This window comes from Balaenoptera ricei, chromosome 2, assembly GCF_028023285.1.
Source record: "Balaenoptera ricei isolate mBalRic1 chromosome 2, mBalRic1.hap2, whole genome shotgun sequence".
Classification (NCBI taxonomy): domain Eukaryota; kingdom Metazoa; phylum Chordata; class Mammalia; order Artiodactyla; family Balaenopteridae; genus Balaenoptera; species Balaenoptera ricei.
The window spans coordinates 155,138,516-155,268,551 of NC_082640.1; the positions used below are offsets into that span (position 1 = coordinate 155,138,516).

The 130,036-nt window shown below is 50.8% G+C and overlaps 1 protein-coding gene across 3 annotated transcripts; it reads right to left on the minus strand.

The window, feature by feature from the left end:
* Positions 1-664: 664 nt before the first annotated feature.
* Positions 665-95,747, minus strand: ACTN1 (actinin alpha 1). Of its 3 annotated transcripts, XM_059914498.1 has the most exons (22): positions 95,262-95,747; positions 43,325-43,439; positions 39,180-39,299; positions 31,760-31,846; positions 29,872-29,959; positions 29,254-29,332; positions 25,643-25,724; positions 24,327-24,412; positions 17,725-17,817; positions 16,152-16,382; positions 14,372-14,519; positions 11,285-11,435; positions 10,694-10,802; positions 10,043-10,183; positions 9,034-9,216; positions 8,608-8,742; positions 7,030-7,209; positions 6,141-6,287; positions 5,101-5,181; positions 4,564-4,629; positions 3,184-3,342; positions 665-1,388 (listed from the first exon to the last, which is right to left on the minus strand). In XM_059914498.1, the coding sequence occupies exons 1-22, from the start codon at positions 95,364-95,366 to the stop codon at positions 1,230-1,232; spliced, it is 2,745 nt and encodes a 914-aa protein (XP_059770481.1). In that variant the 5' UTR covers positions 95,367-95,747; the 3' UTR covers positions 665-1,229. The 3 variants fall into 3 exon arrangements, with proteins under 3 accessions (XP_059770481.1, XP_059770480.1, XP_059770479.1); XM_059914497.1 differs by lacking the exon at positions 5,101-5,181; XM_059914496.1 differs by lacking the exon at positions 4,564-4,629 and having other exon boundaries at positions 95,262-95,746.
* Between the last annotated feature and the right edge of the window lie 34,289 nt (positions 95,748-130,036).

Consider the following 130,036-nt stretch of genomic DNA (forward strand, 5'->3'; position numbering starts at 1 on the left):
GACATGGAGTGTTGTTGCTTTAATATGGTGTGTGCCAAGCTGTATCAAAGTGGTCCACACTTGCCAATTTTCTCCTGACCATTTTTTTTTTAAGTGTTGCTTTTTGTAAAAAAGTAATTAATTAATTAATTTTGTTTTTGGCTGCGAGGGTCTAGGGTCTTCGTTGCTGCGCGTGGGCTTTCTCTAGTTGCGGCGAGCGGGGGCTACTCTTCACTGCGGTGCACGGGCTTCTCATTGCAGTGGCTTCTCTTGTTGCAGAGCACGGGCTCTAGGCGCGCGGGCTTCAGTAGTTGTGGCACGTGGGCTCAGTAGTTGTGGCTCACGGGCTCTAGAGCGCAGGCTCAGTAGTTGGGGCGCACGGGCTTAGTTGCTCCGCAGCATGTGGGATCTTGCCCGACCAGGGATCGAACCGTGTCCCCTGCATTGGCAGGTGGATTCTTAACCACTGCCCCCCGTGTCCCCTGCATTGGCAGGTGGATTCTTAACCACTGCCCCATCAGGGAAGCCCCTGTCCTGACCTTTTTTTTTTTTTTTTTTTTTTCCTGACCATTTTTAATGAGCAATATTGTTTTAAAAAAAGTGTGTGCTGATAAACAGACTAATTACACCTCTGGACTTAAAAATGAGAAGACAAGCCACATAAATTCTCTTCCTTAAAAAAACAGCCATTTCAAAAGATTTTCTTTAATATCATAAAATATTTTCATGGACAGGTGAGCTAGCAAACACACATGCACCAATGTGCCTTTGACAAGATTATCCCCTACCCTCACCCCCCCCACTCCACATCAAGGTGGACATGAGATTGGAGAAATGAATACAGCAGATGGTACAGATAGAAAAAAAAAAAAATCGATAAAAAGGATGGATATAACATTGTGCTTGGTTATTTTCCTATGTCACAACAAAACAAAACATTTCGGTGCAAATAGTTAATTCTTCCTCTTTTCCATTTAAGTCTGGTGGAGAAAAAAATACTTTTTCTATAATAAAATATGTGGTTTTTTTGGTTTTTTACTTTTTCTAACGTAACTTTTTTTCTTTTTTGCAGAAAATAATTTTGTAAACTGTCACTTCGCGGGCTGGGAGGCTCGATGCCACTTGGGTCCAGCTCGCCCCTTTGGAGGCAGAGCGTGAACCAAACCCGGGCGGGAGAGGGGGGACAGCTGAGGCGCAGGGCTGGGCGCGCATGGCGGACGGGGGTGAAGGCGTGGGCCGGGGGGAGCGGGCTAGAGGTCACTCTCGCCGTACAGCGCCGTGGAGAAGGACATGTAGTCCAGAGCACCGGGCACGGCGTCGGGGCCGGTGTAGGGGGCCATTCGCGCGATGCAGTACTCGGCCTGGTCAGGCGGCAGCTCACGGCGCAGCTCGTCCACAGTGATGTAGTTCTGCGGAGAGAGCGCGGTCAGGACGGCGGGTCAGGGCGGCCGTAAAGCAAAGCGGCCGCAAAGGCCGGAGGCCGTAAACCTCACTCGTGACATTAGGTACCTTGTTCTGGCCCTGTCCCCGTTCTGGCCCTGTCCTCATACTTCTGGATATAGAAATACGTGTGTGTGTGTTGTGTACATACACACACGCACATGCATATTACACATATATATGTACGTATATATGTATGTGTATGTATATAAATATATACGATATATATATACACATATATAACCTTATACATGTGTGTATATAAATACGTATGCTATATATACATATACACATATATAACCATATACATGTGTATAAATATATGATATATATACACATGCACATGTATATTGCACATACATATGTACATATATATGTATGTGTATGTATATAAATATATATGATATATATACATATACACATATATAACCATATACATGTGTGTGTGTGTGTGTGTGTGTGTGTGTATGTAAATCCCCTTACAAGTTTTCCACTTCTATAACTACTTGAGGTGGTTTCCAAGCTAACTGGAAGTGCTACCTGCACCTGTAATCTTTCCACGTACTGCTCTAGCCCGCCCCGACCTCAAGCTGGAGCAGGAACAGCAACACCGTATCTGGTGGGACAGAGTAGGGCCCCTCACACCCACTCAGCTGGGCTCCGAGGACATCACCCAATTCCTGCAACTTACATGAGCATCAAGTTTTGGGCATCATCGCCACAGACAGCTATCTGAACCGTGTTTGCAAACTTGGGACCTGACCCCACCTGGCCTGGTTCCCAGTCTGGGCCTCTGCTTTCTCCCCGCCTTGGGCTTGCCCATGAAAGTCTACTTGGAAGCTACTTCTTTTGGGAGCTTGAGGCTCCACAGGAGCTCAGGGGCTCTGACCCACAAGGCGGGCCCCCGTCCTATGCCCTACTTCTGCCAGAGTCCCCCAGGAGCCAGTCTGAAGGAGGGAGGGGCTGGCCCTCAGGTCACTTCAAAAGTCAGAAGACCAGGTCCCTTTCTGGGCCCCGGAGACCTCCTCTACAAAATGAGTCACTTCAAGGAGGTGGTTTCTCAGGGTCCTTCCAGCTCCAAAGTGCTATGACTCTAACATGCTGCCCTCGAACTTAAATCAGACCTTTAGGAACCACTTTGTGGGTTGAGACTTTATTTCCACATAGATTGAGACATTGCAGAAACTATACTCCCTATTGGCTAAGGAAGATTGGCATAGGGATTATCCTGTGAATTTTTCAGAAAGGGAATCTGGCCTCTAGATGCCTCTGCCCCCAAATTCCTCTGGATGCTCACATGTTTCCACTGTCAGGCAGGGCACTGCAGGGAACTTGGGAGATTTGGAAAATTGAAGCTGACTGCTGCTCAGGGTAGAAAAATGAGACACACGCTTCCTTCCTGCTCCCCACCTATACGCCATACCTTGTGCCCAGAATGATATAGGGGCGAAGTCCAAGCTCTCAGATGGACCTTCCATCACCCACTCACACACTCCACCTGACTGGATTGCCCTCCACCACCCATCATTTCATCACCAGTATCTCATCACAAGTATGACATGCAGTGTCCCTGGCAGGGGACCCCCTTAAGCTAACGCTGTGTCCTAATGCCTTAGCTGATCCCAGGACATTACAGAAATGGGTAGAGGTGACAGCAAGGAGGCCCAGGGCGGGCGGTGGGGGGGGAGGAGCAGTGGAGGTGCTCACGACCACCCCTCCAGATCAGTCCGCCCCAGCATGGTGCCCACACCACAGCAGACCCACCTTATCCCCGGCCAGGATCTTGAAGGAAGCCATGACTTGGTCTGCTGTATCTGTGTCAGCCGTCTCACGGGACATAAAGTCGATGAAGGCCTGGAACGTCACTACCCCTAGGCGGTTGGGGTCCACAATGCTCATGATGCGGGCAAATTCTGCCTCTCCCTGGAGGGAAGAGCCAATCCCAGGCCTGTCATCCTCTCAGCCACGATCTCCTCTCTCTATGGACCTGAAGCCCCTGTGGGCTCGGAGTAGCCTGAGGCTCTTAGAGAGGGCAAAGCGGACCCCTGACCTAACCTGGGTTGTCTTGAGGGCATGATAGGAACATAATACCCAATAGTGAAGACCCAGTTCACGCTTCCCAACCTCTATGGATGCCTTGATTCCTCTTGGAGCAAAAATGATAATGCTGTTAATAATTAATGACAGCAATGGCTGACACTCACATAGCGTATACTATATACCAGGCAGTATTCTAAGTGCTGTGTATAATTCATTTAACCCTCCTCACAACCATATGAGGTAGGTATTTATTTTATTATTTCCATCAGGTTTCAGATGAGAAACCTAAGGCCCAGACAGGCTTAGTGACTTGCCCAAGGTCACACAGCCAGTAGGTAGAAGAGCTGAGACTTGAACTTGGGTGGTCTGCCTCCACCGCACTGTACTTTCTATGTGTCAGACATGGGCACAGCACTCACTTGAGTTCCTTCATTTAACCATTACAACAGTAGGGCAGGGTTCCCCTCACCTTATCCAGGCCCCCAAGCTGGTGATGGCAGAGCTGGGATTTATTCCCGGGTTCCCTGTTTCTAAAGCCCGTGCCCCTGCCCCTCTGCTGGGCAGCCCATGGGCTCTGCACTCTGCACCACAGCCCAGGCGTCGCCGGGCTGCCTGGCTGAGGCCCCTGTCCTGCTCAGAAGGCTGGCACGAGGGCTGGCAGCTGAGAAGGTTGGGGATGGGCTTGAGGAAACGGCAAAGGGGCAGCAGGCCTGGCTGGAGCCATCACACGGGCAGAGGTGGAAATCTCCACGCCTCATGCAAGACGAAGCAGGACCAAGCCCCACCCAGAGTGCCCACCACCAGTCCTTCCTGGCAGCCCTGGGGTCAGCCCCACCATCCACAGTGGGAGAGAAAAGGCCCACCTCCACTGTAAATATCAAGAGATAAACCAGCAGAGAGAGGCGAAAAGGCCAGGTCTCTGGGACACACACAGGCCCTGCGGCTGGGCTCAGCCTTCAGGGCGCCATCTTCCCCATGGACCAGAATCTTGAGGCCCCTCTGGGGAGGGCACCCTGAGCCCGAGGGCCTCCAGCCCGCCACGGCCAGGACTCGGCCTCTCGAGTCAGCTGGCTGCCCCTGGCCGGAGAGCGGGGTTTACATTACCATGTTGTAACCCATGGAGATAAGGCAGGCGCGGAAATCATCCGTGTCCATCATGCCTGTCTTCTTCTGTGGGGCCAGTGGCACCGAGACACAAGGAGGAAGGGCCGGCCGAGGGCCAGGAAGACATGGCACAGGTGGCCAGAGGGGAGGTCGAGGTGTACGGTTTGGGGGTCAGGAAGGGGAGAGGAAGGTAGGAGGAGCAGATGCAAATACACATCCGGGGAAAAAGTCCACAGGAAGGAGGAAGACAGAGCAGGGAGATGCAAAAATCCGTCCACAGGATGGAGAGCGGCGAGGAGAGAGGAAGGTGGGCACCGAGCAGGTTCCCACGAAAGACAACAGAGGGCAGAGGTCGGAGTAGTGGGAGGAGGAGCCCGACACGGGCCAGGGGGGGACAGCAGGAGAAGACGAGCCCCGCGGCCCACAGGAAAGGGGAGACAGGGAGATCCAGACAGAGAGAGAAAAGAAAAAGGAGAAACGCGTTATTTCTCGCCCCGGACGCCACCCCTGAGCGTGCTCCATGCAGGAGGCGAGTACCTGGGGGTCGTTGCCAATATCATAACCCAAGCTGATGAGGCAGGCTTTGAACTCCTCGGGACCCAGCGTGCCGGAGTGATCCTGGGGCCGCCGTGCGCCAGCCAGCGAGCCATGCGGTGCCAGGGAGGTGGAGGCCGTGAGGGGAGGGGTGGGCCATGCCCCGGTGGAGGGTAGCGAGTGTGGGGAGACACAGGGACAAAGGCATGCGGATGGGGAGGGCGGAGGGTGGAGGGTCGGGGGAGGAGGGGAAATAAAAGTGCACACGGTTAGACACACAGACGAGGCCCAGGGGCCCTCTCCCTGGCACACTCAGCCCTGCTCCGGAAGGCAGGCCACAGGGGAGCACGGTGAGCCACAGGGGTAAGCAGCTGCCTCACAAGTGCCCAGCCCACCTCCGGCCCTGCTGCCCAGACCGGGGTTTCCAGGAGGGTTCCACCCACCCAGGTGCCTGGAGGGCAGTGAAGCAGGCCGGGGGGGTGGGCAGCACCTAAGCCCATGCTCCCGCCCCCTGTGGCCACCGCAAAGCCCCAGGGCACTGGGAGGGGCAGCCCACGCAGAACTGTCCTGTCCCAGAGCTAGGAGGAGAACCCAGGACTGACAACTCTGACACCCCCGCGGAGTGTCCCAACGGCTACACCGGGGGGGAGGGAAGGAGGGAGCCCCTGCTCTGTCCTGAGGCAGAGGCAAGGGATGGTCCCCACAGCCAGGGGACAGCAGGCCTTCCCTTGAGGCTATGGCAGCCTGGCTCCCGGGGGTGGACTCCTGGTCGCAGGAGACCAAGGGTCAGGGGTCAAAGGCCCTCTCCTTAACTCACAATGCAAGCACTCTCTCCAGGAAAGCGGGGAAGCTCATGGGACACCAGAACAGCTTCTAAGGCTGGCTCGGTGCGGTGCAGAGTCAGGGCAGGCTGACAGCAGTTCCTCCCGGCCACCACCCCCTTCACTTGCCCAGGAAGCGGGCCCACGTGCTGGGCAGTGCCCTCCAGGGCCCTGGGGCAGGGGCTGGGGCTGCCCTAAGCGAGTGCAGGGGGCGGGGCTCACCCGGTCAAAGTGGTTGAAGGAAGCCCGGAACTCGTTCATCTGCTCCTGGCTGATGCCCTTGGCATCCCTGGTCAGGATCTGGTTCTCCACCTCGTTGATGGTCCTGGCGATGGTGGTGAGGAGTTGCTCCCAGCCCACGCGGATGTGCTGGGGGTGGGCAGGGCCTGTCAGCAAAGGGGTCCCAGGCCTGGGCCACCCCTGCTACTCCTTCCCCTGACCATCAAAATGGCCAAAGCAATCGAACCAGGCCTTCTGTCCAGATTTACAGTGTCACCAGAGGCAGGGGGACCAGGACAAGGACAACCCACCAGGACAGAGGACCCTGATGATGAAGGGGGAAGCACAGGAGGGTGGTGGCCTCTGCCCAGGATGGCAGAGACCAGAATGACCAGTGTGGTCAGGTCAGGAAGGAGGGCAAAGTTGGCAGCAGGAAAAACTAAAGGACAAAAAAGTGGGTAATTCCCTGAATATCCAACTCCATAACCTCACACACATGCCTTCACGGTCAAAACAAGTAGGTCATTTAGAAAGCAGATGCCAAGCCAGCGTTTGGAGACCACCAGCCTCAGAATCACCAGGCTGCTTGTTAAAAATTTAGATTCCTGAGCCCCATCCCAGACCTAGTGAATCAAATTCTGGAGACGGGGCCTGGAAATGTGCACTCTCAACAAGCTCCTCGGGAAATTCAGAAGGCACTGAGGACTGAAGACCCAGAGCTCCAGAGTGAGGAGAAGCGAGTATCCCCTCACTTAAAAGCCAGAGTTTATCCTACTATGACCAGTTTTCTTGGATGATGGGTAACCCCCCCACCACTACCCCAGCCCAGGATGGTGAAGCAGAAGGGGATCTGGGGCTCCCTCTCTGGAGAAGCAAGGTTGGTGCCACCCACCTCCATGGTGTAGTTGGTGTGCTTGTTGTCGAAGATGAGTGCCTCCTGGATGAGCTGGTGGTCGCCCTCCAGCTGGTCGATCTTGGGCTTGTAGTTGACAATGCTCTTCTCGTATTGCCGCAGGTGGCTGAGCTGGTCCTCCAGGGTCCCGTGCATCTCAATGGAGATCCTCCCAATCTCCTGCTCACCCGGGAAGGACGCCCTTGTCAGACCACCCCACTCTGGGCCCCTGGGGTGGAGACTGGGGCCCCCAGGTCATTGACCAACCCCTCAGATGATTCCTGGCATGGAAACAGCATCATAAAGGAGTATGACCAGCATCGTTATCACCGGCTGAATACCTCCTGTCTCTCGGGCACCTCTCAGCCTCAGGAAGGGGATGCAAGGTCAGTTGCTAACCTCAATGTTCACTCCTCTGCTCCTTAAACTCCCTTCCCAAGCCTATTCCCAGCTACCATCCATCTCAGGCACTCTCCCACTGAGCTGGGTTCCTCACAGGCTCAGCGCACCTCACCTACCTTCTCGGTGGCCATGCTCCTGCTGTTCTGTTCCTAGGATGCCTGCCTTGCCCACCTCAATCCCACCTGTCTCCGTGGTCCAGGACTAATCCCCGTTTCTGTCAGTCTTTCATCCATGTAAACACACCTTGCTCGTAAAAGCACCTTCTGTGCACTCAGTTCAACTCAGCAAATATATCCCGAGCACCTACTATGCACAACGTGCTAAGCAGGTGGGGGTGGGATGCAGGGAACACACAAACATGAACTCGATGTGGTCTCCGCCCTCAAGGAGCTCAGAGGGACAGCATGCTCTAACCCACCCAGTGTCCCTTCCTTGTCTACATCACCCCCATACCTGTCCCAGCAATTCAGCAAAAAATTCCACGCTTGCCCAAGGCTCGGTTCTCTCTCTGGGGAGGTCACCCTGTCTGACCAAGCTCACGACTCAGGGGCTTCCCTGGTGGCGCAGTGGTTGAGAGCCTGCCTGCCAATGCAGGGGACACGGGTTCGAGCCCTGGTCTGGGAGGATCCCACATGCCGCGGAGCAACTGGACCCGTGAGCCACAATTGCTGAGCCTGCGCGTCTGGAGCCTGTGCTCCACAGCGGGAGAGGCCGCGATAGTGAGAGGTCCGCGCACCGCGATGAAGAGTGGCCCCCGCTTGCCGCAGCTGGAGAAAGCCCTCGCACAGAAACGAAGACCCAACACAGCCAAAAATAAATAAATAAAAAAAAATTAAAAAAAAAAAAAAAAAAAAGATCACGACTCAGGAGGAAGGGAGACCTGGTCAGCCACATAAGCCAAAGGGCAAGCCGAGTCAGTCACCTAGGCACTGCTCCTTCTGTGGGACCTTGTGACTCTTTAGTGGTGTCCCTGTGTGGGTCTTTGCCCTCGAACCAGACACCGGAATCACCCCACAGGCCTTCCCCGCATAGACTCCGCCCCCACCCACAGGGCAGCAGACCAGACTCCACAGTCCCCGCAGGTCCCGTCCCAGAGGAGACAGGGCAAGCCTGACTGGCTGGGATGGTGCTGGGAAGGGTGGAAACCCTCTCCCTGCTTCCCACGATGGGCCCCACCTCCATCTTGGTCTGGATCCAGGGCCCGATGACGTTGGCCTGGGCCGCAAACTGCTTGCGTAGCCTCTCGTTGTGCTGCTGGCGGGCGTGCTCCTCCGTCAGGGCCTGGTCCCTCCGAGGCACCAGCTGCCGTACCTGGGGCAGGAACAATCATGGGACATTGGGATGGGCCAGCCATCTGCCCCCATTTCGGCAGAGGAAATGGAAGAGCCGTGAAGGGAAGGGGCCAGTCAGTAATAGAGTGAACACATTGACCTGTTCTAGAAATTCAGCCATTCATTCACTTGACAGATAATGAGTACTTACTATGTGACAATGAAATCAATGAAAAATCAGTGAAAATCAACAACACACACAGACAAAAATCCCCGCCCCTCTGAAACTTACAGTGGCTCCGCCAACGCCCCACCCAGCCCTTGGACTCACATGGTCCCATTTGCCGTTGATCTCCTGAGGCGTGATGGTTGTGTAGGGGTTGGTGCCCGCCATGTTGACGTGGTAGGTCTGGACAATCTTGGACACCTCATTGTGGATGCCTAGGATGGCCAGGCGCTCCTTGTCCGCATCGGGGAGGGTGGCCTTGAACTGCTCATGGGCTGTGGTCAGTCCCTGGACATAGACGGGCATGCAGGAGAAGCCCAGTGACTGGGAGGGAAGTCCCAAGGGAGACCCAAGTCCCAAGGAGCCAAGAGAGACCTGCAGGCCCCAGGGTAGAGGTGGGTGGAGGGGCCACCGGAGGCCGGTCCCACACCAGCTGGGAGGCCCAGAGGGTATCAACCCAGGGCTCTTGCGGCTGAGAACCAGGATGGCCGGGCTGGCCACGGGAAGGTGCCGACAGCTTCACGCTCAGGACTGGTGAAGTCAGCAGCAACCCCCCGGGGGGCGCTCACCACCCCACAGTCAGGTCGGGGACAAGGGGTGCTCCAGGTCTGCTCCTCAGGTGACCTCCCCCAACACACGTTCCTCAGCACTTTGCAAAACCTTTTTCATCTGACACTCTGCAGCTGTACAAAAGAACAGCTTATTGCTATGAAATGGGCTCCTAGATAATTGTTAGGTTAAAAATATAAGGCTCGGGATACAGTTTATAATGAACTTTTTGCATAAAAAAAGGGGCGTGGAGAAGAACATGTTAATAAATAAATGTGCTTGCCTACGCAGAGACCATGTGGTCATACTGCTCACCTCTGGGGAGGGGCACTCGGGGCTGGGGGACAAGAAAGGGAACTCATTGCTTAGCCTTTTTAGCTTTTAGATTTTATACCATGTGCATATATTACTGAGTCAAAATAAATAAAATGCAAAGCTTTCAAATCTATAACATCCTGGGGATGCTACCCTCAGTCCTCTCCTTACAGGGGCAGTCCTGCAGTAGTGTGAGCCGTGGGCAGCTGGGGAGCCGGCCTCCGGGGGCAAGGGGGGGGTGGCAGCACACCTGGATCTCCTCGATAGTGTGCACGATGAAGGTGTCCTGCAGGTCCTCCATGGCCCCCTCCATCCAGTTGTTGAAGGGTGCGGCCCTCTTGGCATATTCCAAGTACAGCTGGTCAATGGTCTCCAGCAGTTTCTCTGTCCGCTGGGAGTGCCAATGGCATGGGGGTGGGGAGGTGTTTAGCAAAGTCATGTCCAGAATCACCACGTCCCCCCACCCCTATTCCCAACAGCCTTCGAGATCCTCCCGGCCAGCCCAAAGGGGTTCAGGTCTGGAAGCACAAGACTAACTCAGACAGAAAGAACAGGCTCTCTCTGAGGTTCTGGTTCTTAATATGGGGTGGATGGACCACCCCCCAACTGAGTCACCCAGCCTGGCCCCCAGAGAGTATGGTTTGGAGAACAAGAAAGTTCTCAAACAGCTGGGATGGGGCTGAGTACACTAAACCGGGAGGATGGGATATGATTAGGACATCTTCATCAGGGCAAAGGCCAAGTCCAGGGTCAGTGTGAGCCTTCCATAGGCAGGCCAGGCCTGGGGAAGGTCCGGGGAACCCAGTGGAGCCTCTTAGCCCAAAGCAAAGAGAGTCACGAAGCTGGAAGGAGCACACAGAGTTCTGTGAGGCAGGCCTCCATCTCCCTTGGGGGCCCTCACCTCCAGAGCTTCCCTCCGCTTCTGGGTTAGGGCTCCCAGATTGTCCCACTGGTCACAGATCTTTTGGCACCGGGCGTTGACACTGGGTGAGTCGTAATAGTCCAGCTCACTGGGAGGGAGGAGACAGGAAGAGTCAGATGACCCAGGTGACTTCCGTGGCCTGCTCTCCTCTCCCTGGGGCTGGGGCGCTGGTGGCACCGGAAAGCCAGGTGTGCTCGCTTCATGAAGACCTTCCAGGACTCCCCTCCCACTCTCAACACCTCGGCTTTCAGGAGACCACTGGCAGGGGACCAGCGAAGGCCAGTTCTCCTCTGCAAGGGCCCCCGCCCCAACCCTGTCTGTAGGCCATGCCAGTCTTGACCCCAATGCCCAATGACAGGAAGCCACTAAGACCAGCTGAGAGCTCAGAGTCAAGACTTGGTCATCCTCTGGTCCCACACCAGTTACAGGTGAGGACCGAAGGCCTGGGACAGAACGATCACAAGCTATTCCCCACCTGGGGGGAATGTCCTTAGCCTTCCGCACTGATGAGTTTTCAGGCCACACTCCCACCTCCCACAGCGCCCCCCGCGCCCGCTGGGCCGGGCCTACTTGAGCTCCTGCGCAATGGCGGCGATCTGCTCCACGCGGTCCTGGTGGGCGGCCAGGTCGCTCTCGAAGGCCTCGTGCTTCTTGAGCAGGGCCTTGATCTCTGAGAGGGTGGCCGTCTCGTAATCCTTCTGTCGCAGCATGGCCTCTTTGCCTGGGGTCAGAGACAGGGCACAAGGCTGGGCGGGAGCCGGGAGGCCCCACCTTCTTGACCCCAACTACCCACCCCTCAGGGCCCGGGAGGTCCACTTCTGGTACATCCCGAGGAGACGTGCCCTATACGATGATCAATTATCTGCAGTTCAAGAAAGCAGATGTGCAACCGGAACACCCATCCACGATGGGGCAGGGGCAGCAAAGTCACTACTTTCCACGGAGCATGTCAGGGCCAACGGGCGTGGTGATGTACAAAGGCTATGCCGGACTAGGAGGGGAAGTTAGGGCATAACATGAACTTTATAAACAGCAGCAAACAATGATCTATGCCTGTGGCATAACCAGGGAAAAACAAGCCAAGTTCCTCAGGGATACCCCATCTTTAGAGTTTCTCCAGTTATAGTTGCTGGTCCCCAGCAGCCCGGCAGGGACCCCTCCCCTCAATTACGCTCAGTGTGGGTACCATGTCCAGTGCACTCTGCACATAAGCCATCAGTGGCCAGAATCTTCTCCAATCATCAGGTGCACTGCCCTCCCTTTTTAGGGGCAAGGCCGACTTGGATTTCTTGGATTTTAGTTTCCCAGGAGGAAAAGGGGATGAGAAATGACCTCCCAGACTGTTGTTAGACGATGGTTATCAGCTACCCTGGGAAGCAGCTGCTGCAGGACAGGGGCTGACCTGGCCTTGCCTGCACTCCCACCTCCTGTGTTTGCACCCATCAGGGATGCTCAGCCCCTCTCAGTAAATGAAGGCTGGGCTGTAAGGTGACGCCTTCTTTCCTTCTCTCTACTCTTTTTTCTTTGTCAGAATAATAATATGACAAGTTTAGGGAAAAAATATCACAGATGAGCCTACTTATCTACTCCTTTTCAGTCTTGCCTTATATGGATGTTGTGTTAAAACCATCGGGTGTATATAAATAATGTTTCCTGCTTTTAAAATACTCAGCAGCACATCATCAGTTTCTACTCTGGCTCCAGCGGCTTTTACATGAGCCACTCTGATGGCTGCATGACATTCTGTTGCATGGCTGAACCGTCACTGGCGTAACCACTCATTGCCCTACCATGGGGCATTCAGGCCCCTCAGCTTGCACTATTGTAGATGGTCTCATCGCAAACATCCCAGACACGTGACTTCAGCCATGCTTAGGGTTAATTTTTTAGACAGTCTCAAGAAATGGAATTCCCAGGTAAGCGGGCAATAACACTGTCAAGCGTGAGTACGTGTAGCCAGACTGCTGTGCCCAGCAGCTGTGCCAGCCATCGACTACAGGCATGCCAGCACCTCTCATGCCCTTGTTGGTGGCTGGCAAGCTGGCAGGGCCAATCCTTGCTCTGTACCTTTTGGCAAGCTGTTCCTTGGCTCCGGAGAGGACACGATAGAAGCATGTGGGTGAATAGGTGCAATTTCCACCATCCGCCTTCTACTCCGCACAACCACGCTTGGATAAATAGCTCCGTACATGAACAGTGGAACGTGGGGCAGCAACCTCATATCACTGTATACAAAGCTCAGCAAACCCCCTCTGCTGAGTCAAGCACACTCCTATCCCCCACCAAGCCTCGCTACCCCCAAGTGGCCGTCCCTACTCATCTCCAGCCTAATGTCTGAGGATCACAACAGAGCTGAGTGGGAGTGTCTTAGGGCACTGAGCTCCACTGGCCAGTTGGTCTGCCCCGGGGGCTCCAGCTGAAAAGGCTGCATGGCCCTAGGAGATCGGCAGCATGGCCCCCCTCTCCAGCCCCAACCCAGGTTCTGAGGAAAAGACCATTCCAGGTATGATCTTCTCTCTTTGGAGTTAACCTTAGCTGCCAACAAGCAGACACCAGACATGGCTCCAAGAACCTCCAGGTCAGAGTGATGGAGACACACAGGTGCTAAGGCCAGGGCTCCAGGTTACTACAATGGGAGGCCAGAAACAGGAAAAGGGCAGGCACTGGAGGGAAGATATCAAGGGCTACCATTTACTGAGTGTGTTACATGTGCCAGGCACCCAACTAAGCATAAAATGCACTTATGATATGTAAGCATATAACAACCCCATGAGGAGGTATGCTGAGTTGAATAGTGTCCCCCCAAAACTCATGTGCAACCCAGAACCTCAGAATCTGACCTTATTTGGAAATAGGGTCTTTGCAGATGTAATTAGTTAAGATGAGGTCATACTGGATTAGGGTGGGCCCTAAACCCAATGACTGGTGTCTTTAGTAGAAAACTGAGAGGCAGACTGAGTCACAGAGACCCAGAGAGAAGCAGCTACGTGATGATGGAGGCAGAGATTGGAGTGATGCTGCTACAAGCCAAGGAACACCGAGGACTGCCAGCAACCACCAGACGTGGGGAAGAAGCATCGGACAACCTCCCCCTCAGAGCCTCCAGAAGGAGCCAACCCTGATGACAATTCAATTTAGGACTTCTAGTCTCCTGAACTGTGAGAGAATGCATTTCTGTCCTGTTAAACCACCCAGTTTATGGTAATTTGCAGCCCTAGGAAACTAATCCGGGAGGGTACATCATCACCTGCATGTAATAGACAAGGAAACAAGACCACTGGTCCAAGTTACACTGCTTCAAGGTGGCAGCGTCGGGGTTTGAACCCCAACCTAATTCAGGGAAGAAGAAATCATTATAGTGACAAGAATAATTAACACATATATAGCATTGTACTATGCCAGGAACTCTTTTCCGTGCATCTAATGTATTAAGTCATTTAACCTTCATAAACCTATGAGGTTGGTACTATTATTGTCCCCACTTTACAGATGAGAAAACTGAGGCAACCAAAAGGCTGATGAACTTGCCTAATGTCAAGGAACTAGCAAGAGACAAAACAAAACAAATAAAAAACAAGAAAAAAAGGAGTTGTGGCTGGTGGTTCAGCATGAAAGCCAGACCCTTGGAATAGGGGGCAGGGGCTAGGCTGGCCTTACCGTCTGTCCAGGCCTCGTGGATGGAGGCCTTCTGCCGGAACTTCTCTGCCAGGTGGTCGAGCCGCTCCAGCCTCCGGATCTCATTCAGCAGCCACTCCTCATAGCCCTTCTCTGCCTGCTCCAGGCAACCCCAGGCGTTGTTGATGTCCTGTTAAGGATGGGCGGCACAGGGTCAGCCCGCCTGGCCCCCGAGACCCCAGAGCTACTCCATGCCTTCCAGGAGGAGCCTCCCCCCCGTCTCAGCCATCCCCGTCCAGCCCGCACGGTGTTTCCCAGGGCTCCCGGGCACCAGGCCTCCTGGACAGAGAGTGGGGCCACCCAGCTACGGGGCGTTGTGTGTGCAGCTCAGTGGGGAGAAAGCCCAAGGCCCTCTGTGCTCCAGGACTGGCTTCTGACAGGATTCTGAGCAATCACAGAGGTCACAGGGCCAGCCAGGGAGACACAGCAACAGACTGAACGAGGCAGGCAGGTGTGGGAGCCTCCCAGCCTTCCCACATTTCTGGGTCCACTCATGGGCCCCAGCCTCCGGGCCCTGGGCAATAGCCTGGAGCCTGTAGGGACCCTGGCCTGGGTAAGCTAGCCAAGAGTTGCCCAGAGATAGTGACAGGTGCTGAGCACAAACCCACAGGCCTTCAGACAGGGAGCCACTGACAGGGCCATCTCTTACAGTTAGCACAAGGGCACCCCTGGGCAGTGACGGCTGACCCAGCTCGAGTGCCACCCAGGTCCCTGCCATGTGCCAGGGGCCGCGCTGCGTCCCCCCAGAGGAGGGGCTTTAAAGCACAGAGCACTCTCCAGCTAGCAGCAGCTCCGGCCGTCTAAAAACTGCTGATTCATCCTGGAACCTGTAAAAGGACTGCAATTTTCCAAACTGCATGTACAACGTCACAGCCTTTTTCCTGTCCCCCAGAGTCCCCCCAGGATCCTGCTTCCTTTTCCAATGCTGTTTGCATGCTTCTCCCCTTCCCTTCCATTCCTGCCCCATGAGCTCATGTCTCCTCATCAACTCTCCATTGCAAAGGGCAAAAGCTCTATCCTGTTGAATTTTAAATTTTCTTTTACATGTTTCTCTGGCTCATAAAATTTCTCAAGTTCTGAGGAGAGGGTAAAGAGGGAGGAATAACAAAAAGTGACATAAATGAAGAAAACTTTATGACATGGAAACCTGGTCACAATATATTGTGTTTTTTTTAAGCAGCTTATTAATTAAAACATGCTTTAGGATTCCCTTAAAAATTATATTTACAGAGACTAAAAGAATCTCTTCCCCCCCAACATCTTTTAAGTTGATCCTGGATGAATAATTTCTATTTCCTGAATTTTGCTTATTTTTACCTTTGAAATATCCTACCAAAAAAATCTATTACTTAAGGTAATAAAAAAAATTTTTAAGTAAGATTCCATGAAAGTGAAAATTATCCTTATTGCTATTATACCCTGTTTGGTTCAACATGTCAAGAGGGATTTTGTCTGCAAAGATGATTTTTTTGAGGGGTAGGGAGGAAGGTGCTGGGGGCAGATCCAAGTGGATGTTCCGGGGTCTGGAAGGGCAAGTCTGACCCGGAATGGTGAGGAGAGAAGGGGCTCTGTTCCTGGGGAGGGAGGGAACCCCACATGGCTGAGTGTGGGCTGCAGCCTGGGCGGTCACCTGGAAGGGAGAACTGGTCTCTGGAGCAGGGTGGGCAGGTAGAGAGCACACGCCCCCGCCCTGCCCCACCCACGATGCCGCCTTGGATGGTGACCGGGCACAGCTGAGGGTGGGGGCGGTCCGGGTGCTCACCGAGACCATCCTGCCCTCGGAGGGCATGAAGGCGGGCCGGTTGCTGAGGCGCAGCTTGGTCTGCAGCGTGTTGAAGCTGACCTCCAGCTGGCACTTCTCCTGCACGCGGGGCGGCTTGTGCAGGCGCCGGTGGTCGCGGAAGTCCTCCAGCTTCTGCTGCATGACGTGCATGGTGCTCTCGGGCGCCCGGTTCTCCAGCCACGGGATGGTGCGGCGGATCCACTCCAGCAGCTGGAGGGGGCGGGGGAAGATGCTGGGAGGGGGGCAAGGACTGGCCTCCCTCTCCTCCCGATGCTGGGGGGGCACCTCTCCTGACGGCACACTCTTTCCCAACTACCACCCCAGGCCATTCGGCCAGGTTCCACGGTGTTCCCTCTGAGAATCAAAGGCCTCATGAAGCCTGGACGCTAGGGTACGTCAACTCACAGCCAGCATCACTCAACCTCCCTGCTCTGCCAAGGGAAGACCTGGGGGCAAGATGGCTCAGCTAAGAGCAGGAGACCCGAGTTCTATTTCTAGGTCTACTACCTGGCTGGGCCTCAGTTTCCTCATCTTACCATGGAGGTGTGAACACTCATTCCCTGAGGCCCCTGCCACCTGACCTTCTAGGATTCTAGAATGTGGGTCCCTGACTCAAAAAGGAAGAGGCTGGCCTCTCGGGCACAGGCAGGGATTGTTTTCCTCGATGAGGTGATGGAGGAGGAGGAGGAGGAGGAGGAGTGGAAGTGATGAGAGGAAAGACGTGATCCCCTGCCAGGTACCAGGCACGTGGCCTGAACTAACTCATCTGAATGATGACGAGAGCTACGTGGTCATGGGGTTAAGTACTGTGATCCTGCCTCAGGTGGCGGAGGAGGTAACCAAGGCACTGTGAGGCTCTGTGACTTGCCAAGGTGACCGAGGTGGAATGGTAGCACAGAGGTTAAACCCAGGCACCCGGGCACCAGAACTTGGGTTGTCACTATGCTGGATGGCAGATCTGATCTACCAAGAGGCTGGGCTGGGCTGTTCAGAGGGCTGAATTCTTCTAAGGAAGAAGCAAGTGGGGCTGTAACCCCAATGCAGCCAGTGGCAGAGCAGCAAATCCAGTCCTGTCCCCTCCTGTCCCCTGGGTGGGCCCGGCTGCTAAGCTAGCCTGAGCCAGCACTGGTTTACTCCCCGTTCACGTCCTCTCAGAACCGCATACTCCTTTTCTAGTCCAAGCGAAACCCCCAGAACAACAGTACACTCACTGATCTCGAAGGGCCTCCAAGGTCCCTTAGCACAGCTTTCACTTGTTAAGTGAAAAAAAAACAAGACCCAGAGAGGTGAAGGGATTTCCCAGGCTTACTCTCGGTGATAGAAAAAGCCTGGAACTCGGCTCTCCAAAGCCCAGATTGGCCCCTGACCCACCCTCTGCAGGAGCAGAGCCGAAGCTGTCCCAGGAGGACTGCTAGGGATGAGGGATGACACCCAGCCTGGGACTGTGCCTGGGCACGGATTTGGAGGTACGGGTTCTGGGGCTCCCTTGTCTCTCAGGGTAGGGCGGCAGGGCCTTGCCGGGGCCAGGCCAGGAGCACCCAGAGGTACCCACATCGCTGGCCAGCTTCTCGTAGTCTTCCATGAGCTGCTCATTCTCCTGGTTGACGGCCAGCACCTTGCAGATGCGATTGGCGGCTGTCTCGGCCTGGCAACAAGACAGAGAGGGTCACGGTCAGCCTCACAACGGCGGGAGCACCTGGCACACGCCTGCGGTGACAAGGTCTCCTCCCACCCCTGCAGGTCACGCGGTTGGAAGGCACCTCCCAAGACTCTGAATTCACAGGCTCTCCTCACCATCCTCTTTGCCAGCCTGGGCCGAGTCCCACAGATCAAGCGAGCCCAGACGGAGATCTTAGTGGCTGAACTGGGGGCCCCTGAAGAAGAGCCTAAGTTTGAGATCCAACATGTATGTTGGGAAGAAACTAATCCAATGACTGGTATAATCGAAATACTCAGCTCAGGTGGAGGGGTGAGAAAATCCATGCCCATCCTGGGGCATGGAGACCCTGGGATTCCCAAGGCTCAGGCTTTCAGACTGGCTTTGCCAGGATCTTGGAGATGCAGGAATTCAAATCTGGGAGTCCTAGAATAAGGTGCTGATAAGGAGCGGGGCCTCTCAGGACCCCTGCAGAATCTCTCTAGGCTCCTGGCCCAGAGCCCAAAGAACTTTAGAGAAGCTGCAGGAATTAAGGATCAACCCAGCACAGGCAGGATGTCCAGAAAGTCGCCACGGGCACCTCCGGGAAAGCTAAGCGCACATTCCACACCGAGTGCTGGGCCAGCAGACACCCGATGTGGGCCTTGGTGGCAAGAGGAACTAAATAGGACTGAACGGCAATCAGATGCAAAGGCCCAGAAACCCCAGGGGACACCGCTTCTCCCGCTTAGATGCCATTGTGCACCTGACACCAGCAGGGGCCAGGCGCTCCTAAACCCACTTTGCTCAGGTGATCTTTAAATGCAGTTCTTGTGCACATCCTAACCCAACTGCAAGGGGAGGGGAACTCGAAGCCGTTTTGGGGTCCTGTGATAGGAAGATGGCCTAAGGGTGGCAGCAGATAATGCCAATGAGCAAACAGATACGCATCCTGGGGCCCTGGAGAAGGGTGACCCTGCAGATGGCAAAGGTTTAAGGGGGAGAAGTATGGGACCTTGCACCCGGTTGATGAACAAGACAAAATGGATTTCAACTGCAGCAAGATAAACTGAGGCTAGGCATCAGGAAGAAGTTCCTGAGAATGACGGTGCTTTGACTTGGGAAGGAACAACTGAGAAGATGTAAATGCTTTTTCATTGCAGAACTCTGCAAATAGAACACACGCCCACCAAATCATGTGATGCGTGGGTGACTGCCAGGAGGTGTGTGTGCGAGGGGGCAGGATGAGATCACCATAAAGGTTCTTTCAAGCTCCAAGCGAAGACACTGCACCCTCCAGGGTGAGGTGTCAGGGCGGGTGGGCCTCTAGCAGGAGAGCTGTGGGCGTGGCCAGAGGGGGGAGCTGAGAGTCCCAGGTCTCAAGAAACTGAGACAAGCAGTCACATCCTTAGATCCTCACCCGCTGTGCCCCAACCTAACTCTGTCCTGGAGATGCCAAGGCCACTTCTCAAAGGACCATCAGGAACTCCTGACGGATTGTCCTTCCTCTTAGGAACCAACAAGCAAACATGGGGGATCCCAAGAGGCCACAAGGAGGGAAATTCCTCCCTGGAGCCCGTCCCAGAAGATGCGGGGCCCCAGAACGAGCAGGGTCATGGGAACTGGGCTGATGTCCCCATGAAGCTGCCCCAGGAATCTGCCTGGAGTCACCGGGGCCACTTCCCTTGAAGGCTGGGGAGGGGACCCAGGGGAGGCCAGTGCTCTCCCGTGTGCTGACATGTATGTAAGAATGTGGGGTGGCTGCAAAGCCCCCAGCCCAACGTGCTGATCAAGCAAGTAAGAATCACAGGTAGCCCCTAATCATCGGCAAGAAGCAGCTGCCACTGTGATGGCAAACGGATCAAGCCCACCTTCACCGTGTTATCTTCCTGATTCATCTTGAGATCCTGGGCTCAGAGGCCATAAGCTTTGATTTGTGTGTCAATTCATGAACTTGGTGGACTGAGTGAGGCCTGCGCTCATGGGATTCTAGAAGACACGTCCTGCGGGCCTTAAGGGCCTCGGCCATCCCTCAGAGGCTCCAGGGTCAAAGGGGGCTCCTTTTGGATGAAGTCTAGGGGAGTTCCCGAGTGGGCCTCCTGGGGACTTTTTATAAAGATCATCAAATGGGCTGAGAAAATATTTTATAGAAACAGGCCAAAGGATGACTTCCAAGTGCCAAAGGAAAAGATTACTGGAAATTTGTGTTGACCCTTCCATGGTTTGTTTTTTTGTTTTTTATGACCCACTTTAAGGTGTATTGTTATACAATGTGATACAAAACAATGTGCTTAGTTTTATATTAGTTATTTGTTTCTAAGTTATGGATTATTAGCCCCAGAGTGCTTAGCTATCCCCAAATGAAACCCTCAGCTATTCCAGGCCAAACTGCCACTCTACTAATCAGCATCAAATTAGCTGGTACAGGTACAGTCTGGAGAGGAAGCAGCCTCAATGCCGGTGACATCAAACAGCCAAATGAGGCCAAATGACGCGCCGTGGCGCTGTCACCCACCACCTACAGAGTCATGCGAGTGCCACGAAGATCTCATCTGTGACATTTTTAGTCAAAAATCTCCCAAATCTAGCTAGACTTGCCCATTTCCTTCCTCCCACAGCTTCCCACTGCCTAGTCTTTCTCCACGTCCCAAGTCAGCTCCCTGCCCTGGTGTCCCTGCCAGCGAGGCCCCCAGACAGAAGGGGGCCAACCCCACGGCGCTCAGCCCTGACCCCAGCTACCGACTCTGGCTTTGTCCCCAATCCTCACTCTGGGCAGCGGGACGAACGTGCTCTCCTCTGGAGGCTGCACTGTCACACCATGAAGCGTCGCACAAGCTGTGACCACCTTCCTCAACCTTCCCTGAGCCTTTCAGTTGCAGATCCCCACCACTCAACCCTTAAGACCCTCAAGCTCCAGTGTCTCCTGCTCAAGAAAGCCTCCATGTCCTGCAGCCCTGCAGCGCCCCTCCCCTGCTCAGGTCTGCAGCAGAGCAGAGATCAGACCACAGCATCATGAGCTTCTTTTATTAAGAGTTTTCCCGGATGGACCGTGAATCCCTTGAGGGCAGGAACGGGGTTTCTTTCCCTTAGAAGATTCACAACCAGCTGGCGACAAATAGAAGGCTGCAAACAGCATCATCTACTCCTAAAAGCATCCAGAACCCCCTACAGCAAGTCCAGTTCGTGCCCTAAAAGGCTGTTTCTCATAAACAGTTCCCAATAGGCCATGAATGTTAAAGCAACAAACTACACAAACAAACTCTGGTTGCTCACAAGCCATTCTAAATCCCTCCAGGGGACGAGAAGGGGAGAGGAAAGCTGAGAAAGAATGAGAACCAAAACCAACACGTCAAACAGAAGTTGGTCCTCATCTGACTAGGAACGTCAATCACACACACTTGCATCCATACAAGTACAGACAGTATCCACACAGGCACACAAACACGTGTACACCTGCATGCACGCGTGTATTAGACTCGGCTGTCTTTCTAGTTCCACCGCCCAAGGCTTGATAAGAGAAAGACAGTGAAGAGGATGCAGGGCCCTGGGCGTGGGTTTCAGGAGACTTTCCCCCATTGGCTCCAGACACGGAGACAGTCAAGACAAGAAGAGTCTATGAGTCTGAAAGATTCCTCCTTCTTCCACGGGAGAGGGGCGAGATTCCCCTCCCACTGGCCTGCTGAGCTGTAAGCAGTTGCCTGACTCCTTCGAAGTGGGATGGGAGGGGCAACTCCGGGTGAGGCCCCTGACCCAGGACGTGAGAGGAACACCACCCCCATCCACACACTCCCACCCCATCCCCCCAGCTGGTGACCTTGTCCTCATGTATGGACAAAAGGAGCATGAAATGATTGCAACAGGGATGAGTGAGAGGGAAGAGGGCATGGGGGGAGGTGGTATGAGATTCGGGAGGGAGAAAAGCAGGCTGCTTCACACACACACACACACACACACACACACACACACACACACGCTCCCTTCCGAGCATCAACAGCCAGGACACAGGGAAGGCTTCAGAGGCAGGGAAGGCCAGTGTCAACGGGCATGAAGCCCAGGAGAGAACCCTGCAGGAGCAGGGGAGGAGGAGGAAGGAGAGCTGGAAAGAGGGGAGAGACCACGGCAGAGAGCTCAGCCTAGCCCTGGGTGCAGGCAAGACTCTGTGTGGTTCTCAGGGCTGGAGGCCCAGTGAGGCAAGTAGACAGGTGGTGCGCACATCCTGCCTAAAAGGTGGGGCGTAAGAGGGGCCAGAAGAAGCTGGCAAGAAAGAGCAGCGGCAGAGGTGGGACAAAGAGAAAGAAGAAGCAAGAGGCAGGCCAGAGAAGAGGCTGCAAGGGGCTGGGCCTCCTGGGGATGCTGCGACACCCAGGACGGGGAGCCTCCAGGCGGGGCTGCTTCCTGTCAGGCAGTACCCATGAGGCCTGGAAGGAAAGTGAGGAAGGTCTTGGGTGCCCAGCCAGGCAGGGAATGGGGCCGCTGCTAGCCCACATAATGCTTTTATATATATATATTTTTTAAAGGCACCTCTTCCCCAAGGCACTTCTATTGCAAAACTGTCATACTTATTCTGTTAGAAGACATTTTTACTGCCATTTGCAAGACTATTTTTGTAAAAAATATTCAACTCTTCATGGTCTATGGTGCACACAGGGCACCCTTGGGTAGTACGCAACCTGCACCACTGTCCCTGGCAGGCCTGGTGGGGAAGGATCAGGCAGGACCCTGAGCCTCTGGACTGGACACCAGGGGGAAGGCAGAAGACTTCGCCCTGCCCTGGTTGCTGGGTAATTTGAGAGGGTAGTCTTGCTTAAGTAGATGGAGGGAGAGACAGAGAAGTGAGGAGGTCCTGGATATTTAAGAGAACAGGCAGGAAGCAGAGCCAGGAACTGTGCTGCTTGGGATAAGGGCTCTCAACTCAGTCCAGGGAAGGAGCTGAGACCGCAAGCTTGTTTCCCGTTTGTGGCACCTATTATGCCCAGCGTGTAGGGGCAGAGATGCAGGCCATCAGAGGCTGGCATTCTCAGGCATCTTTAAGTGTCCTGGCCAAAGCTCAGAGAGCACCTTGCCCTCCTACAAGAGGCTGGGGTTGCGGTAGGGGGAGGGGGGCTTTTCTAATCCCGCCTTTCATTCCAGGGGCTGCAGTTCCAAGGGGCTGGGGCTGAAGTATCCAGGGCGGATGGAAGAGATGGGCAAAAGGGCGCTGGGAGAGAGGGCGAGGCCGAGGGAGAGCTCACCTTCTGCGCACCGAGAAGGCGTGGCAGTGACATGAAACATTAGGTCACATGGCCTTCCCATCCGGCCTTAGCGTGCCTACACATCTGCACAGAGAAGGAGAAGAGGTTGAGAGAAGAAAGTAGGCAGCAGCGGCGCAGAACAAACCCAAACAGCCATGGTGGACAGAGCACACAAGACAGACAGACAGACAATGAGGGAATGGGCAGAAAGAGAAAATGAGATGATGGGAGGAGAAAGGGGCTGGGGTGGGAGAGAGACAGGGAAGAGGTGGGGAAAAAGGGGGGAGAGGGGGTGGGGCTGGGGAAGGCTGGGCAGAGGGTCGGGGAGGCGGGAGCGTCGCCCCATCATGCATTTCAAAACAGGCCACTCAGACTCCATGCAGAGGGTGGGAAATTTGCCTGAGTATGTGGCAGCTCCAAGGCCCAGAGCTGAGAGGGCCAAGCCTGTGGTCTGTCGTCATAGCGACCTGGATGTTGTGCTTCTGGGGTCCTGCCTGTGAGGGGACCTGGGGGAGGGGCGCCTGCCACCCGAGCTAAGCCTGCTAATGAAAATATTCAAATCTTCGGTGTCTGCAGTGTGAATGACGCCTTTGTGGAGTGCAGAACCTATACAACTGGACTTTAACCTCAGGCCTCCCTGGGCAAACCTGGGTCAGGACACTTGAAGTGTTCACTGCGGCCCACCCTTTCCCTTCGTCTCCCCAAGGGGTTGTGTAGAATGACCCCGCATGGGGGCCTCAGGCAAGATATAGAAGGCGCCAAGGCCCAACAGGGCTGTGGACAGATTTGCTAAACCACGCCTGTGAGCGGGAGAAAGGCGGGGGCTTCGTGACACCTCTGTAGAACAGGTCAGTGAAGACAGGAGGCACCTCCCCAGATCTGCCTCCGTAAGGCACGCCTGCTGCTCTGTTAAAGCCGTAGCTTCAACAGAGGTGGGCACAGAGGGGCTGCTGCCCACAGCGCTTCCAGGCCTCCAGAACCACCCCTGGCTGATTTCACCCATGCCGCCCTTCCTGCTGAAGCCTGCCATCTGGGTCCCAGAAGGTGACCGCTTTCCCAGGGTTCTCCAAGGCAGTAGAGGAAGATGAGAGAAAGCAGAGGGGCGGGTGGGAGAGGAGTTGAGCAAGAACGACATGCCACGTTGGCACGGGGGGCTGACGCTACCGAAGAGACAGACCATTGGACCCTGTCGCCAAGGAGAGGCGGGGAGAGGAGGGGCGGGAGGGCATGGCTTGGGGTCTGGCATGAGGTGTGCTGGGCAAGGAAGGAGCAGGGGGCCCCGGGTACCTTCTGGGCTCCAGAGAAGGCGTGGTAGAAGCTGGACACGTAAGTCATGATGGCTTTCTCATCCGGGCGGGCGGTTCCGACGATGTCTGTCAAGAAAAATCTGGAGTTAAAGCCAGCTGGTGAACACATGATACGCTTCCTGATGTGATGGGGAAAGCAGCTCTCAGAACCACCAAGTCTTCTTGCCAAGACGCTGAGCCTGCATCTAACCAGCCATCTGGCATCAACTTCCACTTATGGGAACGCGAGAGGTAGAGGAAGGAGTGAAATGGTACCCGAGGAAGGAAACAGACAAACCAGAGTAAGGGGCACTCGGGACAGCGGGCCTGGGTTCTACAACAAGTTCAATGCCAGGAACGAAAGGGGTCGGAGGGAAGAGAGAAGTGCGACAGCTTAGAAAAGACACAAGAAATAGAACAACGAAATGCCACGTGCAGACTCTGTTTGGATCGGGATCAAAAAAAAGCAACTAAAAAGAAATAATGGGGAAATTTGATTCTGAACTGGGCAGCAGATGTATCAAGGAATTACTGTCAATTTGCTTGGGTGAAAATTATTTTATGATTGCATAAGAAAATATTGCTATTTTTAAGGTATGTATTCTGAAGTATGTAGTAGTGAGATGCTGTGATGTCTGGGACTTGCTTTAAAATATTTCAACAAAGAAAACAAAAGCGAAAAAAAAAGAAAGTGTGACAAAATCTCAATAACTGTTCTATCTGGATGGTGGGTATATGGAAGTTCATTATATTATTCTCCCTGCTTTTGCGTGTTTGAAAATGGCCTTACAACTTGACAGACATTGTCACAAACTATCATATCTTCCATCTGTTCTCCTAAGGGCCCATTCATCTTTCCAAAAAGTCATTTGTATTTCCACAAGTGCCCTCTCTCCCCCTCCCTTTCCCCTGAGAAGTCAGGTATGTATATAGACCCCAAACTCAAATCACCCGTTTGAGTTACTCATCACTGCAAGCTCCCATGTGTGTCCATGACGCACATGATAATAAACTTTTTTTTTCCCCTCCCCTAAAACAACAAAGGACCACTGCGCTCCATCCCAGCACCCACTACCCCAACTCCAAGACCAAGACGAGGATCATGCTCAGGCAGCCCTTTTCGACACCAGCTACCACTTCTCCCTCCAAACCTCAGGGAATCTGTCTGTGGAATCCCTGAGAGACAAGTGACCCCCTGGCTCCCCAAATGAAGACCAAGCCTTCTCCCTTCTGGCCTCAGGTGCGGGGCCCGCCCTTCCTGGCCGCTGGACGCAGCCGGGAGAAGAGCCGAAGGCCCAGAAGGAAAGCGCCTTTCACCTTCTGCATCCAACATCTTGGGGATGTCCAGGTACTTCTCCGCCACATCGAAGGCCGTGTTCAGGTTTGTAAGTGGGTCGTCCTAGGGGGAGAAGAAGAAGAAGGCGGGTGAGAGGCACAAGAAGTCTCTGGCTACCCCCATCTCGATGATCACCAAGACTGGGGGCGGGGGGACTGCCACATGCCGCGGAGCAACAAAGCCCGTGCGCCACAACTACTGAGCCTGCGCTCTAGAGCCCGCAAGCCACAACTGCTGAGCCTGAGTGCTGCAACTACTGAAGCCCGCGCGCCTAGAGCCCGTGCTCCAGAGCAAGAGAAGCCACCACAGTGAGATGCCCAAGCACCGCAACAAAGAGTAGTCCCCACTCGCCGCAAATAGAGAAAGCCTGTGCTCAGCAATGAAGATCCAATGCAGCCAAAAATAAATACAATTAAAAAAGAAAGAAAGAAAGAAATGCAAGCTGAGACCAGGCACTGGCCTGGGAGCCATCGGTCTTGGCTTCTGGTTTCAGCTCCGCCACCAGCCAGCTGGACTGGTAAGTAACCTAACCTCAGTCTCCCCGCCTATTACTCAAGAGTTGGCCTAGGAGCTCTCAAGCCCCTTTGGTGCTCATATTCCATGAAATTTGGGGCTCCTTCAAACAGCTACAGTCTTCTGACTATATTCTGGCTCTGCTATCTTCTCAAGAAAACTTATTGGGGCTTGGTGAGGAGGTGGAGTAATCGGAACCCTTGTGCACTGTTGGTGGGATTGTAAAATGGTGCAGCTGCTGTGGAAAACAGTACAGAGGTTCCTCAAAAAGTTAAACAAAGAACTACTATATGACTCAGCAATTCCACTTCTGGGTCTATACCCCAAAGAATTGAAAGCAGGGACTCAAATAATTTGTACACCCACATTCATAGCAGCATTATACACAATAGCCAAAAGGTGGAAATAACTCAAATGCCCACTGACAGATAAATAGATATGGAATATTATTCTGCCGTAAAAAGAAAAGAGATCCTGAGACGGGCATACTACAGCACAGACAACCTTGAAAACATTATGCTAAGTGAAATAAGCCAGACTCAAAGGGACAAATATTATATGATGCCACTTATATAGGTACCTACAAGAGTGGTCAAATCCATAGATACAGAAAGTAGAGTGCCAGGGACTGGCGGAAGGGGGAGTGGAGAATGATGGTTTAATGGGTTCAGAATTTTAGTTTTGCAAGATGAAGAGTTCTGGAGTTGGGTGGTGGTGATGTGTGCACACCAGTGTGAATGTACTTAATGCCACTGAACTGTACACTTAAAAATCGTTAAAGTGGTACTTTAAAAGTTATGTATATTTTACCAAATTAAAAAAAAATTTTAATGTGGAAAAAAACCTATAACTTAGTTGGGGGAGTTCCTTGCTGGACCTCCCACTTGATTCTTGGTTCCCAGACTAACCTAAAGCAAACTGGCTTTGTCAGCCTACCACTCAGCTTCCGCATTTGCTAAGGTGAGAACCACAGGGTACAAAAGGATAAATCCATTCATCTGGGACGCTTTCAGGAAGAAACTGCTCAAAATAGAGAAGGTGGAGTCCTTCTGGGAAAGTCTCTGACAGCTTCCAGAATAATAAAAAAACACTGTCAAGCAGCAACGGTCATTTCCGTCCAGGCCCTTGGCCATCCTCAGGCCCCGGGTGCACACCCACCTGCCTCCCTCGATTCCCAGGGACCGCCAGGCCCCCCACGCCCACCTAGAGCGGGTGCCGGAAGGAAGTGCTTCCTGGTCAGAGCCCTTGGCTCTCCCCTGTTCCCAAGCACCAGAGGCTCTGGTAACCTCTGTGCTTTCTGGAAAGAATCCACGGTTCAGTGGGAACAGGTCTGTGCTAGGATTTGGGCTGGATTGTACTGTTGCTACTGACTTAAAGAGAAGGGGAGACAGACACAGAGAAACAGGGAGAAATGAAAAGACACAGAGAGGGACAGAGGGTGGGGAGAGGCTGGCCGGGAATGAGACAAAGGCCCCTGGACTCTCCCCTCCTGAACGGCTGAGGCTCCTGGAGTCGGGCGGCAGGGCGGGGGCCGAGACTGAAAAGCCACAGTCAGCACGGACCCCACTTTATACGGGGGGTGGGGAACAGCTGTGCACTGACTGGCTGCTGCCCACCCCGGCCCCCCAAGCAGGGACACAGGCACACGCACGCCTGTCACCACAGGGCATCGGCTGACCGCTAGGGCGGTACATGATGATGATACCTTTAAAAAAAGTCTCCGCCTCTAGGATTCCCCCACCTTGGCCCCTGTTTGGTTTGGCCACACAGCTTTCCGGCGGGTCAGGGGGGTTCTCAAATCGATTTGTTTTCTCTTTGCAAAGTGGCTGAGTTAGAGGGCTGGGAGCCCCCCGTCACCCCCCAAGAGGTTAGCTGGACCCTCGTCCACATACACCTGGACACCGCCACGCACAGGCCAGGCAGCGGGCTCTCTCCTTCGGCAGGTGGGCTCTTCCAGGTGGGCAGAGGCCCAGCCTCAAGTTTCAGGCCCAGCTTGGGGTTTCTGGAGGGGATAGGAAGCTACTCCTTTCCTCCCTCACAAATCCTTTTTGGCGGTTCACCCCACCACACACACCCCAAAACGGAGGTTCTGATGCCACAGAGCTGCTGCTGCACCAGCAACATCAAGTCTTGCTTGGCCACTGGGGGCAGAGGCAAGGTGGGGGACTTCACTGAACACTGAGCTCTCCAGGTATCAAGGTCAAGGAGACAAATACCAGAACGGTCATTCCTAGAAGCCCTTTGCCAAGAGATTCAAGCACCAACAGGTGACATTCCAACCCGAGCTCCAGACCATATACCGGGGGCATGGGGAGGGCTCCAAGGATGGAGCCTCTCCTAGGATGTCTGCACCACAGGGCCTCTCGGTGCTGGGATGGGCTGAGAGGGGGGATGCTGAGTACAGTCCGAGTGTCCCGGACAGACCTCTCCCAGGTCAGGCCAGCATCTTGAACCAGCCCGGACACTAAGAACCACCACGAGGCTAGACACACAGCTCCCACCTCCCGGTCTGCTCCTCAACATCTTGTTGCTCAAGAAAACCCCCTAGCAACTTCACACCAAAAGCATAAATGAATCAAGCAGCAATAAAATCCCCAGCCAAACTTCAGCAATGAGGGAAAGCAAATCCATGGCGGGAACCTGCCCAGGACTGTAGAGCAAGTCTCGGACAAGGCTGGGATAGATGTCTCTAAAAATATGCAATGTCTTAAATTATGAAAGTAATATATGCACCTTGCACAACCCAGAAAAACAGAAGGGGAAAAGGCCACTTAGTATCCCATCATCCTAACAAAATTGCTTTGGTGGTTTTGATATTTTTCCTGGCAGGTTGGACATGTCAGCAAGTATGTGCTATGCACATACATACTCAAGCAGTCCTGACAGAGGAGGTGTTTTTCTCTTACTTCTAGAAGGGTTGTCTCCTCAGCTAGTCTAAGGAGACTGACACGCCTTCACACTGGGCCATGGGCTCTCAGAACAGGGGGCCCAGTCCTGCCCATCCCCCACCCAACCAAGGGGGACCAGTCGGTAGGAGCTGCTGGGGGAGGGAGCAGGAGGGTCAGGTGAGCAAACGAACCTTCCGCAGCTTCCCGTAGTCAATCAGCTCAGGCCGGTGTCGGTGGATCAAGGCACAGAAGCCAAGGCCGTCCTTCCAGCTGCCCGGGGGAGAGAAGGGGGGCAAGATGGTGAGTTGGGCCAAGCAGTAGGGGCAAAGCACTAAGCACGGGTCTCCTTTTTCCAGAGATGAGTACATAACCCTTCGGAGCAGGAGTTGGGAGAAGATACTATGGGAAGGAACTTTCTTCCTGCCACGATCCCAGGCACTGGGGTACGACACTGTGGGGCTTGGTAAGTTGAGATACACCTGCCACATCCAACCCTACCCCCACCCAAGGTCCAGGGCCCTCGTCTGCTCTGTTCCAGAGGCCCAGGCTAGAACTTCCCAGACACTCTCCCTGGGGGGCTCCAAGGGCATCAACCAAAGGTGTATCAGGCAGTAGCTAGGAGGGAGAAGGCTCCTCTCCAGGAGGAAGGGGGCATCAAACGGTGACCCTCCCTTCCCAGAAAAGCGACTTCTTCCCCAAGTGTCTTTGTTCTGTTCTAGAGCTAAGACTGACCCAGCCAAGTGTGCCCTGGGGTCCTTGGGGGAAGCAGCCCAGGTTCCACAAGGGTCCCTCAGACCCCAGCCACTCACCTTATGTGGAAGTTCTGGATGTTGACGTTTTTGTAAGGGGCTGTCTTTCTCTGACACCACAAGAGCAGCCCTTCCTTCGCTGAAGTCTCTGTGGGGAAGGGGATGATGGGCAGAGAGGTCAGTGGCTGGCTTGGTGGAGGGAGGGGCATGGGCTCATGGAGGTCCCACCGTGACCACAGGGTCCATGCTCTTTCACACAGGGGGTCCACACAAAGACCCCTAGATTTCAACCCTGCTGCTACCAGGCCACCAAATCTATTTCCTTGACAAAGTTTGAGAACTTATTTGAGAAACATAGAAGTAAGCTAGGAAGCGTTTCATAACTGGCCACCTTACACATTTAAATACTGAGAAAATGGCTTTTCAAACTTTCAGAATATCTCCCCTTCACTCCCTTTTATGCAAAGAAATGACAACAATACAAAATAAGCTGGCAACTTATGTCAGGTGGCCACTTTGGGGAGGAAGGTTTGATTGGTCTGTGAAATCTGAGATCCAGGAATCTTCAGATAGGGGCCCCATGTGCCCTGTGGAGGACACACAGCCATGTGGGAAGAAAGCATTAGGACTTCCGGTTGCATTTAGTGTTCATCTTTAAAAAAAAATTGTTTCCTTATATTTAATGCCTGGATCGACACTGTTGCTGTGTGTAAAGCAGACATGTGTCAGTAAGATAGGGCAGGTATCTGAGAGGACCCCAGAAGCTCCCAGCCCAGGAGGGCTGCAAACCGCACCGCCCCCATGTGTTCATGGCTGTGAATTGCAGGTTATAGTACTCAGTAAAGTGGGTTTGTGGATGATCTCATTTACTTTCGATTCACAAAATGGACTTTAAAATGATGTTAAACAATTCCTGCAAAGATAATATAATAATTCAAGCACAAGAAAACGATTAAAAAATCAGCAAAGCTAACGCTTCTGCTTTTAGTTCAAGCTCTTTGTCAGTCACATTACAAGATGAAAAAACAACGATTTAATCAGAGCTGACAAGATGTCTACCCAAAAGAATAAACTCATCAAGAAAGCTATCTGAAAACCAGATTTATATCTATTATCACTAACAAGCACCATGCCCTAAGTGACTACTGTGGGTATCTTTTTAACCACTTCAGCCCTAAATACCAGGTATCTATAAACCAAACTTAGAACTTCACATTGCTGTATCACCAAGTGTCAAACCAAGATTTCCATAACAAAGCAATTTAATCCACATTGTTCTCATTAAAAATTATTTTGAACAAAAATCTTTTCAAGATTTGATTTCTAGGCCATTAAAATGAATAAAAAATATTTTAAAAATAACTCCACCTCATCTTTTAAAAATTTGGTTTGGTGTGTTTTATAATATGCATAGAAATACATGCATATAATTTAGTGCAAAATAAATACACACGTATCAGACATAAAGCTCAAAAACTGCTGGAGTGTGAAATCAAAAGTTTAGAGAGATCACTGCCCCAGACCATGGTGGCCCCTTGCAGATCTACAAGGTGGCCACCAGAGGGTGCTATGGGAGCAAAGTGGAGGAGCTGGTGTCGGCTCACCCTCCTGTCACTCCCTCCTGACTGCTATTCCCCTACCCTTTCAGATTTAACAACCCAAGAGCCAGGTGGGGTGTTTCCAATACACTTCCCCACAGCAACCTTGGGCTTTCTCAAAGTGAGGGGTCTCCCCGGGGACAACACATCTAAGGGGACCAGCACTCCAAACAGTTCTTACTTCCCTGTAGACTAGGAGAGAGCACAGATGCCAGCGATGGGTAAGCGGCCCAGGATGTGGCCCGTGATCAAGGCCCTGTTGCCCCGGGGATCAGGGAGGAAGACGTGATGGTGAAGGCACGGGAGAGGTGGAAGCCTGGGGATGGCATGGAACAGAGCAGAAGACCTACCTTCCACGGAGATGTCCTGGATGGCAAAGCGGAGGATGATGGTCCAGATCATGCCCAGGGTCATTTTCACATTCCCATCCACGATTTCTACAGAAACAGCAGTAGGACACATTAAGAAGGGTCTCAGCAGGGACAGAGTTCACACTCCCTGAGTGCCCATGTCACTCCGTGCGCCACTTAGGAAGTCAATGACCACACACTCCACTTCTAGAGGGAAGTCTAAAAATTAGTGCAATTACATGTCACAGGTGTCAGGAAGGAAGTCTACTTGGGGGTGTCTTGGGGGCACCAGGAGAGTGGTCAATTCGACTGGGTACAACAGGAAAGGCAACAGAGAAGAGGGTGTCTTAAACCCTGAGTGGTGTCCACCAGCCAAACAGAGAAGAGGGAGAGAATTTCTATACCATCACAAATGTCCTGGCACCTCTGTGAGCTGAGGACCTCTGGGCAAGCACAGCTCTCAAAACAGCCATCCACAGCTGGAAAGCCAGTGCAGGCAACAGAAATTAACCAACCCGACAAACGTTTATAAACTGCCGCTGGAAGGATCCACTAACACAAATCAGGTTCATGATGCCACTAGCTGGGTATTTTTTAATAAAAAACAAACAACAGCTTCAAGATCACAATTAAGAGGTACCCCACTATGGGATTCCCTGGTGGCACAGTGGTTAAGAATCCACCTGCCAATGCAAGGGACACAGGTTCGAGCCCTGGTCCGGGAAGATCCCACATGCCGCAGAGCAGCTAAGCCTCTGCACCACAACTACTGAGCCTGTGCTCTAGAGCCCGCGAGCCACAACTACTGAAACCCGCGGGCCTAGAGCCCGTGCTCCGCAACAAGAGAAGCCACCGCAATGAGAAGCCCACGCACCGCAACGAAGAGTAGCCCCCACTCGCTGCAACTAGAGAAAGCCCGCTCACAGCAACGAAGACCCAACGCAGCTAAAAATAAATAAAATTTTTTAAAAAAATGAATAAAATCTATCTTAAAAAAAAAAAGAGATACCCCACTAAATTCAGTCTAAGCAGCACTTTCTAGACTTTTTTAAAAATGTTATAAATTCTATGAAGTAATTTTTTTTTTTTCTGTACCAGACTCAAAGGCAGGGAATACAAAGATAAGTAAGCCCTGCCTTTAAGGAGCCTAAGACATGGAGTCATTTATAGTCTTGGGGGTGGAGAAGGGTAACAATCAAATGCAGACTCCTTACCCTCACCTGCTTCCAGGCCAGGAGATGGTAACCTGGCCCCATGGTGAGGTACTCTCAGTTAAGACTCAAGCATCCAAAGAATATCTCATTTTTTCCTACCTGCAACACTAGTTTTAGGGGAGACCCAACAAAACCATAAGAAGGGGCAACTTCCAGGGACTCCTAATCCCCTGAGCCCACATCCACTTGGGTTTGCTTCCCACAAAACAAACCCCTTAAACAAGAGTGGATTCCACTAAGGAAATTAGGATCTCATCCCCTTCCTCAAAAGGGAGGGCAAAATTGCATGCAAGGTAAAGGCACTAAGCAGTGATGCCTGGCCACAGCAGCTTCTGGTGGGGACGGGGGGTAACTCTGCTGAGCCTGCATCAGGGTGCTGAGTAAAGGAAGCACAGTGTCCACTCTGGACATGGGACAGGATGTGACTCTTCCTGTAAAGAAGGGGGTTTGAATGCCACTCCCAGAACCCTAGGCGTCCGCAGGACAATGATCCAAGTTGGAGAACCTGGGTTAGAGAGACAGAGAGATGTAGCAGCATACGACCATCCTCCTTAATAACTAAAACAGCCGGCTGCACTTTGCAGAGCAGGCTTGCGGGGAGCAGGAGTAGAGTCAGTTAATCAGTCAAGAATCAGTTCCTTGTAAAGCAACGATACTCCAATGAAAATTAATTAAAAAAAAAAAAAGAACCAGTTCCTAAAAGTTTGATATTTTTAAAATGCCCTTTCATTTGTGACCCCCAATGGTTCTGCATCTGTAACGTTCAAAGTGTTTATATAAATTGATAAGAGGAAAGTCTAAATTCATAATACATAAGTAGGCAAAAGACATGAATACACTTCACAAAACACGAAATACAAATAACCAATTTGTAAGAATGTCAATCTCACTTGGAATTAAAGATATAAGATACCATTTCCCAGCTATTAAATTAGCAAAGTTGAAAAACAAGCAAACGCACACCAGGATGGTAATAAGGTTACCATACTGTGGCTAGAAGTTTTTTAAAAAACAAAAAACACCTTTCTGGGAAATAATTTGGCAATAGGGAGCAAGCATCTTGAAGTTGCTCAATTTTTTTAGAGAAAAATTCTCTCTCTAGCCCCAGCCAGTGGAGTGAAATACAGAGTAAGGTTGCTGTGTGAAGGCGCTTGCTGCCTGCGTATTTATCATGACCACACACTGGAAACCCTGTGAAGGTGCAAAGTACAAGGCATGACTGAGCAAATCCCCAGACTTGTCACCCCTCTGCTCAAAACCTCCACTCGGAGCCAAAGGCAGTGGCTGGTGGGGCCTCTGGGACCCCTCCTCCCGCTACCCCTCCAGTCACCCAGCTTCCCTGCAGCTCTCCCCCCATCCTGGGATACCCCTCACCTCCCTCCTGTCTCCACTCACCCTTCATCTTCTCACTGAGCCCTTCCTGGACCTCCCATTTTACTTTTCTACAACTGACATATATATTTTCTTTCTCCCTCTTCTAGAACGTAAGCTCCCTGAGGGTAAAGATCTTTTGTTTTGCATCACTGCTTAAGAGCCCAGCATTGTCCCTGACACAGAAAAGGCCCTCCACAACATTTGTTGAATGAATGAACAAATGAATACATGAATGAATGAATGAATAGGACACTGGAGGACACTAAACAGGCAGGCAAGCGGTCAGAGAACATAAGAGCACTCAGGCTCCTCCAGGACCGGACCCAGGTTTGGAGCAGATCACAGCTGTGCTCACCAAATAGACAATTAGAACATAATTAAACATTATGTTCACAAGGTTTTAATGACTTGGGGCCAGTGTCCCCTCGCCAGCTGCCCCATTTGTGAAGATCGAAATATCCCAGCCTCCTGCTGGCCTTGAGCTCAGTGTCCTCCCAGCACCAAGGAAGACAAGGCAGCTTCTTCTCTGGGTCTTGCCTACTTACGTCTCTCCTCCTTCCACAGAAACACCCAAGCCCTGGGGGTGTTGCTTACTGAATTCTAACTCCTACCAAAGAAGCAGTTTCACTCCAGAAAACAGAGGGGCCAAGGACAGGCAAAGAGAGTGGTGTGTGTACAGTTAACAGCCCATGGACCACCCATCCCCAGTGCCCACCTGATTCCCCACACACCCTCAGAGTGTAACCCTCCCCAGAGGGCTCTCCTGCCCTGGTCCCGAGAACGGTAGATCCTTTCCCCAGGCATCTCTGTGTTTGGAGTAAGGCTGCCCATCTCATAGGCATCTAAATGGCCTGAAATGCTGGGTCCAAAAGAAGGGTTCCAAGGCCACAACCGGGCCCCTGGGGGAAAAACCATGACGCTAGATTAACAATGTCTGGGACTTCCCTGGCGGTCCAGTGGTTAAGAATTCGCCTTCCAATGCAGAGGGTGTGGGTTCGATCCCTGGTTGGGGAGCTAAGATCCCACATGGCTTGTGGCCAAAAAACCAAAACATAAAACAGAAGCAATAGTGTAACAAATTCAACAAGGACTTTAAAAATGGCCCACATCAAAAAAATCTTTAAAAAACCAAACCAAACCAAAAAAACAGTGTCACTGTGGGTGTGGGAAGAAGCCATTCCTAGACCACAGCTACCTGTGAAGCTGTTCACATCCTGCTTTTACTGAGAACCTGCCTCTCCCCTGGCCCCAGTCCAGGGCGGCAGTCACCTGAGCAGTATTCAGATGGTGGAATGAATGATGCCGAAGGAACTCCACGTGATAGAAACTAGAACCCTGGGGGTCAGCACCTCCCAAGACCATTGGGTTTAGCTACTGTACCCACCGCCCCCTCCATCCTAAGGACAGATGCTAAATTACCGAGCCCACCCCCAGGCTCTAGCACCCAAAGCCATCAAGCTTTCCCTGCCTCAAGATTTTAAAAGGAAAAATCCTTCTCAGGTGCTCTCATCTGGTTAAATCCCAACCACTCACCCACGTCAAGTCCCAACCCCGTGAAGTCTAGACATTCTAGAATCAAGTATCACACAAGAAATCCTAAGGATCTATTCGAACCCCTGCCGCGGTGTGGATGCTTCTTGCCTCTGGCCTCCATCTGAACATCTTTTGGGGCAGGGAACCCGTGCCTTTCCCAGAGCACCCTTTCCCTGCATCCCCTAAGGTTCTGTATGTTATCCACAGTCAGCCTGCCTACAGGGTCTTCCTTCCGGGCCTGGTTCCGCACGTCAGGGTCAGCCAGAGTCGAGACCTTGCCCTACGTGATAACCCTTCAAAGGTCTGGGGCCTTTCACCTGGGCTGGGCCTGGTCCCCAGGGCACCCCAGCCAGGACAATTGGCAACATCTCCCCCACCCCAACCCCAAGAGGGCTCCTTCCAGGTGATCCATTCCACTGCCTTTTATAGTCTACAGCAGTAAACTTCACTTCATTAAAATAAACAAAACCCATTCAGGGCCTCATCCAGTTTCCTGGCTCAGCAGAGCGGCCGTCCTGGCACGATCTCGGTGCTCAGCTTTTTTTGTTTTCTTTTTTTAAATTTATTGGAGTATAGTTGATTTATAATGTTGTGTTAGTTTCAGGTATACCCCAAAGTGATTCAGTTATACATATACATATATTCATTCTCTTTCAGATTCTTTTCCTATATAGGTTATTATTTCAGCTTGAAACGGGAGCAAGGATCTCAAAGAGGGAAGCCTTGGCCTAAAGGCAGCAAGAAGGTAGGGAATGTCTCATTTTAAGGAGGCTTTAGAAATCTTTTGAGAAGCGAGGCCTGTGCCAAAGGAGCTAGAAAACTCCGGCCAGCTAGGTTAGGTGACTCCCCAGAGATTAGAGGGGCGTCGTGAGCGTTTACACCCATGTCAGTCTTTGCTCCTTACCCCTCTGTTGAGACAACACAGCCAGCTTGACCTGTCACTTCAGAGCTGAGGAAAATCAGACATGCAATTTCTGTCCTGGGCCCCTGCAGAGGAGGCAGCAAAGCCTTGGGGTGATGGGAGAGCTTTAGCCCTCAGCTCCAGAGCCCAAACCCCCGGGGTTTACTGGGCTCTGCCATATGGAAGCAGTCTGACCCAGAGCCTGTACTACACACTTCCATTCCATCAACTTCTTCGAGCCTCAGTTTCCTTGACTGTAAAATGTGGCTGGTGACATGACAAGCCTGTTAAAGTATCCTGTCTAGTCAGCCACAGATCTGGAACTCAGCAAGTGCTATTCTCGCCCATCTTCTCCTTTCTTCCTCCCCTTTGGTATTCAGAGTCTTTACAAAAATATTTTTTTAGGTAGTTGCTAAATTTTCCTCACTAAAAATCTGGATTTCTGGCTTCTTTTGAAAAATTGGAAGATCTAGCAATGCTTGATGAGTATTCCCACACAGCAACAACTGGTTAGATCTACATGGCAGCTGCCCTGCTTAGAAGAACATGTTCTCCCCTCTTCTCCCCACTCATCCCTACCGTTCACCACAGCCCACGTCATACATCCTCTACTTCCGTGTCCCAGCGAGCATCTGAGCTTGCACCAGACGACCTGAGTGGCAAGTTCTTTGGCTTCCCATACCTGCTTGGTTGAAACTTTTTCTGCCAAGTCTTGATTCCTCCCTAAGAGAACAAACTATTCTTTTCTTCTTAACAGGCAGCGATTATTTTCCCACTCACAAAGTGAAGTATCCTGCTACGCACAAGCCCTTCGAACATTTACTGAGCACTGACTGTGCATCATGCTGCTAGGAGCTGGGGCCACAAGGATGTAGAAGACGTGATCTCTGCCTCACAGCTGAGGGGATGGGATGTATAAGGCACCACCCGTGATGGCCTCAAGTACTAGCCTGAGTCCCCGGTAAGGAAGGGGTCAGCAAGCTTTTCCTGTCAAGGGCTTGATAGGAAATACTTTCGGCTTTGCAGGCCATATGGTTTCTGTCACAACTATTCAATTCCGCCTGTAGCAGGAAAGCAACCAATAATATGTAAACAAATGGGTATGGCCGTGGTCCAATATTTACAAAAACCCGGGTCAGCCAGGTTGGACCCCATGGAATGTAGTCTGCCAACCGCTGTGCTCAAGTTTCTCAGTTTGATGTTGATACATCAAATCCCTCAATTTCTAGAAAAAAAGAGGAGGACTTTAAAGTCATCAACCAGAGAAGAGATCAGCTCCTATGGATTGACTGAAGCAAGACCCTCCAACCTCTGCAAGGAAAGGCCACCCTCTGCGATATTTCTCTGGAGTCACGCAGACCCGAATTTGAGTTCTGGCTTTACCACTTGCTGATGATGGGACTTGGGACAAGTTAATCTCGTCAGGCATGTATTTTCCCATTGTAAAATGGGGATAATAATTAGAGCCACCTCATAGGGCTGGTGAGGATGAAATGAGATCACTGGTGCAAAGGGCTTCAGCACAGTACCTGCTGCAGAGCGAGTGATCAGTAATCACAGCCAGGGTTATATCTACAATGAAGGAATGAATGAATGGAGACGGCGTCTTACTCACCTTTTGATCTCTGGCACCACACAGCAGATGCCCAACCCATTGCAGAATCCATGGGACACAGTCCTGACGGGGCCTAGTTATGGTATTTTATTCTAATCACCTCACGACCCTCCCTAAATCCTTCAGAACCATTACAGTGCACACAAGAAATTGTGCGACCCCCTTTTAACCATTAAGAACACGCTAATAAAAATAAAAAAAAAGAACACGCTAATAATGGTTTAGACTGAGCTTTAAACAATTTTTTTAAATTGAAGTAAAGTTGATTTACAATCTTGTGTTAGTTTTCAGGTGTATAAACAATTTTTTTGTAAGTAAAGGGAAAAGAGTCAAGAAGCTGCTCTGCAGGGAAATGATATTAAAGATGTTCCTAAAGGTGTGTAGACAGCCATCCTGCAGGGGGCTGCCTCCACCCAGCCAGGGTCTGCACACTCTCCCCAGACCACAGAACTCTCTGCTTGGGACAGCACAGTGCAGCAAGGCCTGTGGAAGAGGGAGGTGGCATTCCACACAGGTGTATCCCACAGCGCTAGGATTCAGCGGAGGGGTTGCCAAGGTGCAGAGACTGGATGGGAAGTGCTGTTTTTACATGAAGGATCCACGGGTCGACCAGGTGGAGGTGCTGGGAGCCCCACTTCCAAATGCCCCCAGGGATGTCTAGGAGTGGGTGGGACATAGGAGTGGGTCTAGGAGTCAGGCTGGAAAAGGCCAAGAGAACCAGGAAGTTGCGGGGGTGGGGAGAATCCAGCTCCGGGGGGGCAGCCAGGGGCAGGCCTTACTCACCTTCAGCTCCTATGGACACCAGCTTGACCCCCTTGCTGGCTATGAAGTCCAGGGCCTTGTTGACATTGGAGATCTTGTGCACCCTCATTTTGCCTCTCTCCGGCTTGGCCAAGCGTTCACCTGAACACAGACCGAGAGGGAGGAACAGGAAGTGAGATGCTGTTCTCCTACTTCTCAGGTCTAAACTGCTTGCAGCCACTCAGCAAGTCTGTATTAAGCCCCTAACATATGCCAAGGACTTGGCTGTGTGCTGGGAATATGGGGGTGAACAGAACAGTTTGCTGCCTTCATGTACTTATGGTCCAGGAGGAGAGACAGATCTTCATCAGAGAAACACACAAATGAACAAATAGCCAGAAGGGTAAATGCTTAAAATAAATGCTTTAAAAGAGACAGCAGAGGAGGGCAGGTAGGAGGGTGAAAGAGTTGTGAGGTGGTCAGGGGAGGCCTCTGAGTGGGAGGCAGCCAGGCCCAGACTGCAGGGAATGGTGACCAAGGCAGAAGGAACAGCATATGCAAAGGCCCCGAACTCCTAGCCTAGACTGTTTTGGCCTGGGAGAGTGTTTGGGTCGCTCTAGAGTATTCTGGAAGAGTTCCCTGTGCGCTGCCACGGAGTCCCTCTCTCATTTGAGAACCGCTGCTCTTGTCCAGTTACTGCCTCCCAGGGGTACCCTCGGCTCAGCTCTGAGTCAACCCCCCACCCTCACTCAGCAGCCACTCCCCCACCCCACCCCACACCTCCAGCTTCCACAGGGGAGCTTCTGCTGCTCAGGCTTTTCGGTCAGAAGCTGCCGGGAAATAGGCGTTGAGGAACGGGTTCTCCAAACACCCTGTTAAGAGCACAGACCACAGGTGTCCAGGGACCTCCTGAAACCATTTGAAAAATGTATATGTACAACATGTGTGCCCATATCTGGGGAACGGGCGCACAGCGCTCAGAGTCTCTAAGAGGTCAGGGACCCTAAAAGGCTGAGAACCACCATCCTAGGACCTGAAATTCAGGACCCTTGCACCTGCCACGGTCTCCAGACCAGCCCAGTGGTGCCCTCCCCGCCCCCTTCCGAGTACATCGACAGTCTGGCTGAGAGATCTCGAGGGGCAGGGTGGCCCTGATGCTGGGCCATGCCCACCCTGTCAGAGCGGCACTTCTCCAGGGGGCCTCCCAACTCCCCAGGGGGCTCCCCAGCTTCTAGAGAACAGAATTCCTACCACAGATGTCATTTGGCCTGGCAGCTCCCAGGGAAGCACAGCTGGGTTTTTATTATTAAATCAAGACTTTCCGCTCACGGCTTTCCCAAGGCTGTGGCCACTGCCCCCCTCTCTGGCAAGGCACCCTACCGCCCTCCTGAGCAGATGAGATGCCGCAGGGCTCCCTTCCGATAGGATGGATGGAGGCAGCACCTCGTGCCCCCGGAAGGCTGCTCCCGCTAGAGCCCCAGCCCTTAGGTCCTGCTAAGCCTGAGCTCGCCAGCCAGCCCGCCAGCCACGTACACTGGCTGGAACGGGGCTTCTCCAAGACAGTGGAGGCAGCAAGGATAGCGGTTCTGGGACTTCGATCAGCACAAAACCACCAGGAGGACCTGCTAACTGCAGACGTCCAGTCCCCTTCCCCTGCTTCCTGAGTTTCTGATTTAGGAGGTCTGGGGTGTGGGCTGGGAATCTGCATGTGGCCAAGCTGTCCTGCTGATTCTGCTGGGTGGTCCAGGGACCACACTCAGAGGACCTCTGCAGGGAGCACCCCCTTTCTTCTCCTGTTATCCTACCCACCTCCGGAAACGCTCAAGGAGGAAAAGGCAACATCTCGGTGACTCAATCTCTCCCTGCCCCACAGATGTGCACAGGCCGGCCCGTTCAGTGAGAGCACCTGGTGGGTATGCGGAAAAGCCCAGCGGGGCAGTCAGTCACTCTAATATTTGTTGAGCATCACCTACGTGCCAAGTACAGGTCTAAGCACTTGGGATACAGATGAGACTGTCCCCGCCCCAAGAGGCTCAGTGCGCAGTGGGGAGAAAACACATGAGGCAAAAATGATCCTGCTGCATGGCAAATGACACACTAGAGGAATCAACGGCCTGTTCTAGGAGCCCAGAGGAGGGCAGCCACTCAAAGCAGGAGCGGGGTGGGGCGGTGGGGGGGGCGGTGGTAGTCAGGGAAGCCTTCCTGGAGGAAATGCCTAAGCAGAGTTTTGAAGAATGAAAAAGAACAATGCCAGGTTTGTTTAAACTAAGAAATGTTGGAGGAGGAGGTCGGGAAAGACACTCTAAAAAGCAGAGGAAAACATATGGCAGTTCCTAAAAAAAAAATTAAATATAGAATTACTCTAGGACCCAACAATTCCACTTCTGGGTACATACGCAAGAGAACTGAAAGCACAGACTTGAACAGATATCTGTACACCCATGCTCTTAGCGGCATTATTCACAATAGCCAAAAGGTGGAAAGGACTGAAGTGTGAATTGAAGATGACTGAATAAACAAAATGTGGGATATACATACACGATGGAATATTATTTGGCCTTAAAAAGGAAGGAAATTCTCATACATGCTACTTCATGGAGGAACTATGAGGACATTACGCTAAATGAAATAAGCCAGTCACAAAAGGACAAATACTGTATGAGTCCACTAGTACGAGGAACCTAGAACAGAATCTGTGAATCAAGTTCACAGAGACAGAAAGCAGAATGGTGGTGGGCAGGGGCTGGGGGGGGAGAAGGGAATGGGGAGTTGGCATTGAATGGTATGAAGCCTCAGTGTGGAATGCTGAAAAAGTCTGGAGATGGATGGTGGTGATGGTTGCACAACAATGTGAATGTACTTAGTGCCTCTGTGTACATTTAAAAATGATCAAAATGGTAAATTTTATGTTAACATATATCTTACCACACACACACACACCCCACCCCCCCTCACAGATTTCACCTGCAGTGAAAATATTTTCAAGTACTGGGGAGTGGGGGAAGGCAGTCGGAGCTTGTGCAAAAGCACAGAAAACAGAGAGCGTGCCATCTGGGGAGGACTGCGTGTGCCCCCACGTGGCAGAGGGTCTGAAGTCTGACACCTTTTTGGGAATAGTTAGTTGAAAACAAAGCAGGTGCCAGCTCATGAAGGATCCTGCTAGCTATGCTAAGGAATGTGGGCTGCAGGCGCAAAGCCCCAGAGGGGCACTGAAAAGCTTCAAGCAGGGAGCAGCGCGACCATATTTGGGCTGTTGGATGGACCCTGGCTGCGTGTGGGTAACGGAGGGCAGTGGGAAGGGAGAAGCTGGGAGGAGGGGTCAAAGGCCTCTGGACATTATCTAGGTGACAGCTGACGCAGGCGCACTGACACCGTGAGGTAGCAGAGGTAAAAGAAGGATAATAGAAGGAAATAGAATGAATGAAACTTGAATGCCAAAGAGCAAAGGCACTGAACCCTGCGGCACATGTGGGGGAAGATGCCCAGTGCGATTCAGTATTTAAAAGGAGGTTCCAGGGAGAAGGCTGGACGGAAACTAGTCTAGGACTGGCGGCAAGGTGGAAGGTAAAGTGAAGAAAGCAGCTGAGATCCTCCAGTGCATAAGCCAAGGCTAGAATCTCGGGACCTCCGACCTTTAAGGGATGGTGGAGGAAAGGTATCCATAAGAAAGAGGAGGTATGCATTGGAGAGGAGCAGTCCCTCCAGGTATCTGGACACCCAAATTCCAAGCTGGGGGCTGGAAAAGGGGCTGGGATCACCTGGATATAGGTAGCTAGGTAGCAGTGGAGCCAGCGTTTGGAGATGGTCAGCCATGGTTGCTTTCTTGAACCACAGAATCCTAGCATTTGGAGGAGAAGAGACCTCAGAGACCATCCTTCAAACTCCTCTTTATGCAAATGAGGATGCTGAGGCAGAAAGGCAGCGATTTGTCCGAGGGCACACAGATGGTGGGCAGCAGAGCCAGGACCAAACCCAGTCTCCCTGTCTGAATTCACACGTCACCCGCAACTTTTTTCAAGACACCCAAAGCTAGCCATAACCAAGGACAGAGCAGACGCAGAGGTGTCAGGGCAGCATTCCCAAAGTGGCAGAACCCAGCGGGCAGTGCCTGATCCTGGGCCATGGGGGCCCCACCCATCTGGCATCACCTCTGCTCTGGCTCTCCCAAGGCCAGTGGTCCAGCTCACCTGAGATGACCTCCAGCAGCAGCATCAGCTTCAGGCCATCCCGGAAGTCCTCCTCGATGTTCTCGATCTGCGTCCCTGCCTTCCGGAGGTGGGAGTTGCACCATGCTGTAAACGTCTGCGCAAAGGAAAGAAGAGCAAGTGGTCAGTCTCTCCCACAAGCCACATGGTCTCTGAGGCCCTTAGGACCCGTCTGTCTCACGCCCTTTTTCCAGTTGTTCTGTATAAGGGGTTGGGCAGGCTGGTGTTGTCATCCTTGTTGGTCAAGACATCTAACCATAAAGGGCGAGAAACCCACACAGCAGAGCCCATAAAACTTCTCAGCGTGATTGTTCTGCAGTCTCCTTCAGCTCATCGCAGGACAACAGCTGAGGGGTCGCCCTGCAGGGCCAGTGGCATGGATGGGCACCAGTGGGATGGACAAAGCAGCACCTTCCTTTAACAGGTCCCCTCCCAATCTTCTTCCCATGATAGACAAGAGGGCTGTGCGTGTGCTGTCCCAAAGCTTTGGTAAGCCTGGCACACAGCTTGGGGGTGGGCAGGGGACATACTCTGATTCCTCATTTCCACCCACACTGAGAAGTGGCACGATTCCATTCTTAGCAGTTCACCTCTTAGATTATAAGGCTTAGCTTCGATCTTCACAGTTACAAGGTCGAGTACCCCAGGGGTAAAGTATTAAGCCTCATTAACACCTTAGGGTAAATAAGTTTATTAAATCCTCGTCCCCTTGGCAGCTAGCTAAAGGAAGATTAATCAGTTTTGTTGGGGACAGAGTTCAGAGGGGCAGTGTCAGAATGAAGAGAGAGAGGTAAGTACCCCCCTTGGTGTATGTGTGTGTATTTGGGGTGGGAGGTGGAGGCACCTTAAGGTGCAAAAGTACGAGCAAGAGTTTCGAAAAGGGACTGTCAGGAGACTAAATGAAAGACCATCAGCACTGTAATTTTCTGATCTGTGGGGAGAGAGCAGCAACCTTGAAGCTTCTGTATTAAGCCGACCATCAGGCAGGCCAAGCTATCCTGCGCCAACAGCACCCTCTGGTGGCTCACACGAGGAACAGGGTGACTCAACAAACATGAGAAAGAAAAAGCGTGCACTTCCATTTCGCTCGCCCATCCAAACAGAACTTGGGCAAGTGTCTCTCCCCAGCTGTCACAAACAGAGAGAAGAGCTCTCTTTCTTTAGATCCAATCTATTCCTTGGCAACTCAAGACTCCTCTGCACCAAATGGTACTCTCAACCACATGGGGGCTCAAGAGCCAACCTTCCGTCCCCCACAGCAGGGCCAGCCAGCTCTCTCCCCACCTGTCCTGCAAAGTGGCAATGGTGACAGTGTTAAATTTCTCGTAACAGCAGCAACCGCCCTGGAAATACTCCTCCTCTTCGGAAAGGTCACCCCACCACCACGTCCTCTTGCCCTGGGGAACTCCAAAGTGAAGTGGCAATAAATGGGCAGGAGAAGGGGGCAGTGCCACAGCAGTGAGTACTGGGGAGAAGAAATGGCTGCGTAGGCTTATAACCAACAGTTGACGAGCCTGTGAGCAAGAAGGGGAGACAGCAGCCCACACGAGGTGGGGACAGGGGGCCGCACTATGACACCCCTCCAACACTGGGCCTCATTCTTAAATCATATCTCACTAGAAACTCAGCAACACAGGGTACTTCCCTCTCCCTGCAAACACAGCTCCACTCTGTAGGCCAGCCCACACCCATGAGAGCCAAGAGGGCTGTGCGTGTGCTGTCCCAAAGCTTTGGTAAGCCTGGCACACAGCTTGGGGGTGGGCAGGGGACATACACTGATTCCTCAGCCTGGAGTGTCCTCTGTGTCATGCTTGGCTAACTCACACTCTTCTTCTAAGACTGGGCTAAGATATCACCTCCTCCAGAAAGCCTTCCTGATAGCCACCCGCCACATCGGGCTGATGTGTGAGTCCACGGCACCCTGCAACCCCTCTTATCATTGCCCGTATCCCACTGCATGGTGGCCACCGGTCAGCTTCACACCTGGACTCACCCTAAAGTCTCGGGGCACAGAGTCATAGACGCAGCAGTGAACAAAATAACAAAATTCCTTGCCCTGTGCAACAGACATTCTAGTGGATGTAAAAGCGAGACAACCAGGCGAAGGAGCAAGTGAGGAACCGATGCAAAGTGGGAGGGTCCTGGAAGATCCAACCACACCTGGATGGTATCAGTGCAGGGGGGTGATGGGCCAAACAGCGCTCTCAGAGACCCTCTGGAAGAGGAAGACAGCTCAGAGGAAAGGGGACGCAACAGGGCAAGAAAGAGTATCTACGAGGTCCCCTTCCTCTCATCTTGGCATTGCAAACCTAGCAGGGGATGAGAGGCTACTTAGTTTTTATTTTCACTGTGCTGTCAATTTTTTGATATAAAAAATATTACAGAATTTTTAAATCTTTAAAATAAATATGAATTTGTCTGTAGTTCCTTATTCTCTCCCAGCTGTCATGTGCCTGTATATGCACTTCTGCCCGGGTGTCATCACACTGAACGTTGACGGGGGCGGGCGGTCATTTACCACCATCTTGCATCTCCACAGCACCTTACTCTCATCTCCCTCCCAGGCCCACACTCAGCTTCTGCCTGGGGTTTCCTGCTGACTTGGCAGGAAGTGGGTCAGCCCAGCAGCTCAAAGGGATAGTTTTCAGGTCCAGTGGGGCCGGGGTCCTGGTGGGAATCCCCAGCCCCCCTTCAGCTGGAGGGGCTGTGAAATCTCACTGTTTACCACCCAGTCGTGGAGAGGGGATGGGGTGAAAGGAAGGAAGAAGAGGCCACGTGGGTAAAAAGGTACCACTTTTGCAAGAGGAAAAGTGCTGTTGAAAGCAGCCAGCCCCATTTCCTGGAGAAGCCAGTCCCAGAGCCCTGGAGGCTGACACGCACCTGTGTTTGCTCAGACTCCCCACACAAAGCCCTGCCTCTGAGGCCTCAGGGGCTGCACTCGGTTAAAACCCCAAGCCCCCTTCCCGGCCCCTACAGGAGGCTGCTATGAAGGGGCCTCTGAGCACCTCCCCAGCAAGCAGCTCGAAGCTCAGGCCATGGAGGAAAGGGTAACTCAGTGATTAGGAACACGCACCTGGGGGGCACCAGATCCGGTTCAGCGCTCAGACCCACTCTTTACCAGTCTGCAGGTGAGACCTGCCGACTCACCTCCCTAAACCTCGGGTCCCTTAGCAGCAAAATAGGGATAGTAACAGCACGCTATAAAAGTCAGGCGGATTAACTGGAAAATATTTATAAAGTGCCTACCACGTAACACAAGCTCAGTAAATGGTAGGAGGGAGGAGAAAAGCTAGCTCCCCTGGAAGCTCCGGGGGAAGGGGCTCAGAGGACTCGGCCCCCCGTGCTCCCAGCCCACACCCTTCTCCCGGCCTCCAGCCACTAAACTCCGTTCCTGGGTTCCACCCTGGCAAGTGCCGCGCTGTGTCCCCAAGATGACACCTTGTGTCTGGGGACTCTTTTTCTTTGAACAGGTGCTGATGTGTTATGGGGGGAGGGCTAAGGTTGCGGTATGGGGGCAGAAAGCCTGTGACTTTGACCGTGGCCTTGTGGATCCCCAGCAGAGGAGGCTGACGGGGCCTGGGAGGGGGAGACAGCAGGGTCAGGAGCGAGGTCCTGCACGTACACCGCACAGCCACGCTCTCTCCTCCGGCACAGGCAGGCCCTAGACTTGAAGCCTGAGCTCCCACATTATGACAGAGGGGGACACCTGCCGCTTAGCAGGAGGAAAAGCGAACAGCGAGGAGATAGGAGGAACTGACGGGCCTTCCGTGGACCCACTCTGTTGCAGAATGAGCTCGGGTATGCAGACAGGTCTCAGGAAAAAGGGCCTGGGCACCATGCTGGAAGTGCTCCCAGAGCTACGGTGAGGGCTACTTAGCTCTCTTCTCAGCAGCCTCTCTCCGCACTTCACCTACCTCCAGCCCCACTGCACAGCCTCGGAGGGCCCTGGACAGAGAGGGAGGGGCTGGCAGAGAACCCAGACTCCTGCTCAACTTCTCACTGACCTTGAAGCATCTACCCATGTTTAATCTGGCATAAAGGTGATTTTAAGGAGACACAGAGTTTAACTATCCAGTACTGTAGTCCAAGGTTGCAAATGGGCCTGGCCAGGCTCCAACCCAACAGGGAGTGAGAGAGAGTACAGGACACTTGAGCCGGGCCAAGGTCCATGGAGTTGATGGAGAGAGAAGCATCTTTGTCTACCTTCTCTGTGGGTCTCACAGTCCTGCTTTCACACAAAATCCTCTAAGGGCTTTGCATTATATCTTTAACAAGTATCCTATCCATATATTTCCTTTTCTTTTTTTTTTTTTTGGCTACCCCAAGTGGCTTACAAGATCTTAGTCCCCCAACCAGGGATCAAACCCAGGCCCCAGGCAGTGAAAGCGCCGAATCCTAACCACTGGACCGCCAGGGAATTCCCTATATTTCCTTTAAAATGTGTTGAGAAGGCAAGTGGCTTTTGAGAACATGCTCTCCCTACTCCCCAGCTCGTATGCACTAGAATGCGACTTTAGTCACACAGGCCTCTTTGAGCCTCAGCTTTCACGCTGTAAACTAGAGACAACAGCATCTGCCAGGCAGGACTGCAATGAAGGTTAAATAATAATACAGTGTATTTTGCCACAACCAAAAAACCTAGGAAAAATGATAATGTTAACATATTAATATTGTTAATTTATATTAATAACGATAATATAATATTAATGTGTGTTTGAAATACATTAAGTGTGTAAGAAGTAGTCACTACCGTCATCATTATTATCTAAATTTTAGATTCTAAAAGGTGTCTGAATAATCACACTCAGCTGGGATCTGGGGTACAGAGGATTACCCCATAAGCATGAGTCAGGGGCTGAGCTTTTGAAGTCAAGTGGCATTCAGAGTCTTGACCTTGGTGGGAGGAGGGAGTGGTAAAACACAAGATGCTGAGCACAGGAAGATCACAGGACTTGCTTAAGATCACTCCACAGAGGGAATTCCCTGGCAGTCCAGTGGTTAGGACTCCGTGCTTTCACTGCTAAGGGCGCGAGCTCAGTCCCTGGTTGGGGAACTAAGATCCCGCAAGCCGCGAGGTGTGGCCAAAATCTTTTAATTTTTTTAATTTAAAAATAAAAATCACTCCACAGAGCAAGAATCCAAGAGCCTGGAAGGATTCAATCACTCTGAAGACAAGGCAAACCCCCGTCCATCAGCTTCTAGCCAGGTGGCAACCTTGGGCAAGTGAGTCAACATGGCTCTGCCTCAAGGCACTAGTCTGTAAAACGGGGTAATAACCGCATGGGGTTGGTGGAGAATTCAATAAGATAATCCACTTAACACACGGAAAACAAGGTCTGGAACACAGTGACTGCTCCATAATTACCTATCATTACTGGTACCACAATAATTAGAGATAACTATTACAAGTTCATGCTGTCCAACACATGTCATCAAAGAATGTTAGAGCTGGAAGAGATGCTTGGCACACCTGAGTCAAAACCCTCACTTTACAACTGAGGACACATGGACCAGAGAGGGTGAGTGACTTTTCCCAGGCCACACAGCTGGATATGTTCACAACCTGGCCTCCTGACTCCCAGTCCCGTATACTTTTCTGCTCCACCAGGACGACGTGGTTTTCAGGTGCAGGTGTGGGTGGGGTGCTGGAAGGGAACAGCAGAACCAAGGGCAGACAGGTGGGCTGAATCTTGTGGCATGTCACTGAAAAACAGGTCACTGTGAAGTGAAAACACCACCCAGAGGGAACCTGGGTGACTCCGGTCAGCACTGGCACAGAGAGTCTTGAGTTGATGGACCATCAACTGGCATGGGAAGGGCATGGGATGGGCAGTCTCTCTGGAGGCAGCGTGATGGAGAGAGGCAAAGGGAGCATAGTCCCAAGGCAGGTAGCTGGTTGTCCACAGGTGGAAGATCGTTCTGGATGGTGAGCGGATCAGAAACATGTCTTTGAGGAGAATTCTGGGAACTGGGGCCCTTTGACCAGGAAGAGAGAAAAGTGGACTCAGGGCCTCATCCTAAATATTTGAAAGACCCTCCCATGGACGAGCGAATAAACTTGTTGGGTGCAGCCCCGGGCAGAACAAGGCAGGCAGTAATGGTGAGGAACGTGGATTCTAGAGCAAGACTCACCTGGATCTAATCCCATCTCTGGCCCTGAGTAAACTTGGGCAAGTGACATCACTTCTCCAACCCTCAATCTCCACATCTGTAAAATGGGTATAATAATAGAACCTGCCTCGAAGGGTTGTGTGGATCAGTGCAGCAACACATGGCAAGTGCTAAGCACAATCACCCACACATGAGGCTCGATAAATGGTAGCTACTATTATTAGGATCAAGGATAGGAAGCTGCAGGGAAGACTCGAGTTCAATGTAATAAAGAACAGACCAAACGCTGGATATACAGTGCATTACCCACCAAAGGCATGTGTTTGGTGAGGGTGCTGGGAGAGGATTCAAGCTCCCCCTGGGGGCTGAGCTAAGTAGGTCCCTTATAATGTTGATTCTTCGAGAGCCCAAGGTAGCCCTTGAAAAGTTGGGTTAGAGATGTGTTTGAAGAGTTCAGTTAGACCAAGAGTCACACACTGAAATGTCTGAGCAGGGTTTCTCAACCTCAATACCGTTGATATTTTGGGTTAGTTACTTCTTTGTTAAGGGTTTGGGGCCTGTCTTATGCATCATAGGATGTTCAGCAGCATTCCTGGACCCTACCCACTAGATGCAGGTAACATCCTCCACCTCAAGTTGTGACAACCAAAAATCACCCCTGGTTGAGAATCTAGTCTGGAGGAGACAAGCACATATGCCATTAATAATAATAATAATAATAATAATAATAATAATAATGGCAGTATCTAACATCTGTTGAGTACTTGCTCTTGCTAGACCCTCTTCTGAGTGCTTTACCCCCTTTCACTCAATCTTCAAAACAACATTACAAGGCAGGTGCTATTATTTTCCGCATTTTACAGATGAGAAAACTAAGGCACAAAGAGGTTTAATAAAAGGCCAAAGGGGAAAGTGTAAGGAAAGTGGGACTGGCGAGTGCCCTTGCCTCCATGTGCACTCATGGATTTCTCTTGAAACAGTGGCCCTCTCGGGCTATCCTTTGGGTTTCCACTCAGGAGAGCAACATGGGCACAGAGAACTGGTCCCGAGCATACACGGTGATAATGGCAGTTAGAACACAATCTCGGTATCAGGGCAGGTGTGGTGAGGGGATGGGAGGCGTCTCTCCTTGGCTCATATGGGAATGTGCGTCCTCAGGTGCCAGACCTCCAATGAAGAGGAGCCAGAAATCTGGACTTTTATGTGAGTCTTCTCATTTTTAAACGCTGGTCCAACTTAAAAATAAGACATCCCACAGCCCCTCAAAAGATAGGAGCAGGCTAAATCTGAATTAAGACTGACAGGGTCTCTGGTTCCACAGTGGGAAAACGTGAAAACTTTCTAAGTCTCCTAACAAAAGAGTTACCACACAGGAATGAATGGCGTGTTAACGCAAGCAGACAGCTGTGCCCAGCACGGTTAACATTCCTCACAGACCACCACCGGCATCAGCCATCCGGGAATCTGCAAGCAAAAACTGAGAGAACTTTCCGTGAGGGGCCACAGGAGTTCTCCTTGTTTGGGTTGATCAAGGACCCACACCTGTCACCAGGGACGACAATCAGATGTGTGTCCCCCCATACACACACACACGTGCACACACACCACGTTTTGTGAATTCAAACGAAGGTACCAATTTTCATTTATTACATCTGCAAAAATAAGTTTCTGCTGATTCCCATTAAAGGGTGGGTACAGTGGCCTAGCCGCAACACGTCACAGCAGGTAGGCTGATTCGATACAACTCCCGTGGAAGGCAACTCGCCGAGGGGAGCTAAAACGGGCATAACCTTTAGCCCAATGCTGGGACACTATCCTGGGTAAATATCGCTCAAGAAAGAGAAGGGTCATGGGCACAAAGACATCCTCGCCAGCATTACTTGAGAGGAAACAATTAGAAACAGCCCCAAATTCTATTAATAAAGTATTAGTTAAATAAATTATGGTTCATCCACTTAATGGAACACTAGACGGCCAAAATGATGGGTTCTGAAACTATATATTATTATGGGAAAAGGCTGATATGTAATTACCGAGAAAGCAGGATACGAAACTGTATGTACCACAGGCTTAAAACCACGTGAGCGATCACAGGAACGAGAGAAAACGATGGAGACAAAACCCATCCCGACGCAAGCAGTGCTTGTGCTCCTGTAACTGAATGGCGATGACTTTCTTTCCTTGCCCAGCCGTCTGCAAATGTGGTCGGCAATCCCCACCTCCTCCCTGCCCTTCTCCCTGCTAGCACTCCTCTGTGATGTGTACTCTCCTCAGCGCACAAGCCAGGCCATCCACACCTGGCTGACCTCTCCATTGGTCCTGAGTAAACAAGATAACGCACCTGCAGCCAAAATGAGGTCGGCTCAGCGGGTGGAAGGACACCAGTGCCACCCCACTGGCCACCAGGCCCCAGGCTCGCGTACCGACCACACCTCTCCCAGGCACATCCTCCTGCTCCCCTGGGATCCTGACACTCGACACCAGCCCCGGTTCACTCCAGGGGAGCTACTGTTCAGAGCACAGGGGTCAGGAAACCTGGGCTCTGCCCTGGCTCAGCCAGGCATGCATGTGACCTCATATGTATCACCTCAACCCCTTCCAGCTATGTAACCCCAAATGAGTCCCAGACCCTGCAGGTCAGAGCCCAGCAACTTGTCCCATCATAACGTGCAAAAGTAAAAGACACAACCAAGTAGAGCACCCAGGGACAATCTTCAGCTCCCATGTAGGGCTGATTGCGATTGATGGGCTCTGCTCCTGGTCAGAGGCCAATAAATCCCACAGGGGCGGTTTCACCTCAATGGCTCAACGCATGATCAGGGTTTCGGTCTCAAGACTGCCTACCCCTCACAAAAAGACACCTGTTATTAGTTTACTGGATAGTCCATAGAAGCTTTATGCCAGAATATCCCGGGAGGGACACACAGGACTTGGCACAGTGGCTGCCTCCAGGGAGGGGAGCTCGGAGGCTCCTGACAGGGGACGGTGGGGCGTTTTCTTGTCACAGAATACGCTTTTGTTTCCTTTGAATTTTATACCATGTGCAGTCATTATCTGTTAAAACAAACAAACAAAAAGCCATGCAAATCTAAGAAAAGTCTGTGTGTATACGTTTATCAGACCTCTGGATGGGATAGAGGGAACTTCCCATTTCTCTGGGATTACTTGGGATGGGGGGGGAGGAGGGGTGGTGGTGGTGGTCAGGGCTCATGAATTCTCGGGGGGAAAAAACAAATGTTTCCAGATTTTCAAAGAATAGGAAGAGTTGAAAAAGGAAAAATTCTTCCATCTATTTAAAAGAATTAGTAATAGAATAAAATATTATATAGAGAAAGGGTTGTGAAAAACTTTGAAGTGCCTTATCAGTGTAAACTATTATAAGGAAAGTCATAATTAGGGACCAGGACGTGAAGATAAAGCAGCAATTACACCCACATGTCCACCCCAACAGACAGCAAACTGTTAACTGCGGGGGGAGATGAAGGGCAGTACCCCCTGGCCCAGTGGCCCAGAAAAACCCACGCAAGTTTCTAAGCCTCTTGCAGGTGGTACAGGGCTTCCTGTACAAGCTGGCTTCTCATCGGATGATTTTCCCCTCCCTGGAGCACACAGCAACCAGGACCCTGGTCCTGGTCTAGGCTCATCAACTGAGAAATCAGTTCAGCGGCCCTGCGATCTCCACACCCTTCTGGGCGGGCGTCCTGCCATGGCTGTCAGTCACAGCCCACCCTCCTCTGCCACTCTTGGCCACCATGCGCAAGCGTCAGGCCAGGGCCCCTTGAGAGCTCAGGGCCGAGGTCTCTGCAGCATTTGCCGGCCTGGGGGAGGTCACTGTGGACCAGCCAGGGAGCACTCTCTCTCTCAGGCCACCGTGGAGTCCCTCTGACCCCCGCACGTGGCCAGCCTGGCCAGGGCGTGGGCACTGGGTGGCTTGTCTAAGCAAAGGCCTGCCAGCAGTGATCTCAGATGCCCAGTGTTCCGGTAACGTAAATAGAAGTATCTGGTTAACTTATCAAGGGCTGGCTGCCAGCCTTTCAAAGCAAGCAGTCAGCTGGTTCACTCACAGATGAAAAGCAGAGTCCTCAAGAACATCTCCACCCAGATCTGTTTACTTTCCACCCCTGGGAGTGGTGCTGAACCACCAGGCGGTTTCCTCTGCTCTGAAAGGGCACCTCTCTAACCGCTTGCCCCCAAAGCCATGCAAATGTTGGGGCCCTGGAAACTCAGAGGCAGGTGGCTGGAAGCTCCCAAAGGAGCTGGACTCTGTAACTGGAAAGAGCTGGGCCCCCGCCTACACCTCTCATTAGCTCTGTCTCTTTGTACAAGATTCTCATTCTCAGCCTCAGGATGCCCATCTGTAAAATGGGGATAACAAGACCTATGACGGCACAGCATTAAAGAGGACCAAATTAGACCTCATGTGCTTAGAGACTCTGGTGCTCTGTTCACAACAGATGCTTAAAAAACGTTAATCCAGCTGGCCTTTGTCACTCAGTGGCTGTGTGGCTTTAATGAACCTGTCTAGGACTCAATTACTTCATCTGACAAATGGGGATACATAATATCACAAGTTTGTGGGGTTGTTGTCAGAATGAGGGCAATGGAAGCAAAATAGCTGGTCGTCAGAAAAGGGCAGGAGCCTCATAAATGTCCTCTGTCCTACTGCTCTCACTTCCCATTCCCTTTCTAGTCAATCAAAGTTAATCATTCACAGAGCTCTACAGGTTGGGAAGAAAGAGGTCTGTTATTTCTCTCCTACTGACTGATGAGGAAACCCTGAGACCAGCCCCCGGCCAGGGTGAGGAGAACAGGAGAAGGAGGAACAGGGGCCTGTGTTTCCGGTTCATGTCCACCTGCAGCCCGTTTCGGGAGACACAGCACCAGACGCCCGGAGGGTCGCCAAGGCCACAAGGCCAAAGCACAGGTGGCCAGACGGCTCATTCTAGGAGGTGATTTGACCTAATGACCACACCCTGGTGGGAGAGAGGAGAGCTGCCAGCCCCTCCACGAGGCCCAGGCACCCCTTCTCACCAAGGCCCTTGGAAAGCAGCCCGGTGCCTTCCCACAGGTGCAGGCAGAACCTGGGGCTCCTGAGAGAATTCAGGGCCGTTTTAAAAGTCAGGTGGCACGAGATTCCAGTGAAGAAACAAGGCCTGTCCTCTCAGCTCCTGGCCAAGGAGCATCAGCTGCCCCCACCAGTCTGCCACCATCCACAGCCTGGCCTCTCCTGGGGACCAAAGAGCCACAGCAATGGTCCAGCCATCAGCAGGCTCTGTCACTATGGCCTTTGGGATCCTGGACTCGCTGAGCCTCAGTCTCCACATCAGTAAGACAAAGACAAAAAAGAGTGTCTACCCTGTGCGGCTATCCTGAGGGAGGGCTGTGTGAGCTAAAACAGAAGGCTTAGCCCCGTGCCAGATGCAGACTAAGTGCTCACTGGATGTTAAAAAACCAAAAATGTATCTACAGAGGCAGAAATAGAGTAGTGGTAGCTTAGGGCTGCGGGGGGGCGGGTGATAAGCTAAGGGGGATGGGGTTTCTTTTAGAAGTGATGAAAATGATCTAAAATTGACTGCAGTAATGGTTGCACGTATCTGTGACTATGCTAAAAACTTTACATTGTATACTTTAAATGGGTGAATTGTACAGTATGTGAATTATATGTCAATAAAGCTATTATTAAAAAAAAAAAACTAAAATATTCCAGAACCCCACTAAGTCTTTTATCAAGGGGTTTTTGTTGTGTTTTGTTTACCCATTTGGCCCACTGGCAAGAAACCAGGCAAAAGGCAGGCCCCAGACACTCGCTCTCTCCAGGTACTGAGGTAACTGAGACCAAGATTCTAAGGTGGGAGGTCTGGTCTCACCTTCGGGGATATGTAGCACTTGGGCCAGGCCTGAACTGTGTGGGCTTTAGGCGCCACTGGCCTTGTCGATGCCTCCCCAGGGAGTGGTTACTCTGACGAGCAGGTCACGCCCCAGGACATCTGCTTAACCATCAAAGGCCTGTTGGCTCCTCCTGGGCACACTTGACACTACTTACGGAGGCCAGTGTGAGAACAGCCTGCTCCCCACTGCCGACCCCAAGGTTGGGCCTGCCTATGACACCTCCCACACGTCTGGAGTCCGATTCCGGCCCCTGTGGGTCTGACAGCACACAGGTCTTGTGGGCTGCAGCTCACAGGAATGGCCCACACATTCCTTTCCCAAAGAAGGAAAAGTCATTCACATGTGAGGTCATCTGGTTTTTCTGGCACAATGCTGAGAGCCATGGGCCACTCAATTCCACAGAGAACTTCCCCGCATGACAAGAATCTGGCCCAGCCTGGTATTCATAAAATATGGGGAGCTGTGGTCTGGCTGCCTTGAGCATCTAACCTGACTCCTCTGTATGGTTGAGCTGTGACCCTCAACTTCACAGCCCGAAGCCTCGGTGGTCTCATCTGTGAAATGGGAATAATCAATCTGACCCCTCCTGGGGTTGTGGTAAGAATCAAATAGCATAATACCTGACTTATGGTGGGGGCTCAAAAAGTAAAATCAAGTACAGCTAGCTCCCCTCCTCTCGCCAGGGTCATTTCTACTGAGTGTGATTTGCTGACTAGGAACAAGGGTCCTTCCTAGGCTCCAAGCCCCCCATGTGGCCTCTCCAGAGGCCAAACCATTATTACAAATTTGCAAGAAGGAAAGAGACATGCTTGGATAAAGAAAATTTCCAGGTCTCTTCTCTGTGTCCCTGAATAACCTGCTGGACTGGAGCTTCTGTTCTGGCCTGTCCCACAGTCCACCGCTGGGACCCCCGCCCTCTCGAGGCATCTCCTCTGGCACAGTGCTGGGAACTCTGACCCCCGTGGTGGCCACTGTCGCCAGGCTTGCAGCTGGAGGCAGCGGAGGCATCAGCTCTATCAAATGCTTTCAGGGACTTGGGAGGGGTTCCTGGAGGCCCCAGACCCAGTAGAGACAGACACTGTACCTATTAGAGTGGGCATGAAACCCATGAAGAGAAGCCAAGGCCCAAAGTCTGTGCTTACACTGACTGGCCCAATGACACAAGCGCAGGGCAGAAAAAATAAAGGAGAAAAAGGAGAGCAGAATAGCTCCATGTGGTGGTTCTCAGATTTGAAGGTGCATCAAAATCACCTGGAAGGCTCGTTAAAACAGATTTATGAATTCCCCCAGATTTCTGATTCCATAGTTCTGGACAGGCAGAGAAACTGCGTTTCCCACAAGAATCCAGGTGGTGCTGATGCTGCTGGCCCAGAGATCCCACTGAGGACCAGGGGCTTGATGGTTACGAGGATGGGTTTAGGCGCAGGCGACCTGGATGTGATCTGGGTCTGCCACTTAGTAACACTGGGACCTGAGCAAGTTCTTGACCTTTCAGAACCTCAGTCTTCTCATCTGTAAAAGGGGTTAATACCTTTCTCACTGGGGTATTAAGGGGTTTCAGTGAGCTAACATTTGCAAAAAGCCAAGCACATGATAAGTTGTTAATAATATCTAGAGTTCGTTAGTAAAATACAAGAAGGAAAAGAAAAAGGATGCTCACAGGAAGGAGTGAGACAGAACTACTCGGGGCCCATGGAATTGCCCATGTGCACTAAATGGTCACCTGGCACCATCCTGGGGTTATAGAGGTCGCCTTCATGCCCAGTGTGTGCTTGAGTCTGGGCCAGCACGCACCAGCCGGCACTGTGCCCCAGCTCTCCCTGGCCCTAGGCTCCTTGACCCAATCAAGGACATAAGCTCAGTAAGACGACCTCAGCCCAGATCCCACGCCAATGCTATGATGCCACCCGCCTCCCTCCCGAGGGACCGCCACATGACCTCACACCGGAATGCAGGTAGACACGCAGCCTCCCAAGGGAAAGGTCAAAGCTCCAGGGAACCCAGAGCCTTCAGGATGCCAGAGACGCCGGAAGCAGAAAGCAGGCGGCAGGGGGCACAACCTCAGAATCCAGCAGCTGTGTAAGCATCACCAGCTACAAGGAATCCCACGAGTGATGTGCACTCTGGGTGGGGGTGGGGAGGTTGGGGCATTAACAGGCTCCCTATAAACCGCCACTCCCTGGGGAGTGGGGGGCTTTCTGCAGAGAACCTCCGTGACTCTCAGCTATGACAGCAATCACCCCATGCCTAAGAGGAAGTTTCTGGTTCCAGGAACTCTGAATGGAGGAAGGGAACAGAGAGGCTTGGCACTTTAAGAGTTCCTCCTCAGTTGCATATAAAACAATAATTTGTCCTTTACGCCTAAGAGACTGGTAAACAATTAGAGAGGGGATTACCCCAAATGTCGCTGTGGTGGAGGAATCCAGGAGCCCTCGTGCCTGGCTGGAAGGGGGGGCCGTGCAGCCATGCTGGAGAGCAAGCCAGCGCTACATCACGACATTCAACGCGTACCTGCCCAACAAGCCACCCGGGAAATCTCAAAGAAACCCTCACATGGTGAACCCGGGGGTCCGTGGGAGAATGTTCATCGTTCCGTTATCTGTGTTGGCAGGGAAGGGGTTGGGGACCCCCTACGTGCCCATCGTGGGGTGAAACGTGATGGACGCACAGTGGCCTCGCGTGGGTGGACCCACAAGTGGGCCGTGAGCTGAGGGGCCTCATTAAGCCAATTCTCTCCACCTGAGGTCTAGGAAAATAAAGTTTCTTCTTCCAAAATACAGACACAGATCAGCACATTATGAAGCGGCGCAGAAACCCCAAAACCCTTTTCTGAAGAAATGACAGGCAACCTGTGGGCCATGAAAAACCCCACCCAGGCCCAGGCGGACATGGCCCGACACCGTCCCTGCCCTCCCAGCCTCCACTAAGACCCATCAGCGACCTGGGGCGTCGGCAGCCCAGCGCAGCGGGCCTGCTGGCCAGGTCGCTGGCCAACACCTCAGCATGGCCAGCCCGGCTCACGGGACAGGGCGGCAGGGGGGTCAGGAGCATGGAGCAGAGGCTAAAGAATAGAAACGTGTCTGTGGAAACGTCCACATTTCCAGAAGGTGGGAAGAAGTGCAGCTGTAGGCAGATCTGGCCAACTGACTGCTGGGATGGGGTGGGACACGGGCTTCTGTCTGTGGGTGAGCGTGCTCACAGCCTCCAGGGAGCTCGGAGATCCACACCCGCTCTGTCTCCCAGCACCGGGCTTAAGCTCAGAAAGTGTGCAGTGAGGGGGAGAGGGGGCCGCAGAGAACACGGGCTGCCCAAGGGCACCGCAGCCTCCCCCTAACCTTGTTCCAGAGGAAAGTACTGTGTTAAGCCCTCAACTCCAAGATGGGGACACGGAAGGCAAAGTGGACCTCTGGGAGCCCCAAGGGGAGGGGAAGAGAGAGGGAATAAGATCTTGGAGTTGCTCAAAGACGTGGGCTGTTATTACCACTGGGTGAGGCATGCACCATCGCAGCAAATCCACTCAACAATCCTGCAGTAGGGGAGGAAAGCGAGGGTTAGAGACGCAAAGCAACCTTCCTAGCCACACAGCTAGTGAGAGGCAGAGCTGAGATCTGAACTGGGGTCCACAGGATGCCAATGTGTGGGCCCTTTCCACTGTGCTAGGGGCTGCGGCTCTTCCAGGTAAGCCTTCCACCTTTGCTCAGGCTGGAGAATAATGAGGAATCGGCCAGCACCAGTCCCAGGTTTGCCGAGAACCACACAGGCACGTGTGCAGCTAGCTGTCCCCAGGCAGTCCCTGGGCCTGGACCGGGGAGGGCAGCCCAGGACACTGGGTGAGAATCACGCCAGCACTCATATCGAGCCATGCGAGAAGGTCCTGGACCTTGTGGCTCCCTAGAGATACAGAATGGGCCAGGCAACTCTTTCTCCTAAGTCTCAGTTTTGGGGAGGTGGAAAGAGGGTTTGAACTCTTGTCTCTTTTGGCTTTCCAAACACAAAGCCCGTTGAGAGAGGTCATGAATAATTATAGGGGCAGCCAAGTCAGGGGGTGTGTATGCCAGGGTGTGGGCAACTGGCTTGTTTGGGCTTGGATTGGCTCGATGTCAGCAGCTTCCCTCAAGGCGGGCCACTGCCCATGCTCCTGACCCACACAGGCTCCAGGCTCCCCCTGCCAGTGACCAGGAGAAGGTAAATTCATTCATTTGTTCATTCACTCACTCATTCAGTAAATTCTTACTGAGCACTGACTGTGTCAGGAACGGGTCACATTTTGGGCAAGTAAAGACACAGTCCCTTATTTATTCATTTTTTTAAAATTTATTTTATTTATTCTTTTTTTTTGGCTGTGTTGGGTCTTCGTTGCTGCATGCGGGCTTTCTCTAGTTGAGGCAAGCGGGGGCTACTCTTCATTGTGGTGCGCGGGCTTCTCACTGCGGTGGCTTCTCTTGTTGTGGGGCACGGGTTCCAGGCACGCAGGCTTCAGTAGTTGTAGCACATGAGCTCAGCAGTTGTGGCTCACGGACTCTAGAGCACAGGCTCAGTAGTTGTGGCGCACGGGCTTAGCTGCTCCGTGGCATGTGGGATCTTCCCGGACCAGGGCTCGAACCCGTGTCCCCTGCATTGGCAGGTGGATTCTTAACCACTGCGCCACCAGGGAAGCCCAAGACATAGTCCCTTAAATCAAGGAGCTTTTGGTCTAACAAGGATGACAAATGTTAATCAAAGACTCATATCAGTGAGTATATATTTGCAAGCTGAGCTTCAATGCATACAGGAAAAGTTCTGGAAGGCATGAGGTTAAAACGGGTCCCTAACCTGGTCCAGGGTGTGTGTGTGTGTCTGACCACTACTTTGAGGAAGTCAGTGAATTTTTAAGGCCGAGGAATTTTAATTAGATGAAGAGATTGTAAATGTGAAAGGGGGACCACAAAGTTCATCATCCAAACCGGGGCACTTGAAAATAAAGGGAGGCACTATTAATAAATGCATCAGAACAACAGGTGCAAACCGAGATGGACAGTACCCAATGCACGTGTGTGGGGTCCGGGATGGTCAGGAGGGTGGGGCTGCCCAAGCAGAGGAAAGAAAATATCAGAGGCCCCAGGGGTCAGTGACGAAGTCCTGCTCAAGCCACTGGAAAATGGCCACTGGGGCTGATGCAGGAGGAGAAGAGTGGGGTGCCAGAGGTCAGCATTACCGCAGGGGCATGGGGTCCCATAGGATGTTAGGACGGTGTCTCCTGAGAACGGGAGAAGTTTTATTTGATTTCAGCTGAGGGTTGAGGGGTGGGGGTAGGGTGGGTGCAGGAATCAGGTGCTAGTTTACACATAATTACACCTGCATCTTGGAAAGAGACTCCTAATTGCACCGTGACAAGCAGATCAGAGATGGGCCAGAATGGCAGCGGAGACCAGTCAGAGGGCCATGCAAAGGTCCAGGCAAGAGACAAAGGTGGCTTAGACCAGGGAGGTGGTGGCGGGGACAGAGAAGTGGGTGGATACAAGAGATACTCAGGGAGGGAGGGAGGGATCAGAGGTCACACCCAGGTTTTGGACCCGAGCCAACCGAGGAAGGAGGTATGGGTGAAGGTGCCATCCACTGAAACGCGGCTCCCTGCCCGCCAGACACCTACAGCACTCACCACAGTTACAGAAGAAGGCCCACAGTCCTCAGCCTGACAATCTAATTTGAAGGTCAGCGCAGAAGGACTTCAGAGGCCAGGGATGCCCTCCCCAGCTCACTCTCCCAAGTGCTCTGTCAGTATTAACACAATTAATCCCCCCAGCCACCTATGAGGTAGGTGCTATCATTAATCCCATTCTACAGAGGAGAAAAGTGAGACATAGAGACGCTCACAAGGTCACATCAAACAGTAGCCAGAGGCTTGGCCACGCCCGTTCCTCTCTCCCCACACACGCTGCCTTCCACCATCTGAGCAAGGGAGCCAGCCCTGCGTGTGCTTCTAGAAGGCTTCCCAGACCTAATCATAAAAGGCGGGGGGGCTTCCCTGGTGGCGCAGTGGTTGAGAGTCTGCCTGCCAATGCAGGGGACACGGGTTCGGGCCCTGGTCTGGGAAGATCCCACATGCCGCGGAGCGACTAGGCCCGTGAGCCACAACTACTGAGCCTGCGCGTCTGGAGCCTGTGCTCCGCAACGGGAGAGGCCGCGATAGTGAGAGGCCCGCGCACTGCGATGAGGAGTGGCCCCCGCTTGCCGCAACTAGAGAAAGCCCTCGCACAGAAACGAAGACCCAACACAGCCATAAATAAATAAATAAATAAATAAATAAATAAAATTTAAAAATAATAATAATAATAATTAAAAAAAAAAAAAAAAAAAGGCGGTGAAGGGAGGGAGAAGCAGACCTACCTGCACAAAGGACTTCCAGGACTCCACCAACAGCCCCGGGAAGGTGTTCCGGCACCTGGCCCAGGCCACCCCCTAACCTCCTTATACCTGCTGACTCCCAGTGGCTCTGGGACAAAGCCCATGCTCCTCATGCTCACCTGGGCCCTGATTTTCAGAAGGCACACCTGGGGAAGTATCTTGGTGGGGGAAGGGCTCCAGCCCAACACCCTACACCCCTGTCCCTGTGGCTGGTCTCTAGGCCTCCCTCAAGGGGCATCAGAAGGGCACCACTGGTGCTCCTCTGCCACAACTGCAGCCTTGTTACTCACCTCCTTCCGGTCACCCCGTTTCTCTCCATCCCCCACCTTTTCCATGCTTTACTAGAATGTATGTCTGCAGGCACCATGGACACACAGCACTGGGAGATCTGAGTTCTAATTCTGTTTCCGCCATGAGGGAACCAGTGGCTCAGACCACCACCACCTCGGGTCTGTCCCTTAAACTTCACCATCTCACCTATAAAGTCTCCCATTTACCTGCCTCAGACCTGCCTCAGTGGCCTCTTGTGAAGATCAAATGATACAGCCACCGGGAGGGCAATCTGAGGGAGGCGAGTTCTCCCAAGTTGGCCTACTGATAAAACATGATGAAAATACAGACCCCAACCCGACAATCGTCATTCTGGTTCAGAAGTTCTAGGGTGGGGGCCGAGAATCGGTATTTAACAAGTCACAAGTACTCAGATGAATCCTAGAATCAGGCGAGTTTGGGCAACTCTGGGCTGTGGAAACAAACAGGAAGTCTTTACGACGTTGCCTTCTGGGTAGAGAAGGGAAAGAAGAGTTTGTGAAAGGGCTCCTTGGCTTTGGGCTCGCTTCCAAGATAACAAGCCCTGCCCCCGCTCAGGGAGCCCACCAGGTGCAGGACACCATCATCTCGTTAGTCCTGGCAGTGATCCCGCAAGACAGATTTGCCTTCTTTTTATAGATGAGGAAACTGAGGCTCAGAAGGAGGACCTGTTCAAGGACACAGCTAGTAAGATGGCAGAGCTTCCCCCCACCCCAGAACTGGCAGCTCCGAGGCCGGGCTTTTCCCAACACCCCGAAGCCTCTGCAGGATGGACTCTCCTGCAGGGAGGGGCAGAAAGGAGCCAGCAGCTCCAAGCGGGATTCGCAATCCTGTTCCCTCCCCAGAGCCTAGACAGGACCCACGCATGGGTGGTCCCAGCCATCCTATCCTGCAGGAGAAAGGAGAGCTCTACTGCATGGCGATGGAGGCTGCAATTTCCTGTCCTCAAATATGAGGGAGACAGGGGTCCTGGAGCCTGCAATCTACAAAGGTAGGTAGGACCCCCCTAAGAAACAGTCATACAGCAACCACGGCAGGGGCAGATCTGAGCCAGACCTCCTGATGCTGGGGAGCGGGGCTCCAAGGAGGTCTGGCAGGGAAGGGTGCTGAGATCAGAAGACATGTCACATCTGGAATGAAGCCCAAGGTACCCCGGACCCCTTCTTCCCCCCAACACACAATCCCTGCTCAGCGAGCAGCAGCCGGCCCCACGGAGGGTTCCGAGCAACTGCGGACTCCCTGGAGAGGAAGTAGTTTCCTCCTGCAGAGGAAAATGCCACCACCCAGCCAGACAGCATCACACGGCGCCTTCCTTCTCTCACCCAGCCTCTCCAGGGACCAGACAACTGAGAAGCAGAGGGAAAGCGCCATGGCCATCCTAAAACCTCGCCTTCCTGCAGAGTCCTCACCCAGGCCTGGCAGCTGATGACGTCTCTCCCACTTAGAGGGCACAACAGTGACACAGCTGACATTTAGTGACACTTACCAAGCACTTTGTACTGATTATCACATTTACTCTTCACAAGAGGTAGATTTTTTTTTTTTTTAATTTATTTATTTTGGCTGTGTTGGGTCTTCGTTGCTGCATGCGGGCTTTCTCTAGTTGCAGCGAGCGGGGGCTACTCTTCGTTGAGGTGCACAGCCTTCTCATTGCGGTGGCTTCTCGTTGCGTAGCACGGGCTCTAGGCGCGCAGGCTTCAGTAGTTGCAGCATGCGGGCTTCGGTAGTTGTGGTTCGCGGGCTCTAGAGCGCAGGCTCAGTAGTTGTGGAGCACAGGCTTAGTTGCTCCACGGCATGTGGGATCTTCCCGGATCAGGGCTCGAACCCGTGTCCCCTGCATTGGCAGGTGGATTCTTAACCACTGTGCCATCAGGGAAACCCTAAGAGGTAGATTTTGATCCCCATTTTAGAGATGGAAAAACTGAGGCTCCGGAAGGTTAAGTAACTCAGCTGGCAAAGAGCAGGCCTCAAACCCCAAACCAGGAGTTCCCTAACCAAATTCCAAATTCTTTCCACTTTCTCTTTCTCTCACTGAGCATCCACTAAGTATAGTGCACTAGACCAGTGACTACTAGAACAAGAGAGGGCCCAGCTCTCAGGAAGCCATGGCCAAGCTGACAGATAACTACACACCCCACCAGTGAAACACAGACTGAGCACCCAGGGGAACGATACACAGATCCCTGCAGGGGGCAGGTATGCGGCACGTGGTGGAGGTCCATTCCAGACGGCAGGCAGCAACCAGTTTGCTCTGCGGTGTGAGCATATTTGGGGGCCTGACTTGAGATAGTGGTCGACTGTGGGTAGAGCAGGCAGCAGGAGAGGAAAGCCTGCTGTGTTAGCAAGAAATAGACCTTTTCTCCAAAGGCAGCTAGGAAGTGTTGCATTAGTCTCTGGTACTCCCCGGCCAGCAATCGTTCACACACTAACCCTCTGGGAGAGAAATGGCCTGGGGCAGGAAGAACTGGGGGGGGGAAAAAAAAAGCGAATGGGGAGAGTGGGGCCAGTTGGCTCTGGGGTCCCCGTTCCACCCCAGGGCACCCAAGAGACTACAGCCCCCTTCCCCACATCTGCAGCAGCAGGGATAGGAACCTGGCCCAAAAAGGCCCTTCTTCACCAGGAGATGCCGGAGCTTCACACTAGCTCAGCAGCTCCAAACCTCCCTAGTGCTGCAGCCAGCCCCGGACACGGTACACAAAGGAGACCCAGCTGGCCAGCCCGCCCACCTCTGCCGACAGCTACCATGGCAGACCAGCGGGCCAGGGACCTAGACCTGGGGGAAAAGGAAGGAGGGCGGGGTCGGGGGGGAGGGGGCGGGTGCCCAGGGCGCTGTGCTGACCTATCAACCCTGCCATGGGGGCTCAAAGAGCCTGAGAGTTGCAAACAGTAATTACATAAAATTTAGCAATTCCATTTCTGGGTATATACAGAAAAGAAATGAAAGCAAGGACTTGAACAGGTATTTGCACACCCATGTTCACAGCAGCATGATTCACAATAGCCAAAAGGTGGAAGCAACCCAAATATTCATCAACAGATGCATGGGTAAACAAAATATGGCACGTACATGCAACGGCATATTAGTCAGCCTTAAAGAGGAAGGAAATGCGGACACACACCACAGCGGGGATGAACATTACAAACATTATGCTGAGTGAAATAAGCCTGACATGAAAGGACAAATGCTCTCTGATTCCACTTTAATGAGGTCCCTAAAGCAGTCAAGTTCACAGAGAAGAAAGTAGAATGGTGGTGGCCAGGGGCTGGGGGAGGAACAATGGGGAGAGCTATTGTTTGATGGTACAGTTTCAGTTTTGCAAAATGAAAAAGTTCTGGAGATGGATGGTGGTGATGGTTACACAACAAGGTGAATGTAACTATTGCCACTGAACTGTCCACTTAAAGGTGGTCAGAATGGTAAATTTTATGCTATGTATATTTTACCACAATTAAATAAATAATATATAAATTAAATACAAAATCTTATGTGTGGCATAGAAGAATAACCATGTCACCTGTGGGGAATTGTTTTTTTGTTTTGTTTTTTTACCATGAGCATGTCTTACTTTCATAATAAAACCAAAAAAGAGATTGAGACTTATAAGGCAAAAACATTCCAGATCACGACGCATGAGGGGGTTTAACAACTCCCAGTTCTTAGAATGGGACAATGCTGTCACTGGACTCCTCCCCTTGCTGCCACCACCAGCCTGCCCTGCAGAGGACCACAAGAAACGCCCTCCCAAAGGCAGTAAGGCAGACTTGGGGTGGGGGACAGCGGTACTGTCGCCCGGCCCTCCTCCGCCCTTCATGAAACCGGCAGGAGGGAAGTGCCCCCGACCCAGGGCCAGAGGCGGTGGGAGGGTTGGGGGCCCCTCCCTGGGCTCTGACTCCAGGGTGACTCCAGCTCTGGTTTCCCCGCGAGGAAATGAGCCCGCCCGCCCTTTTTCCCCTTCCAGGACAGCACAAGGGAATGACGTGGCCCATCCCTGCATGCCCCGGCCTCTCCCCAGTCAGCTCTGGTGAAACCACCCTCCCCAGTGGGGAGGAAGGTAGAGCGAAGAGGGAGGCAGACGAAATGGCTCGTCTGCCCGACTGAGGAAGACACGGGATGGGGAGGCCAGCGGACGCTCAACTCCCTCCACGAACACACCAGGCTCGGGCTCCAGTCCTGTGCTCCCACTGACCAGCCGTGTGGCCTTGCCTCAGTTTCCTTACCTGTAACTTGCAGGGGATGGACCCTTTGCTATCGAAGGCTCCTTTCGGCTCTGAAACTCTAGACTTCCCTGAAAGCTGGGTGATGTGCTGGGGCTGGAGAAGACAAGACCCAGCCTTGGAACAGGACAGCTTCAGAACAGATGCGCAGAAGGAAGCACAATGATTCTAACTGGAACACCAGCGCCTCCACCCTCAGGCCAAGCCGCCCACTCATCCATTCATTTAATTTTTTCTGAGCTCTTCTTCCCCTGAGCCAGGGACCATGCCAGGGCTGGAAAACGGCGGTGAGTCAGCCAGCCTTCGAGGTGCTCACAGCCTTGTGAATGTTGCCACCATATTTCAAGACTGGCCATCACAAGCTCTGTCCCCAAAGCCGGCCCTTTGAGGAAGCAGAGCCTGGAAGAGTAACAGCAGGCAGAAGGGGAAGCCATACCGGGCCCTGAAAAGAGCACTGAACCAAACTGGGAGTCAGCAAAGTCTGGTTCGAATCCCGAGTCTACCGCCGACTCTCTGACCTTGGACAAGCTTCTTCAGCCCTCTGGGCCTCAAGTTCCTCATCTGTCAAGAAGGGACTGGATCTGGTCTCTGCAGGACCTTCCAGCTCTGACAACCGGGGCCTCCTGGACGCAAGCCCTCAATCCCGGAATCACGGCCGGGAGGCCTGCGGGAGCCAGAGCACTGCTGACCCATCGGGGACCCTCAGACGCCAGACAAGCCGAGCTGACAGCTGGCCAACTCCACGAACTCCGCAGCTCCGCCCGCAAAGCCCAGCTGCTGGAAGCCAATGCCTGCTTTAACCTCAGGGATAAAATGGATGTCGAAGTTTTCTCAAAGTTGGAACCATTTATCTTGGGATGGGGTCGGAGGACCAGAAGGAAGCTGTGTGCATTCCCTGTGCCCCACTGCCTAGTACGGGAAAGTGGAGCCCCTCTCGCCCCATCTCTGCCGGATTTGAACCATAAACACAGCCCTTTTCTGAAGGGAAGGACTTAACACAAACCAGATGCAGTAAGGGACTTTCCCCCACCCCCTCCTGGCCCTAAAATTAAACATTCAGTGTCCCTTACTGCCAAAATTCACTTGAAGGCCAAGCCTTAAGGAGCCAGCACCTCCGGTTCTCACCCTCACACGCTCTCAATCACACCCCCTCTTAAACAAAATGTCAAGGTCTCCGAATGGAAAATGGGGATGGGCGGCCTCCCAGCAGCGCCCGGCACCCCGGCAGGCCAGGGAAAGATTTAAAAGGAGAGATCACCGGGGAAGGAACACTGATCCCCACCGCCAACCCAAAAGGCACCAAAGGGCAGCCTCCCAGGAGTGGACCCTGAGCAGGGGATTTGCCCCTGGGGAGGGCACGGGTGGGGCTCTGCAGAGCCCTGGAAGAGTTCGTTTCCTGGACTTCAGTTCCCAAGTCTCTAGAAATGGGGGGAATCACAGGCATTTATTTAAAGAACTCTGATCTCAGTCAAAGCGGTGAGGACCTGGATAGAACCCATCTTAGGAGAACTGGACTCTTCTTGCTGGGCTTTACAGGCTCCCCGGCTGCCAGGCTGGTTGCTCTACTGGTCCTGAAAGCTCTCCTGGTCCCACAGATCCTTCCAACTCCGGCTGAAGGCCCAGACCATCCACCCACGTGCCCCCTCCCCTCCCCACGGCCCCTGGCCGTGCTAGGGCCAAGCCTCAACACCCAGCACTAATCAGCTTGCCCAGCACATTTTGTCTCCCCAGGGAGAAGAAACCTCCCCCTGAGCTCCCAGGCTCAGGGGACCCTGTCTTACCCCCTCTGTGTGCTCCATGGGGCTCAGCAGTGCACAGCACACACCAAAGTGCTCAGAACGGACAGTTAAATCTCACTGAGCTGCCATTCCTCAAGAAAAAGGACAGGTGACAGCAGGAAAACATTTGAAGCAGGATGTTGCCTCAGATAGCAATTCTCTGACTTGCTATAAAATCTGAGTACTATTTTTTTTTTTTTAAGTATTTAATCCTACAACTTCAACACAGCCATTTTCACTTTTGTACGTTATCTTCCTGTTTACATGGGTTTTACAGTTGCAACCGATTATAATGTACATGCTACATAAAGTTCTCCTACTTTCAACAGTCTGTTGAACATTTCATTCCTGTGTAATCTTCCTAAATGTCATTTAAAGGCTGTAAATATGTTCCACCACTGTCACGTGTCAGGACGGTTTGTTAAATTCCTCCCCTGACGTTAGTGAGACACAGAAGCCTTCCTTTTGCTCCTATGGAGAGCACAGAGAATATTCTGAAGCATTTCTTTGTTTCAGTTGGACAGTTTCCTCAGGACACTATCCTGGGGGTGGAATTACCCAGCCCAAGGGTAAGAACATTTCCATAGTTTTTGCTACATAAACGAGCCAGATACTAACCCAGGCTGCACCAATCCTCAAGGCCTTCAGAAAAGAGCGCAAGCATTTATTTGACCAGAAACTTGCCCTGATCGGATTTTATTTTTACCTTTTTCAAGTTAAGTTGTACTGACTGGAAGAGTTCATCTTCTCTGGGCCTCCAGGTTCAGCGCTCTGGAGATCCTTTTTCTAAAATCTTACCTCCTCTATAGCCATCCTTCTTGTAACCCTAGTCTACTCTGACATCAGCAGACCTGTTGTGGCTCCCTTGACGCCTTCCCTACCAGACGCAATGCCCCCCCATTTCTGAGGCCCCTGATCCCCTTCTACGCCATGACCTCCACAGCACCACATCTCCCCTGCAGAACTCCCACTAGGCAGAGAGGCTGCCAGAGGGTTTCTTGACCTAGAACCCCCGAGAGGACCCCTAGTGGTGTGGAGTCATTAGGGAATTGCCTGTTGAGCTCAGTCCTACAGGCCTTCTAGCTTCCTGCTGCTGGGACCCCTGTCTCAAGGGGGCAGTTTGAGTCCGTGCCAGCAAAACACACTGCTGCTGGCAGACCCGCAGGCTGAAACAATCCAGGGCCGTAACAGTGAGGAGGCGTTCACACAGTCTAGGGCCAACCCAAACTCCTCTTGTCACGCTGTCTGGATGAAAGCTAGAACCCAGACAACAGCCCACAGTCAGAATTTGGCTCAACTGAGTGTAGAGGACCAGAGGTCACTAAGGTGGGACAAGGAGAGGAGCCAGGCAAGGCAGGATACACAACACTGAAAAGCCCTCCCTCCACAGGAAACCAAACAACAGAGCTGGCAGGTCACTGCAGGACATAGATGTTTGTGCTCAGTGGCAAGGCGGGCCCTGAGCAGGCCCGGAGGGACCGGAGGGCAGGATGGGCCGCCTGTCTGATACAGACACCCTTCCGCATGCCCGGGATGAGAAAAGTGGCTTCCACCATTATCACTGCAATACTGCTTTAACACAGCCTTGCAGATAGTCGACTGGCCCACCTGCTCCAAAGCCAAAAACAATCACAGTCAGAGAAGCAAGAGGAGATTTTCTTTCCTTTCTTTCCTTTCCTCTATTAATATTCCCCCTCTGGGTCTGGGGTCCAAAAGAGATGCTTGGCTCACATTTTGTAGAGCTAGTGAATTTGTGGTCTAAGTCTACAAGGAGACGAAGCATCACCAGGATGTCCCAGAGGAGGAGTGAATGAGAATGAAGGAGTTGAGTTTGTTTAGCTGAACTCCTGCCATTCAGACTGAAGCAACAATATTCCCAGGTAATCCTTCACAGAGGTCCCTAGTGTTACCTAAAAATTAAGGCGGGAGCTTGCTAGAAATGCAGATTCCTGGGTTCTGAGCCCAGTGTACTTGGTTCAGCAGGTCTAGGCAACGCCCAGGAAGCTACAATTTTTACATGAACTCTAGGTGGTCCGTGGACCACCCTTTAAGGAATACAGCCTTGGCGTGAAACTCTCCACTTGGGTGGCAGAGGGTGGATGTGCCCTCAGGAACCAGAATACCTACAGGGAAGCCGTGGTCACCTGGAGTCGGTGGTCATTTAATAAGGTGTAAGGAGGAGGCCTTAATTGCTACTTGCCTCCACTCCTCACAGCAAAGAAACCTCTCCTTCACAGAGCAAAGCACAAGTCACGGCCTCCTCAGGAGTCCCTCTCTCCCTCCAATTACCATGAATTGTAACTGGACCAGCCTTGACAGTTCAGGTGGTTTCCTGGGTGGGGAGAGGCAAAGAGGGTAGAGTGTCTAACAAACCAGACAGAACAAATCAACCCCAGCCTTTCCACATGGCCGCAAGCTGGAGAGCCTTACAAGGCTCCAACAGGGAGCTCTTTACCCAAACAACTAGAACAGTAGCTGAGACATTCTGAAGGCTTCACCCTTCAGGGCCCCCAAGGAAATGTCCCAACACGAAAATTCTCTGTGGTGAATCCCATGGTTCCAAAGTTCTGATCATCCACAGCCCCCGGACCTTGGAAAACTGTCCCCAACTGTGTCAGATGGGCTGGCCATAGGACAGACAGCACTAGGAACATCAAGCGTCCTCTAGGTACACCTGCTAGAGGCCTGAGAGTCCCACACGTGGGTAACTCTAACATGCCATCATTTAAGCATCACTTCTTCCTCCCCCAAGAGACATCTATGAGCCTCCAGCTATGGTCCCTGCCCAAATGCCACCCAACTCAAGGGGAGGGCCAGAGTTGTAGGGAAAAGGAAGCTTCTGTGCACCACCTCCTCCATACTGAAAATAACACAATCATCCAGGTGTGTCCTACTGTATGCACTGTACCAGGCACCCCCAGTATAATCACCCATTTTGGCATTTGAAGCCACCTAAGAAATCGTTAGTCAGCTCTTAGAGCTCTTAGGAACTGACGCATCCATCCTTACTTGAAGTCAAGTCATATCATGAACAGACCTTCTTCGTCCTCTCACTCCAGCATCTGGGGAATTCAGAGCAGATGCGTAACTGCTCGGGTGACAGAAGTATCACTGTGGGTTGGAGGTGTCAGCAAGCCTCAGCCCAGCACCAGCACCCTAACCAAGAGTTCAGCAAGGGCCCGTCCAGATCAGGAAGTGGTCTCCCCTGCCTGGAGGCTTCCTCCTGAAGACAAGCGGTAGAGGAGAGGGTCACCTGGACCACGGGCTGCTCGGTTCAGAGAAGTGAGAACCAGCACAGAGACGGCAGGCGTAGGTTCTCACTTACGACTCGTCCTACTTCCCTTCAATTTCACCAAAGACCCTGGCTCTTCTGACGAGCCTCACAGACAGACAGGAACTTGGGGAATGCGGTCAGGAGCCAGGGCTGGGCAGAATCTTCTCAGACACAGATTCTACTTTTTTTTTTTTTAATTTATTTATTTTTGCCTGCGCTGGGTCTTCGTTGCTGCATGCGGCTTTCTCTAGTTGTGGTGAGCGGGGGCTACTCTTGTTGTGGAGCATGGGCTTTAGGCGTGCTGGCTTCAGTAGTTGTGGCTCGTGGGCTCAGTAGTTGTGGCTCGTGGACTCTAGAGCCCAGGCTCAGTAGTTGTGGCACAGGGGCTCAGCTGCTCCGCGGCATGTGGGGTCTTCCCAGACCAGGGCCAGAAGCCGTGTCCCCTGCATGGGCAGGCAGATTCTTAACCACTATGCCACCAGGGAAGCCCTCAGATTCTACTTCTTGACCGCCTGTCCCACTGGCACTCGTCAGCTGTACCCCACCCCCAGCCCTTAGATCTCACCTGGTATGTGGTAGCTACTGAGGAGTCTGCTAAGTTGCCACTAGGTGATAATATTTCACATTTTCCATCCAAATATCTAAATCCTGACAGTTTCCAAGCCATCTTCTTATGTATCTAGCACTAGATGAAAATGTTATGAAGGTCTTTAGAACCTTAGAAATGTAAGTCCACAGCCAGACAGGCCAATGGCTGAAAAGATATTTTGGGTCAGAGGAAAATCAGGCACCCCCCTGCCAGGTAGGGGCACCTAGGGACAGCCATTAAAGGAGGGACTGTCCCAGCTCAAACTCCTGCCTGACAAGAGGTAACAGGTTCACCACAGCAGACCATCAAAAGACACACCTCCATGCTCTCAGGTGGTAGAATTTCAGGCAATCCTTATTTTCTTCTTTGTATTTTGCTGTATTTTCCAAATCCACCACAATAAAAATTACTTTCCTTTTTAATTAGTTTTAAAAAATAGGTTGAGTGTGCAATCTATAAAAATTTTAAATCGCTATGTTGTACACCTGAAACTAATATAATATTGTAAATGAACTATACTTCAATAAAAAATAGGTTGTGTATTGCTGGTGGCACACTAAGCTAGTCTGCCTTTTATTTTATTTTTTTAAATTTTTATTAGTCTGCCTTGTAAAGGCAACTGATTAATATGTAAAAGGACGTATAGAAACGATCATCTCCTTTGACTGATTAACTCAGCTCCTAGATATTATCCTAAAATGCAGGAAAATGTCCACATGAAAGGAATATTTATAGAGGAATTATCTATGAGCGCTCAAAACTGGAAACCATGGGGCTTTCCTGGTGGTGCAGTGATTAAGAATCCTCCTGCCAATGCAGGGGACATGGGTTTGAGCCCTGGTCCGGGAAGATCCCACATGCCATGGAGCAACTAAGCCCATGCGCCACAACTACTGAGCCTGCACTCTAGAGCCCGCAAGCCACAACTACTGAAGCCCGCGTGCCTAGAGCCCGTGCTGTGCAACATGAGAAGCCACTGCAATGAGAAGTCCATGCACAGCAATGAAGACCCAACACAGCCAAAACTAAATAAATTAATTAATTTAAAAAAAAAAACTGGAAACCATGAACATGTCCAATAATGGGAGAATTAAAAGGAGACGTATGGCTGAGGAGTGGGGCAGCCAGTAGAGGTCCACGCCCACGCCCACGCCCAGGCCCAGGCCCAGCCCCGACTGGACGGCCTCCTCCCTCCTCTGTGGCAAAGAGCCTGGGGCCAGGAGCACCTTGTTGAGATGCACAGCAGACCCCCAAGTGCTTCCAAAGACAGCTCTGGCCTTGACAGCTTTCCTGTGAAGAGGTGATATAGGCCAAACTCTCATTTTCTTAACGAAATAGCAGCTTTGGCCCTCATGTGCCCAGCACTGAAAGCAAAAGTTCTCATCTCAGTAAAGGCCTCAGGAAAACTCTGCACACAGGAGTCCACACAGATCGCCCTCCGGCTCCTGTCAGACAACTGCATGTAAGTCTCCAGGAAACGCTGACAAGCATCTCCAAGGACTGGGGCCTCGCTCAGGCTGCACCTCCAGAAACAGTAGAACAAGATTTCATTCTTCAGCTCCCCACAGAAATGCCTTCACACCAGTGTGATTTAACATCATGCCTTTGGCTCTACTGGGGTTGATTTAAGAACCAATATACAAAAAAGGTCTCTATGTTCCATGAAACTAACACTGATGGCACCATCCACCACACTGCTCTCCTAAAATGGAAGAACCCTTGGTGTTCAGTGCTTACACAGAAAGGCAAAGTGTCTCTTTCCAATGAACTGGTACACTTCCCTTTACTAGGAAATAACAGATGTGAATTCTAATTTCTTCTTTTGTTTTGTCTGACGGGAAGCTCAAAACTAGGGTCAGTGCTGACTTACAAAAACAAACTTTTTTTTTTTTTTTTTTTTTAGTATTTATTTATTTAGCCGCATTGGGTCTTAGTTGCCACACCCAGGCTCTTCGCTGCAGCGCGCAGGCTCTAGAGCACGCAGGCTTGGTTGCCGCATGGCATGGGGGATCTTAGTTCCCCGACCAGGGATCACACCTGCGTTCCCTGCATTGGAAGGCGGATTCTTAACCACTGGACCACCGGGGAAGTCCCAAGACAAACCTCTTTTAACACTGTTTTCTCAATTACCTCACCCCACCACCATCACCCTGACAAAGCTCTGGGTCTTCTAACTTTAATTTAAAACTCTGTTTTACATGAGCCTTTTAACGTATCTCCTCAAACGTTTTTTGGAAAGAGGCAGGAAAATACAAATAAATATTTATTCATGAAAAAATCCCTACACTTTCTCCAGGGAAGGAACATAAAGGCTATGAGGCTATATAAGAAAAACTATCTTTGATAAAATGCCAAGTGGGGAAATATAAAAGCAAACTAAATTGTAGATCCACTGTGATTACCACTATCAAAATAATACAAGCAGGAGGATTTAAAAAAAAAATAGGTTTTTGAAAATATAAGTAGTTGTGTTTAGGTGAAAGGGTTAAAACGGTCATTTCCTCAAACCTCCGAAGTTGTTTACCTTCTCAAAAGGAAACAGAGGCCCATGTAGGTGAAACAAGTAGGCAAGCCAGAAACTAGGAAAGCAGAGTTCCCTTGGCCTTTCCAGTGTCATCCCCAGTCTGCCACACCAGGAGGGAGAGAACAGGTTAGGGCCCTCATCTGGATCCTTAGAGACTGGAATCCAGTGGATGATGGTCTACATTTCACAGGGTCTTGAGGAAGATGCTTGGTGCCCTGAAATCACAGTTGCTTGAGATTCTGGCCATCCCCTGGCAGTCAGTGGACATGCTCTGCGCACTCCCTCACAAGAACAACAAATCGCACACATGGTGGGTGGAGAGGAAGGAGATGAGCCACAACCCCGGACCTCCAAATACCTAGGACTTGATTGGCAAACCAGTGACCCCTCAGCCTTCCAGTGTCAGATCAAATGCCACTCCCTCCCGGAAGTTTTCCTCATCCACCCTCAGAAACCAGCCCACACCTGACCAATACACATTCATGAACAGTCTGAACTTCTTCAAAAGCCTCAGCACACTTGAAATCACAGCATCCGTCCAGCCTACGGGACTGCAGGCCCCAGGCCCAGCACAGGTGTAATTGTTGCCCCATCGATGTGAGCTGAGTGGCCTGCAGAGAGCATAGTTCAGCCCTGCTGAGCGCCATGGTTTGGCCAACTGGACTAGAGGCTTCCTCCTGCCTCTACCGGAGTCAGGCTCCCCAGGGCCACCAGAATGGTGGGTGGCTTCCTCTACTGCCCCCGTCTCGTCTCTAGTGACAACAGCCCACATCAGGCAGAGAAGTATCAGTGGTCCGAGGAGGGGCAGAGGCAGGGTCTGCCACTCAACTTCCTGCCCAGCCCTGGATAGCAAGCAGGACTTCCGAGCAGCCTGACTCATCACCTTGCAGGTGGAGTGAGCTCATTCCCTTCCAGGGCATCCTTGGAACTGGAAACCCACAGCAGAGATGGTTCCCATGGCAACAGGCCAGCACCTCCTCCATGGCTGCCTTCCTTGGAGCACCATTCGCCTGTGCCCACGGGTCACTTAACCCACTCTCCCCCAGCTTTTAGTCTTAGAACCCAGAGTGAGGAGGGGCATTGAAGGCCCAGTGTCCCCCCTCCCTCCACGTCCCTCCCATCTCATTTGTTTTTGGGTTAGTTGAATACCTCAACTACAAGGTTTTTTTAATTTTGTTTTGTCTTTTTGTCTTTTGGCTGCGCCGCACGGCTTGCAGGATCTTAGCTCCCCGACCAGGGACTGAACCCAGGCCCTTGGCAGTGAAAGCGCAGAGTCCTAATCACTGGACCACCAGGGAGTTCCCCCATTGCCGTTTCAATATCTCAGGTCTACCTAATCACATCCAAGACCAGGAAACTCCCAACCTAACAGTTCATTCCTTCTTTGGAAAGTCTGACTATTAGAAATTCTGAGCTAGACTTCATTTCCACTCAAGCTCCCCCAAGGCCTGCTTCTCCGAGCCCTTGGGGCCACCGAACACAGCAAGTCCAACACAGCCACTCTTCCAGCCTGGAGCTTCTCCCAACAGCCAGGTTCCTTCAAATATTCCTCTGCCGCAGTTCCCACCCTTCCCCAGACCCCACAGGGGATTATGTTGGTCTCTAATCCTCTCAGTGTGCAGTGTGCAGTTCAGACAGGCCCAGAGCCTGCTACTGCCCCACAGTCCAACTCCCCCTGGACTCACTGTCACCCACCCTCGGGCCTCTTCCTCTCCGCCCCTCCCCGCCCCTCCTTCACACTCATCCCCGGCCTCTCCCTTCCCAGAACTTGACACTCACTGTCTCAAGCCTTTGGTCACACACGGCCTGGCGCGCCTGGCCCACTCTTCGCCACCACCCCCCTTGCCTGACTCACTCTGACATACTCTAGATTTAAATTTTAGCTCACGTTATCACCTCCTCCAGGAGGTCTTACACCAGTCTCCTCCAAGGTGGCCTGGGGCCTACCTTGGGCTCCCTTCACTATATGGGCTGTGACATCTTTGAACATGACAGGGAAATGCTAGTTCATGGGTCTCTCCCCCACTGGCCTCTTCAGAGGCAGACATCCTGCATCATCTGGCCCTAATCTGAAAAGAGTGAGTGCTTAATATTTCTTAAATCTGGGTGGCAAGCGCCTGGGTATTTGTTTTACTATTCTGTACTTTTTAAACATTTGAATGTTTAAAAGAGATCCACAATAAATGTGAACTGAGTGGATGAACTATCGTTGGCTGCAATGCCTTTAGCCCCAGCGTACATGTTTGAGCATCTCATGGATCTGCTGAACTCATCCTTCAGAAACTTTCCTCCCACCCTGGGGCTGGAGCCCAATGCAACCTGGTCCAGTTATCAAGTGTAGTCAGGTCGAACCTTCAAATAAGCACCTGCAGCGTGCCTGGCACAGTGGCGTCACGAGGGCACCATTTCATCTCCATTTGTCCTTTTCCACTTGAGAAGGTCTTAGCAGTTCATCCTAGCATGCCAATCTCACTGTAAAGTATCCCAGATGGCTACATACGACAGACAGGTTCCGCTGCTAATTGTTGAAGCTGGGTAATGGGTACATGGGGATTCATTATACTACTCTCTACTCCTGTGCTTGAATTTTCCATAATAAGGTTTTTTTTTTAATTCATTCATTCATGCAACTAACATTCCTTAAGTGCCTACCACATGCCAGGCATCATGGATAAAGAGAAATAAGAAACAACCCCTGCCCCCCATTTGTACGAATTGATAACTTTATTATTCTAAATTATTTGCTATCTTATCCCTCCCTGGGAGTTAAACACCTAATGTCACTTATGACAGGAAGCCGGGGAGACCTCCCAAAGGAACAAATAGCTAATGAGGGGTTTCTGGGCTCTGTGTCTCCTGGGCTTTTCTTCCCAGGCTTGCCGACTCCATCTGCACTTGAAGTCTCCCCATACACAGCGCTCCCCCCATTCAGTAAGTGGCTGCAGGAGCCCCAGGGTGGGCCTCAGGGCTGCTGCCCATCTCACACCCCCATAGGAGCCCATGCCAAGATCCCTGCAACTTAAAGGCAACTTCCTCTCAAAGGGCAGGATCCAAATGCCCTACGTTCTATCATTGCAACTTTTCCTAGAGCCTACTCAGTATCCGGTGCTAGGCCAGCTTTGGGGATAGAAATAGAAGCCATAAGGAGGTCCCTGACCTCCAGGGAATCATGCATGGTCTTACTGACTGGAAATCCTTGGATTCAAATCCTAGTTCTGCCACTGGCTAGCTGTAGGGCCTTGGGTGAATAACTAAACCTCTCTGGGCCTCGGTTTTCCAATCTGTAAAATGGGGATACTAATGCCCACCTCACAGGGTTGTTGTGAGGAATATATATGGGTTAGTACATGGAAAGTCCTTGTCCCAGTGCTTACATGTAAAAAGTTAAGGATAATGCCAGGCACGCAGCATTAGAAGAGTCAGTGCATATAGCTCTTACAGTATTATTATTATTTATTATTATTATTCACCAGGCTCCCACAGCCCCTATTAACAGGTCTCGATGACAATGGGCACTGAAACTCTCTGAAAAGAAGGAATCACAGAACAAGGCCAGACACAAAGGGCAGGCTCTGACTGGCTTCTGGCTGCCCTTGAATCATGTATTCTCTTGAATGAGCTTTTCTGAGCAATGCCCCAGCGACAGCTTAGTGAGTAAGAGGTGCCCACAAGCCTGTAAATGCTTTCCATCTGCCCTCTTCTCTCAGAGGAGGCCAGCAAGCCGCCTTCATCAGGGAGATACCCCAGCCCACCTGGACCCAGGATGCTATAGCCGGGCTGGGAAGTGTTTCGTTGTTGTTGTTGTTGTTGTTGTTGTTTGGGGGGGATTCTGTTCAGCTGTCACTTTCTGCTCACACTGGGCTATAGCGGATGTGGGCACTTGGGCCCACAGACCTGGGCATTAACCTCAATCTGCCGTATACTAGCCTCAGCGCATTCTCTGGCTTTGCGGGGTTTTGATTCCCTCACCTGCAAATAGGGCTGATACCTCCTACCTTGTTGTGGGGAGGAAATATGATCGAGGATGTGAAACAGCCAGTACAGGAGCTGCAACAAAGATGGGGAAACACAAGCGTGGCTATTTCAGAGGGTGGGGGCCTGGAGCACCTTTACGGACACAGGAGCAGCCCAACCCTGACACAGCCAAGAAGGTGCCCTGCTCTGGGGCAGCCAGTGAAGGCAACCAGCACCCTGCGCCCCCCAGGAAGGCAAAGAAAGCCGCCCCTCCCCAGGGGTGAGGCCTGGCCAAGCCTCACCTCCCAAGGCCATCCTCGGGGTGGCCAGTGTCTAGGGTGCCACTGCGGGGCAGGAGGGAAAGAGAACAGACAAGGAGAAGAAAGGAGGAGGGCAAAGAGAAGTATGGAGGGGACATAAAAAGCCCCCATCTGGCCCTGAGCACCCCCAGCCACCTCCACTGCTTGACACAGTGCTGGGACCTGCAGCGTCGGGGACCAGAGAGACGCCACTTCCTGGTTCCTCAGGAATGCGCAGGAATGTGTGTGTCAGGAGAGAGGTATTTGGGGCCCAGGGAGGGTGGAGACCCAGCTCCTTCTCTGGCGAGGGGCTTCCCTTCTCCAGTCAGGGCTGACTTGCCGTCAGGCAGCTTGTCCTGGCAGAGAGGAGACAGCCAGGGTGCTGGGTAGGAGTGCAGGCTCTGGCCCGGCAGCCCTGAGTTCACAGGCCAGAGCCCAGGAGTTGGTGGCTTGGGGCGAATTATTTAACCTTGACCTCGATAATGGTCAAGGGCTTCTGTAAAGTGAAGATGAAAATGTATGAGGACCTAGATTTTATGGGGTGGTTATGATGATTCATTGATATAATACGTGTAACGGGCTTAGCACAGGGCTGGGCGTGCGGTACTAAGTGTTAATATCAGGACCAGGACCACTAGTGCCACCAGCACCACCAGCACCTGTCCCTCTGACTCCTTTCTTGCTCCCCTCCTCAACGGCAAAATCAGAAGCCAGTGCCAGGAACGTCTGAGTGTAAGGGCAGCCGTGCACAGGGCCCATCTGTCTGTCCATCACCCCCTCCAGCCTGGCAGAGCACAGCTGCCAGCATGTGTGAAATTCACCTGAACTTGACCACCCACACACCAGCCAGAAACCCGTCAGCTCCATCTGCCTTCAGAGCACAGAGGCTCACCCGCCTATCTGTCAGCAGGTGTTCCGGAGCCCACCGGCAAGGATGACTTCAGAAGATGATTTATATGTACCCAGAATAAATTCTTTACTAAAACCAGTCCCACAAGGAATGAACTCCTGGCATTGCGTCTTGGACAAGTCAGATCACCACTATGGACCTCAGTCTCTTCATCTAATGGGGGGAAGGTCAGGTAACAGTATAGGTCCCTTCTGGTCAGGCATTCCATGAATTGATTTCTTCAAACTGCTACAAGGGAAAGGATAGAGCTGGGTTCTGGGAGTAAACAAAGTGAAAAACAAGGCCGCCCATTGACACCAGTCCCTTGGGCAGATACCCTTGCTCCGGCAGGAGTTTCTCCTACCCACTGAACCCACAGGCAGGCCGCCTCCCTCGCACCAGGCTGTGGGTCAGCCAAGCCTACACAAAGGACTGATTATGAACCATCCACCTTGCAGTGGGCAGAGATGCTCTCCCCGCCCCTCCAGAGCCACCCCCAGTATCCCCACCCCCAGACCATACCTGGAGCATCCAGTCTACAAGGCAAAGCTAAGGGGCCCATCACCAACCCAAACAGGGCTCCCCACTCTCCCCTCCCCAGACACCTGGCTTTCCACTCGGCCACACCCCAAGCAGGCATTTCCAGAGTATGAGAGTCCATGCAGGGCCCAAGACACAGAGCACTGTGGGTCCATAAGGGAAGCTCATTCACCAGGCCCCGCCCATGCCCTCCCTAGAGGGTGGGAACAAACTGCTGAAAGCTGACGACATATAAGACATATAAGGTAAGAGACTGTGTATTAGCAGGCTATCTTCCAGGGCCAGACTGGGAAGCCCAGGGATCAACCTCAAGGTCACCTCAAGAAGTGCTAGACTCTGCTGAGTAACCCCCCCAAAGAGGACGAGAACACAGAATACTGGCACTGACTCAGACCCTGGAGATCATCTCCACGTGATAATCCAAGCAAGACATTTACAGCAGAGCACCACCGTCATCCTATAACCCAGCCCCCTCATTTTGTAGGTAACGATCGGGTGTGACCTGTCCAGCATCACACAGTAGCCACAGGAAGCTCTAAGAGGAGACCTCAGGTCTCCTGAGGCCCCGGTACATCATGTACAACCGTTCTCCCTGTTCCAGGGAAAGAGGACAGGGTCCTCCCAAGCAGCTCTCTGGCCTAACAGTGCAAAAATGGGACAGTCTCTCCATACCTATCCCTCTCCTAAATGCCACCCCCCAAGGTCCCAACGGAAAGGGAGGAGAAGGCAGGTGGACCAAGGTCCTGCTGAACCCCATATCCTGGTGAGCTGGAGAGCCCAGCGTTCTGTCTGCTTCCACACCCCCAGGAGGTCGAGCCCAAAGACAGCCGGCTGCTGATGTCCAATAATGGAGAGAACCCTTGGCTCTGGGCCTGGAAGGAGAAGGAAAACTGAGGCCCAGATTTTACTTCCTTTGAGGTCCACAAACCCACGCAACAGGACCAGAAACTCCCTAAGAATTTCTGAAGTAGAGGCCTCAGCCAAATGCAACAGGGCAGGGAGTGGAGGGATGTGTCAGCAAGGCCAGCTCCTCGGGAGAGGAATCCGAAGGGGGCCGCTGGCCAAAAGAGGAAGAAAGGCAGCTGGACTACCTAACAGGGAGCTGGAGCCCTGCGCTGGTTCCCGCCTCCCCGCAATAGGACACCCGGGGAGGGGGTGCTGAGCAGAGCAGCAGCGTGGCAGGCTCAGACTCCATCCCGAGCAAAAGGCCGCTTCCCCAGCTCGGCCTCCTCTTGACCCCAGGGCACACTTCTGAGTTCTGGGAGCCAGCCCTGCTCTGGGCCCTGGATTCAGCCCCATCACTGGAATGACCCTTGGTGACTTGGGAGGTCATCACACCCAGCACCTCGGCATCTGCTGACGTCTCCTGCTGGACTGTGGCTACCACATCCCCCTTGAAATGCACCCACTGTCACCATCCATCCAATATTTGGTGAGTACCTGCTACGTGCCGGCAGGAGGCTCCTGAGGAGTCACCCTTTCTTGGGGTGTAGAAGCACATCTCCCTCCCCGAGCCTGGGCCTCCCAAAGACAGAAAGAACATGGTTTTTCTTTTGGGGGAAGGGAGAGGAGGCGCTAGGTAGACATTATCAACAAAGTCACAGTCTGGTTCAAGACCTCTACAGTAGATTGCAAAAATAGCCCCAATTCTTCACCCCTGCCTACATCTACCCCCTCTGCGAGTAACTTTAGAGTGTCACCTCACTTGTTAAAAATGCAAATTCTCGGGCTTCCCTGGTGGCGCAGTGGTTGAGAGTCTGCCTGCCAATGCAGGGGACACGGGTTCGAGCCCTGGTCTGGGAAGATCCCACATGCCGCGGAGCAGCTGGGCCCGTGAGCCACAATTACTGAGCCTGCGTGTCTGGAGCCTGTGCTCCGCAACAAGAGAGGCCGCGATAGTGAGAGGCCCGCGCACCGCGATGAAGAGTGGCCCCCCGCTTGCCGCAACTAGAGAAAGCCCTCGCACAGAAACGAAGACCCAACACAGCCAAAAATAAATAAATAAACAAATAAATTTATAAAAAAAAAGCAAATCCTCAGGCCCCACCCCAGACCCACTGAATGACCAACACTGAGGATGGGGCCCTGCGACCTGTGTTTTAACAAGCCCTCCAGGTGATTCTGATGCACATTTTCAAGTTTGAGAACCATTGATCTACTCCACAAACCACCCCTATCCTTCTAGGCTTCAAGGCTCTGGGATGAGGTGGCATGAGTGTCTGGATCCCAGTGGCACAGCCTTCAGGAGCCCCAAGTAATGGACCCCTTACTAGGAGGCCCCAGGAGACCCCACAAACCCACCTTCACTCGTCCGAGGAGTCCCAAGTCAGTCACAGATGAGTGACATCCCCTGAGAACCCTCCGAATGTCCTCAGAGCCAAGGGTTTCACAACAGTGCCCTAATCAAGTGCGGTGAGGGCTGCCAACACAGCTGTCCTTTCCAGCTCTCTCCAGCCCATCCTCTACCTAGGCGCTAAGTGAGCAAGGAAAGGGCTGAGTGGCTGAGAGCCATGGGATTAGGAAGAAAGGGCCGGAGCCAGGAAACCAAGTGGGGACAGAGAGACATAACTGGAATCCCACTGGCTGCCCCTGGGATCCAGGCAAGACGGGCTCAGCCATGGCTTCCCACCTCCCGCCTCTTCCAAAACTCTATGTGCAGAGAACAACTAACTTCCAAATGTTGCAAGAAGCCACTGTGAGATATACAACACACATTCATCTAGAAGCATTCCCAAATTCACAGTAGCTTTCTGTCGTTGCATATTTGCTTCATCAAGGAACAATAGAAGCAGAAGGGCTCTCTCCTGGGAGGAGAAAAAAACAGCAATGTGGTGTGAGTCCCTAAGAACCTGACTCTCGAGCCCCAGAAAGAGGGCAGCAGACAAGGGTACAAGTGCCCCAGGGGACGAGAACCAGGTGTCAAAAGCACACGTGGGAGGAAAGAAAATAAGAAACAGACTGACTGCTCCTGCCCTCCCTCACCAAATACCAGTGAGTCTTTGAACTCCGATGGGGCAGGGAGCTGCAGGTGAACACAAAGAGCCACCCGCAGAGGCAAGAAGCCCAGCTTCTGGTCCCACCTGCCACCTGTAAGCGGCTGTGTGACCCGGGCAAATCCCCCAAGTCCTCCAGCCCCTCCAGACGTCAGCCATCTCATCCACGCAAGAGGGGTCGGAGCTCCTGCCACGTGGGGTGCAGGACAAGTGAGAGCAGAAAGGGAGGTGTGCATGGCGACACGTTGTGTGTGACACCATCTGTCACACAGACAACTACACAGGCAAGAACTGTACAAACAGATGTTTAGGAATGAAAACACCAAACTGGATAGCGGTCAGTTTCACTGAGGGACAGGAATGGGACTGGGGAGAAAAACACCGTGACCTCAAATCTGGAATGTTCATCGTCTTTGTGAACTGGCCTCAGAGCAGAAAATGTGGAAATAATGGCTGTAACCACCTGAGCCTTTGCAGTCCTTTCTAAATTTCCTTACCCCCAGCCAAATCATCTCACACAGGTGTTGTGAGGATTAAATGAATTAATATCTGTGAAACACTCAGAAACGTGCCTGGCCCATAGCACAGCACCAGCTTGCCTCATGCTTGGGGGAGGGGGTAGGTGGTCCGCTGCACATAATTCCAGACATACTCCCTGGGCCACAAGGTGGGCCTAAGCTGGCCTTGTCCTGAACCAGCAGCTTCCATGGAAAGGGACTGGGGGCAGGTCCCCTAGCCGGGCACCCCTGGGTCCCAATGTGGCCTCACTGCCTGCACCAAGCAGCCCACTAAGGGGGTTCCGGACAGGCCCAGAGAAGTGAAACCCCAATGTGGAATTCCTTAATTTTTAAAAAGCTGATTATATACAATGAGACTCAATTTACCACTGCATAACTTACCAAAAAGAAATAAATATACATAGGTAGCTTTCTTTGGGGCTAGAGTTTGGGGCGTCCTCAGGACTTCATGCATGCAAAGATACCTCCAAACAGCCCCGGCCAGCACAGCATCCAGGATGAAGGGCAGGAAACCAGGGGTCTGGCCCCCACTTCCCCTGCTCCGGGAAAGCAGGATTCCTAAGCCACCTCCTCCATCTCCCAGCTCCCGGGGCCAAGTCTGGAAAAGCACTTTGGGTTCCTGGAAAGAAAGGCCTTTCCGAAGTATCGGGAACTCTACTGGAAAGTGCCATTATATATTATCTGGAGGATGTCTGTGGTGTTTGAAAGGGGGCCACTCCCCTGCCAAAGTCAAGGCAGTGGCCAAAAATAACAGCGGGGCTTCTCAGAGCCAGACACACACATACGTGAACACACACACACACACACACACACACACGTGTGCCTGCATTCACACTGACATACACATCCTCGCTCACTCACTCAACAGAACTAGAGGTCAAAACAGACACGGGACCTCAAAGCCACTGGCCCTGTCCCCACCAGACCCTCCCACGGGGGGAGGTAGTGATCCCATTTCCTGGTCTTGGGACTTAGAAGAATTAAAAGCCCCCCTTCTCTCTCCATCCTCAAACCACAGGCTGTGACATGTGCACATTTCCACATGGGACATGAGGAGAAAGAGTCTGACAGTAACAAGTCCCTTCCCACCCACATGCAGGACCTGCCACCCCTCTTCCAAGATGGAAAGCCAAGTTCCATTAGGAGACCTGCCTGAAGGGGGCCACCCACCTCACCGCTCCCTCCCCTCGTGTCATTTCCCCTACAGATGATTTGAAAACAGAGCCAAGCACCGCTCTGTTCTGCTGTTCTACTCCCGTTGGTTATAATCAGCTTTGCCGATGGCTTTTAAAAAATAAAATTTCAGGCCCATAAAAAACGCTCCCCTGTATGACCTGGCCTCAAATCACAGGCCTGAGACCACGCTCCACAGTACCAACCACCACGGAACAGTAAACACAAGGTAGAGAGGAGGCTCCCTTCCCTTCCCCACCCCCATCACTTTTCTGCCCTCAGCTGAACCATTCAGGGCCTTTGATTTAGACCCTTAGCTGCAAGGTTCAGAGGGAAGAGGGGGCAGGAAGGGCACTGTCCTCCCCTCAGTGCTGTCCTCTGGCCTGGCCCGTGGCGCTGAAAGCCAAAACTGCTTACCCCAGCCTAAGCCCCCAGACTTTCCCTCATCAGCTTTCTTAACAGCCTCAAAGCTCAAACCAGAACCTCCACCTTTATGTTTCACACGCACAGGCTTCTAAAATCAAAATAAACACTGAGCCTCAGCTACCTGGTTCAAAGGGTGCTAGGTTCCCCTGGCGACCAAACAAAGGGGCCGGCAGGAGCAGGTGAAGCTGAAGGAACCCAAGCAGCAGAGAAGGAGGGGACGTGGCTGAATTTCATAGCGGGGGAGCCCGTCTCCCAAAGCTGGGGTCAGCTCCAGGAGAGGCCACCGGGGACCTGAGTCTATTCCTGACAGTTACTCCTACTGAAAAGTGGGGAGAAATACAACTAGAATCCTCCACTACCTTTCCAACCGAGAAAAGGAACTTCGGAAAGGCCCACACCCACCCCTTCAGCCTCACAGACCCTCTAGTCAAAGACCTGGATTCAGAACCAACTCTACCCCATTCAGGTTGCAAGAGGTAAAATCACTCCCCCTTTCTGAGCCTCACTTGCTCTGTCTATAAAATGGGGATAAGGCCTCATAAGTCTATTCATCATGATGAATGGAGAGAAAAACCATATGTGAAAGCGTAAATGTTAAAAATCATGAACCATATGATGAGTACTTGGTTATATTTCATCTTGACTTGTTCCTTATTTCACTTATATAAACCATGTATCAAGTGAAACGTAACCTCTAAAATAACAAAGGATGCATCTGTACTTATGGTTAAGGTGGAGTTCCAAGGTCAATCTGCCTGGGTTCATTCATAACCTGGCTTATTACCTGGTCAATCTTGGGCAAATTACTTAACCTCTCTGAGCCTCAATCTCCCTATCTGTAGTAACAAGGGAAATAAAAGTACCTTTCTCAAAGGGGTTTTTGACAGATTGAGATAATCCAAACCATGCAACCTTCAATCCATGTGAACTATCAGTCTTTTTACTTATTTGGGGAACCAAGACTTTCTTAATAAATACTACTGGCTGGTTGTTGGATATAAAACAGACAACTCTCCTTTCCAGGCTTCCTTCTCTCATCTTCTCTTCCCTTCCCTGAAGGTGGATAGTGTTTACATTACCTCCCAGATCCTGGGCATGTGAAATGCTTTAAACTGAAATGAAAGGTTTGTTTTAAGCACCAAGGGTACCAGCACCTTCATTCCCAGCCCCTTCTCACTGTGAGCCTTCCGGTGTGAGCCTGTTATTTTATATCTCTAAGCTCAGGATCTTCATCTATCAAGTGTGATCATCCCACATGCCTTACAAGGCTGTTGTGAATGTTAAATGAGACCGCAGAGAACACATCCACCACAGAGGCCATGTGCAAGAGGGGTTTCTCTACGTCCCCCTCCCCCTGACACTGTGGGTGACAGGCCTAGAGAGGACCCCACAACCTCTCAATGAAGAGTGGATCCCAGCCCAGAAGTAGCCCGCTCTAGCCAAGGACCAAGCAGGCAGTTTCCAGGGTAACAGCATCCTCTGCAACTACTCCCGATTTCTATCCTCGGCTGCCTTTTATTCGCCTCCCGCCTCTGTAGTGGGCTAAGTCACCTGTTCCCATTATTGCTAGGCAACCTCTGAGAATGGGCAGCTGCCTCCTGGGGTAGGACCCTGGCCCTGCCCTCCCCTCTTCATGCCTCAGGCCCTGGGGAAAGCTGCCCCACTTGGACCCACCCTGTTGACCCTGGGGATGGCAGAAGGTGAGAAGCAATCCCAGGCCAACAAGGCAGGTCCCATGGGACTTGGCCTTGGAGAAATGAGGACAGCCACCTGTCCTCCCCCAAGCCCAGCCTTCTGTCTGCCTGTTCTTATCTGTGATCTATTCTTAAGCAGTTTCCAAGAAAAAGGCCACATGATGTTTTATGAAAGCCATCCTTCTTGATTATTTTCCTCTTCTCTTCTCCCACTCACTCACCATGAACCTGGATCCCTGACCTTAGAATAAACAGTGAGCAAGACAGAAAAGGTGGGCTCCCAAGTGAGAGGAAGAGGGGTAAGGATGGAGAGAGCTCACCTCTAGGAGGTGGGATGACAGGCAACTGTCATTCTCTTCTTATATTAGCATTTTCTGAGGGTTTTTAAAAATTGAGATATAATTCTTATACCATCAAAGTCACCCATTTAAGGCCTACAGTTCAGCGGTTTTTAGTATATTCACAAGGCTGTGCAACCAGCACTGCTATCTAATTCCAGAATGTTTTCATCACTGGGTTTCATTTTGTATATGTTAGGCTTTGGTTAAATTGTTCCTAGATTCGCAAGCATTTGCTTTATAAGCAGGAGAGCACAGTTTGAGGAGGCAAACTCGGGAACCACACTGCCCGGCTACGGACCCCCGCTCCACCTGTCGCTGGCTGTATGATCTTGGAAAAGTCATGCGGCTGCTCCAAGCCAGTTCTGTCATCTGTAAAACAGGGTAACAGTATCCCCCTCGCAGGATTAGATGTGTTAACGCACGTAGAGTCCTTAGCACAGGGCCGGATACTTAGCACATGCTCCGAAAGGATGAGCCACTGTGATCACTATGAGAAAAAGAATTTCTTCAACTTAAAAAAAAAAAAAAAATCCAGTCCTGTTCCTGGCTCTGCTCTCGGGCTGCCGGGACGGCCACTTTCTGCTCATTTGTCTGGGAGGGGCTGGGGCTGGACGAAGGCCTTGCACCATTTGGGGCGGCTGAACAGGGCACGAGGCAGGGGCAGGTGGGGGTCGTGAGTGTTGCCCGCGTGGCTTTGAGGCCAAAGCGTCACTACCCGGGACTCACTGCCCTGCACAGACGTGATGGGGGGTGAAGGAAGAACAGGAAAGATAAGCAGTGGAGTGCCTGACCAGCCCTCTCCACGCCATCACCCTCTACCCGCTGAGACGGGAGGATTCTCGGACCTGATGCTCGGCCTGAGAACCAGCGAGCAATCTTGGCCGTGTGTTAAGAGGAAGGTGGCCTCCCAGGGTGGCTCTGAGCGTCTCCTGCCCCCACCACTCCCCAGGTGCCTGGCGTCGGCCACGTTTGGGCAATTAGAACTTAGCAGGACACTGCCTTGGCCGATGGAGACAGCACCCGGGGCTGAATCCCGAGTCCCAGCAGGGTGACCCCGTCTGCCCAGGACTAAGGAACCAGCTAGGGGGTTCCTCTGCCTGCCGCCTCTTAGCCGAGACTCCTCTGGGGAGCTACAGACTGGACTGGGCTTCCAGCACCCCAGGTGAGTAACTCAGCCCAGCTCCTGGGGCCCTTCCTGCAGCGATGTGGGCCCACTGACCACACGCCGAGGGGATAAAAACAGGGCCCTGGGAAGGCTCCCTGACACCACAGCCCTGGGCCGCACGCACACCAGGTCCCAGGAGAACCTTGGGCGGGTCGCACATGGGGGCAGCTCGGGTGGCGTTGGTCCCAACTAACACCACACCTGCGCAGAGGTGTGGGGTTCCAGAGCCCAACCCGTGAGCCTGTACAAACAGCCTGGCCTCTCAGGAAGGCGACAGGTCAGCTCTGGGAGGGGCAGAGAGAATGGGGGGAGGAGAACAATGAGGGAAAACCACGGCAGGGTGTTCCCGGCCTGCAGGAGGTCCCACAGGACTACTCACTGCTGCCTGGGGCTCCTTTCAGTCGTCTCCCTCTCCCCCACTGTCCTACCCTTCTGTACACACACACACACACACACACACACACACACACACACACACACACACACACACACCCCTAACTGCCAGGGGAAGGGGAGGCTTCCCAGCAAGGCGTCCCCTGTCACCCCAGGCAGCAGCGGTGGCTCCTGCTCTACGGTGGCCAATGCCACACCCCCGGCCGCGACTGGCGTGGCCTGGTGGGATTTTCTGTCTTTCTGGTTCCCTCTGCACCTAAACTGTCATTTCCACAACCCCACATGGGTGGAGCGTCTGATACCTAACAGGGGTTCAATCAGCGCTCACTGATTGACTCCATCCACAAGGAGAAATGGTCCAGGTTCTTACACTGTGAAGGGACTAAAAGGTAAGAGGCAGAGACACGGCTCTTCCCTAGAGACACACAGTAGCAGGTCTGTGGCTGGGTCCTGTCTCAGGCCGCCCTACCCTGGCAGGGCAGGAGGCACCAGGTCTCATGTGACAAGTCCTCCAGCCAGGTTTTTGGTTTGTGGCCACTGGCCAGGCGCCCAGCCCCAGGCCTTCCTCGAGAAGCTGGAAAAAGGAGGCCCAAATCCCAACCACAAATCCCAAACGACAGGACGCCCACTTGGTTTGACCTCCTCACACAGAACCGTCCCACAAGGAAGGTCCCAGCGGTGAGGGCCTCTCCCAGCCCCGTCCCACTGAGCACAGCCTTGGCAGCCTTCCTCAAGAAGTCAGACTTCAGGAAATGAGTTTCTTCCTTTTCCCTTTGAAAAGGCTGGATCCTACAAGCCCATCTCGAGTGACCAGCGGGCCCTCAACGTCTCATCATTCCTCAGAACTGGAAAGTCTGGTTCGTCCTGTGCTCTGGGCACTCTCACATCTACCTGTCCGGGGCAGGGAAGGTGGCAGCCTCCACCCACAGCCCTGATGCTCCAGGCCTCGTCCATCTCTTCTCTCTCTCTTTCAGGCTCTGTCAATCACTTCACCAACCAGTGGGGCACCTGTGCTCAGCGCACCCATGTGGGACAGGTTTCAGAGAGGAAGCAGCTGTAACCAGTCCTGGAGCAAAGCAGGGCTGGGTAAGCAGCTGCGGGTGTGGGCCAGACCCAAAGAATGGCCTCAGCTAATTATCAGAGGGGGCTGAAGACATTCTAGAATTGTCTCTTTTAGAGGAAATTCATTCTCTGAGGTCATTTTACCTGTATTACAACCAGCTGACAAAGTTTTTAAGCACTTCAACATTCATCTCTTCATCCTGGATACCCAGGGAAGTAGGGAAAGGGTAGGCAAGGGATTCTATACCATTCTATAGGTAAAGGTACTGAGCAACCGGACAGGTCAGGTGACACTGAATGAGCCAGAGCTGACTTCGGGGTCAAAGGTCAAGGACAACACAACTCCCACACACTTCTAGTCAGTGTCTCCTTCTGAAATGGGTTTATATACTACATCTTATCTCAGAGCATCATGGGTAAAGGCAATAGCAAATCTGGTCCCTCAAAATAGTTAACATTTATTGAGCACTCACTATATGCTAGGTGCTATGCTAAATTCCCTACATACATTACTTGGTTTAAACCTCTACGCAGCTATTTCAAGTGGGAACAATTATTATCCCCATTTCCCTCTTGGCATCAAGAGGCACAGAGCAGGTAAGTGATTCACCCAGGATCACACCACTAGTCAGTGGAGGGGCCAAGACTTGAACCCAGTGCGCCCAGAGCATGTCCACCTGCAGAGGTTGGAGCCGGGGTCCAGCCCCAGGATGGGGTGTTTTATCTGGAATGTAAAGCATTTCATCCCAACCTCCACCCCACTGGCCTGGAGTTGGGAGCCATGCATGATGCCATTTATCCAATTATTCACATCATTTCTGGACCATGTACAACAGGCCTGACTCTCTGCCAGGCAGAGCACAGGACAGGCTGGGTCCCTGCTCCCATGGACACTGGCACGGAGTGAAGCAGGAAGGAGTGAAGAACACTGGGGGTATGAGGACGGAGACGATGGCCAATTCTCTCCTCTCTTAGGCTTTATCTCCACCAGGCATCACTCTGGCTCTAGAAGTCCTAACCTCCTGCCTTCAGGGTAAACAGACGTCCCACTCCTCCCCAGGTAAACCCACCCACAGCAGGCCCTCCCCTCTTTGCAGTCCTCCATCTTGATCGGTGGCCTTGGTAGCTCCTGTAATGATGGTCTCACAGCCCAGAAGCAAGTGTAAACAAAGTGGCCTCTCTTCCTGCCATATCCCCTGACAACCTGGCTTGACGTGGGCACAGAATCAGCATCTGGGCCTATTTACAACCACCTTCTTTCACCTGCCAGGGCCGCCTCTCTGTTTGAACTTCCATCAGCTCAACAAATATTAATTAAGGTCCTACATGTTAAAAAAAAAAAAAAACAGGGGCTGGCACCTGTGGGAATACACATTAAACCAAAGCCTCCAGGATTTAAGAGGGAAGAGTGAGAATAAAATTGAACAGCAGGGGGACTTCCCTGGTGACGCAGTGGTTAAGAATCCGCCTGCCAATGCAGGGGACGCGGGTTTGATCCCTGGTCTGGGAAGATCCCACATGCCATGGACCAGCTAAGCCCATGAGCCACAACTACTGAAGCCTTTGCACCTAGAGCCCGCGAACCACAACTACTGAAGCCCACGCGCCTAGAGCCCGTGCTCCGCAACAAGAGTAAGCCACTGCAATGAGAAGCCCGCGCACCGCAACAAAGAGTAGCCCCAGCTCGCCGTAACTAGAGAAAGCCCGCACGCAGCAACAAACCCAACGCAGCCAAAAATAAAAGTAAATTAATTAATTAAAAAAAAAATTGAACAGCAGAAGCTGCCATTTTACATATTCTCTGCTGTCAGCCCAGCAGGGGGGTATTAGCTCCTTTTTATAAATAAGAAATTGGAGGCTGAGAGAGGTTAAGTAACTTGCCCAGGGCCACAAGCCTAAAAGTGTAAAGCCAGGATGCTACTCAAAATCTATGCTCTCTCCAGCCCACCTGACCCCGGGCATGCGTGCGCGTGTGCACACGAGGACGTGGGTGAGATCCACATGAGGGAATAAAGTGGGGACTATGGTCATCCCCCCAAAATGGGCATTCAGACCTGGGGTCCCTAGAAAAGGTGACTTTGGCGCTCAGCCGCCAAGATCAGAAAGACTGTGAAAGCCGGTAAACTTCCCCAATCCACTGCATTTTGTGTCTGGAGGCAGGGAGTCCAGCATGATGAACTCTGCACTGAAACATTCTTTGAAAGGACAAGCCGTGGCCAACCTGAGGCAGGTTCTTGAGTCATGCCTGCTGCCTGCACGAACTTCTACCTGCATCTGCATCAGCCTTACCGTTTGCCCAAGAAGTCATTTAATCTGATGCCTGTTAAGAGCCCCGAGGGGTGGGCAGGGCAGGGCAGGCACACGGCCCGAGGAGGAAACAGAATGGAAGGGCTACAAGGACAGGGACCTCACCTGTCTAGTTCACTGCTCTACCCTCCGCACCTGGAACTGGGCCTGGCCCAGAGTAGGTGCTCCAAAAGTATGTGCTGAAGTTTCTAATAACAGCTCAGAGAAGTGAAATGACTTGCCCGAAGTCTCACACATAGCACTGATTGTACCAGGGCTAAAAACAGGGTCTTCAGCCTCCCACCCAGTGGCCTTTGTATCCCACGGCACTGTGTCTTCCTCCTCCCCGCCCTCACCCCCAGACTCACTCTCCGGCCTGCATCTGGAATGGTCGGCCTCTGTCCACTCATTAACTCTGGTCCCACTCAACCCTCACCTCCCATGGTCAGCAGGGAGGGTGTCAAAAGCACCAAGTTACTTTAAGTCTGATCCTCCACTTGTTGTACCACTTTATATCCCCACCAGCCCTCTGAGAACTAGGGGAAATGTGCAGAAACTGAGAGGTAATAGAATTAATGGCAGGAAAAAAACAAACCTTGGACCAGATTTTCCCAATCAGGCCCAGAGCTTGTGCCGTGTACCCCTCTCCATCAACCCCACCAAAGCAGGTGTTGGCTCCTCTTAGTCTGAGATCTTTGCAGGGTTGGGCGCCAGACCCAGCTTTCCGGCCTCTCTCACCAACAAGGAACAAGTGAGGGGAAGCTGCCTGCCCGGAACACGGCCGCATCGCAGCCCCACCGTGCACCCGTCAGGACGCTGGGCTGGTTACTTCCCCCTCTGCCCCTTATTTCTTCATCCTCACGTGTGCCCAGCTCACAGAGCTGTTGGGAGTAACAACTGAAACAATATATATGATTAGAAGAGTGCCCGGCACACATCAGCCAATGCCAGCTCTTGGAACTGTTGAGTTTGTCCCTAGATAACCAACTTTCCCAGGTGACCCTGTTCCCACCTGGCTGCCCAAAAGCCTGGTGCACACCCACTACCACCCAGGTCAGAGTTTTTGAGTGAGTGCGGAGGTGTGTGTGTGGAGAGAAAGAGACTATATAATTTTTCTCCCCAGCTGCTTTTAATATATTCACTCATTCATTTGATAATAATGAGTACTGTGTGCAGGTCCAGTGCCCCGTGCTTAGTCCCACAGTCCTTAAAAGGACCTAATTCCTAATTCTTGGGCAGTCCTGTCACTCCTGCCCCACCAGGCACACAGTAGGTGCTAGGCAAACAGGAATTTTTCCTCTTCTACTGCCCATGGAAGATCCCAAGATATCCACCACACCCTAATCCCTAATTCCACCCCTCACATCCAATTTAAAATTTATTCTCAAGAAAGCTGCACCTTGGGGGAAAAAAAAAGAGCCCCACCCTTTCCCACATAGGAATCTCCAAATCACTCCCTTCTCAATTCCACCAACAGCCCAACTGACCCAGGAGATAAATCGGGTGAAGGAGGACTCACCTCTCCCCCAGCTCTCCCAGAGGGGCCGACAGGAAGAGGGGGAGGGGTGTTTAAGCAACTGCCACATGGCAAAGAAGTCAGCTGAAGCCCGGGAACCCTCGGATGCGGCCAGAGGGCTGGGTCCAGGAGAAGCCAAGACCCTGGAGCTCAGGTCGCCCGGCTTTGGGAAGCCCTTTGTGCGCGTGTTTTAAATTACCTCTTCTTGTCTGATGAAGTGAGTAAAAGGGCGCCGTTTCAGGGCTTAGGATTCCTGAGTGAGCTAATACAGGATGCCTTTGGCTGAAAAAAAACTTCAGTCGGCTCCCTAAACTCCCCCCCCCCTTTTAAGTTTAAAAAAGGGAATGAATGTTACCATTTTTGGACATGAGCTTTCTCCCTCAAGCCCAGCCCTAACCGCACTATCCAGAGGGACGGCCATCCTGTCCCCCCCCCATTCCCAGATCAGCAGAGGGGTGGAGGTGGGGGGTTGGGGGGTAAGGAGGGACCGGATGGGAGCGGGGGAGGGGGAGGGGACTGTTCAGGGTACGTGGCCGCCTGGGGCAAGAGCTCACCGCGCAGGCAGGAAGCAGGGGCAGGGTTGGGGCAGGGTTGGGGCAGGGTTGGGGCAGGGTTGGGGCACCCTCCCCCCCCCCAACAAGAGTGGGTTGTGAATTCTTCCTGCCACCGGCCACTGTGCCCGGGTCCCATCGCCAGCTCCGAGCCCAGCGCCGGTGGCTGAGCGCGCCCTCGCACGCGGCGCCTGGGACGCGCCTCGCTGGCTAAGCATGGAGCCCCAGTGACTGACCCCAAATATCCCCGGAGACAATGCCTTGCCCTAAAGCCCCTCGCCTCAGATCAAGTTGCCCAAATTCGCGATCTCCCGGGAATCAGCGGGGGTCAGAGAGGCAGGACGCAGACGCAAGCCCATCTCGGTTCGCAGCTACCAACCACTGAGTTAAGCAATAAAACGGTTTGCCGTCCTGACCCCGCCCCCTCAGGGCCCGCTGGGGAGCTAGCGTTTGCGCCCGGGTCCTCTCGGCCCCAACCCCACTCCGGCAGGTCCACCTCCAGGCAGACCCAGAGGAGGCTGCCAATCCCGCCGGCGCCCGCTTCCCCCTCGGCCTGCGGGCAGGGGCTGGGAGGACCCGTGCAGCATGTCCCCGCCAGGTACCAAGGCGACCCAGGAAGCGCGCTGCCACCGCACGCCATACGGAAAGGCGGTCAAGGGGCGGGGAAGGGAAGGGAAAATCGATCCGCAGCTAACAGCCACCGAGCCGGGGACTCAGCCCCAGCCTCCCGAGCACCGCCCCCGCGCCTTGCCCTCCCGGGGCTGGTGCGATTGTATAGCCGGGTGGCCTGGATAGCCCACCCCAAGGCGACCTGCCCGCCGGCGGCCCCACCTCCCCGCGCTTGGCCTCGGCGTTCGCGGGCTCTGGGACCGGGACGCTCCCCCTTCCGCCCCGCGCCTGTAACCCAACACCCCTCCTCGCTGCGGCCGCGCATCCCCCGCCCCCGCTCGTGCGCGCCTGGAACCGGTTCGCAGCCGGGAGCCCAGAGCCCCGCGGGCGGAGTGGCCCGGGGCCGGGGGCTGCGGTGGGCTAGGGCGGTTGCTGACCTTTCTCTGCTGCTTCTCCCAGGCTGGGTCCAGGAGCAGGTCTCGATCCCAGTCCTCCTCGGGCTGCATGTAGTCATTGGTTTGCTGGGAATCATAATGGTCCATGATGGTGAGCGCGTGCTAGGGGCTGGATTTCTTCCTCCACCTTCTCTCCCGGTGGCGGCTGCTGCGGCTTGCTGCCCCGGCGTGGGGAGGGAGTCGGGGATGGGCTGAGCTGGGCTGGGCTGGCGGGGCCGGGCTAGTTCCCCTGCGCCCGGTTCCGCCGCGGCGCTGCTCGCGAAGGCGGCTGCTAGGGGCGGCGGCGGCGGGTCGAGCTCGCTGACTGCCTGCCTCAGGCGGCCGCTCAAACCTAATCTCCACGCACACTGAGCGAGGCGGACACACTGGCGCTGCGGGAGCAGAGGCGGGCGGGGGCGAGGGGAAGGGGCAGAGCCCTCCCGAGGTTCTCCATTGGCCAGGCCGAGTTGCCCAAACTTCCCCCCATCGCCTCTCATTGGGAATTCCTGGCATCCGTCAGCCGGGCCGCGGCGCATATAGGTGGACTGGGCGGCCCCCTCCGGGCGCGCACGCCCCCGCCCACTCCCCGGGTTCCCACTCCCCCGCGGCTCATGTGACACCAGCTTAAGCTGAACGGGACCGAAGCTGGGGGACGCCTCCCCGAGCTCGGGGACCGAGCGGGCGCGCGCTCGGGAGCCCCAGGAGCCGCCGGGGGATTGGACACGCTCCCCGCCGACACGAAGGCCCCGAACTCCGGCGCGCCGGCGTCCTGCGCTCCCGCGCGCGCTCCAAACCCCAGAGTGCCAGAAGCTGGAGGACAGACGCTTGGAAACCCGAAAAGCATTCCATTTTCTCTTTCCCAGGGTCCGGAGAGGTCGGCACCCAAGGAAGGGGGGCGGGAAGTGCCGGAATGGAAAGGAATTTCCAGGGAATTTCCTGATTCTGCCGCCCCGCCCCGCCCTGCGCGACCCCGCAGACCCCTGCCCTCCCGGAGCCAGGTTTCTTGCCAGCCAACTGTGCTCAGAGGCCACACAGCTTTCCCGCCTCGCCGCGGGGTCCTTTGCCGCCCGCCCTTGGGCTCAGGGGCTATGTCGCTCAGCTTCCCCGGATCCCCTGCGAGTCCCCGCGGGCTGGCAGGGCTCGAGCTACCCTCATATACACCTGGCCAGCATCCCGATAATTCCGAGTGATCTACCTACGCCACGTCCCTCCAACACACACCCCTGACCGATGGAGAAACTGAGGTTCAAAGAGCTGAGCTTAAAAAGGGTTTATCAGGTTCTCAGGACTCCACAGGCCAACCCTGTAATCTTATGCCTGACAAACAAAGCCATATTGTTATTGGAGAAGGAGGGAGGGCAAGATTGACGAAACACATTTAACTTCTTGGTGCCTGCCTGGGCTTCCTTCCTCAGGCCTAGTAAGAGGGAGGTCTACCCAGTGGGCTCCAGCAGTGACAGGCACCAAGAAGAGGCAGGCCTCACACCCTGGTGGGCTCCTCTGAGGGGTCCTGGACTGAAGAACAGTAGCAAGAAGGCCTCCAATAGCTTATGCACAGAGTAGTGCTTAATCTATATTTGTTCCCCTGAGGGATGACTGGGTCTACTGCAGAAACGTAAGCGTGTCAGTCCAGAGGTGAGTGAAGAAGTTAGAAAGGGCCGTGAATTAGGATACCTGAAAGGCCACAGATGGAAAAGGTGAAGAAACTGCCTGTGACTCCCAGGAGAGCCAGCTGATGCTGTTGTAAGCAGATACGGGTGCTGCAGATATGGGTGCTGCAGATATGGGTGGTGCTGTCGCTCCCTGCATCATTAGTCAATCTCGCACGTTTATGCAAGTGTCACTGGTCAGCACTGTGCCTGCCACAAGTCCCTGGCTGAGGAAGCACTGCTTCAGAACCACGGAGACAGCAGATTTGTGGACTATTTTATATCCACTTCTAAACTATGGCTCTAAACCTGACATAGAGGGTAATGATGGCGCTGTATCCATTCATTCACTCAAATATTTGCTGAGTACCATCCGTGTGTCAGGGGATGTGCTGGATATTATGTATCTAGAGATGAAAAAGATATACTCCCTGCCCCCATGCAGCCCTGCAGAGACAGACACAGAAACAAAAATATGCTGCAAGGAGATAGATAGTTCCCCGACCAGATACAGAGTGGGGTACAGAGGACAAGCTTTGAGCCCAGCATAGGAAAGGAGGCTCCAGGTATCACTTTTTGGAGGAGGTGAAATTCAAGTGAGCCTTAAAGAACAAGAGTCAGCCAGACAAAGAAGAGAGTGGGAGGTTATTCCAGGCAGAAGGAACAGTGTGAGCTAATACATGGGGGCAGGAAACCATGGTATAAAAGGCATGCCTAGCATTTCAGCATGGCTAGACTAGAAACTCAAGGCAAGGATGGGCAAGAGGTGGGGCTGGAGAGGTGGGCAGCAGCCAGACCATGAAGGCCACCTGTGCCTTGTGAAGTGTGGCCCTAAGGGGAACAAGGCTGGCTGGAAGCTGTGACAACCAGTTGCAAAGGGATTGCAGTAATCCAGATAGGAATGGTGTCTTAGCCCATTTGGGCTGCTATAACAGAATACTGTAGATCACATGGCTTAAACAAGAACATTTATCTCTCCCAGTTTTGGAGGCTGGAAAGTCCATGATCAGATTTGGTGTCTGGGGAGAGCATGCTTCCTGGTTTAAAACCAGCCATGTTCTCACTCTGCCTCACATGGTGGAAGGGGCAGGGAGCTCCCTATGGTCTCTTTTATAAGGGCACTAATCCCACTCATAAGGGCTCTGCCCTCGTGACCAAATCATCCTCCTCATACCATCATATTAGGGGTTAGGATTTCAACATATGAACTTGGTTGGGAGGGACATAAACACTGAGTATTTAGTAAATGGAGAAGAGTGGATAGACAAGAAATACTTGATAAAACTGAGAGGCCTAGGAGTTTGGATGTGAGCAGGAGAGAGAGAAGCAGGAGAGACAGGAGTCTTTGCTGTTCTCAACAAATGTTTTTGTTTGTTTGGTTGTTTTTTTGTTTGTTTGTTTTTGTTATGTTTTGTTTGGCCACGCGGCTTGCAGGATCTTAGTTCCCCGACCAGGGATTGAACCTGCACCCTCAGCAGTGAAAACGCAGAGTTCTAACCCCTGGACTGCCAGGGAATTCCCTCAACAAATGTTTGATATGGGACAGACCATGCACTTTACCTATATTATTTAAGCTCCACCTTTGATGTGAGAATGTCTCCGTCTTACAGAGAAAACCAACTAATGCTCAGAGAGGTAGCTAACTAGTCCAAAGTTACATGTGACTCCTAACCTAAAACCATGCCTTTAACCCAGTGGTTCCCAACCCTGGGATAGTTACACACACACACACACACACACACACACACACACACACACACACACGATATTTGGCAATGTCTGGAGACATTTTTGGTTGTCACAATTGGTGGGTTACTATTAGCATCCAGTGGATAAAGGCCAGGGATACTGCTAAACATCCCACAGTGGACAGGACAGTCTCCCTACAACAAAGAATAATCCAGCCCAAAATATCAGCCATACCTAGGTTAAGAACCAGTGTTTTAGCCATAGATTTCTAGTTTAGAGGATCTGGTGAATGGTGGAAGTACAATCAATTGAGATAAAGAATTTTAGGTTTGGGAGCAGAATCATGGATTGAATTTGAACCCACTGAACTGGAAGTGCTCTGAGAATGTCCAGAGTCAGCTGTCCAGCAAGCAGGTGATGGCACAGCCCTGACCTGAGGGGAAACAGTGTCTGAAAGTCATCTGACTACGGATAGTATGGACACCATGAGAGCTCTTCTTCTGCTGAGAAGAGCGCCCAGCAGAACCCAGAGGATCAGGACTTAGAAGGGAAGGTGTAAAAAACAAGGACCCCGGGAAAGAGAGGAAATGGTCGGCAGGAGCGCAGGGAGCCTGGACAACATGGTGTCATAAAAATCCAGAGTGAAGCTTCAAAGTGAGGGGCATCAGCAACATCAGATATGGCAGAAAAGCCGGGAAAGTAAGGCCTGAAAAGTTGTTTTTAGACTCATACAGTATGCACACTTTGGTTTCTGGATTTTTCACTCAGTTTCATGTCTGTGGGATTTGTTTATGTTGTGGTTTGTATCAGTAGTTGATTTTTTTCTTTGTTTTTCGTTTTCTATTTTTTCCTCCTGTGTAGTATTCCATTGTATAAGTATATGCTAAGTAATTTATCTACTCTCCTGTCAATGCATTTGCATTGTTTCCAATTTGAAACGATGAATAAAGCTGCTATGAACAGTTTTGTATTTTTATGTGTGTTCTTGATGAACATATGCATTAATTTCTCTTGGGTATATCTATACCTAGGAAGGGAATTGTTGCATCATAGAGTAGATACATGTTTCATTTTAGTGGATATTGCCAGTTTTTCAAACTGGCTGTAAAAATTTACTCTCCAAGCAGTAGGATGTGAGAATTTCAGTTGCTCCACATTCTCCCACCACTTGGTGTTATCAAAAAAAAAAAAATTTTTTTTTTAATTTTAGCCATGAAGATGGGTGAGTAGTGGTCTCTTCTTATGGGTTTAATCTGTTCATATGCTTATTGACCATTTGAATCAATAACTGTCATTCCCACTGCCATTAATAATAGCAATTGATTTTTTTAGCTGCTTGAGATAGATGATGACATGCATATTTTATTAATTTCCCCAAATTTAATTCACTCATTCATTCATTCAACAAATATTTATCAAGCAACTGCTCAGTGCACAGCACTGGGCTGGAGAGTAAAGATACAAGAGCAAACAAGAAAGATGTGGTCCTGTCTCTCTTAAAATAGGTAATAGATACTCAGTAAATATTCCATGAATGCTTGTCTGGGGAGGCTGTTTGGCCCCTGATGGGAGCTGTTTTGGTTTCCATTGGAGCAGGTCCATTATGACTTTTCAATAAAAGAAGGTTAAGAAAAACAGCTCCAAAAAAAAAAAAAAAAAATTCCCCAGGGTCACATGGGCAGCCCAAGTGAAGTAAGGTAAGATCATAAAGGAAAATGAGAGGGTTCATCTGGGGAACCACCCTGACTCCTTTCTTCCCAGAGGCTCAGCCTTTCTTGCCCCTTTTCCATCCATCCTTTGGATTTCTCTGGATGCGATGACAAAGGAACCAAGGTTGTGGGCAGAGGTCTTGCCATTCTACAGGCCAATGGGTGTGAATCGAGACTGAAGGTGTCTGCTCAAGTCAGTGGCTGGGAAGCGAATACTCAGGTCCTTTCCACCAGCTGGGGCTTTCTCTGGAGCTGCTCAAGGAATGGAACTCCCGGCTCAAAAGCAGCAGGCTCTGGGACGCTGGCCCAGTCCATTACCAGCACTCCAGGCTGCCCCAATCCAGCTGGTGATGAATCACCCGGAAAGCCAGAAGGGCTTTGCTGCTGAAAGAACCTACCTCTGGAATAGATGACCCAACTTCCCTTAGAAAGAGGGAGAAATTATGATGTCTGTGAGTTCTGGGAGTACTTACCAAGCACCTGCTTTGTGCCAGGCAGAATACTAGGAGACTCAGAGAAGAGCCCTGGTCTTCCCAAACCTCCAGGTCTAGCTGGGACCAAACCATGGGCTTCCTCTCCTAGAATTCATCCATCCAACAGATAGTTACCGACGGCACAGTCTGAGGGTAAAAATGAACTGGATTGACATATGCAGGGACATAAACAATGCAGAGTGCCACAGCCACTCCAATGCTCCTCAGGCCCTTCTTCTTACCCCGCCATGAGTAATTGACCACACGAGGCCCTGTGGGGAAACAGAGACATGTAGGATCTGCAAGATTCTGGAAACTAAAAGCCCAGAGATCTGGGGGTTTCCTTCATTGTGTCCTGAACCTCTGACCTTACAGCCTAAGGCTCCTTATGGGCTCTTCCTAAGAGCTAAGGACATGGTTGTATTTGTAGAAGGCTAGAAGAAGAGGGGAAATCACTATGGTTTCTTGGGTTTCCAGCTCAGAAGGTCAGAGGCCTCAGTTTTTTCCAGTCCCAATAGCAATCTAATTCATTAACTCGCTTTCCCCTGAGCTCCCACAGGACACCATTTGTAACTGAGATAGCATTTTTTGCTTTATTGTAGTCCTTTGCCCACATTTCATCTCCTACTGTTCTATGCAGTCTTACTCCTCTACTGGCCCCCACATAGCCTACTACAGGGCCTAGCACACAAAAGGTGCTCCAGTTCAATCTTTGCTGAAAGAAAAATGGCCTGAGTCAAATGCCATCTCTGTGCCTCCTTTTCCCCCATCAACCTGCGGGAGGCTCTGGGAAGCCAGTCCTCTGCCATAGTCCATGTAAGCATTTCACCAGTCCCCTGACCTCCCAAGAAACCAGTGCTGGAGAAAGTGACTAGGCCATCGTCCTCCTGCACCCCAGCCGGCAGCTCTCAGACCTCAGGCCTAAGTCCTCAAGACACCGGTACCAGTTCCTGCCCCTCCCACCTCAGGCCCATCAAGGGAGGAAAGAAGACAATCAACAGCGTCCCTCCTGCAGAATCTTTACTAAAAGACTGGCCTGGAGCAGGCAGAAAACTTTCTTTGGTTCTCATGCTCTGCCCAGCTCTCAGGTCTTAGACCTCAGGTGATGGAACACCTGGCCTGTCTGGTGCCCTCTTTTCCATCTTTTCTGCATATATCTCTCCCCCAAAGTCCAGGGGTCAATCCAAGCAGAAGCCTCAGAAATCTCCCCCTCAGAGAGCCACCCTGAGGTCAGCTCTGTGAGCAGGAGATAGTCGTGCCCGGTGACTGCCCGACCTGAGCCCCCCAAGGAGCGGGGGAAGCTCTCCCCCAGCTGCCTCTAGTTCCCAGCAAACACTGGAGCAAAACACCCAAATCACAGCTGCGGAATTCCTGGTGAGTAGTACACCCCAACCTCCACCCCCTTGAGAGGTGGCAAGGGAGTGAGTTCCATGGGAGTCTGATCAACCCCAGCTTCCCCCCCTTAGCAACTGGGTCCCACTGGTCTTCCACAGAAGCTCAACCCTAGAGACCTTCTCAGGTCACTCCATGGAAATAAAGGGATAGCTTTTTGGGAGCAGGTGTCCTTAACTGGGCGCAGGAGGGGGTGAGGGTGTCAGAAGACATGAGCTCCTCAGTTTATTCACCTGCAAATTGAGAGAGCTGGACTCACCGGATGGTCTTTAAGCTCTGAGCTCTGTTCTAAGAATATCTTTCTTAGGCTCCTCCTTCAGATCTCCAATGACAAGAGGGTCTGAGTCTTTGGAAACAGTGTTTCTCAACCTGGAGTACTCAATTCCTTTATAAAGGATACAAATTTTCACAAAGTTACTTAATTTTTGTTTTAATGTTCCTTAAATGTGCACAAACATAAAACTAGGCACAAGCTCTTTTCTTTTTGGCCACACCACACGGCATGCAGAACTTCCCCAACCAGGGATGGAACTTGTGCCCCTGCAGTGGAAGCGCAGAGTCTTAACCACTGGACCTCCAGGGAAGTGCTAGGCACAAACTTCGTAAGGTTGATGATTGAGATAAAATCAAAACAAGCTTACAAATTGTATTTAACAGGAACTATAAAGCCAGTAAGACTCAAACAAGCCATATTAATTTAAATGTGACTGTTGCTATTTGCTGAAATTAAACTACAACTCCCAGCGTGATGTAAGTTCTGACTGTGGTAGAGCAGGTGCTTCTTTCGCATTCAGGATACCTGTATCACCACGTGCCAGGCGATGACTCAATTCTCCTATTAATTTCTCTATTTGAACCACCACATCAGGGCATCATTTAACCTTCATTTGGTAGGAACACACTGTCATGCACTAAGTTCTCCTTTGCTGTTTTCTTACTAGCACTCCACAATTAAAGTTTTAAAAATTCTTTTTAATCTTTTGCCAACGGGAGCCTTCTCTCAGGTTTCAATGTCCTTACCTCTAACAGAAGGAGAATCACCTTCATCCCACCTACTTCCCAGGATGGCTGTGAAAATTCATTCATTTATCCAACCATTATGTATTGAGTACCTACTCTGGGCCAGATACAGTTCTAGTCACAGAGGGTATAGCAGAGACCAGAATAGACAGAAATCCCTGCCCTATGGAGTCACATTCCAATGGGAGAGACCAAGAGTAAGATAAATGAGGAAAATAATATGATAGTATTCAGGAAAAAATTAAGCAGGGAAGGGGAATAGAGGGTGTGGGTTTTCCACCAATACCACGCAATTCTTCACCACCAGCTGGGTGTCCTACACATAATTTAACTCAATTCTTACACCATCTACTTGGAGACAGTGTCAGATCTCACAGGTCAAGGCTCAGTCCTCTGGGACTTCAAATGCCAGTTGACAGTCAGGGTTGCCACCTGTGATTCTGACCCACCAGCTATAGAGTCTGAGGTTCTCACGTCTGCCTCCCTGGGTTTGATTAATTTGCTAGAGTGGCTCAGAGAACACAGAGGAACATTTTACTTACTAGATTACCGGTTTATTATAAAAGGATATAATTCAGGAAGAACCAGATGGAAGAGGTGCATAGGGCAAGGTGTGGAGTTTTGTTTTTGGTTTTGTTTTTTTGGCTGTGCTGTGTGGCATGTGCGATCTTAGTTTCCTGACCAGGGATTGAACGCGCACTCCCTGTATTGGAAGGCAGATTCTTAACCACTGGACCACCAGGGAAGTCCCGGGGTGGAGTTTTTACATCCTCTCCGGGCATACCATCTCCCCAAATCACCGTGTGTTCACCAACCCAGAAACCCTCTGGAAACACCCTCCAACCCCAACCCTGTCCTTGTTGGGTTTTTATGGAGGCTTCATTACATAGGCATGATTGATTAAATCATTGGCCACTGGTGATTGATTCAACCTCCAATTGATCTCACTTCCCTGGAGGTCTCAGGAGTGGGGCTGAAAGTTCCAACCCTCCAATAACACAGTCGGTTCCCCTGGCAACCAGCCCCCATCCTTAGGTGCTTTCCAAAAGTCATCTCATTAACATAAACTCTGATGTGGTTGAAAGGGATTTGTCATGAATTTTAAGACATCTTTATTGCTCTTACCACTTAGGAAATTTTGAGGGTTTTAGGAGCTCTGTGCCAGAAACAGGACAAAGAGAAAATATATATTTCTTATTATAAATCACAATATCACAGAAGAGAAGTAAAGGGAGATTACTTTTTTAAATGGGGTATTCGGGGAAGGTTTCATTGAGTAGGGAATATTTAAGACCTAAGTGACATGAAGAAGGGAAAGCATTTGAGGAACAGCCAGAGGGCTAGTGTGGAATAATGCATGCGAGACACATATGGAAAAGTACAGGGCAAATGTGGGTATAATAGATATTCATTGTTTCACTGTCCAGAAACCATTTCCTCTTCTGGCAACTGTACCTTGATCTTCCTCTAGGCAGGCACTTCCCTTACCGCAGTCCCTGTGCTGCCGGTAGAGTTGACCCCACCCCTAAACACCAGGGCTGGGCAATGACAGGCCTGGCCAATCAAGCACAACGATTGGTTTAGGACTGCGCACGGGACCCAGTCAGAATGAATGACACGCAACGAGACTCTTGCTGGCACTCCTGGGAGAGAGGCACACAGTCTCTTCCCCTGGAGATCCCAGCAGTAAGGATGATAGGAGCCTGGAGCTTTCAGGAGCTACCACATGGAATCTAAGGGAAAAAGCCAGGGCAGAGGAAGACAGTTGTAAGAGGTGAAGAAAAACTGAGTCCTGGTGACATCTTTTGAGTCCCTGCATGAAGTTGTACCACTTCTGGAATTCTCAGTTATGTGCATCAATTTATTAATTTTTTAAATTTGCTGTGTTATTCATTTTAATATTTGAGAATAAAACCAGCACACTATAGGATACGGCAGATAAATTCAGTAAGAGTCTCTTAAAGATTTTGTACACTTTTACCCATGGAAAAATTACAGGGTTTTTGTTGCATCTATAGTCACATGTTTTCATTTATTTCTTAATATGTTTCCTTTTTAAAGGATTTTTGTTAATCTAAATCTGGTGACATGTTCTCTTTATCTTTTTAATTTTTTTTAATTTTTAAAATTTATTTTATTTTATTTTTATTTGCTTAAGCTGGTATATCAGATTAGTTATTTATTGATGCATAATAAAGTACTGCAAAACTTAGTGGCTGAAAAGAGCAAACAATTATCTCACCGTTTCTGTAGGTCAAGGTTTGGGAGTGGCGTAAGCTGTATGATCCTGGCTCAGTGTCTCTCACTGGATTTCAGTCTGGATGTTTGCAAGGACCCTGAAGGCCTGACTGGGCTTTCATGATGGTTCACCCATGTGGCTGTTGGCAGGAGGCCTCATTTCCTGGTCATTGAGCTCTCTGTAGGCTGATTGAGTGTCCTTACAACATGGCAGCTGACTTCCTCCACAATGAGTCATCCAAAAGAGCAAGTGAGGGGGGCCTTTTATGACCTCGACTCTGAAGTGCACATTGTCACTTCCACTTGTTCTATTTGTTAGAAGTGAGTTACTAAGTCCAGCCTACAATCAAAAGGAGGGAATCAGTCTCTACCTCTTGAAGGGATGAAGACCAAAGAATTTGTGGACATATTTTAAAACCACCACACCTAGTCTGAGTTTGGTATTCTGTCACTTGGAACCAATAGACTTCTGATTGATAGATATTCAGGAGTTTAGTACTATTGTATTAGTGGTGTTATAATGTGGCTTGTGGTAAAACAAACAAACAAAAACCCAGTAGCCAAGAAAGTGGCAACAAACCTTATCTTATAAATGCCAATTTGATCCTGTCCTATGTAAGCTCAAAAACCTCCAATGGCCCTCATTGTCCAAAAGTCCAAAATTCTTTGCATCAGTCACAAAGCCCACCATGGCCTGGTCCCTGTGTCCTCACTCCCACTCTCCCACAAACTCCCTGCTTCAGAATCTCCAAGCTGCTTGCTCTCCTCTGAATAAGCCATATTTCCATGTGTCCATGCTGTTCAAACTTCTCCCCGTAGATCTCTGCTCATCTCTCAAACTCAACTCAAATGTCACCTCTCCTGTGAAGATTTCTCTGACTTCACCCTCAAAAATGATGATACTACTATATTGATGTCTATTGAGTGTCAGGTGCTTCATATTTGTTATGTCCAATTCTTAAATCCATAACCCTGAATTTATGTGCTATTTCTGTTATCCCGTTTTACAAATAAGAAGATTCAGCTTCTTCCAGAGAGGATGAGAAATGTGTTTATGGTCATCCAGCTTGTAAGTGGCAGGACAAATATTGGTACACCCTAGATGGTTAGTTAGTTAGTTAGTTAGTTAGTTAGTTAGCTATTCCTTCCTTTGCTCCTAAACCACCATGTTCATACACCCTGAGTATAGTTATAGGTGAATCTGGCTCCCCGGAGGACCATGAACTTCTTGGGGGCCTGGACCCCCTGTCTTGTACAGCCGCCCTTCATAGAGCATTTCACTGCATGTGTTAGACACAGGGATTAATGTTGTCCATTTTCCAGATGAGGAAATCAAGCCTCAGAGGAATGAAATGGTCGAGGTCTGACTCTAGATTTCCTGCCCTTACATGTAATGGTGCACGAGGCTCAGCAAGTGCTTGGTGTGCACTCATTGGAAGGCACAACTGGGGTGAAGGAGCGAATGAGAACTGGGCGGCCCCCAGGTGCCCATCCCCCACCATCTCCAGCTGGGGGCTGGGGGGCTGCTGTTTACCTGCCTCTGGTTGAATGGGGGTTGGAGGGGTCGGGGGCCCACAGACAGGAAAAGTGGAAATAATCCAACTGGAAGCCAAGGGTCAGCTTCTGGTACTGGCTCAGCTTCCATCCAACTGGGTGACTTTGGGTCGGTCCTTCCACCCCTTGGGGCCTCCTTTTCTAATGTCACATGAAGGGGAAGTGCTAAGATCCCACCAAGTAATGCCAGGTGGGATTTGAGATGACCCCACACAGAAAGGGGCAGCCCAGACCCTTGTGGGGTCCAGCAGCTCCTCAGGAGGCCAGGGCCCAGGGCTCCTCTACAACTGGCACGCTGCTTGCTCTGGTGACCAAGGTGGGCCTCTGGCCTGGACTGAGTGAGTGCCCACTCCTTGTGGGTCGCCCTAGCTTCTCGACACTCCACTCAGAGTCCTCCGTCTCATGTAAGAAGCTGAGATGAGCTTTCACTCCATGTGCCTTACCTTGAATGTGTTCAAGTTAAATTTTAGTTGCCATCCTTGCCTGGGACCCCAGAGGACACGAATTCCATCTGGGGCTTCTCGCAGGCCTCCACCGCCTTGCCTAGCCAAACCGTGTTTGGATCAACAGCAACTGCATCAACTCATCTCCAACCCCAACCCTTACTAAATGCATTAGCGCAACAAGAGCCCCAGGGTTGACCTTTGTGGCATCCATTGTTATGGCTGTTATACAGACACAAACAAGAGCCGGGGTAATAATTCGCAGTGAAGTGGTTCTTCAACCAGAGGGCTGGAGGACTCCGGAATCATGACCTCCTGGCCTGGCAGCCTCCCACCAGCCTTTTCTTCAAGTCCCTGTTCCAGGCTCTGCCTTCTGGGAAGCCCTCCTCCACATTCTCTCTAACTCTATTTTGGCTCCAGCTTAAGACCTTGTTCCCAGGTTCCAGCCTGGAGGAGAAGCCTCATAAGGGACACTGCCCAGGCCTCAAAGGTCTTCCTGTCTCCCACTTGCTCCATCATACTGAGTAAGTTCCTTCACTGACCTGTTTCTCTAGATGCTCAGAAGGAAGAATTATTAACAGTGAATGTGTTGAAGTGTTTTCAAATACTTAGGATGGAAAAATAACCTGGGTATAAATATAATCTTAAACCTGGTATATGGCTCACTGTGTTTGTTGGTGCCCCCTGCTCCTGGCTGGCCCAAGGTAAAGTACAAGCTGTCCTTAGAGAATTATTATGGTTACGTTCATATAAACTTAGCTGTTGGGTGTTGCTATTGGTGTCTTTCTCATTTTCTTTCCTTTCCTTTGTTCTTCCTCCTTTCCTTTCTTTCTACCATCTGAAAGTCAGAATACATTTGCCGTCACACCAAAACTACCCAGCCTATGGCCAAGAAGAAGCTAACCTACCCTGTAGATCTCTCCAAAATATTTTGGGAACCACAGCAGGTCAAAATGTGTGAGCCAGTCAAACACCTTTCCCTGAATTGTTTTGGAAATAGACCTGCAGGCAGAAGGAGATTATCTGGAGTGAGAAAGGAATGTGCAAAGTGGTAGGGAAAGAAATGGAGATTAGAGAGACAGGGTCTCCAGCAAATACAGCCTTCTCTACAAAACAATGGTGTGGTTTGACAACCAAAGGAATAATGTGGGTTCTGAGATATTTTCAAGCGTTTAAAAAAAGAAGTGACTGCAGAATCAGGGAAGGCCAGTGTGTGTGTTTAACTCCCCCATAAATATCGATTTGTCCAACTCCCTGTAAAGAACTAGGGAAAGAATCACAGCTCTTAGATCTAGGTACATGCTGGCCCAGATGGGGAAGGGGGATGGAGATGGAGCTGCCACCTGGACAAGATGAGCTGCAGAAGGGACAGAGACATGGGGAGGAAGGAGGGAAGGAGGCGAGCAGAGCTGGAGTGCGCAAGATCCAGAGAGGGCAGGGCAGCGCACATCGGAGTGGGTAATGGTGGCCCTGACTCTGAATCATTTTCTCCATCTGCAAAATGGGGATATTGGCAATGTCTCTGAGGCAAGGTGATGATTAGTCAGGGTTCTCCAGAGAAACAGAACCAGTGGGATGTATATAAATAGAGAGAGAAGTTTATTATAAGTAATTGGCTCACGTGATTAAAGAGGTGAGCGGGTCCCAAGATCTGAAGGCCAGCAGCTCAAGACCCATCAGGAAAGGCTGATGTTTCAGTTTGAATCCAAGGGCAGAAAAAAAGCCAACATCACAGTTTGAAGGCCATCAGGCAGGAAGAATTCTCTCTTACTCAGAGGATGGTCAGGCTTTTTTGTTCTATTTAGGCCTTCGACTGATTGGATGAGGCCCACTCACATTAAAGAGGGCAACCTGCTTCACTCGTCTACTGATTTAAATGCTAACCTCGTCTAAAAACACCCTCACAGACACCTCCAGAATAATGTTTGACAAAATATCTGGGCACCTGTGGCCTAGTAAAGTTGACCCATAAAATTATCCATCACAAAAGGTTATGTTGAGGATGGACAAAATGAACTTGCATCTGTGGAATCAATATATTTGTATCCATGTGTATAGATGGTAGTCAATTGAGTTAATCACTACAACTGTGCCTTTTTCTTGGCCTGAAATTCCCTCCTGTTGTTTTCTAGGTAAAGTATGTCCTGGCGCTGAGGGAATGGGGTAGGGACAGCCATGGAAGGGAAAGGTAAGGGGAGTAACAACCAGACAAATATTTCTGTTAGTGGCAGAAGGGTAATGGAGAGCCAGGACCACAGCATCTGGGGCTTAAGAAGAAGAGACATCTAGAGAAGCTTAAATATAGGGCTACAGGGAGAGGGACTGAGGCCAGGCCTTGGCGAGTCGGTGGACTCTCCCCTGGGGAGCCACAGTGGAGACAATCCCTGCCTCGACTCCTTAAGGCCTGTTATTCCTATCAGTCTCAGTGCCAGGGCCAGGAGGGCAACCCATCCTCATGTCCCCAGCTACAGGTTATATAAAACATGCGCTTTTCTTTTTTTTTTTTTTTGGCCCGCGCCACGCAGCATGTGAGATCTTAGTTCCCCAACCAGGGATCAAACCCGTGCCCCTGAAGTGGAAACGCAGAGTCTTAACCACTGGACCACCAGGGAAGTCCCAAAACATCAGCATTATACGTACACAGTACCTATAAGGTTAGAAATTAAATTAGACGAGGATTCAAAATCTTTGTTCTTATCAGAAACAAGACAGCAATAGAGGCGGCCTCATTCCACAAACTTCCTCTGGCCCTCAGAATTCTGAAGGAGGTGGGCAGGGGTGCCTGCCTCAATGCCTGGGAGGTAAGATCTCCTGGAAAGTTGGATATCTTACTCCATTAGAGTAGGGCTGGTGTCATGGTTCCAGAAGTATGTACTTCTAACGATCTAAGTGCAAGTCGAGAGAATGTCCACAGACACGGGCCTCTCGTGGTTCTGGACCCGACTCCACATCCCCAAGTCCACGTCCTCATGTGGGAGCTGAGCAGAGTGGCACTCAGGGGTCCCTGGGCATCACCTGCGCCTAGCTCTCCAACATTCCTTTTGTCACAAGAAATCAAACATGACTGTGAGAGATAAGCAGCACTTTCAGAACTGGGCGGATTGCAGAGACCGTCATTCCCCTGCTGTCCCTGCTGGGACCCCACGGTCAGGGCACCCATTTGGGTCCAGTAGGGTGGGCATGTCCAGAGGAACCAAGGGGCAGGCGGACAGTGGCTTAACGCCCAGCTCTACAATATGGTTCCTGTGCTGCCCTGGGCTAGTTACCCAGCCTCTCCGGGTTTAATTTCTCCTCTCTTCTGAACACAGCAGTTCTCAACCCTGGCTAAAATCACTTGAGGAACTTCAGAAAGATAACCACACCTGGGCCCTAACCCAGGCTGATAAAATTAGACTCTCTGGCGGTAGAACCTGGGCACCGGTACGTTAGAATCATTTCAGGTGATTCGTCTAACGTGCATGTCCACTTGTTTCTATTTTGCAGTTTCTAATCTGCTGGGTTGGCACCCAGATAACTACGCTTGTGAGGATGGAGTGGAGTGTGGAGAGAGGTAGCGATGAGGCCGATTTTATGTGGCTCCGGGATTCGAACTGGAGTCCCAGGAGCAGATTACAAGGAGGCAGATTTTGATCCAGACTCGGAAGAAATTTCTGACCATTCCTGAAACGCCTCTTCTGGAATTGGCTTCAAAATGACCAGCCTGTGAACCACACAAGATGATCCGTTGTGTGTAAATTTATATTGATCACGCCTAATTTTGCAGATAGATACATTAACTAGTTGAGTAGACTTTACTCCAAATAGCTTTTGGCTGTTTCCAAAATTCAAATCCATTCCCAAGAGCAATCACAGTGTCACTTACTGCAAGTTCCTTAACCTCTCTGAGGGTCCAGGGCTCCCTCCCTAAGATGGCTGTGAGGCTGGCCCACATGCCTCACTGTGGTAAGATTTCAGTGAAATAAGGAGGGAATGTGAAAGCTCCAGATTCCACTGATTGAACCTAAATGAAGGTGAATCCTCAGGCCATCAGTGAGGATCTGAAAAGACAGCATTTATTCCTAGTTCTGAAAGTAGTTTTAAGCCTGGAGTGGAGACATCTGGGCCTGGGATGGACTCCATCTTCCTCACCCAGGAGTGGCGTGACTTGATCTCTCTGAACCTCAGTTTCTTCCTCTATTAATGGGACTGGGAGGGTCAAATGGGAAACGCACAGATCTTAGCACAGAGCCTAACATTTGGCAAATGCTCCATACATGCTGATACCTTGTTAATTATTATCACCCTTGAAGTGAATCCATAGCCTACTTAGGTGAAGGGGATAAGCCTTGTGTGGATGTGTAAGTCTGGAATGTTTGTTAGGACACCCCCCCCCCCCCCACCTCTCTGTGATCACAGCTCCTGGAGAGTCTGTTGACTTCCTTTCAAGTCCCAGGCCTTTGGCTCAGGAGCTCTACTCCTGTAGAGCGTGTCTGGGCGTGAGAACAGAAGCCAAGGCAAGTGTTTGGTTTGGAACAAAGAAGGGACAAGGATGGATTTCTGGAGGCGCTCGCCATTTCCCAGGAAGGAGTCATCTGTTTCTCATAAGGTGGAGAGGTGGGGTGGAATCCATTTTCTTGAACTGTCTCGTACAGCTCCTGTGGGTCAGGAGAGGGGCTGAGGGAGGAGTAGATGTCCCTCCGCAGCCAGGCCTAGACTTTGAAAATGGACTTGCATTTCTTCTGTGTCTTCCAAGGCTAGGTGAAAAGCATTTCCAAGTTGCGTGCTCCCATCTTCTCCATAACTGGATGAGGTTGTGTGTGTGTGTGTGTGTGTGTGTGTGTGTGTGTGGAGAGACAGTGTGTGTGCAGGGGAATTGTTGCTGGGGAAGGTGTCTAGGTGAGCAATCCTGAGTCACTGGCTCTGGAAAATACCACCAGAGCCCTGATTTAAATTTCTAAGGGCTCTTTAACTTCTCTCCCTCACTGTGGGGTTCAAGAAACTGCTTTTCTGGACTCCCCTGGTGTCACAGTGGTTAAGAATCCACCTGCTAACGCACGGGACACGGGTTCGAGCCCTGGTCCGGAAAGATTCCCATATGCCGCGGAGCAACGAAGCCCATGCACCACAACTACTGAAGCCTGGACGCCTAGAGCCCGTGCTCTGCAACAAGAGAAGCCACTGCAGTGAGAAGTCCACGCACTGCAACGAAGAGTAGACCCCGCTTGCCGCAACTGGAGAAAGCCCGCACGCAGCAACGAAGACCCAACGCAGCCAAAAATAAATAAATAAAATACGTAAGTTAAAAAAAAAAAAAAAGAAAGAAGGAAACTGCTTTCCTGATGTAGCTAAAAGTGTCAGCCTGGTTGCACAAACCCCCACCCAGAACCACCCCTCAAACACACCCAGCCATCATTAACAAGGGAAAGGTGATTTTCCACAGGGGTTTTGTTTCTCCCTATTCAGCATTCAGGTTCATGTTTTGCTTTAGCACCACCAATATTTCATTAAACCTTACTCAAAAAAAAAAAAAAAAGGCACCCACAGCTCAGAATTTGTTTTGAATTAATTATTTTATTTTTATTATCTTGTTGTTGTTAAATAGTCGAGGCATGGACCAGGTGAGGCTCAGAGGCCCTACTGCATGCTGATATTCCCAAATGTTTCTTTGCGCTGCTTGGCGTGGAGGGGCAATGGTAGCTCCCTCCCAACTCCCAACCATTCAGCAGCCGCACCCCTGCCCCCTGCTGTGGATGGAAGCCGAGACGGTGGCAATGGTGCAGGGAAAGCGGAGTTGTCACAGCTCGTTGTAAACAGATGTCAGGGGCTGTCGGTGCCACATCTCTCAACAAACTCAAATTACCACCCCAGGATTTCCACAGAAAGAACTGGGAAGTGTGGAGAGACAGAACTCATAATACCTGCAGCTTAATAAGGATGGCATGCCTGCTTCCATGAGGAACTACTGATCTCATAGCTATGCTCCAGAGGTCCATGGGAAGGTCTGATCGGGTGGCCTTCTGTGACTTTACCAAGAATGACCATCTTGCTAGGGGTGGGCAAGAATTACACATTTAGTGAGTCCCTTCTATGAGCCAACATTGAGCTAACAGCTTGACACATATTCTCTCATTAAATCTTCACCACAGACATGTGAAGTAGGGGAGGGGAAACTGAGACTCAGGTTGTGTGTCAGTCAGGATAGGCGAGGTTGTGCTGTAGTAACAAACAGTCCTAAGAATCTCAGTGGTTTTATGCAATTAGTGTGTATTTGCCACTCACAGCAGCCTTCCATGCAGTGACTCCAAGACCCTGGCTGCTTTGATCTCTTGGCCCACCATGTAAGCTCAAGGCCTCTGCCACAGTTGCCACGGCAGGGGAAGAGAGAGACTGGAGAATCATGCATGAGTTTCTTCTTCAGCCTGGAAGTGAACTTCTGCTGTCATTTCAGTTGCCAGAACTAGTCCTATGGCCCCACCTGCCTACAAGTGGGCTGAGTCTTCCATGTGCCAGGAAGGCGAGAAGCACAGGATACTGGTGAGCACAGGTGACGTTGAACACAGGGAGGTTTAATAACTAGCAGATAGTAGTTGGCAGAACGAAGGTGTAAACTGAGTTCTGCCTAGAATCAAAGCTCAAGGTCTGTCCATGACACTTGGAGCCAGTGAGAGGGCCCCTTCCCTCCAACCTCGGTCAGCAGGCCTTGTGTCAGCATCCTTGTGTGACCCGCCGGGCACAAAGGCAGTCATTAAATAGCAGCAATAGGCCCTTGTATTTCTACAAAGCCTCCCCGTTTTCAAGGCTTCTTAAAGTATGTTGCTTTACCAAATCCCGAAAACACCATAATGAAACAGAAAGGGAAAATTTCGTAGCCCCGCTTCTTGAGCTCCACATCTCAAGAAACCAAAACCAGAAAGGTGAAGAGACCAGACATGCTCAGAGCTAGTTTTTGAAAAACCCAGACTAGAACCTAATTCTGATAAAACCTCACTTGAAACTCTTCCTAACCCATCTCACTCTCTGTAACTTTAGTATCGGGAAAGACCACCCTTTCCCCCCAAATTATCTCCTCTCCTCTAAAATGCCACCCTCAGGACACCATGCCTTCACTGGACCCTCCTCTGGGGGATGTCATCATGAATGCATGCAAAACAATGTGTCACACAGTAAAGCCTTAGGTTTAAGAACATTTGAGACAGAATTTAGATAATGGACAGAACAGGGTAAATGAGAGAGTCCAGGAAGGCTGTACTGAGAAGCCACTGGCCTTGGTGAGATGTGGATAAAGGGGGAGTCCATTCCAGGTGGAAATTCCTTCCTAATTCTCTCTTTCCTCTGTTCTAGTCTATTGCATTTGAAATTTTACTAAGTGCCTTTCCACGTACTATTTTATTTAATTTCCTGAAAAATTCTGTTAGGGAATTGAGAGCTTGGTCAGATCTTTCTTCTCATTGGACAAAAAACTGAAACCTACAGAGGATAAAGTGATTTGTCTAGCATCAGAGCAAACGAGAGCCTGAACCCAATTTAAGAGGCAAAAATATTAAAGAGTAATAATCGTCATTTCTTGTGCATATGTGGTGAAACTGTCACATTTAGAGCTACCTGGTAGTGTATAAATTAATACATTTTATAAAAAATCAAGCTTTTAGTATGAAGTATTTCATACATATAATGGATTTATATATGCATGTGTGATATTTAGAACAATAAAACACTGTATCTATCACCCTGCTTATTACCAGTGTTCGAAAACATTAGGTCACTTTAAATTATAAAAATGACGTATACTCTCGGCACAAAATTCAAATCATGCAGAAGATGGAAACTTTAAAGTCCCTTTTCTCATCCTGTCGACCTCTGAATCCCACTCTCCAGGATAACCACTGTTAACAATTGAACACAAGATCTTAATTAAGTTCATTTTGGAAACAATCCAGAGAGATATATATGTACACACATATATATATATCAAGAGTCTAAAAATGTCTATAACTTTTGGTCCCGTCACCCCATTGTGGGAATTTATCCCAGGAAAAGACCTCCTAGGATTCCCTCCTTTCCTAGAAATGGCCAAGCTCATTCCCACACAAGTCCTTCCCCTTGTTTCCTCTGTCTGGAAGCCTGTTCCCCCAGATTTGCTCATGGCTGGAAGTCCACTCAAGTCTCAGCTCAGATGTCACCACCCCTGAGAGGTTGCCATGGTCACCTGTCTAGACTGGCTCCCCCTCCCCACAAAACCACCTGGCACAGAGTAGGAACGTACATCTGAGTTAAGAGGATAAATGTCCACTCATGAAACCACCAGCTGGTCTACTTAGATAAGGGATATTATTTGACTCACCTTGGAACCTAGGCAGCTACTACTGCAAAGAAACAGTTCTTGCTGGCTTTCAAGACTCTAAGGACCGGGCAGTGTGGAAAGTCACCAGCCAGAGGCCATCCCGACTGTCCTTTCTTCCAGCAGAAAGGCTGCCTTTCAGATGTAGATACTGCAAGGTGGGCTGCCTTCCCTCTCAACCCTTTTCATTCTTGGCTTCTAAAACAAACAAGAGGTAACGTCGATGGGCGAGAGTCTCTATCAAAACAACACCTAGTCCTACTTAACTAAGATGAATAATTTGAACGCTCTCAAGTCAGACAATGGAAACATTGAGAGTTTCCACCAAAACAGAAACTTGGCCAAGTGGGAGGGGTATCCAGAAGCCTCCACAGCATTCTGAGTTGGCAGGGGAAGTCTTCTTGCTTAGCCTGGGGGTAGGGAGAAGGGGTGAGAAAGGGAAGCCTAGGTCCTAATCAGAGCTCCACAAACCCTCTCTAACTTTTTTTTTTTCCTTATAGCAAAATAAAACATGTTTACAAAATAAATTATGTGAGGAAAAAATTAAAACCTCACATAATCCTGCCATCCAGAAAGGCAATATTTTGTGGTGTGTCCTTGCAGTGTTTGTTTTTTTTTCATAGCATAATTATGTTTAAAAAAATTAAAATGTCATTATACTATATACTTATTGCCTCATAAACTGCTTTTTTCACTTAATAATATATTGCGGACATTTTCCCTTGCCATTAATTGACTCAACGCTGTCAATTTTTTTAATAGCTGTTTAGTATCTCATTGTATGGCTGTATCATCTAACAAACACCCAGTCATTGGAGATTTAAGTTGTCCCCAGTTTTTATAAGCAGCTTGTCAATGGCTGTTTCTGAAATGCATTCATGATTATTTCCTTAGGACTAATTTCCAGAAACGGAATTTCTGTGGTAAAGGGTATGTAAAATTCTAAGTGTTTTTTTATGCAGCTGTTGTGGACAGCACATTTATATGTTTGAAGAGCATTAATAGACGAGGTTGACTACGTTATTCTTGGTCTCTTCACCTATATTTTTACTGAGTGTAGTGACACAGAGCTAGGAACAGTACATTCAGGTGGGAATTTCTGCCTTCAAAGAAGCTTGTAATTTTTTTTTAAATTTATTTAATTTATTTTATTTTTTTGGCCGTGTTGGGTCTTCGTTGCTGCATGCGGGCTTTTCTCTAGTTGCCGCAAGGGGGGGGCTACTCTTCGTTGCGGTGCGCAGGCTTCTCTTGTTGCGGAGCACGGGCTCTAGGCGCACAGGCTTCAGTAGTTGCAGCACGCGGGCTCAGTAGTTGTGGCTCACAGGCTCTAGAGCTCAGGCTCAGTAGTTGTGGCGCACGGGCTTAGTTGCTCCACGGCACGTGAGGTCTTCCCGGGAAGATGAAGAGGTCTTCATCTTCCCAAACCCATGACCCCTGCATTGGCAGGCGGATTCTTAACCACTGTGCCACTGGGGAAGTTCAGAAGCTTGTATTTTAAACAAAACCTTTTGATTTTTGATCTGGACAAACATAAAGCAAATCAATCAAACAGAAAAAAAATGATCTATTAATTGATCGAATAAGTTAAAGACAAAATTAAGGGGCGACCCTGATCTTCTTTGTTTTCTATCATTAATTACTTAACTAATTACTTAATTATTTAACATGTTAAGCTTGCCATATGTGCATTTATGTTTCACATTTGCCTTTTATGGCACACACTGATGACTGGCTACCTAGTAGCCTTTTCCAATCTCCTCCATATTCTGCTTCTTGTTACGGACAACGAAAAGCCAGAAATTCACTTTCCCAGATGCCCTAGCAGGTGAGGGAGGCAAGTCTTTGCCCAGTTAGAACCAAGGGGACATTTCTTGCAGGGATCTGGGAAAGTATTTTTCCCTGTTTGACAAAAGGAGAGAGTTCACAAAACAAGCTCTTTTCACCTTGGCCCTGCACCCCATTCCCAGGCTTTGAACCTTGTCGTATCAGTGCATGATTCCAGGAGCTGTGGCAACCATCTTATAATCATGAGGCAATAAGCATCAGGATTAAAAAAAAAAAAAAAAAAAAAACCCTCTGATAATTGTTAGTCCTCAATTACATCAGGGGGGCTGCTGAATCTACCCTGAATTCTAGCTCCCAAAGTAAATATCTTTATGGCTTAAGTTAGTGGTTCTCAATGTTAGTGGTTAGGTGAACACATTCGAATCACTTGGGAATTTTGTTAAAGTGAGACTGATGCAATAGGTCTGAGACTCTGTATTTTTATCGAGATCCCAGTTGATGGTTCAGGGACCACACTTTGAGTAGAAAGCATCACTGTTTTATTGGCTTGAGGCATCTTAACTGGTACATCCTTTTTCTGGATGCAAAGGTCACCCTCATTATTTCACAGGTGCGGCCCTGGGAACCATGAAAGAGCAGGAAGGATTCTTTCCTACCGAGGGTCCATTAGCCCTTCTGAATCATCAGCCCCTAGTCAGAACTGGGGGATTCCTAAATTAATGCATCATCCAGTGGTAAAGTCCTGGGTCCTGAAGCTGTAGACTGTTTGCAGATGTGCTGTCCTGCCCTCGCTGCCCCAGCCAGACCAGCTTTTCTGACCAGATCCACCCTGACAGGCAGCCTTAGGCCAAAGGGGCTGTAACTAGAGCTCATCCTTTCTTTTGGGACCTTTCTCTACCAGCCTCCATCTTGGCTCTGCTCTTTAGGTGGCATCTTTCTCTTTGGTTGCTGAAAGTCGGGTTTCCAAAAACAGTGATGGTGAAATTTCAGGCCACAGAGAAAGAACACTGGCAGAAGCCCTCCATTTCCTTCGGAGATGTCTACACATTTACGCTTTCTTCCCTCTTTCCTTCAGTCTCAGGGAAGACATGCCGGCCTCCTGCCTAACACAGCAGTCCCCAGTCTGTCACATCTGCTGCTCTGAAACCTCTCAGCAAGGTCATCAGCGGCCATCTGGGTTCTCCTTCTTCTCCCAATGGGCTAGTCCATTTCTCTATTCCCTTGTACAGCAAATCCCTCAGGTAGATTGGTCTGTCCTTGTATCTCCATGTCCTTCTGTCCCATTCACTCTTGTACTCACTCTTGTGAAGTCTAAGTCCCCACCACCCCTCTGAAGCTTTCTTGTCAAGGTTGCCCATGACCTCCAACTTGCCAGTCTCAGCGTTTTAGGTCGGTCCCTATCTTACCAGCTGATCGAAGCTTTTGGCACAGTTAAGCCCTCCCTCTTTCCTGCCTGTCCGAGCTCACTCCCATCAGCACACCCCACTCACATGGTTTCACTCTTACCCTCACTGGCTCCTCTTTCTCAGTCTCCTGGGTTGGTTCAGCCTCCTCTTCCTGACCTCTCCATGGTGGAGGCCTGGGGCCCAGTCCTCACTTCCCTTCCCCTCCCTTCTAAGTTTCTCCAGGGATCCCACCTCTCCCACGGCTGTCAGTCCCATCTACAAGCTGATGAAATGTATCTCCAGCTTACGTCCCCTCCCCGGCCCCCACCCCGGGTCCAGACTCGAAGCTTCACAACTCCAGCTCAGAATTCTCAACTTCTCCTCACCTGCACCATTGACTTAGAAGCTCACGCGGTGGGACTTCCCTGGTGGCGCAGTGGTTAAGAATCTGCCTGCCAATGCAGGGGACATGGGTTCGAGCCCTGGTCCGGGAAGATCCCACATGCTGCGGAGCAACTAAGCCCGTGAGCCACAACTACTGAGCCTGCACTCTAGAGCCCGCGAGCCACAACTACTGAGCCTGCATGCCGCAACTACTGAAGCCCTTGCGCCTAGAGCCTGTGCTCTGCAGCAAGAGAAGCCACCGCAATGAGAAGCCCACACACTGCAACGAAGAATAGTCCCTGCTCTTCATAACTAGAGAAAACCCACGCCCAGCAATGAAGACCCAACGCAGCCAAAAATAAATAAATTAATTAATTTTAAAAAAATCTCTAGTGTTTAGACCCAGACATCAATATTTTTTAAACATCCTCAGAAGATTCCAGCAAGCAGCCAAAGTTGGGAATCAGTGCCTAAAACTCATTCCTCATGTGCAGGAGAGGCAGTCCTCTGGTGGCCAGAGACTGCACATGGGAGTCAGACCCATTTGGCTCTTGACCTACCAGCTACATGACCATGGCCAGGTTACTTAAGATCCCTCTGACTCAGTTTCTTTACTTGTAAAGTTGGGGGTGGGGTACCAACCTCACAGGTGTTGAGGAATTGTATTAAGTGGGATGCCTGATATGTAAAAGGCATTTAATATATCTCATTATTTTTAGTCCATAGCTCAAAGTTTCCTTCATTGGTTGAGTATACTTTCCAACATGCCCAAGGAGACCCGCCTCACACACACACACACACACACACACACCACATTTTAAATTATCTTTCCTCAGGCTACATAAACCCTATTGTAAGCCTTGTCAGTTCCCTTCTTGCCTCTCACCATTTCCACCTAGTTTCTTGACACTATAATACTTATAAGGTTGACCTTGGGTGCCATCTTAGAAGTCCCTGTCTGTCCTCTTTGGTTCTGATTTGCAAGGCACTGCTACTGTTGGTGGGTCCCCCTGGGCAGGACTTTCTCATTTGGAGTCTTCAAATCCCTGGGTTAGAAATGGGAGGAGAGTCCACACAGCCAGATTAAAATATTATGTTTCCTTGCTTTGGGCTAAAATTATCTCACCCTATCATGCTGATTGGAAGCCCTGGCAGTTGAATGCCTTCTGTTAATTAAAATGCAAAAATAAATCAATGATTACTTATTAAATGCATTTTTCCTCAACAAACCTCTCAAAGCTGAGATTTCTAGAGAAAATCGGCCGTACAAGGGATCACTGGTAATGGCGCGGTCAGGGATCCCTAGACAGGACAGGACTTTAGCCAATTCATATTCAGGCCTTGGGGGTCAGATTAAAACCCAGGAGCTAGGGCTGTTCTGGTGGGAAGGCTGACCTTTGTACTCTGAGGAAGTCAGGAGGCCACACCCACAGAACGTGTCTGCTATCCTAGGCCAGGCAGGACTAAAGTCTGAGGTGAGGGGTGAGAGCTGAATTACAGGGAAACCATCATGGTAGAGCCTTTGACTTAATAGACATGATTATTTTAATAAATACCGTCTCTGAGCTCACACCATATGCCAAGCATTTGACATACTTTCTCTTGCTGAGTTCTCCCAACAGCTCTATGAATTAGGTACTCATGTCTCCAGAGAGAGTATCTTCATTCATTCATTCAAGACTATTTATTGAACTCATATGCTCAGCCCTTTTTGGAAACAAAAGCCAACACATTCCCTGCCTCATGGAGTTTACCATCTAGTGGGGGAGACTAATATTTCTTGGATAACACACAGATCAATGTATTAGAACACTTTTGGCCACATGCTAGATTGAAGTATTTCAGGCAGCCCCTCTCTTGCTACCATATAGAAGTGCTGCATAAATACAAGTAAAACATTTGAAAATACAGAGCTGAACTCAAAAGAAAAAAAGGAAAATCCTCAGATTCCAAAGATAGTGCAAGAACTCAAAGTCAGAATGAGGAGTGAGAGCTGAGCCTATGATTCATGGGGTTTTGACTAGATAAAGGCCCTAAGTCCTGGAGCCTAGAGTTCTAAGGCCCTTTCAAAGATAGGAGGTAGCCCTAGGCTGTTTGAGGCAGGAGGACAGGAATTTATCCCTGTGAACTTATCCTTTTAAGGCTTAGAGATTTAAAGAGAGAACTAGTCAGGGAAAAAGAAGCCTGGGAAAACTCTACCAATCAGGCTGGCAGGAGGAGCAACAAAATTTTCTCACTGTCCTGAGCTTGGGTAGGAGAAAAGTTCCTGTGAAAGATGGAAGTTCCAGGCCTGCCCCACATGGAGGGGAGAGTTAGATGGCCCCCACTGCATCCCCTCCTTGGTGTGCCACCGGTCCCAGGACTCCTGTGCCAAAAAGTTAACATAAAAGTTAGTCCAGGGACTTCCCTGGTGGCACAGTGTTTAAGAATCCACCTGCCAATGCAGGGGACACAGGTTTGATCCCTGGTCCAGGAAGATCCCACATGCCCGGAGCAACTAAGCCCGTGCACCACAACTACTGAGCCTGCGCTCTAGAGTCCGCGAGCCACAACTACTGAGCCCATGCACCACAACTGCTGAAGTCCGTGCGCCTAGAGCCCGAGCTCTGAAACAAGAAGTCACCGCAATGAGAAGCCCGTGCACTGCAATGAAGAGTAGCCCCCACTCTCCACAACTAGAGAAAGCCTGTGTGTAGCAACAAAGACCCAACGCAGCCAGAAATAAATAAATAAAATAAATAAATTAAAAAAAAAAAAAGTTAGTCTGGAACTTAGGACCCGGACAGAAGCAAAACCTAAAGTACTCTGTAAGGACATTCTCATAGACATCCCACAACAAAACAACTCCCACTGAAGTTCCCAATCAAAAATTACAAACCACAGAGGGAAACAAACTACCATAAGAAATAATCAGTAAATACAAAAGCATTTTTTAAAATAAACAAAAAATACAGAAGAATTCACCCCCTAAGAAATGGAAAGAATACAAAAAAATCTGAAAACCTAAAATAAACATTTTAAGTGATTATAAAGAATTTTTTAAAGAAAAATAATAATAAAGAATAGGATACTATGTCCCAGTGCCTTGGGACAAAATTTGGTCATGAAATGTCTCCCAAATATTGGCTGAATTCCCGACCAAGAGGAGGATCTGAGAAATGGAATATTTCCAGCCATATCAGTAAACAAAGGATGTCCCAGTCATCAGCGATTGCAGCCCTCCAACGAGCCGGTGAGCCTTGAGGAAACTCAGGAAGGAAAGAATACCTGCCATCTAGCAGCCATCAGACTGTGGCCACTCCCAACAGTGAGACCTGAGGAAACTCAGGATGTGAAAACTCTGAGGAAACTATGGATGTGCAAACATAGGATACTGGCCCCAGATAGCTGAGGTGCATATCAAAGGAATGATTTCAGTGAGCCCAGACTCTTGCATCTTCCCAAACATAGAAAGACGCTAAATTCCTTAACTTGGGATATCTGGTTTTCTTTAATTAACAATAATCTTTTGATGTTCCCAACTACCTGCCCTTTGTTGTAAAACTCCTCCTTGGAGCAGTTCTCTCAGGGTTACTTGAGATGTTGTCTCCTGGGCTTGAAGTCCTAAAAATTCCTGCCGAATAAAACATAACTCTCAAAAAAAAAAAGAATAGAAGACTATGAAAATAATTGATGGAACACAAGCCAAATAGTTTTAGAAATGAAAAATATATTGGGTTGGCCAATAAGTTCGTTCAGGTTTTTCTGTAACATCTTATGGAAAAACCCGAATGAAGATTTTGGCCAACCCAATTTTAAACAAATTTTTATTAAAATTGATAGATTGAACAGCAGAATAAGACACAGCTAAAGAGACATTTAGCAAGTGGGATGATTCCTCTGAAAAAAATCACTCTGCCATTAGCATAGTGAGAAAAAGAAGAGAGGAAAAATATGGAAGCAACCATGGCTAAGAGACACAGAGGGAAAAAAAATGACAAGATCTAGCACACCTTAGCTAGCATACCCAGGAGAATAGAGAGAGAATGGGAGAGGAGCAATATTTGAAGAGATAATGGCTGGGAATTGATCAAAGTTGAAGAAAAACCTAAATCTTCAGATCGAATAAGCACCCCAACCCAATTTCTGAGAATAAATAACAAAAATTCACACCTTAGGCACACAGTGCAAAATGTGGAGAACAGCAAAGCTAAGCAGATAATATTAGAAAGTGTCATAGTTCTATGAAGGAGAGAGTCACAGTCCTAGAATAGCATGTAAGCAGGAAGCGGGGGAAGGAAGGGGGTGCTTATCTTCCCTAGATGTCAGGAAAAGTGTGATTATTAATTTTATGTGTCAACTTGGCTAGGTTATAGTACCCAGTTGTTTGGTCAAATACCACTTAGATGTTTTGGTGAAGGTATTTTTTAGATGTAATTAACATTTACAATCAGTGAATTTTAAGTAGGTAACACTTCATACTGTGGGTGGGCCTCATCCAGTTAGTTGAAGGCTTTACGAGCAAAGGCTGAGGTTTCAGAAGAAGGAATTCTGCTTCAAGACTGCCACGTAGAAACCTTCCTTGTCTGGGTTTCTAACTTGCTTCCCTGTGGATTTCAGACTCAAGACTGCAGCATGAACTTTTACTGGAATTTCCAGTTGGCCAACCTGCCCTACAAATTTCAGACTTGCCAGCCTCCACAACCATATGAGCCAATTCCTTAAAATCTCTCTCTATATCTACAGAGATAGAGATGACAGAGATATTCTGTTTCTCTAGGGAACCCTGACTCATACAGAGGCCTTCCTCAGGCAGCTGGGGGTTTGAGTGAGGTCTTAAGGCTGAGGAGGCTGCCTAATTCTATTAATTACGCAGAAGAGAGGGAGAGGAAGAGCTTGAAGAGAGAAGGGATGGCTCAGGCCCAGGCCATGGGTCTGGGGACAGATAAGAGACATGAAGCAGGACCAGATCACACCAAGCCTTGAAAATATTTGGGGCTTTTCCCTAGGAGCAGCCGGAAGTCTGGGCGTGGCTATAAATGGAGGATGTCCACAGTTACAGAGCAGACGTGATAAGCCTGGGGTCATAATCAGGTGTCCATGCCCCAGAGTCCATGTCTATCCACAGCACCACCCTCCTCCCACAGAAACCAGTTGGGGACGTCTGCTGTTATCCATCTGTCCAGCATATATTCTGCCCTGCTTTAGAAAGCAGCACCCAGATTTTCTTTTTAGGGGGAATCTCTCTCCTTTTGGCAGTCTTGGTTGTCACTCCAGCTCCCTCCCCCAGGACTTTCAGCTCGGAGTGGAGTGATGGAAAGATGGACACAGGGCTGGAGCTCTCTGCCCGCAGCAGGGGGGCCCAGCACGGCCCCGTGGGACCTGCCATGGAGAGTGCTGTACCATCCCTAGTTTGATAGGTTTGTCATTTTCCTCCATTTCATGCTAAAATACATGCCTAACTATTAATCCCCTGGAGTGATCCCGTGTTCACTTCAGTTTGAGAACCACTGAGCGAGAGGAAGGCAGGTCCTTAGGCAGAAGCCCACGGCCTTCCAAATACCCATCCACCCTGAGTTGGCCACGATCTCGCTTGCCACAGGGTTTCCTCTACTTTCTTTAAAGTGAAGCTTCTTTAGCCAGAAGTGTTTGTGAATACATTTGCCACTGTGAAGCCTAAATGAGACGGTGGGGGGCTGAGTCCCAGAGCCAACTTCAGGGCCCTGTGTGCATAATGCCTCTGCCCTGGACTCCACACAGTGACAATGACCTGCGTCCCAGACCCTCAGGGCACACTGACCTTGACCGCTACCAACCTGACTCCTCTATAACCTGGGATTGGCACCGGATTCCTGAGAGAATATCTCTTAGAAAAGGAGGACAGGAGCTCCTGGGGTGCAGAGATCCGGATTTTAATGTCTTCAGTCTCTAGTATTGTGCCTGGCACTAAAGGGCTCATCTACAATGCAAGGGCGTAGGGGACAGAGGAAGGACAGAGAGAGGCGCTTCCTCACCTTCTACCTCTGAGAAGATTGAAAACACCGGGATCCTTTGTACAAGGCTGACATGCAGAATGTGCCAGAATTATTTAAATATTGAAATGCTTCCATGCTGGTTGCTAAACAGTCACAGCCCTGAGCCCCCAAACACCCTCAATGCTCTGGCCACCCCTGTCCCTCCACAGAGGCCCTCCCCCACCTCCAGGAACCTGCCCCAGTACTTCAAATTGAAGTCAGTTCTGTTTGATCAATGCCCTTGCATGCCAGTTGCTGTGTGCAGTGTCACCCCGCTCATGGGACTTCCATGCACAAGACACCAGCTGCTTCCTGACTGAGGGGTTTGGCATGGAAATTGGCAAAAGAACCACTTAGCTAAGACCACAGGGTAGACCCATATGATAATAGCCACAGTGAAATCTGGTGTCACGTGGCATTACTGCTCAGGTTCTCATGTGCAAGGACTGGCTGCCACAGGGTTTTGGGGGGTGCCGTGCTGTCTGAACTTTAATGGAAAAACCCTTGACCTGGGTCCTGCTCTGGTTCTGAATATCCTAGCGGTGCGAACTTGAGCAACTTATCTAACCTCTCTGAGCTCCTACAAAATACCCCTTGCACAAGGTTGCCAAGGAGATGAACATATTGAAAATTTAGGAGCTCGGTCCCCCGCCTCAAGGTCCTGTGCTAAATCCAGACCTGTAAATATAGCAATGGAGGACCTGCCCCCGCCTGCTGGCTTCTGCTATTCCCAGAAGTACTCCCAGTCCCTGGTGATGGTTACCAGGACACCAGCTGTAACCAGGTGCTCCCGTGGCCAAGAAGAGACTCCCCCACACCCCTCCTCTGAGGGCCTGCGGATAATAAGCAGGAAGCGGCTGAAGGGGATGGTGGCCCACATGCCTTTTCTTTGCCCTGCCTGTTTCCTGGTGATCAGGGCTCACTGCTGGGGGGCAAGGGGAGGTGGTCACCTCCCACTGTGACTCATCACTATGGAGCTAGTCTAGTCTTCCTCCAGCCCCATCCCACCCCAACACTCACACACACTACACAGTCAGGAACACATACACTTACACACATTCAGACATATGCTCACATATTCATATGCACTCACACATACACACAAGCACACACCTACACTCACCTGCAGTGCACCCACACTCACACACACACTCATACATATTTATGAACACTTGCACATGCTCACTCTCACCCACCCACACACACCTTCAGACACACACATACATGCTCACGCCCATTCATACACATATTCACAAGAACCTGTAAAAAGTGCAGTACATGAAATAGTTTTAGGTTTTTCACACATTAAAAAAAAATTTAATAGTTAGGGACTTGTTTTAATATTTAATAGAGAAAAATGACAACCCTATCAAACTAGGGATTTCACAGCAAAGATTGTTTAGGACAAAGCTAAAAGAAGGTTGGACAAGATTTAAGTAAAAGGGAGTGAGTTGGTTTAAAGGGAAATGCTGAGTAAATAATTGTGTGAATGATCCCCCAAAGTCCTCAGAAACATGGTGCTGATGGGAGTAGAGGGTGAAGGCTCTGTATGGAACGTGTGGGGAGAGGAGGCATGCCAGCCCTGAAGGGAGACTCGGGGAAGGAGAGAGAAATTTATCAATTTTTTCTTTTACGGCTATTGCTTTCTGTGTCTTATCTAAAAAATCTTTAGACTTATCTAAAAAATCTTTAGACTATCTAAAAAGATAGTCTCCTATGTTCTCTTCCAGAAGCTTTAAAGTTTTAGCTTTTCATGTTTAGGTTTGTGATACATTTTGAACTAGTTTTCGTGTGTGGTACGAGATAGGAGTCAAGGTTCATTTTTTTATAAGTAACTTGTTATTCCAGCACAATTTGTTGATATAACTTTCCTTTACCCATTGAATTGCCTTGATGTCTTTTTCTTTTTTTTTAATTAATTAACTTATTTACTTTTGGCTGCATTGGGTCTTCTTTGCTGCTCGCAGGCTTTCTCTAGTTGTGGTGAGCAGGGGCTACTCTTTGTTGTGGTGCGAGGGCTTCTCATTGCGGTGGCTTCTCTTGTTATGGAGCACGGGCCCTAGCTGAGTGGGCTTCAGTAGCTGTGGCATGCGGGCTCAGTAGTTGTGGCACATGGGCTTAGTTGCTCCGTGGCATGTGGAATCTTCCCAGACCAGGGCTCGAACCTGTGTCCCCTGCATTGGCAGGCGGATTCTTAACCACTGTGCCACCAGGGAAGTTCTGATATTTTTCTCAAAATCAATTGACTGTATTTTGGTGGATCTGTTTCCGGACTCTCCTGTTCCATTGGTGCATTTATCATGTGCCAATACCACACTGTCTTGATTATTATAGTTTTATCATAAGTCTTCAAATCAGGTAGTGATTTGTTCTACAAAATTTCCCTTCTTTTTCAAGACTATTTTGTTTATTATAGGTCTTTTGCATTCCAATATAAACTTTAGAATCACCTTGTCCTGATGGGATTTTGATTAGGATTGCATTGAATCTATTGCATTGGATTTGAGAACACTGACCTCTTTATAGTATTGATTCTTTTAATCCATGAACATGGTATATCACTCTACTTACTTAGTTCTTTAATTTCTCTCAGCAATGTGTTGTTGTTTCTAGTGTACAGGTCTTACACTTCTTCATTTAAATTATTCCTAGGTATTTTATGTTTTTATCTGTCTGTCTGTCTCTCTCTATATACATATATATCTATTTTTTTAGATTGTGTGCATTTTAAAAATGACCTAAATGTCATTGTGTTATGGATCTCATTCCGTTTCTTAGTTTTTACTCTCCATCCAATATTTTAAGATCCATCTGTGTTGCTGTGTGTACATTTAGTTCACTATTTGCAACTATTGCATTATACTTCTTTTTAAAAAGTATTTATTTATTTATTTTTGGCTGCGTTGGGTCTTTGTTGCTGCATGCAGGCTTTCTCTAGTTGTAGACTACTCTTTGTTGTGGTGCGTGGGCTTCTCATTGTGGTGGCTACTCTTCGTTGTGGTGCGTGGGCTTCTCATTGTGGTGGCTTCTCTTGCTGCGGAGCACAGGCTCTATGTGTGGGGGCTTCTGTAGTTGTGGCATGCAGGCTCAGTAGTTGTGGCTCATGGGCTCTAGAGCACAGGCTCAATAGTTGTGGTGCATGGGCTTAGTTGCTCTGTGGCATGTGGGATCTTCCCGGACCAGGACTCGAACCCGTGTCCCCTGCATTGGCAGGCAGATTCTTTTTTTTTTTTTTTTTTTAATTTATTTATAGCTGTGTTGGGTCTTCGTTTCTGTGCGAGGGCTTTTCTCTAGTTGCGGCAAGTGGGGGCCACTCTTCATCGCGGTGCGCGAGCCTCTCACTATCGCGGCCTCTGTTGTTGCAGAGCACAGGCTCCAGACGCGCAGGCTCAGTAATTGTGGCTCACGGGCCCAGTTGCTCCGCGGCATGTGGGATCCTCCCAGACCAGGGCTCGAACCCGCGTCCCCTGCATTGGCAGGCAGATTCTCAACCACTGTGCCACCAGGGAAGCCCGGCAGGCAGATTCTTAACCACTATGCCACCAGGGAAGTCCCTGCATTATACTTCTGATCGATATTCTGTGTCTGCCCCTTCTGCTTCCTCCTTCCTGCTATATGCTCCCTTGCTCTCCAAATTTCAATTGGATTGGCCAACAGGGGGCATTATCAAGAGATAAGAGGGCAGGAAGAGAGAGGTCAGGTATTTGCTCCCTGGCTCCTTTCTTGCTAGTCCAGTTTGTCAGTAGCTGCATTTCTCCACATAAGCCACAGCTTTTGTCAGGTGGCCCTCCCTTAGGACTCCATTTCTGGTTGATTCAGGTTGTTCTCGCCACTTGCCCCTCTTGCTAGAGATTGGGGCTTTACCATTCCTTATTGGTTTCCCTGAATCATGCCCATACCTTGACTGAAGATTATCTTCAGTCACCTTTTTTGAGCCTGCATCTGGTTCCTGCAGGGACCCAACTGATACAGTAATCTATGGTGTACATCAACCACACTTTACCCATTTATTTCACTGAGACAGACCTTCCCATGCCCCTGGTTCTTCATCATCCTTAAACATTGCTATGTTGGGGCTTCCCTGGTGGCGCAGTGGTTAAGAATCTGCCTGCCAATGCAGGGGACACGGGTTCGAGTCCTGGTCTGGGAAGGTCCCACATGCCGCGGAGCGACTAAGCCCGTGAGCCACAACTACTGAGCCTGCGCGTCTGGAGCCTGTGCTCCGCAACAAGTGAGGCCGCGACGGTGAGAGGCCTGCGCACCGTGATGAAGAGTGGCCCCTGCCTGCCGCAACTGGAGAAAGCCCTCGCACAGAAATGAAGACCCAATACAGCCAAAAATAAATATAAATTAAAAACAAAACAAAACAAAACATTGCTATGTTGAACCACTTCATGCAGTTTTATACAAACATGCAGCAGTTTCAGAATTTACATAGGACACTTGCGCAGGAGCAGGTCCTAGGTAGGTCTATACCTCGTTTAACTAGACACTGACTGGTTATGCTTCAGAATAGCAGCATCAGCTGATCTGCTCACCTAAATTTCATGGGAGTTCCTGGCCACCCATGTTGATACCAATGCTGGATGTCACTCAGCTTTCTAATTTTGCCAGTTTATTAGGTGTAAAGTGAGATCTCATTGTTGTTTTAACTTGCATTTGTCTGATTACTCGTGAGTTTCAGCATCTCTTCAAGTGCTTTTTAGTTTTTGGATTTTCTCTTTTGCAAAGTCCTCATTTGTACTCT

Bases quoted from the DNA above. Each gene is read 5' to 3' on its own strand.
- ACTN1 (XM_059914498.1), bottom strand. From the start codon at position 95,366: ATGGACCATTATGATTCCCAGCAAACCAATGACTACATGCAGCCCGAG. The intron at 8,743-9,033 runs GTGAGTCCAAGG...TTCCTGCCCCAG, and splicing joins TCAACGGCAAATGGGACCAT to GTACGGCAGCTGGTGCCTCG. The intron at 3,343-4,563 runs GTAATGTAAACC...TCTTCCCTCCAG, and splicing joins TCTCCATGGGTTACAACATG to GGAGAGGCAGAATTTGCCCG.